The 144,179-nt window shown below is 43.7% G+C and overlaps 2 protein-coding genes and 1 non-coding gene across 7 annotated transcripts in view; 1 reads left to right on the forward strand and 2 right to left on the reverse strand.

Moving 5' to 3' along the window:
• Positions 1-7,576: 7,576 nt before the first annotated feature.
• On the reverse strand, positions 7,577-7,670 carry TRNAI-UAU. Its single transcript has 2 exons — positions 7,633-7,670; positions 7,577-7,612 (listed from the first exon to the last, which is right to left on the reverse strand). It is a non-coding gene; the product is annotated as a tRNA-Ile (tRNA).
• An 18,215-nt stretch (positions 7,671-25,885) lies between these two features.
• On the forward strand, positions 25,886-81,707 carry HAAO (3-hydroxyanthranilate 3,4-dioxygenase). The gene is made up of 10 exons (XM_033938951.1): positions 25,886-25,993; positions 32,744-32,822; positions 42,890-42,973; positions 52,275-52,381; positions 53,999-54,088; positions 56,915-56,958; positions 60,458-60,603; positions 66,511-66,579; positions 71,486-71,568; positions 80,815-81,707. Exons 1-10 carry the CDS (start codon positions 25,914-25,916, stop codon positions 80,891-80,893), a joined length of 861 nt encoding a protein of 286 aa, XP_033794842.1. The 5' UTR covers positions 25,886-25,913; the 3' UTR covers positions 80,894-81,707.
• A 22,999-nt stretch (positions 81,708-104,706) lies between these two features.
• The window catches only part of MTA3 (metastasis associated 1 family member 3), a 459,795-nt gene continuing 420,322 nt past the window's right edge, over positions 104,707-144,179 (reverse strand). For 4 of the 5 annotated variants that reach the window (XM_033939005.1, XM_033939006.1, XM_033939004.1 and 1 more), the window contains 2 exons: positions 137,313-137,340; positions 119,448-120,556 (listed from right to left, as the gene is read on the reverse strand). In XM_033939005.1, the coding sequence (XP_033794896.1) occupies positions 120,545-120,556; positions 137,313-137,340 (40 nt within the window). In that variant the 3' untranslated portion in view covers positions 119,448-120,544. Of the gene's footprint in view, positions 104,966-119,447; positions 120,557-137,312; positions 137,341-144,179 lie in introns of those variants that run through there. The other variant, XR_004538871.1, reaches the window with a different exon arrangement.

Here is a 144,179-nt window from a genome sequence, read left to right on the forward strand (position 1 = left end):
CAGTTGGCAACACACTTATGCCTAGTTAAAGTTTTAACATCAGCTCTCCTCTCCTGAGTTTTACGAGCTCTGCCGTTATTCAATTTTATTTTTCTATGGTGCTGATATGTGGTAAGTCAGTCAATGAATGATTGATAGAAGTGGAGAAGGTCCAATGGGGAAGGTTCCTGCTTTACACTCCTTTCATGCTATTGCTTTACAGCTAGTAATAAACATACCCAGGACTGCTCAGGGCCGCTTTTTTTTTTTTGTCTCTCTTGCTATCTGTTCTTATATGCTGTTTACACTAGGGTTACCAGATGTCCAGATTTACCCCGGACATGTCATCTTTTCAGAGGACCATCCAGGCGTCCAGACGGCTTTTCAAAACCCGGCACTTTGGCCGGGTTTTGAAAAGCTGGCAGGATCGGGGATGAGTCTGGCCTGCATCTGCGCATGTGCACTTGCACCTGCACCTGCGCATTTCCAGACCCAGCCTGAAGAGACGAGGTTTGCATGGGACTGGGGTTGGCAGGCGGAATGGAGCGGGGCTGGGGGTGGAACTGGGCGGACCTAGGAGCAGAATGGGGCGGACCCAGTAGCGGAAAGGGGCAGGGCCAATTGCCCTCCTTTACCAGATGCAAAATTGGGTAACCCTAGTTTACAGCAATGACATTCCCTAGTGAGAGCCCTGCAATATTTTGGAAAATGTTTCCTTTTTTTCTATTGACAAAGAAAGGTACTGCAGACAAATGCACAAGATGCAGGCAAAGTTTATTTTCAGGAAACAGATTGTTGCATACAGACAAACCACTTAATGTGAAATATGGTCTAAGCCCGCTGCTTTCTCCTACTTCAGTTCTTCAGCAGTACATCATCACCGTCTAAGTATACAACACACAGATCAGGCATTTGTTTCTTTATTTATTTATTTAAAAAAATTTCTATACCGTTTAGAACTAAACGGTTTACAGAATTTACATACATAATTTTAAAACAAAATCATAATAAAATAGACATACACTTCTCACTCCGTATTCGCGGTTTCAGCATTCGCAGTTTTGATTATTCATGGTTTTTAGCTTGCTGGCTCCTCCCCCCCCCCAAAAAAAAAAAATTACATCAGCTTGCATAGAGAAATCGCTGATTCCAAGCGTTTACAGAGAAAAATTGCCGATTCCCGGCACTTTCTTCACCGTGTTTTGCCTCTCCTTCAGGAACAGATCAGGTCTCCCACCATGTTATTCGCAGTTTCACCATATTCATGATGGTTTTTAATGGAAAACAGCGAATTAACATATGAAAAACTTATTCGCGGGTTTGTTAATTTAATCCCCTATCACAGCAAATACGGAGGGAGAAGTGTACAAACCATCCTCAGAAATCATATCTACAAGGTAATGCCATGTCTTGTATAATAAAGATCGTGAATAGTTCATCAACTTTGCCAGACAGGGCAATTATTGACTAGACAAAGGCATCTACAAATAATTGCGTCTTGAGTAATTTCCTAAACATGCCCTTTTCACGGCAATTTCATATTCCATAGCTTAACATTCACATTCGTCTTCAGTAAAGCTAGATTCTCAGAATGTAATGATCTGTTTGGTGTACACTTCTCCTTCCGTATCCGCGGTTTCCGTATCTGCGGATTCGCTTATTCGCGATTTTTCAGCTGCTGACTCCACTCCCTAATTTTCGTCACCAAACCCAGCGTTTCACATTGGCAATCGCTGCTCCCGGTGGTTCCTGAAGGAAATCGCTGCTCCCGGCGTTGTACGAAGCAAATCGCAGGTCGGGTTATCACGGTTTATTCTCTTTTTCAGGTCTATTTTACTGAAAAACCGCGAAGAACATGCAAAAAGATATTCGTGGTTTTTCGGTTTTCATGGCTATGTTCTGCCCGCATCCCCCGCGAATACGGAGGGAGAAGTGTATAACTGAACATATTATTTTTAAACAATTCTCAAACGTTTCCATACAAGAATTGATGGCAGATCATTACTGCTTTATATTGTGTTCTGAAGGCGACTGGTCGCCAATGCAGTTGTTGGAGATATGTCGTGTCCCTCGTTGCCACCATTTTTTGGGACCCCTGACGAAGACGTGTTGTTCGAAACACGGACCGTGTTGGGTCCCATATTTCACATAAAGTGGTTTGTCTGCACGCAACAATCTGTTTGTTTTGTTCATAATAAACTTTGCCCGCATCCTGTGCAAACTGCTTTCTCCCACTACTTATGAGGAATTCAGAAAACGTCTAAAAACTCAACGGTTCCTAAAGTATATAGACAACTGACCCACTCATCTTCTTTCTCCTCCATAGTGATTCCTCTGTCCTATTAATCTCTTTCTCCTCAACAACGCATTTCTGGTCCTATTAACAATAGTGATTTACAATAGTGATACAATAGTGATTTACAATAGTGATTTACAATAGTGACACCATGAAGACCTTCTTTCACATCAAGCAGCATTGTGGGGTAAAGACCTAGATCAACTGCTGTCGCCCACTACTTATGAGGAATTCAGAAAACGTCTAAAAACTCAACTGTTTCTAAAGTATATAGACAACTGACCCACTCTTCTTCTTTCTCCTCCATAGTGATTCCTCTGTCCTGTTAATCTCTTTCTCCTCAACAACGCATTTCTGGTCCTATTAACAATAGTGATTTACAATAGTGATTTACAATAGTGATACAATAGTGATTTACAATAGTGACACCATGAACACCTTCTTTCACATCAAGCAGCATTGTGGGGTAAAGACCTAGATCAACTGCTTTCGCCCACTACTTATGAGGAATTCAGAAAACGTCTAAAAACTCAACTGTTCCTAAAGTATCTAGACAACTGACCCACTCATCTTCTTTCTCCTCCATAGTGTTTCCTCTGTCCTGTTAATCTCTTTCTCCTCAACAACGCATTTCCGGTCCTATTAACTCTCCTCTTCCCCCCTCTTAAACTCAATCAATTTGTACCTCGCTTAATCTATTGTAAACCGCATAGAACTTAATGGTATTGCGGTATATAAACTGTTATTATTATTATTGGTCCGCAGGGTCTTTCTTTGTCTTCGGTTCGTAATTTTACTGCAGATTTCTTGGATTTTCTTTCTGTACTTTGTGAGCTGCTGAGAACTAAATGGACAGCCGCGTCTCAAGGGCACCCAGAAGTGCGCGGAGGCCCTCCAGACAGGGACCTGAACCATCGGGGGGGGAGGGCTATAAAAGAAGATGCGCAGACAGGAAAAGAGATGCCAGGGAGGAGAAGCGTTGGCGGGGGATGACTGCCTACAGGCGCTGGCGCCTCTCCTCTTCCCTGGCATCTCGCGGCACACTTGAAATCTCAGGCGACACACGTGTGCCGCGGCACACAGTTTGCGATACACCGACGTAGAGTAACATTAATAAAATGAGGGTTTCCAGACGTCCAGATTTACTCGGACATGTCCTCTTTTTAGAGGGCATGTCCGGGCGGCTTTTCAAAACCCGGCACTTTGTCTGGGTTTTGAAAAGCAAATCGCGGTGGGACATCCGCACATGTAACACGGTGATGTCGCATGCGCGCGCGCATGTCACTGCATTGCATGCGCGGATGTCCTCCCGATCGAGACAAGCTGAGGGGGTGGGGCTTGGGCCGAGGCTGGAGCATGGAGTGGGCGTAATGGGGGTGGGGTGGTTGGAACTGGGCGGGCCTGGGGGGGCGGGTCTAGGGGGGTCCAGATTTTACATTTGTAAAATCTGGTAACCCTAAGTAAAACAGCAGGTCCCGCCTGTCTGATAAAGGCGATGAAGGGACCATCAGATTAGGCTTGAAGGCTTTAGTCTGAGGAACTGACACAGAGCTAGTATTTGTAAGGTAGCATCAAGCCTCTGGGCAGGAATTACAGGAACTAGTTTATCTGCTTTTATTTATTTTGCCATTCGAATATCAATCCATTTTCCTCAAAGGCAGACACTGAGGCCCACCTTCTATAAGCAGCGTCTTAAGTTAGGCAGCCCTACTGGTGTCTAGCTTAAGTGCAAAACGCCGTAAAGAATAATAATAATAGCGTTTAAAAAGAAATGTAGGTGTGGTTAACACTGGAAGTGGCATTAGGCGTCCATAGCCGCGATTCACGTGAAAGGTAGGTGCCCGAAACGTAGGTCTGCCTTTCCAGGGCCTACCTTTCACGAAGCTGCGATTCTATAAACGGTGATGCACGATTGACGTGCAGAGGCCATTTTTTTTTAGGCGGACGGCCACAACAGCGCCACTTATAGAATTTGGGCCTGAATGTTTTTGTGAAGAAGTTTTTATTTTTAGAGCACGGCGGGATTATGTTCTTTCCGTTGTTTTTCTTTCTTTAACTGAAGGATTACAGCGCCATCTCTTGGGCAAAGGTATGTAAAACAACTCATGGCTCCTGACAGGTTTGCCAGAAATGAGAACCTCTCTTTTACCTTTCTGAACTGACATCTCAGATATTTTTTTAAAAAAAACAACCTGAAAATGTATTCTCAAGGGAGCTAGATGACTATTTCTGTGTGTATTAATTGGTATCAACTCAACCCTGCTGTTAAGAGATGGGAGAGATAAAAGTAAGATCTGAACAAAAAAAAAATTAGGGTTAATACAGAAAATTCCTACCGCTAAACACTACAATACAGCAGTGAACTGTCCTTTAGAGAAAAAGCTTCTTGAAGTAGCTTTGGAAAAAAGTATCTTCACTCTGAGGTATGTCTACTAAAGGGCACTGAGCCCTGACGCGCACTTCAGCGTGTGTGAAAACGCCTAATGCAAAGCACATTAAAGCATTTTGCGGTAACATGTTTGTGTACACTAATCGCAAGACGTTTATTGTTTTTCCATTTGTTCCCTGGAAATGGCAAGTGCAGAATGGATGTGAACTAGAGGTCTGCACGGGAACGGGTCCCGCGGGAATCCCCCCCTAACCCACGGGACTCCCACGGGGACCCCCCTGTAGCCAACGGGACTCCCACGGGGATGGAAGGCTTTGGAAGCAGGGTTCGTCCAGATAATATAATGGACACGTCAGCCTTAGTAAAAGAGGGGGTTTATAAGTTAATTACCTGAACAGAAAACAAAAAAAGGGTTCCACCAAAGAGATTCCACAAGGAAAACAGCAAAAGAAACTGTGGAATTGATGATCCGGTCAGAAGTAATTGCTGCTTTTTGTAGGGACGGGTGGGGATGGAGAGGATCCTGGCGGGGATGGGTGGGGACGGAGAGGATCCTGGCGGGGATGGGTGGGGACGGAGAGGATCCTGGAGGGGACGGGTGGGGACGGAGAGGATCCTGGAGGGGATGGGTGGGGACGGAGAGGATCCTGGAGGGGATGGGTGGGGATGGAGAGGATCCTGACGGGGACGGGTGGGGACGGAGAGGATCCTGGAGGGGACGGGTGGGATTTCTGTCCCCACGCAACTCTCTAATGTGAACACATTCTCCAGTCATTGTGTTCCGATTACTGCATGTTAACTGGTTTGTGAGTCCATAATGCGGGGCGCTCTTAAGAGGGGAAATTCTAGTAAGGGCCGCCTAAAGTCAGGTGCCTAGATCACACCTGCCAGCACCCAACTTACCCCGCCGTTTACAAAACCACTCTAGCGTTTTTAGCACTGGTCGTGGCGGCAACAGCTCCGACGCTCATAGGATACACCGGATAGGGGAATGGGCATCTCTCCCGCCACTGGGTGGAGGGTTCGTTTAGCAGCGGGAGAGAGTGACATAGTAACAAAGTAACATAGTAACATAGTAGATGACGGCAGATAACGACCCGAATGGTCCATCCAGTCTGCCCAACCTGGACATCTCTCCCGCTGCTGGGGAGGTTGGTTGGCAGCGGAAGAGATTAAACATCTCTCCCGCTGTTGTGTTTTTCTTTTTTTGCATTTTTTTTCTGTGAATATGCCTATCACTATCACCAGCGATGGGCACATGCAAATTTAGCACAACTCTCTGCCAACCTCATTTACATGAGCCTTTTTGGGAGAATGACTCACTTTTTTTAATTCGCCGCCAGAACGGCTACACTAGCAGCCCATCATTTTTTTACACAGTTTTTGAGAATCTAGGCCTGAATCCGTCCTCTTTTTTTTTTTTAGCCATATGGTAACCCTAATAAAAGAAGCCCCTTTATTTTTTAGGCCTGACCAAAAATAAGGCTGCACCTCAGGAGTTGCATAGTCAGGAAAAAAAAATTTTTTACTGATGGGCTGAGAGTAATAAATGTATCCACTACAGCCGATATGGGGAAGGAGAGAAAGAAGGCAGACCTGGGTTTATTCTGCCACATTCTGGCCCTGCAGAAGACTAAGAAAATTGTCTGCAGTCGAAATGGATCTGTTCCATCCAAACTAGAGAGTTGCACAGGGACAGAAATCCCACCCATCCCCGCCAGGATCCTCTCCGTCCCCACCTGTCCCCGCCAGGATCCTCTCCGTCCCCACCCATCCCCGCCAGGATCCTCTCCGTCCCCACTCGTCCCCGCCAGGATCCTCTCCGTCCCCACCCGTCCCCGCCAGGATCCTCTCCGTCCCCACCCGTCCATCCCCATAAAAAGCAGCAATTACTTCTGACAGGATCATCAATTCCACAGTTTCTTTTGCTGTTTTCCTTGTGGAATCTCTTTGGTGGAACCCTTTTTTTGTTTTCTGTTCAGGTAATTAACTTATAAACCCCCTCTTTTACTAAGGCTGACGTGTCCCTTATATTATATGGACGATCCCTGCTTCCAAAGCCTTCCATCCCCGTGGGAGTCCCGTGGGCCAGAGGGGGGTCCCCGTGGGATTCCCGTGGTCCAGAGAGGGGGTCCCCTTGGGAGTCCCGTGGGTTAGGGTGGGATTCCCGCAATCCCCGTTCCCCTGCAGACCTCTAATCCAAACATCAAAAAAGAGTGAACACATCCAAAGGTTTTGGTTAGGCAGCATTCAGCAGTTTGTCTGCTAGCCAGAGAGGTTCTGCATTCCACTTAATTAATGAGCTACAGTTAAGCCCTGTCCAGCAAATGTTAGCGGGCAGGTTCTGTGTTCCGATCAATTAACCCTTTCAGGACCAAGGGACATATTTGTCCCATAACTTTAAAATCCTATAAATTTTGATTGGTATAGTCTACAGTTCTAAATTTGATATGTACGGATTCCATATGATACTGCCTTTATGTAAACAAACTGGTTCCGACATTCATTCATTAGCGTCGTTGCCAAATTGACGAGAAGATTCACTTGCCACACTGTCCATAAGCCAGAAGCTTGATTTTTTTAAATAAAAATAATGATATTTCACAAAAAAAATCAATTTTTTGGCATCTGCAAGCCCTTTTTACCATAAAAATGTTGTCAAAACAACAAAAATTGGCCTACTATCCTTATGGTCCTGAAAGGGTTAAGGAGTTCTACAAATGAAAGCCAGCATGTGATTTTTTTTTTAATGCCAAATGAAGGAGCTGGACAATTCAACCAAGGCACTTGCAACCAAAGCAGCGAAAACAAACAGCAGCTGCAGGCGGGGCACATTTTTGAAGTTTAAAAGTGTTACTCCGTGAGAACGGGCGGGTCTGTCTTTAGCTCTAGGAAAAGTTTTAAAATATCCGTGCTCCAGGTGAGGCTCGAACTCACAACCTCGGCATCGCTCTGCTGTGTACTGCTGTATAAGTACCGCGCGCTAACCGATTGCGCCACTGGAGCCCTGACTCCGTTTCTGTCCGGAACGCTCTATCAACTGTTACGACCGGAAAAGGCGGAGCAAAGGACACAAAAGACCAGCAAATGACGTCTCTTAGATCGTTTCAGAAAAACAAAACCTTTAGTCTGAATGTCGCTAGTGCGCGGATGCAGCAGCCTGCACAGGCGGGTCGCGTTCCACACACTCCCCCGCCCCCCCCCCTCCGAAGATGCAGAGGAGGAGCCCCCAGCACCGCATGGCTTTGCACATCACACCAGGGAGGGGCGGGTTTCGTGCTCTGGTTTGGCTTTTGGTTTCAGCTCCAATGTGTTTTTGCCGATCGAATGCATTTGCCCACGGAATCGGCAGGGGGAGCCCCGGAGCCCGCGCCCATCATTTCCTGGAATTCTGATACTGTCTCCACCACCACTTCTGGGAGGCTGTTCTCAGCACCCCATACTTTTTCAGAATCTGCTTCTTTAGCTCTCATTACCCTAGATCAGGGGTAGGCAATTCCGGTCCTCGAGAGCCGGAGCCAGGTCAGGTTTTCAGGATATCCACAAGGAATATGTATGAGATGGGTTTGCATGCACTGCCTCCTTGAGATGCAAATCTATCTCATGCATATTTATTGTGGATATCCTGAAAACCTGACCTGGCTCCGGCTCTGAGGACCGGAATTGCCTACCCCTGCGTGCCGCAGCACACTGGGGAGGAGGAGAGGCACTGGCTGACTGCCTAAAGGAGGTGCCCCTGGTGGTGAGAGGCACATCCTGAAGACCAGGGGTAGGGAACTCCGGTCCTCAAGAGCCGTATTCCAGTCGGGTTTCCAGGATTTCCCCAATGAATATGCATGAGATCTATTTGCATGCATGAGATCAATGCATATTTATTGGGGAAATCCCGAAAACCCGACTGGAATATGGCTCTCGAGGACCGGAGTTCCCTACCCCTGCTGTAGACCAACAGCCAGCGCCTCTCCGGCCCTCTTTCCTGCTAGCAACCCCTTCTGGTATCTCGGGGCCCATCTAGAGGACCTACACATGCGGCAGACATTGACATGATGATGTCATACATGCACGTGATGTCATGGCGACATCCACGCACTTCCGGATGCCTCGAGCTGTAGCCACTACGTTTAGTGTGCCGCAGCTCGAGAAAGTTTGCGGGACACTGCCCTAGATATAGAACCTCCTTTCCACAGAAAACAGTATTTAAATGTGTCGTATCATATCTCCCCTTTCTCATCTCTTCTCCAAGATACACATGTTTAGATCTTCACATCTGTCCATATGCTTAATAACAAAGACTTGTTGGCCTTTTAAGTATCTTTCCTCTGGACCAGCTTTATCCATTTTTTAATCTTTTTGAATTTTTGGTTTCCAGAATTGCACCCAATACTCTGATGTCTAGCCAGAGACGTACTCAGAGGCATTACACTTCCCCCTCCCCATTCGCGGTTTCTGCACTCGCGATTTCACATAATCGTGATTTTTTTTCTGGGGAGGGGGAAAATTTTAAAAAACATATTTTTTACATCCCTGCTGCCTTCCCGGCCTTACCTGGTGGTCTAGCGGGCTTTCGGGGCAGGAGCAATTTTCCTACACTCCTGCCCCATGCAGATCGCCATGAGGAAATGGCTGTAGGGAATTCCCGTCGTAGTCTCAAGAGACTACGAGAACTCACAGCAGCCATCAAGAATATTATTCAACCTCATGTCATTAAAAAATGTTGTATTCAAAAATCTTGTATATATTAGTGCTAAGTGAAGGCTCAATTGCCATCATCGCTGACAACAGGCCTTGGTAATAAATGCTTGAAACATCATTACACCCTTCCTACCTTCCACCAACCTGGTGTTATGTTGGAAAAGAACAATAAAACTTGTACTTATCTTAAATGTCTCTAACTCCACTTATATTACATTACTGATTCCTATTCCGCCTCAACCTTGTAGTTATGGGCGGATTACAAAAGAGACATCTGGACATTTCCAGGATGATTACAAAGAGTTACAAGAAGAAGAACATTTCCAGAGGAGTTACAAGAAGAATGGTGTAGTATAGTTTAGGGAATGGGATACGGCAAGGAGGATTGGGTATACAATTTGGGATACAGATAGGATATAGTGCAGTTTCAGTATATATGCAGTTAGGGAAGCAGTTGACAAGCTTGGGCTTTGAGGGGAAGGGTAACTGATGAAGAAGGGAGGATGGTGGAGTCACACTGAGAGGAATCCAGGTTGGAGTTATGACATCTGTATAAATTTTTTGAATAGATGGGTTTTGATTTCTTTGCGAAAAGATTTGAAATCGCTTGTTGTCATCAGCAGGTTGGAGATGGCGTGGTCCAATTTCGCTGCTTGCGTCGCTAGTAGACTGTCAAACATCTTCTTACGCTGGGTGCCTTTGAGTGGGGGGTAGGTAAATGGAGTCTTAGATCTTCTTTGTCTAGCGGCGAGATTTTGGTTCAGGCGGTTGTTTAGGTAATTAGGGGCTGAGCCATTTATTGCTTTGAATAATAGACAGTATAATTTGAATTGGATTGGCGCTTGTATTGGTAACCAGTGTGAGTCTAAGTAGGCAGTGGTGACGTGGTCAGATTTTCTTAGCGAGTAGATCAGTCTGAGTGCAGTGTTTTGGATTGTCTTAGTGCTCCTTTTACTAAGCTGCGATAGCGGTTTTAGCGCGCGCTAAGACGCTAATGCCAGCATTGAACTGGCATTAGTTCTAGCCATGTAGCGCGGGTTTAGCGCGCGCTAAAATTCTGCGCACGCTAAAAACGCTATCGCAGCTTAATAAAAGGAGCCCTTAGTCCGTTGTCCTCAATATTCCAAATGCATACAGGGTGCGTGAACATATGCGCAAAACCGCTATCACGTTCCTTTAATGGTCTCGATTTTGTCTTTTTTTTTTTTTTTTCTTTCTTTTCTTTCTTCTATGCCATTCAATCACATTATCCCTTAAATCAAAACATACTGTCGACTCAGGGTTAGCAGACGTCCAGATTTTCCCCGGATATGTCTTCCCTTTGAGGACATGTCTGGGGTTCTGGATGGCTTTTTAAAACCTGGCACTTTGGGTTTTGAAAAGCTTGCGCGGATGCCCTCCTGCCCGACGAGAGCAGGCAACGGGGGCGGAATTGGGGGCAGGACTGGAGCGTAATGGGGCGGGGATGGGTGGAACTGGGTGGGCCTGGGGGACGGGTCTAGGGGGGTCTGGATTTTCCATTTGGAAAATCTGGTAACCCTATGTCAACTGTAGTTGACATAATTGAACATTGAAGAATACGTCCAGGGCACAGGTTGGACGTCTGAGGCTAGACCTTTTTTTAACAGCAAATAGGTGCCAAAAAGGTACCCAAACTGACCAGCTAATCACTGGAGGAATGTAAGCATGATCCCACCAACCACCCCACCCCCAAAGGTGTGAATGAAATAGAACATGCTAGCCTGTATGACAGCTTCAGATGTTATGGCCAGTCCTAGCAAGCATGTTCCTGCAGTAGCCTTCTGGATGGTGTAGTCAACCATAGAGATGGGGACTCAGGCCCATTCTCCGAACTAACCACTACACTTGCGGTGGAATTCGTGTGTCTTCCAAATACAATCCCAATCCCATTGTACCCACATATACACTGTGGGTGACACCTGACAGGCAAAAGGGTTAATGGTGCGGTATACAGTGGGCTTTGGGTAGGTTTTGGAGGACTCATCATACAATATAAGGGGGCTAGGGTGAGATGTCTACCTGGGATATTTTACGTGAGGTTCACTGCAGTGTTCCCTAAGGTGGTCCTTTCACAACCCCTTTTTGGTCTCGTAAGAGAGGCTGGGTTGTAACAGTTATCAAGAGGACTTTGGTGTTTACGTCTGTACTCTGCAGTTTCCTGGGTTCAGAGGGAAAAATCATTTTATTGTCTCCTAAGCGATCATCTCACGTAGCAGGGACACCTGGCTATAAGGCAGCTGATGTGGCTCTGTGGTTAAGGCTGCCTCTTCCACCTTCCCCTGGTGGTGGGTTCAAATCCACAAGAAACTCAGAGTTAGTCAGGAACCCCTTAATTTTTCAATGGCAATCTGCCATCCAGATACATAGTGATGATGCCATGATGATGTCAAGCTTGTGCATCAAAAATGTCCACTTCCACTGTGCAACGACCACCGTGAATATTGTTTCTTTAGTTCTTTTCCTAACATTTGGGAATGAGGTGTAGTACCAAACATATTATTTTCATGTGCTTTGCTTGAGTAATGCATTGTTAAACAGATTCATATTCCTGTACTCTCTTCTGCCCCACCTGTCTCTTAGTTCCCATGCACCTCCTGTCAATAAGGCCCGCATGCTATTATCCCTGTATCTGGGTAACCCCACGTGCGGGTGGGGGACTGTGCAGTCTGTAGGAATGCAACCGAAACCAGTACTTCAGGTTAATCCTGCTGCCGCTGCATGTCACAAGAGAGGGAGAAGCTGATTTGCAGTGTAGTAGATATATACTGTACTAGTCATTAAGCCCGTTACATTAACGGGTGCTAGAATACTGTTCACCTTCTGTCTTGCCCCTCTCTTCTCTTTCCATCCAGTGTCCACCCTCTCTCTCTCTGGTCCATATGGCCTCTCTCCATCTCCTCCTTCCTTTTGCCTTGGTCTGGCATACCTTCCTCCTTCCCTCTGCTCCCTTTCCTCATTTAACTACTTCATTGGTCAGCAGCAGCATTCACAATTCATTGCTGTTGCTGGCTTCAGGTCTTTCTCTCTGGCCGGTCCTGTCTTCATGAAAACAGGAAGTAGGCAGGACCGGCCAGAGAGGAAGGCCTGAAGCCAGCAATAGCAGCGAATTGTAAACGCTGCTGCTGCCTGAAGCACCCGAGGCAGACGCTTCTCTCCCCTCCCAGCCCAACCCCTCCCAGCAAGATGACTTTAATATCAAACCTCCCTCCAGCGTTGGCAGCCGCAGCACGCTAAACAAGCTGCTTCGGCTTTCTTCTGCCGTTGAGTCTCTCTGTCGCGTCATTGATGACGTCATCGGTGACGCGGCAGAGGGGCTCAACGGCAGGAGAAAGCCCGAAGCAGCCTGTTTAACGTGCAGCGACTGCCAACGCTGGAGGGAGGTTTGTACCGGTGCAGAAGCGATATGTCTCTCCCCCTCCAGTACCTGTGCAGCACTTTGCTGCGGCACATCCTCCCATCGTGAGTCGGCCAACCGTCGAACGTGTGTGCTATTACCCGGATGGGGAGGTGTTATAAGAATGTTGCTTGCGATGTGATTGGCTCGACTCGGCTTGGTAATGCTGCTGCTCTGAAGAAGAATCCTGTATTTGGAGCAGGTTATGTGAGTAGGAATTTCCCTTCAAGGCAGTGGCAGAGTCATGGGGGAGGGGGGGCTCAAGGGATAAAGTTCCCCTCCAAAATTGGGTGACGGGTCAAAAGCGCGTGAGACAAAGGCGCGCCCGCGCTGGTTTTCCGGTGCACTTTTGTCTCATGCGCTTTTGATCCCGTCACCCAATTTTGGAGCCCCCCCTCCCCCAAATGGCTTGCAGAGTGTTTCTTCTAAAGTTCCAAGCGGCAGTGGAGGCTTATCTCTCGCTCCCCGGCTGCATGGGTTGTAGCATAGCCATAGACTCGAGAGAGGAGCCACCGCCGCCACTGTAAGGGAGCTGGGTGAACGTAGAAATAACCCGTGAAGGGAAAGGGAGCCAGAGCCGGCAAGAGCACACATCACGTTAGCCACGGACCTACGGATCATGGATCAGGGATTACAGATCACGCAAGTCTGATTGCGCATGCGTGGCTAGCGTTTTATTATATAGGATGTATAGGTATATACTCGTATTTATAGGTATAGTACATGGTTCATGGAGCCTGCAAATTGCCTGGCTATTTCCTTTTTTTTTTTTTTTTATATTCTTTATTCATTTTGAAAACTTACAGCAAGCGTACAGGAATATATCATTAGTAACAATGATAACACTTGTATTTCTCATATAATTCTACAAACATAAAAATTATATACTGTCCCACCCACCTTCTTTCAAATATTATAATCAATTATATCATAAATATAATATAAACACATAATATAGTGAAATTTCCAGAAAAACTCCCTCCCATCCCCCAATGTGTACCGTATTTTCACGCATATAACGCGCGCGTTATATGCGTTTTTACCTACCGCGTGAGCGCGGTATACAAAAATTTTTTTACATAGTTCCCACCCCGCCCGACGCCCGATTCACCCCCCCAGCAGGACCGCTCGCACCCCCACCCCGAATGACCGCTCGCACGCGCTCCCACCCGCACCCGCATCCACGATCGGAGCAAGAGGTAGCCCAAGCCCTCTTGCCCGGCCGACTCCCCAACTCCCCGACAATATCGGGCCAGGAGGGAGCCCAAACCCGCCTGGCCACGGCGACCCCCTACCCCCACCCCGCACTACATTACGGGCAGGAGGGTTCCCAGGCCCTCCTGCCCTCGACGCAAACCCCCCTCCCTCCAACGACCGCCCCCCCCAAGAACCTCCGACCGCCCCCCCAGCCGACCCGCGACCCCCCTGGCCGACCCCCACGACACCCCCACCCCCCTTCCCCGTACCTTTGGTAGTTGGCCGGACAGACGGGAGCCAAACCCGCCTGTCCGGCAGGCAGCCAACGACGGAATGAGGCCGGATTGGCCCATCCGTCCCAAAGCTCCGCCTACTGGTGGGGCCTAAGGCGCGTGGGCCAATCAGAATAGGCCCTGGAGCCTTAGGTCCCACCTGGGGACGCGGCCTGAGGCACATGGTCGGGTTGGGCGGGAGTCGGGACAGCGCACGGAGAGTCGGGGCAGTGCACGGAAAGTCAGGGCGGGTGAACGGAGAGTCGGGACAGCGCACGGAGAGTCGGGGCAGTGCACGGAAAGTCAGGGAGGGTGAACGGAGAGTCGGGACAGCACACAGAGAGTCGGGGAGGGCGAAAGGAGAGTCGGGGTGGCCAGAGGAGAGTCGGGGCGGGCGAAAGGACAGTCGGGCTGCATGCGCGGTATACCCGTGAGCGCGGTATACAAAAGTTTTTGTACATAAAATCGTGGTTTCTGCGCGCTATACCCGTGTGTGCGTTTTACACGGGTGTGCGTTATCTGCGTGAAAATACGGTACATATATTCATCCAAGGAAAATGATGTTTACTCATTACAATATCGTTCCAAAGGCCCCCAGATCTTTATAAAATTATTATAGTTCCCTTTCTGTATTGCAATTACTCTTTCCATCTTAAAAATATGGCATACCAAATTCCACCAAAATGTATAATTAAGATTAGTATAATTTTTCCAGTTATTGGTGTTATGTTGAATAGCAACCCCAGTCAAGATTAATAATAGTTTGTTATTATGTGCTGATATTTGACTTTTTTTTCCTCATAGCCATGCCAAACTATTTCCTAAGAGCCCCAGTAAAAGGGGGGACCCTCTAGGGCAGCGGTCTCCAACTCAAACCCTTTGCAGGGCCACATTTTGGATTTGGAGGTACTTGGAGGACCTCAGAAAAAAATAATTTCTCTTATTAAAGAAATGACAATTTTGCATGAGGTAAAACTCTTTATAGTTCATAAATCTTTCCTTTTGGCTAAGTCTTAATAATAATATTGTAATTTATAGCTAAAGAGACATTTGATCAAGAAACTGTTTTATTTTACTTTTGTGATTATGATACACATGCCAAGGGCCTCAAAATAGTACCTGGCGGGCCGCATGTGGCTCCCGGGCCGCGAGTTTGAAACCACTGCCCTAGAGTTACTATATGGCACCAGAAAAAGAAGTAGGGATTGAGACATCAGATTAGTTGCAATGCTCTGAATGGAAGTGAAACTGGACATCTCAACTGTATGGTCATCCACTAGTTCCCCTGTGAGTTGGAAGCATTATTGTAATTGCCTAATTGGTTGGTAGAAAATATGTCCGAGTTGAAATATGTATCCTGCTAGATCTATTAGATGTATTAGACCTGGCTGGCCCAGAAATTTTGAGGAACTCCCCAGTGATTTACTATCAGGCTGCATCTGGCTCAGTTTATGGCAGGCTCGTTTACTTTTGTCGAATGGCTCCATAAAAAAAAGGGGACGGAACGAGATATCCAGGTCTTGCTGCCATTGAAAGCACTGGGATGGACAGAGACATCTGGGTTTTACCTCTCTTGAAAGCAATGGAAGTAAAACCCAGATGTCTCGGTCTGTTTTCTGGAGCCATATGGTAACCCTAAGCTTGCTGAACCCTCTGGGCAGGGTTCCAAGGGTAATAGCTCTAGTTGGACCCCTGTCTATAATTTGCACAGTATAATGTATGGTAAGTTGAATTGGCTCTACTTTGCACCAACTAGTGCTGCCCAATTCAGGGAAAAATTTTTGATTCGATTTGGCCTATTGAATCGATTTCTCGATTGGCTTTTCCTGCCCAATTGGGCGTTTTCTCTCTCTCTCTGTTAGGTCCTAGTTCATGCTCACTGTCTAACACCAGCTCTGGCAGGATACCTATTTCAAATCTGACATATTATAATCACAAAATAGAAAATAAAATTTATTTTTTCTACCCTCCACTGCCATAGCCAACATTTGTTTCATCTCACTGTCCATATCTCTCTCTGCCATGTGCCATGGGTCAAGCTTCTCTATTCCCCTCCATGCCGCATCTATCCCTTCCTCCTCTCCATTATCATGTGCAATATTTCTTTCTCCCCATGCACCATCTCTCCCTGCCCACCTATGTCCAACATCTCTCCTACTCTCTTCTCCATGCATTCCCCCTCCATAAGAACATAAGAAGTTGCCTCTGCTGGGTCAGACCAGAGGTCCATCGCACCCGCGGCGGCCCATCAGGCCCATGACCTGTACAGTGATCTTTGTCTGAACCCTTAAATCCCCCTTGGTCTCTATCTATACTCTCTCTATATCCCATCTCTACCTCTATCTGTATCCCTCAATCCCCCTATCTTTCAGGAATTTATCCAATCCTTCTTTAAAACCCCGTAGTGTACTCTGTCCTATCACAACCTCCGGCAGCGCATTCCAGGTGTCCACCACCCTCTGAGTGAAAAAGAATTTCCTAGTATTGGTTCTAAACCTGTCCCCTTTCAGCTTCTCCGAGTGCCCCCTTGTACTTGTGGTCCCCAATAGTCTGAAGAATCTGTCCCTGTCTACCTTCTCAATGCCTTTCATGATCTTGAAAGTCACTATCATGTCTCCTCTGAGTCTCCGTTTTTCCAGGGAGAAGAGCCCCAGCCTTTCTAACCTGTCTTCGTATGGAAGGTTTTCCATATCTTTTATCATTTTCGTCGCTCTTCTCTGGACCCTCTCAAGCATCGCCATGTCTTCTTGAGGTACAGCGACCAATACTGGACACAGTACTCCAGGTGCGGGCGCACCATCGCCCGATACAGTGGCATGATGACTTCCTTCGTCCTGGTTGTGATACCCTTCTTAATAATACCCAGCATTCTATTTGCTTTCTTTGAGGCTGCTGCACATTGTGCCGTTGATCTCATTGTTGTATCCATTAGCACACCCAAGTCCTTTTCAAGGTTGCTTTCCCCTAGCACCGATGCCCCCATTTTGTAGCTGAACATCGGGTTCTTTTTCCCTATATGCATGACCTTGCATTTCTCTATATTAAATCGCATTTGCCATTTATTTGCCCACTCTTCCAGTTTGTTTAGGTCCCTTTGTAAGTCTTCGCATTCCTCCACGGTTCTAACCCTGCTGCAGAGTTTGGTGTCATCTGCAAATTTTATAACTTCACACTTCATCCCCGTTTCCAGGTCGTTTATAAATATTTTGAACAGCAGTGGTCCGAGCACCGACCCCTGCGGAACACCGCTCGTGACCCTCCGCCAGTCCGAGTATTGGCCCTTCACCCCAACCCTTTGTTTTCTGCCTGCCAACCAGTGTTTAATCCATCTGTATATGTCCCCTTCCACCCCGTGGTTACGCAGCTTCCTAAGTAGTCGCTCATGGGGTACCTTGTCAAAGGCTTTTTGGAAGTCAAGGTAAATGATGTCTATGGGTTCCCCTTTGTCTATCTGGCTGTTTATTCCTTCAAAGAAGTGCAGTAAGTTTGTTTGGCACGACCTTCCGTTGCAGAAGCCATGTTGGCTCGCTTTCAATTGTCCGTTTGTTTCCACCATTTGCAATATTTCATATCTACCTTCCTCTCCTCCACCCCAACAATTCTTCCTCTCTCCCCCCCATGTGCAGCATCTTCCCTCCCTTCCAATCCCCCTGTGCAGCAGTTTTCTACCCCTCCCTCCCATCCGCCTGTGCAGCAGCACCCCACTGACCCTCCCACTGTGAGACCTGACATACCTCTGAGCCTCCCAAAGCAGAAGCAGCGTGGCGGCAGCTGGCCTTGAAGAGGCAGCGCTGTGACCGGCAGCTGGTGGCCTGCCCTGGCAGGGCTTCCCTCTGCCATGTCATCAGTGACACGGCAGAGAGAAGGCCTCCAGCAGAGCAAGCCGCGAGCAGCCCATTCAGAGAACTGCCTTTGCTGACCGGCCACCGCTGCTGCTTCAGGAGGCCGAGAGGTTTGTCAGGTCTCACCGGGAGGAGATTTCGCTGAATTGGTGAGTCTGATTTTTTCAAAACACGAAGTGAATTGGTGAATCGGCGAATTGGGCAGCAGTAGCGCCAACCCTTGCAGGAGGGTTGGCGGTTCTGTGGATGCAGAATATTTGGAGCTCTAGTGTGTGGTCTCGTGTACTAATCCTAGCCTGCAACCTGGTCTGCAGCTACTGTAATTTGCACTGCAACTGTCGTTGAAGGTGCCATGGTTCAAAGCCACGCAGGGCGTTAACCAAACTCAGTAGATATGCAGCCACACTTGCACACACAATAATCAGGAGTGTTAAGTGACTTACCCAGAGTCACAAGGAGCACTCTGGGATTGAATTTACAACCTCAGGGTGCTGAGGCAGCAGCTTTAACCACTAGGCCACCCCTTTACTCTACAGCAGTGTTCTCCAACTCCAACCCTTTGCAGGGCCACATTTTGGACTTGGAGGGCCTCAGAAAAAAATAGTCAATGTCTTATTAAAGAGTTTGAGACCACTGAGTTAAGGGGAACAGTTAATCTGCTGGCTGGGTTGGAGGGCAGAGGGGAGAACAGGACAATCAAGCCATTGTGACATCACTGATGAGGTTGGCTCTTATTGGTGGAATGAGGCATTATGACATCACAAGCTCAGCTCTGCTTCCCAAAGACAAACAGGATGTCATGGTTACAGTTAAGCCAGTGGTCTCCAACTCAAACCCTTTGCAGGGCCACATTTTGGATTTGTAGGGACTTGGAGGGCCTCAGAAAAAATAGTTAATGTCTTATTAAAGAAATGACAATTTTGCATGAGGTAAAACTCTTTATAGTTTATAAATCTTTCCTTTTGGCTAAGTCTTAATAATAATATTGTCATTTATAGCTAAAGAGACATATGATCAAGAAACTGTTTTATTTTACTTTTGTGATTATGATAAACATGCTGAGGGCCTCAAAATAGCACCTGGCGGGCCGCGAGTTTGAGACCACTGAGTTAAGGGGAACGGTTAATCTGCTGGCTGGGTTGGAGGGCAGAGGGGAGAACAGGACAATCAAGCCATTGTGACATCACTGATGAGGTTGGCTCTGAGGCACTGTGGAATGAGGCATTATGACATCACAATTTCAGCTCTGGAATGTTGCTCTCATTGGGGTTCCAGAATCTTGCTATTCTTTGGGTTTTGGCCAGGTACTAGGGACCTGGATTGGCCACCGTGAGAATGGGCTACTGGGCTTGATGGACCATGGGTCTGACCCAGTAAGGCTATTCTTATGTTCTAGATCTTGCAAATATTGTGTATTAACTACAGGAAAAAATAATCACAGAACAGGAAGAAAACAAAAACCAGGGTGTAAGACAAGAAACCAAAAAAAAAAAAAAAAAGAAAAGAAAAACACATAAAGGGTTAAAAACAGTGGGTCACCAGTGTCATAACAAAGGTCTGGACTATGGAATCAGCAAAACCAAGTACCAAATATTAAGAGGTCCTTTTACCAAGCTGCGGTAAACACTTACATGTGCGTACCACAGCATAAAATGGCATCCTGCAGGGCGCGCTTTGGTATCCAGTGGTAAAATTGCAAATGTGCGTGCATTGTGCCAGTGGCATAGTGAGGATGAGAGGCGCACAAGGCGGTAGCGCCCCTCCCTCCTGCTCCGCCCCCACCCCATCTGCTCCTTCCTGCCCCCTCCTGCCGCGCATAGCGCCCCTTCCCCCATATCTCTTTCACATACCCAGCACGAGCAGCAACCCCAGCCTGCCGCTCGTGTGAGCGTCGGCTCTTCCTCTGATGCCACATTCTAGGCGCAGGTCCTGGAAGTGAGGTCAGAGGAAGAGCTGATACACAAGCGGGGGGGCTGGGGTTGCTGCTCGCGCCGGGAATGTGAAAGAGATATGGGGGAAAGGAAGGGGCACACGCCTGTGGTAGTGGGAGGATGACGGAGGATGGGTGCCAGCATCCCCCCCAAGACAGACCACCCCCCTCCCTTACGACACCACTGAATCGCGCTACCCACATGCTAAAATATATTTTTTTATCTGGCAGGGCATGTCTGGAAGTGGGGGTTTCTGCCCTAACCAGTTGGCAGGTCAGTTTTGCCTCGCGCTGATTAGCGCAGAATTAGCTTGCAAGTTCTTACCGCCTACAAATACAGGTAAGTGGTGGTAAGGGCTCAGTACTTATTTTTTGTTAATGGTCACATGCTAGGGGCAACATTTGCACACGGCCATTAAATCAGAAAACGGAAAACTGGCCATTTCCTAGCTGCGGTAGAAATGACCATAGTGCATGGAAAAGATCTGTGTAAGGGCAAACTCAGTGGCGTACTTAGGGTATGTGACCCCTGGGGTCCATCATTTTTTAACACACCTCCCCTATAGAAAAATGGATTGGAGGAGCATCCCATAGGAGCTGCACCTGAGGTAGACCGTGCGCCCCCTTCCCCTCCCCCCCCCCCCCGGCTTGGTACACTACTGGGAGGTCAAACATTTTTAACACCCCCAATATAAAAATGGATTGGAGGAGCACTCCATAGGAGCTGTACCTGGGGTGCCTCCCACCCTTGGTACACCTCTGCCTGAGGAAGGAGATTTTGTCTCCAAAAGTTAATTAAAAATGTATTAAAGTTAGGCCAATAAAAAGATTACCTTATATTTATAAACATTTATCAATACAGCTACAATACTACTTTATTCTAAAGCAACAAAAAAATATTTTTTCTACCTTTTGTCATCTTAAAAGATTCCTCGAACAAACCTTCTCTTTTCAAGCGGCCAAACTAAATTCATGGCTCTCCCAAATTATACTTGACACCTCTTCATACCTCCACTTTAGAAAAAAGCTCAAAACTCTACTTTTCAACGGACCAAATCCTTAACGCTCCCCTCTTCCGCCTTAACATTTCCCCTTCTCCACATTAGAAAACAGATCAAAACCCTTCTTTGCAACAGACCAAACCCTTAACGCTCCCCTTCCCCCCTCCTCAACGCTCCTCACCTCTTCCTTTACTTTTCCGCCCGCCCCCCTTCTAAGATTGTTGCTCCCCCCCTTTCCATCTAATATGCTTTGTTCCCCCCTTCTCTTAAACTCAATTGTATTCTATTACAGCACACACTCCTTATTTAGCCCTTCTCTCACCTAAATTGTTAATGTAAACGAGTTTGACCCTACGATTGCCTTGTTATGTTCTTCTTTTTTTTTTTCAATCGCACTGTATGTAATTCATCTATCTGTTGTGAACCGCCTTCAACTCCCTGGGTATGGCGGTATACAAAAAAAATTATTATTATTATTATTTCTGCTTTAATCATCTTCACTGTCTTCTTTCCATCGTGCTTCTATTCTATCTCTTCCTTCCATGCAGCATCTGCCCTCTCTCACTGCCCTTTCCCTCTATGTCCCTTCCATAAACTATCTACCTTGTACCCCCTTCTCTCATTTTTACATGATACATTTCAGCTTCACCCCCTATTTTTTTCCTCGCTCTCTGTCTCCACCTCCTCCCCTACGCTCTGGCATCTCGCTGTTCTCCTTTCTTCCTTCCCACCCCATCTCTCTCTTCTCCTTCCCTTCCATCTCTCCCTCCCCCTCCATTCTCTGGCATCTTCTCTCTTTCCTTTCTCTCCCTCCCTCCTTTCTCCCTGGTATTGCATCTGTCTCCTTCCCTTCCCTCCCCCCCCCAATGGTCTGGCATTTCCTTTCCTTCCTTCCTTCCCCATAGTTTAGCATCTCTCTTTCTTGTCATTTCCCTTCCATGGTCTTTCTTCTCCCCAATTGGGTGCAGCATTTCTCTCTCCTTCCCCTTCCTCCCCCACTGTCTCTCTTTGGCATACCTCCCCCCCCCCCCCCCCAGTTAGTAGAGCAGTGTTCAGAACTCACTGCTCTTGCTGGTGTTGTACCTTCCTCTCTGCCAGGTCCCACCTACATCCTGTTTCTATGAGGCAAGACCCGGCAGAGAGGAAGGCCCAATGCCAGCAGAGCAGCAAATTCTGAATGCTGCTGCTGCTGGAAGAAATTCCTGGAATCGGACCATGATGTCAGCCCTCGCTCGGAGCACCCTCTTATGGGCTGCACAAGTGGCGGACCACCTCCTCCCCCTTTGGTATGCCAGTGGGCTTGCCAAGGCCTCTTTGTGCCACAGCTTTGTAAAAGGGCCCCGAAAACAATAAAAGATATTCATAAGGTAATTTAAATTAAAAATCCTTTCTACCAGTCCCACAAGGACAGAGTGCAAATCAGTTTTTCTGCACCAGTCACTCTTCCACCAGTAGCCAATAAAACATAGCTCATACCGGTCAAATATTGCCTGCTTAAAATATGAAGGCAGTTCACTGAAACGTGCCTATATAAATACATTTTAAACACATTAACATGGATAAAGAGATGTTTGCCTACATAAAGAAAGCTTTTGAAAATTTCTTCCAAGCCTCACTACAGGTAAAGCATATGTACTTTGGGGGATTTGGTCCAGGGCTTGAAAGCATTCGCAGGAATTACACCTTGATATTTGTTTAAAAGCAGATTATTTTATAAGGATTAATTATAAGATGTCAGGTGTTTTTGAAAGTTAACTTATGATATGTATTTATTGTACCTGATTTAAGATTTGAAATGAATAAAGATTTCAAAACAAATAAAAGCAGATGCAGTTCAGATCGACAAGTTGATGAAGCCATCCGTACAATGTGCGGCGGCAGCGAAAAGGGCAAACAGAATGCTAGGAATGATAAAGAAGGGGACCACGAACAGATCGGAGAAAGTTATCATGCCGCTGTACTGGGCCATGGTGCGTCCTCACCTGGACTACTGCATCCAGCACTGGTCGCCGTACATGAAGAAGGACACGGTGCTACTCGAAAGGATCCAGAGAAGATCGACCAAGATGGTTAAGGGGTTGGATGAGTTGCCGTACAGCGAAAGATTAGAGAAACTGGGCCTCTTCTCCCTCGAACAGAGGAGATTGAGAGGGGACATGATCAAAACATTCAAGGTACTGAAGAGAATAGACTTAGTAGATAAGGACAGGTTGTTCACCCTCTCCAAGGTAGGGAGAATGAGAGGGCACTCTCTAAAGTTGAAAGATGATAGATTCCATAAGAACGTAAGGAAGTTCTTCTTCACCCAGAGAGTGGTAGAAAACGCTCTTCCGGAGGCTGTCATAGGGGAAAACACCCTCCAGGGATTCAAGACAAAGTTAGACAAGTTCCTGCTGAACCAGAACGTACGCAGGTAGGGCTAGTCTCAGTTAGGCGCTGGTCGTTGACCAGAGGGCTTCCGTGTGAGCGGACTGCTGGGCATGATGGACCACTGGTCTGACCCAGCAGCGGCAATTCATATGTTCTTACCGAGATGCCAAGTTCCAGACTGGAGATTATGGGCCAGGCCTGGTTTTGAACTTACATCCCACAGCAGTGTGGGATTTCAGGTCCCATAATGCGTCAGGGTGAGGTGATCAAAAATCCAGAACGGCTCTAGAATCCCCCCAGCCCGGGACTGGGTAACATGACATCTCTGAAGTTAAAACAAGGCGAGCAACTGTGGAACTGATGATCTTGATAAGAGTCTTTATTAACCAGTTGTAGCGTACATGATACAATACATGGGCAACACAGTAAAAGAATTGTGGTATGGGCCCAATATGGCGCGTGTTTCGGTCACAAAAGACCTACTTCCGGGGTCTTATGCAAATGAACGAAAGGAGAATGAAAACAAAATCATTTGTAAGAACGGGGATGGACATCGTACGTGTGATACACGCAACGTGGTGCAAGCAGTGGAGTGACATACGATGACAAAATTGAGTTTTTAAAAATGTGTGTCACCTCCAGAGTGAACAGAAGGTGATAAAGAGATAAGGAACTGAAACGAAGTATAAGATCGTGTAATCACATCATATGTCTTATTGTATTAATAATTGGGAGGAGGGTGGGAGAAAATGATTGTTTTATGTATTACTGTGTCATTAACAGTGCGTTTTATGCAGTATTTTATGTTCAATTAATTGTATTGCATTGTCAAAGTTTGAAAATCAATAAAGATTTAAAAAAAAAAAAAAAAAAAGATCGTGGACTGGTGAGCAGAGTGTTGCATCATGTGTACAACAACTGGTTAATAAAGGGCTAGATTCACGAAACTTTTTTATGGGTGATCCGCGGGCGATCCGTGTCCGGGTCTTGACGGGCGATCGATTCGCTAAAGAGTCCCCGTGATCGGACACAGGCGATCCCACAGAATCACCGCGGAGCGATCCAGACGCATGCGCAGACCATCCTCTCTGCCCGGAGGTGCGATCCGCGCATGCACTTGAGGTCAAAACAAAATGGGGGATGGGGGTGGCTGCACTCGCTGGCCCCCCCACGAGAATCATTTCAAGGGAACAGAACACGCTTTGCAGCCAGACTGGAGCAACTAAGCAGAACACGCCGTCGTGCAGCCGCGCTGTAAACCCGCGGGTTGAAAACACGGGCTCGCAGAGAGGCAGGGCGCTTTTTGTACTAGGGAGATGTTTTTATATTTTGATGGTTTCAGGGCGGCAGAGAGCAGGACAGTCGCTTCTTTTTGGATCGGCCAGCCCAATCAGCATCCCTTCGTTGGTTTAGTGAATCGCTGCCTTCCTACTTATGCATGCATTTCCCCTCATTTGCATGTGTGAATCGGATTGGGTGCAGATCGGATTGGGCAGAAGGTTAGTGAATTGGGTCGAGGTCGGAAAAGGCTCGCAAACTGACACGATCGGGACACGATCGGTGAGCCTTGTTTTTCCTCTCCTGTTTTCCTTGGGGAACTCTTTGGTGGATTATTGTTTGATCTCTGAAGCTATACAGGTCCAAAGTATCTGCTTTTCCCTACTGGTCTGAGTTGTCAAAGGGGAGCTCCATGAGACAATTTGAACATTTGGCTCGCTGGCCCTTTTGAGCGTTTGAAAGTTGTCCTTAATTTTTGTGGGGTTTGGTTTTTTTTTTTTTTGTTTTACATTGCTCCTAATTCTAAAATTATCTATTGCAGTTCATGTGAGATTCGCTAAAACCACGTGAGGGTGAATCAGATGCTAAACGGTGCCTTTAGCTGTTATGAAAAATCACTTCCCTGCCTCACATGTTTCTGCTGATAAAAAAGCTTTGTCTCAAATCTTCCTAGATATTTATCTGAACTCTAGGTGGCGCATTTGAGACAGGTGTTGTATCATATAACTTTATTTTGCAAACCCCTGGCATGTCCTGAAATCACACTGACACTATAGTCAACCCACAAACTGGGAGCTCCTTTTACGAAGCCGCGTCAGCGGCTTTATCGCACGCACATTTTTAGCACGCGCTAACCCCCGCACTAGCCGAAAAACTACCGCCTGCTCAAGAAGAGGCGGTAGCGGCAGTTTTACACTTTTCAACAGAACTGTGAAATAATTTTTGATTCTTTGTACATTTGGCTATGAGAAAAGATGCCTTGCTCTTGAAGAGCACGCTTATCTTCCAGAAACATTTTTTTTTTGCCAACATGTAAAGTTTTAGTCATTATTATTATGATTATTATTTGGCCTGGTTATTTTACTTTTCTGTTACTGTGTAACCAGAGACCAGCTACAGAACGAGATAGAGAATGATCTCTGGCCCTTCCTGACTTGACAATATTACCCACTGAAACAGGAACTTTTTTTGCATACTTCTGTTTTCATCCTCCCGTCACTCTCGTCCGATTAACGAGGCAAATCACAGAACCATGGAGTTGCTTGTTAATGTAAGACAATGGATAGAAGACAGCAAACCCTGCTTTCTTCCACCAGTCTGCAATAAGCTTATGTAAGTATTGCTCAGACCCAGCTCATTTTGCTGCAAAGTTTTCCTTTTTTTTTGCTTTTAAAAAAACCAATGCTGAAAATTAAACTCTGTAGACTACAAAAACAAATCAGGAAGTGATTCTGATACATGAAAGTCATTACTTTGACTGCTGATCTGTCATAAAAGATTGCCATTGTTTTGGGCAGATGGGTGTTAATACACTTCTCCCTCCGTATTCGCTGTGATAGGCGATTAACAGAACCGCAAATAACTTTTTCATATGTTATTCGCTGTTTTCTATTATAAACCATCGTGAATATGGTGAAACCGTGAATAACACGGTGGGAGACCTGGCCTGTTCCTGAAGGAGAGGCAAAACACGGTGATGGGACAAAAGCACGCCGGACAAAGCGGCGCTGATATTTCGGCCCAAACAATTGCACGCAAGACTCCAGCGCGCCACTGTAAAAGTTAATTTTAAAGAGCTCTGACGGTGGGGGGGGGGGGGGGTGTGGAACACCCCCACACAAACTTTACTTAATACTGTTCACGCTGCCATGGGAGGGGGGGAGTGCAACCCCCCACATTATATAGAAAACTTAATTTTCCTAAAAAAATCGGGAAAAAGTTAAGTTTTCTCTAGAATGGGGGGTTCCAATCCCCCAAATCCCCCCCAACCGCAGCGTGAACACTATTAAGTAAACTGGGGGGTTCCCCCTCACACCCCCTGTCGGAGCTCTTTAGAATGAACTTTTCCGGCAGCGCACTGAAGTCTTGCGCCCAATTGTCTGGGCTCAAATGTCAGCGCGCCTTTATCCCGCGCGCAAATGACTGTGAACTGCAAAACATGGTGAAGAAAGCGCTGGGAATCGGAGATTTTTCTCTGTAAACGCTTGGAATCAGCAATTTCTCTATGCAAGCTGATGTAATTTGGGGGGAGGAGCCAGCAAGCTAAAAACCGTGAATAATCGAAACCGCGAATACGGAGGGAGAAGTACGTGGGCCTTGTAATTCGTGGCAAAAACGAAACGTGGAGAGCTGAGTGTGGTACCTGGCTGCCGACCAGTCGTCTGCCTGTATTTGAAGATATTGTGCCGTTTTAAGATCCCTGGGTGCTGCGTGCTATTTTCACAAAGCACCAAGTGGTATTTGCAGTTCATGATTAGAGAGCAGAAAAGTGAAAACCGATCAGTAGGCATCTGTCATTTTTAGGAGCTCACATCTTTTATAGAGCACTTTCTTTTTGGAACACCTTAAAGCTTTCACACCCATAATAAATCAAGGGGGAAGTACAGCCGAGTGGATGAGCAGAATATATAAAAGATTTCTGTTTTGCTTATCTTTCCTGGCTTACAATCGTCAGGCTTTTAATTTTTAGAGCAAGAGACTTTTATTTTTTTGTTGGTCTTTTTTCTCTTTCTCATGTTTGCAGTGCTGAGCAAATCTTTACTTTTTCTGTTTACTTTGTACTTCTCACATTCCCCTTCTCCTCCCCTCTCTCTTCCCCATTCAATTCTTTCTCTTTTCTCTGCCACATAATGTAGGTTACAGTAACCATGGTTATATTATTGTCAACTAGCCAGAGCTTGAAAACTCTTAGGTGAATTTTAAAAGGATGAACTTTAACTAAAGTGCAAGAATGGTCAGTAAGAATCTTACTATTCTTTGAGATGCTGGAATGTTGCTACTCTTTGGGTTTTGGCCAGGTACTAGTGACCTGGATTAGCCATCGTGAGAACGGGCTACTAGGCTTGATGGACCATTGGTCTGACCCAGTATGGCTGTTCTTATGCTCTTATGTGAGCCAAGTATAGGACAATCAAGCCATTGTATCATCACTGATGAGGTTGGCTCTGAGGCAGTGTGGAATGAGGCATTATGACATCACAATGTCAGCTCTGGAATGTTGCTCTCATTGGGGTTCCGGAATCTTGCTATTCTTTGAGATGTTGGAATGTTGCTACTCTTTGGGGTTTGGCCACATACTAGGAACTGGATTGGCCACCATGAGACCGGGCTACTGGGCTTGATGGACCATTAGTCTGACACATTCTTACGTTTATGTTTATTTAAGATTTGATCTACCGCTCCTGCATTTTACTGACCTAAGCGGTTTACAAAGTATCAAACTAAAATGAAATTAGGTACTTGAGAAAAACGACCCTATCTGTCCCGAAGGCTCACAATCTGGCTAAAATTCCTGATTAAAATTAAAATATGTCATATATTTCCAAGATCAAAGAAATAGAAAGAATGAAAGAAGATAAAAAGAAATTAAAAGTAAAATAAAACAAATTTAAGAGATAGAAAAGTCAGTGGCATAGTAAGGGAGTGCGTGGGGGGGGAGTCTGCCCTAGGCGCGGTCTTGGTAGGGGCACCGGCAACTGTCCTACTCTCCACCCCCACCGCTCCTTTCTGACCACCCCCCCCTCCCGTCACATGCGAGCACCCCTTCCCTCGCCCCTCTTTAATTTTCCCTGCGCGAGCAGCAGTACGAACTTGCTGCCCACTTCGGCGCCGCCTCTCTCTGATGTCATTTCTGGGGCCCCGCGCCTAGGAGTGACATCAGAGGGATAGCCGTCACGACGGGGGCAGAAAATTCACAAGGTTGCTCGCGCCTGGAAAATTAAAAAGGTACAGGGGAAGGGGGCGTGCGCGGAAGGTGGGGAGGGACAGGAATGAGCAGGGACGGAGGAGAGGGCTGGTGAGGGGTGCCACTTACCCTCACTACGCCACTGCTATTATGGTTTAGGCAACACCCTCTCCCCCCCAAGTCCATCTGCCTTTGATCTGACAATGGTCAGAAATCCTCAAAAGTTCTGGGAGTCGCGGTTCGCTTAGGCCCTGATTCTCATAGCGATGCCAAATGTTAGGCGCTGGGTCAGTGGCCTACCGCCACCTAACGTACTTGGTTTAATTAGCGATAAACAATGTGGTAATTGGCCATGTTGTCTAAAACCAATTAAAAACTCATTAAAAAATAAAATGTAGGCGCTTGCAGGCACCTATAGAACAGGCCACTGATGTCCTGCCCACAGAGGTACCTACCGGCGCCTACGGTCAAAGTGGGCATGGCTTGACCGTAGGTGCCGGAAGGAGAAGCACTCAGGACCCAAATTCCTACATCAGTCATACATGCACTGCTCTCCCATGAAGTCGTGCGATCCATCTGCCCTTCTATATCCTCGGGGGTTAAATCATATTCCTCCAGGTCTACCGACATTTCTTCATCACATCCTGGTTCTCAACCCCCAACCCCCCTTATCTCTCTCCCCCCCCTCCACACACACACACACACACACTTGTGGGTGCTTGTTGTGGGTATGGGTGTTATGCTGCAGTTTCTCCTCTGAAAGAAATCCCTCCCCCCATCTAGGCTCAACCCTCGAGGCTTTCTGCTGGAGCTGCTTTACTGGGCAGAATAAAAGAGGCTTTTCCTTGTGAGATACCCTTACGCAGGCTTGGGGCCTTCTGGCAGATTTGGGGTGTTAAACTGGATTCGCCCTCCCTCTCTGTGTTCACCTGCAGGGCATTTATTCAACCTGCCAGTGAGACACCCCCCCTCCGTCTCCTCAGGGTCTCACCCTTCTCATTAATTCTTTGTTTCTCTGGTGGCTCTATTGGAACAGAACAGGCAGGGGATAATAGAGTAAATTCTCTGGTGCTGGAGCCCGCCCTGCCTTGTGTTCCGCTGTCTGTTTAAATGCAGGGTTTTTGTCACAATAAGACCTAAGAAGATTGTCCAAAATAACTATTTTATTTCTTACAGATTGTGTGCATTGATCAAAATCACAATTCCTTATTGGATAATATTATTACGATCCATGGAATGGCAATTCCGAGATTCTCCCTCAGTTTAGCATCCTATGCGGAGAGGTTAACCTTGTGGGGATCTAGTTGCCCCTTTTTACAAAGCCACGGAAGCGAAGCTGCCGCAGTAAATGCACCATTACCCATTCAATTCCTATGGGCTTCCGTGCATTTATTGCGGTAGCAGCAAATCACTTTATTGACTGCCTGTCCGTTTCCACTTAATGGTTCAAACTCTTCCTATTACCTTACAAGTGGATTCACTCTGCAGCTCCTCTATATATCTCTCCCAAAGCAACCAAAAAGGCTAGGAATTATTAAAAAAGAGATGGTTAACAAGACTAAGAATGTTATAATGCCCCTGTATCGCTCCATGGTGCGACCTCATCTGGAATATTGCGTTCAATTCTGGTCACTTTATCTCAAGAAAGCTATAGCGGTACTAGAAAAGGTTCAAAGAAGAGCGACCAAAATGATAAAGGGGATAAACTCCTCTCAAATGAGGAAAGACTACAGAAGTTAGGTCTCTTCATCTTGGAAAAGAGACGGCTGAGGCGAGATATGATTGAAGTCTACAGAATCCTGAGTGGAGCAGAACGGGGTGGGGGGTATGTTTAAAGGGGGGGTTTCGGCAGGAGGGACTGGGCATCCCTCTTGCCGATGTTCTTTGGGGGGGGGGGTTTCCAGCAGGAGGGATTGGGCATCTGTCCTGCCGATTATCTTCGGGGGAGTGGCGGCAGGAGGAATTGGGCACTTCTCTTGCCATGGACCTTTGAGGGGGTGCTTAGGGGATTCCAGCAGGAGGGAATGGGCATCCCTCCTGCTGACTGACTTTGCGGCTATGGGGTTTCCTACTGCGGCCCCTGAGCTGATTATGGTGGGGAGATTCCCTTGCCACAATCAGCTCAGCAGCAACGCGATTCTTCTAACTGGCGCCTGTGACATGGACGCCAGTTAGAGAATTAGGATGTTTAGGCGGGGTATCGGTAGTGTGGAATATTGCTACACCTTGGGTTTTGGCCAGGTACTGGTGACCTGGATTGGCCACCGTGGGAAAGGGCTACTAGGCTTGATGGACCATTAGTCTGACCCAGTGAGGCTATTCTTATGTTTAGCATTTGTCCGTCAGGACCGATGTGATTCTATAGAGGATGCTCATGTGCAATTCCCAAAAGCCTCTTAGGCCGCTGCTGGGTTCATAGACAAAAGCTTCTTTGATTGGGTGACAGGGAAGCTGGACTCGGGAGAGTCTCTGGACATAGTATACTTGGATTTCAGTAAAGCTTTTGACAGTGTCCCACACCGTAGACTATTAAACAAGATGAAATCGATGGGGTTAGGTGAGAAACTAACGGCGTGGGTCAACGATTGGCTGAGTGGAAGACTTCAGAGGGTGGTGGTCAATGGCACCCTCTCTGAGACATCGGAGGTGACTAGCGGAGAGCCGCAGGGCTCAGTTCTGGGACCATCCCTTTTTAACATATTCATAAGGGACTTGACCCGAGGGCTTCAGGGTAAAGTAGCGCTGTTCGCCGACGACGCCAAACTGTGTAATATAGTGGGTGGAAGCAATCCCACGGATGGTATGACGCAGGATCTGATCAAGTAGGAAAACTGGTCCACGACATGGCAGCTGGGCTTCAACGCTAAGAAGTGTAAGGTGATGCATCTCGGCAGCAGAAATCCATGCAGAACATACACCTTGAATGGAGAAACACTAGCTAGGACTTCAGAAGAACGGGACTTGGGAGTGATCATCAGTGCAGACATGAAGGCTGCCAAACAAGTGGAGAAGGCCTCATCCAAGGCGAGGCAAATGATGGGATGTATCAATAGAAGCTTCGTCAGCCGCAAACCTGAAGTCATAATGCCACTGTATAGAACCATGGTGAGACCTCATCTGGAGTACTGTGTGCAATTCTGGAGGCCACATTACCGTAAAGATGTGCTTCGAGCTGAGTCAGTCCAGCGAATGGCCACTAGGAAGGTCTCTGGACTCAAGGGTCTCTCATACGAGGAAAGACTGGGCAAATTGAAGCTCTACTCTCTAGAGGAGCGCAGGGAAAGGGGTGACATGATTGAGACTTTTAAGTACGTCACAGGTCGTGTCGAGGTGGAAAACGATATATTCCTTCCCAAGGGACCCTCAGTCACAAGGGGGCACCCGCTCAAACTCAGAGGAGGGAAATTTAGTGGTGACATCAGGAAGTATTTCTTCACAGAAAGAGTGGTAGATCAATGGAACAAACTTCCGGTGCAGGTAATCAAGGCCACAAGCGTGCTCGACTTTAAGAATAAATGGGACATCCACGTGGGATCCCTACGTGGGTCGAGCAGCACTCAGACTTAATGGGGTGGGTCAGTAGAGTGGGCAGACTTGATGGGCTGTAGCCTTTTTCTGCCGTCACCTTTCTATGTTTCTATGTTTCTATGCCGACAACTGAGCGCAAGATGGAGGCGCGCGCCGAAGAAAATGACAGTTTTTAGGGGCTCCGACGGGGGGTTTTGTTGGGGAGCCCCCCCACTTTGCTTAATACAGATCGCGGCGGCGTTGTGAGTGGTTTGGGGGGTTGTAACCCCCCTCATTATACTGTAAACTTAACTTTTTCCCTGTTTTTAGGGAAAAAGTGAAGTTTTCAGTAAAATGTGGGGGGTTACAACCCCCCAAACCCCCTACAACGCCCCCACAACGCAGCACGATCTGTATAAAGTAAAGTGGGGGGGGGTTCCACCCCACACACCCCCGTCGGAGCCCCTAAAAGCAGTTATTTTCTTCGGCGCGCGCCTACGCACTGCGCTCAGTTGTCGGCGCGCGCCTTTGTCTTCCGCGGTTTTGACCTGACACCTGTGCGCAAGTTATAGAATTAGGTCAGTTGTGCAAATAATTTAATAATGAACTGATAATTACACATGTAAATGATTTGTTTCCTTTTATTATTAATATCTGAAATGTTATTGCAGGCATTCCTCTCAGCTCAAGGTCATGTTTGTTGGTGGACCAAACCAAAGGAAGGATTACCACATTGAAGAGGGGGAAGAGGTAATACAACCATCTTTATCGAAATCTTTTAGATTTTTTTTTTTTTTTTTAATATAACTCAAGCTTTATTGAAAATTTTTGAACATACAGAGCAAGCATGCAAATCAGGGTACTTATGAGTTCTATAAACACCAGCTGGCAACAGTAATATATTTTTCAGTACTTTTCAATATTGTTTCAGTCTGTTGTGAGTATGGTAGATGGGGAGAGGGGGGTGGGAGAGAAGCCACATAGCATAGATGAAAGTAAACGGGATAGCCATCTTGCTTACAAAAAACACACCTTTCGCTCACCATGGTCGGTTCAGGCGCAGAAAAAGTCAATACAGCATAATTAATTCTAGTGACCAGAGGAGTCAGAGATGAAACAGTTCACAGCAGAGAAGCAAATCACGGAAAAACACAATTTAAGTTCAAGTCTAGCCAGGGCAGAAAAAAAAGAGGACTTGAAGTAGTCCACTGTCACACACAGGCCAGTTAATATTTAATAATAATAATAATAATCATTTTATTCTTATATACCGCCATACTGAAAAAGTTCTAGGCGGTTCACAACAAGGTGAGCTAATACATGGGATCCAGATAAAATACAAATTAGAGTAATGGACTTAAAAACAGATAAAGACAGAAAACATTTACAATATAATGCAGAAAATACCAGCATGACAGGGAAAGAAGTAATACATAGAACAGATCAAATACATCAAGTTGAATATAAGGAACTTGATTGAAAAACTGAAGCAGAATGCATTAAGATACCAGCCTATCAAGATTCTAGAATCCCAGAGAGTAACAAGATTCCAGAATCCCAGAGAGTAACAAGATTCTAGAATCCCAGAGAGTAGCAACATTCCATACAGAATCTCAAAGAATAATAATAATTTTATCCTTATATACCGCCATACTGAAAAAGCTCTAGGCGGTTCACAACAAAGTGAGGGATCCAGATAAAATACAAATTAGAATAATGGACTTAAAAACAGATAAAGACAGAAAGCATTTACAATATAATGCAGAAAATACCGGCACGGCAGGGAAAGAAGTAATACATAGAACAGATCAAATACATCAAGTTGAATATAAGGAACTTGATTGAAAAAAATGAAGCAGAACGCATTAAGATACCAGCCTATCAAAGAGTTGAGTCTTCAACAATTTTCTAAAATCAAGATAGGAAGAGACCTCTAACATCATTTTTCCAAGCCATACATTCAATTTAGCGGCTTGAAATGAGAGGGTTAGCCCATAGAAGTCAGTGTACCTTGATTTACTATGGTATCTCAGTATGACAGGTTTTCGAATCTCATGGTGAAAAAATAGCATTGCTTGCAAACCACCTTACAAGTAATGTTTTTATTCTATGTACCCAGGGATGTCAGGCCTAAGGTTACCAGGAGCTAGACACGTCCTCTTTTTCGAGAACTGTCCATGTGCCCAGATGGGTTTTCTCAAATGGGAGAGTGTGTCTGGGTTTATCCAGCTCTCCCAATATCCTCATCTACTTCCTCCCCAGGCCCGGCCGCTGTAACTAATCTAATCTAATCTAATCTAATCCTTAGGTTTGTATACCGCATCATCTCCACGTTCGTAGAGCTCGACGCGGTTTACAGTAGGAGAAATAGGAAGGAACTACAACAGAGGGTTAGAGGTAGAAGTGTGAAGAAAATTTAGAGGACTTGGGATGAATCTTCAGCCATCTAGCAGTAGCAACAAAATGAGCCTGCTGCCTCCGGCCTGCCCTAGAAGTTGTCTCTCTGCAAGTCCTACCTATGTGGGAACAGGAAGTCACTGCAGTTTTATTACTTGGAATCGAGCTAGGTTGGCCACTGTTGGAAACAGGACACTGGGCTTGATGGATCTTCAGTCTGTCCCAGTATGGCAATGCTTATGTTCTTATGTGAGCCAAGTATAGGACAATCAAGCCATTGTGACATCACTAATGAGTTTGGCTCTTAGGCACTGGTGGAATGAAGCATTATGACATCACAATCACAGCTCTGGAAAGTTGCTACTCTTTGGGGGTTCTGCCAGGTACTTGGGGCCTGGGTTGGCCGCTGTTGGAAACAGGATACTGGGATTGGTGGACCTTCAGTCTGTCCCAGAATGGCAGTTTTTATGTTCTTAAGTAAATCAGCTTAAAGCCCAGTGACTCCGATTTTTGGGAAGGCTAAAGGGAGCGGGGCTAGAGCTGGACTGATGTGGGATGGGATGGGCTATAGTTATAATCCTTGTGGTGGCGACATCTGTGTCAGCAGTAAAGGGACAATGGGGGCACTTTTGAATAGAGTTGCCTCTCCCACCTAGTACCTCTGTTACTGATATACATGACTCGGATAAAAGGGGTATGAGGGACATGCCACCCCTCTGACCCTTGCTGTGGTGGCGGGGTCGAGGGCACTGAAACTATGTATTTTTGGTAACTCGGGAGGAGCTCTTTTCATATGATGCTAATGGAAGTTAAGATATGTTTTATGTGTTATGGATTAATAAACTGAGCTGCAGCTAATTTTTTTACCATCATAAAGACTGTAGTATGTTTGTGGTAAACTGGGTGGAGAAAGGTTATGATGGTAAAGGGGTGGGTGTGAGTATATAGGCGAACACCAGGGCTTGTCCAGATCCCGCTGTTATTGTTAGTATCCAAATCGTAAGATCGTCGATACAGTGCAAGAAAAATGAAACCAGAGAAACAAACCTTCCCGTCTTTAATGTGCGGTATATTACTGACCACTAGTTGTCACTCTTACCACACACATCCTTCTATGAAAGCAAATTCATGAAATTAAGAAATTTCTTAGTGTCAGAAGTATACATTGATTCCAGCAAATAATTGAACAGGCCCACGAAGAAGAAAAAAAATCGCATTATCTTTAAGTCTGAGTGTATTTTTTCTTCGATAACAGTGATGACCAGGGATTTACAATTCCCGCTGCACATTCAGTTCCCAGTGCTGTCAGTCAAGACATAAAGAGAAATTTGTGCGATTTGATTGCCGGCATTTGAATACAGTGGATCTTTTTTGGAAGGAATGGGCTTGCAGTGATTTAGCTCTTCTGAATCACGGCTCCCGAGAGATGCAAAGTCCCATTTCATTACATGGAACAGAGACGTCAGAATTGAGATATCCAGGTTGGGAATATCTGAATGTAACCCGCCTTGAGCTTCTACGGTGCAAAATCCGAATAAATGAATAGGGGTTGATATTCAGCCGGCGGCAGTGAGTGTATTTTTTTTAGCCACTGCCAGGCGCCAGCTTAAAAATCTGGATGTACCTTTGGGCTGGTACAAGACCTGACAGGGAAATATTTTCAAAACAAAAGAAAGGCAAAGCCGACGTCACAATACAACACAAGGGATTTTATTGAAAGTTCCTATGGGAAGTCCCAACTAGGATCCTGGTTTCGGCAGAACACTGCCTTCCTCAGGGGACGTACCAAACTGAGGGGGTCTTTTACTAAGGGTATAGATAGAAGGCTACTATACAAGTCCTGGACCTGATGGGCCGCCACGTGAATGGACTGCTGGGCATGATGGACCTCAGGTCTGACCCAGCAGAGGCATGGCTTATGTTCTTATGTTCTTACAGTAGTATCTCTATTTCAGGTAGTCTTGAAAAAGACCTAAATATAGATAAGAGTGTCCTGAAACCGTATAATCAGATAAACTTAAAATCTAAAAACAAGAGCGGGGGGGGGGGGGGCAGAGTTTTTGTGAGAGCTCATGATCTAATCTAATCTATTTTACCTTGGTAGGCTCAAGACCACTTAAAGAGGGGGTGAGAAAGGAGAAGGGGTAGGAGGGGAGGGAGAGGCGTGGAAGGGGGAGGAGAGGATACAGGTGATTAAGTGTCATGATAAGCTGTGAAAAAGCAGACAGTGGCGGCAAGCAAATTTATGTATAACAATTTTTATTGAAAGAATCAAATAATCAGTACAATAGGATAATACAAAAATACATTCAATACAATAAGAATTACAATAATATTTCATACAAATTTAAATAATTCTTTCAAATTTAATTTCCATATGAGTTAATTCAATCTTATCTACACCCCCCTTAATTCCATCCCCTACCCACTATCTTCCCCTAAATGAAATCCCTCACCCTGGATGAAAGTTGACAAAAATAAAGAATTAAAATAAATAACTGGAATGTAATTATTAAACCTAATTTTCATAATAAATCATTGATAACCAAACTTCGTATTTTTGGTGAAAGATTCTGAATATAAGGATCCCAAACCTCCATAAAAAGACGAGTTTTTTTAGGCGAACCTCGAACCTCCCAACTGTCAAATAAAAATAAGCGATATAATTGATTCCTCCAATGCCAAAAACTTGGAGATTCTTTCTGCAACCAAAATTGTATAACACATTTAAGCCCAATCATACAGGCTTTCTGAAATAAAAGACATTTTAGTTGGCCAAAAACCCCACAAGCTGATGCTTTACCAAAAATTATTCCCCTAGGACAACCCACTATCGAATTACCCCATAAAGAACCCCAAAATAATAGGATGGCAGACCAAAATGAGTTGATCAAAGGACACAACCAAAAAACATGAGATAATTTAAAAGGAAAACAGTGACAGCGATCAGACTTAAAACCTGAGAGCAAGAGCAGGGCTGGACTGTTTATTTTGCTTCTCGCGATGCTGGGCAAAGGAAGACGCCTCTTTCTCTGTGTAGGCTGATGCCCCTCCTAAGTTACAACCCTAGAAATCTTCATAATGTGGATTCCCACCTGTAAATAGCAGTGGTGCCTCTGGAGAGAAATATTTGGGGTGACAACAGTGAGGCTAGGCAAAGTGACATTTTTACACATCATAATCATTCCTCCCACACATTTAAATAAGCAGATTCCATGGGGGTCTCCTTACCACCTGAGGGGTTGGGGAGCCATAAGAACATAATAGCCTTACTGGGTCAGACAGACCAATGGGCCACAAAGCCCAGTAGCCCGTTCTCACAGTGGCCAATCCAGGTCACCAGTACCTGGCCTAAACCCAAAGAGTAGCAACATTCCAGCATCTCAAAGAATAGCAAGATTCCGGAACCCCAATGAGAGCAACATTCCAGAACTGAGATTGTGATGTCATAATGCCTCATTCCACACTGCCTCACAGCCAACCTCATCAGTGATGTTACAATGGCTTAATCGTCCTATACTTGGCTCATGTAAGAACATAAGAATAGCCATAGTGGGTCAGACCAATGGTCCATCTAGCCCAGTAGCCCGTTCTCACGGCCCCAGAACATGGCAGGCCAATATCTGGCCTCATGACTTAGCCCAGGAAACCCCATTTACAGATGCAGATGGCCTACAGCCATAAGCTTAGAGAAGGGGATGGAGAGGGAGGTTGCAGTCTTCACCCCTTCCTCAACCATTGTGGAACTTGGTAGCAGTGGCCAAACTAAATTGAACTGCTATTACTTGCTGTGGCAGGCCATGGCATAATGGTTTGGGGAGTGCGTTAGGATCCTGGGGGTGGCAGGTTTAAGTGCCACTGGGGCTTCTTCTGATGCACAGCACATCAGGTCCTTCTCAACTGGGCAGCCCTCCGGTTGAGTACTTGACATTAAGGAAGGAATGCGCTCATTGTAGACTCTAAGGGCCTGATTCTGGTAACTGCACCTGCCGTGGTAGGTATCTGCCAAATGGGCACCTACCGTGCGTAAATCATCGGTAGGCGCCACAACTTGAATCGCATCTATTTTTTTGTACAGACGCCTTAAAATATAGGCCACCGTTTTATAGGCCTACATTTAAGGCTTCTGACTCGTGCCAATGGAAGCGCCTAGGCATGCCTACATATGCCTAAGGCCACTTCTGGCATAAGCCATGCCCCAGGCATCTGTAGGCTTGCCTTAGGCGCTTCCGTAGGCACAAGTCAGATGCCTACATTGTAGGCCAAGAAGCCCCATCACCTGAACACTGTCTCCACCAGCTTATATTTGGTATGGATCTCCCCCCACCTACCTCCGCACTGCAGTTCAATCTTCTTCAGGCTGCTGGCAGCTCAGCAAGGTGAGCCTGCTGCCGTCGGCCTGCCCTGGAAGCCTTCTCTCTACTTCGACTTTCTGATCCCGTGTAGGCAGGACACTGCAGAGAGAAGACTTCTGGGGCAGGCTGATATTTGGCTCCCTCTGCAGAGACATTGTTGTCCACACTAAGGAATGTTCTTCCATGTGAAGCAGTATGTTTTTTGCACATGGAGGGAACGTCCTGGCATCCCACTGGACGTTTTCTTGATGTGGGGACCGGCGCCACCATTGCACGGTTTGTGTAGTGCATTTCCAATTGTTTATCTAAATATGTCTATGACATTTACAATGCATGCTTTTCTTGAATGTTTTTTGAGGTATTTTTGAATGTTAGAAAACGTTTATTTACCTCTTTCATTATGAACTTAACCCCCTCTTTCATTAAGCTCCACAAGCTAAACGCTGAGCCACCCGTTCCATTCTAATGGGCTGCTCAGAAGTGTGGCTTGTTAAAAGGAAGGGAGTTAGTTTTTTTGCGCATTTTCCGATAAACGTTCTTTTTACATTTGGACGTCATATTGAAAATGCCCCTCCCCATTTCATTAGATAATAAATTAGTTTTACTGTGTGATTGTATTAGAACATACACGGGCAACTCCGGTCCTCGAGGGCCGGAATCCAGTCGGGTTTTCAGGATTTCCGCAATGAATATGCGTTGAAAGCAGTGCATGCAAATAGATCTCATGCGTATTCGTTGGGGAAATCCTGAAAACCCGATTGGATTCCGGCCCTCGAGGACCGGAGTTGCCCATGTCTGTATTAGAATCTTGTTTTATGAAATGGGGCATTTTTATTATGTAACTGTATGGGAATCGTGGATTATTGCAGTCTTCTTTAGGTGTTATGTGTCATAAGCAGAATATTAGGTTTTAATAAGAAATAGACAAGAAATAAATCTAAAAAATTAATTTTCTTTCAGAACAAAGGGCTTCAGTGCCCTAAGTTAAAGCTGTAAGAATAAATCTCCTATCCTATATTTATTGATATAGATTTTCCTGCCAAATCTTCTTTAAACCTCATGGACCCTAAATAACTCACACGTTCAATTTAATAAAGATAACAAAATAGATTTGAAACAGTAATGCACTCAGATCTGCTGTCTGTCTCTCCCGACATCAGTTGAAGATGCAGGGCTTTCACCTTCCCCATATGCCAAATCTATTATGGTTATGAAGAATGAGACAGACCAAAGAGTCCTTCAAGGCTGCATATCCACAATTCATTTCGTCTACACTTAGGGCTGGATTCACCAAACAGCTGAGAAAAGTTAGGCGGTGGGAGCCATCCTACTGCTGCCTAACAGAAATGATTTCATTGCCTCTAATCAATGTGATAATTGATGGCGTCGTATAAAAGCAATTAAAAAGGTAATCAAAAAAAGACAGCGCCTCCATTAACGATGCCGGAACCACAACTACGTACGGAGGCGCCTACCAACGCCTAAGGGCAAAATAGGTGTGGGTAACAGTGGAAGGATATTTTTGCACAACAAAAAGGAAAACACAACCCCACGTAGAATCAAACAGAAAACAAACGCACGTGTGGAAGGGAATGTACGCCTCAGCCTTTAGAACAGCTGTGCTTTATTAAACATACTCAACATAAGAACATAAGAATTACCGCTGCTGGGTCAGACCAGTGGTCTATCATGCCCAGCAGTCTGCTCATGGGCGGCCTTTAGGTCAAAGACCAGTGCCCTAACTGAGACTAGGCCTACCAGCGCACGCCCTTGTTCAGCAGGAACTTGTCTAACTTTGTCTTGAATCCCTGGAGGGTGTTTTCCCCTATGACAGACTCTGGAAGAGCGTTCCAGTTTTCTACCACTCTCTGGGTGCAGAAGAACTTCCTTACATTGAGTCCCTGGAGGGTGTTTTCCCCTCTTTGAATCCCTGGAGGGTGTTTTCCCCTATAACAGCCTCCGGAAGAGCGTTCCAGTTTTCTACCACTCTCTGGGTGAAGAAGAACTTCCTTACGTTTGTACAGAATCTATCCCCTTTTAACTTTAGAGAGTGACCTCTCGTTCTCCCTACCTTGGAGAGGGTGAACAACCTGCCCTTATCTACTAAGTCTATTCCCTTCATTATCTTGAATGTTTCGATCATGTCTCCTTTTCAATCTCCTCTGTTCGAGGGAGAAGAACATAAGAATTGCTGCTGTTGGGTCAGACCAGTGGTCCATCGTGCCCAGCAGTCAGCTCACGCAGCGGCCCTTTGGTTAAAGACCAGCGCCCTAACTGAGACTAGGCCTACCAGCGTACGTCCTTGTTCAGCAGGAACTTGTCTAACTTTGTCTTGAATCCCTAGAGAGTGTTTTCCTCTATGACAGACTCCGAAAGAGCGTTCCAGTTTTCTACCACTCTCTTGTTGAAGAAGAACTTCCTCACTCAAACTCTTAAAACAAGTACGTATATAAAAATAGGCCAATTTGGAGAGTCCTTTGTCCTTTTTCATTGGACCCAACTCTGTCCGTGTTTTGGCTTGGGGAAGAAAGCTTTCCTCAGGGCTGTATTAGTAATCTCTAAAGTGAATTCCCATTGTTCATTCCCAAGGGAGCATTCCGGCGCCACTTCCGGATCGAGCATTGGCTTGTCTAGACTAAGGATCCACTAGTATCACAATATTTTTTTTGCAGCCGAAATGCGTGCTCTCAACACGGGCTGTCTGCTAGCCGCTGTAAAGCGGCATCTTTACGACAGCAGTAAATGAAAGATGCTCAGCATGTGGACTGTGGTTGGCGGCTGTTCGGGAGTTTACTTTAGAGATTACTAATACAGCCCTGAAGAAGGTTTTCTTTTCCAAGCCGAAACACGGACTGGGTTGAGTCCAATGATAAAGGCCAAAGGACTCTCCAAATTGACCTATTTATATATATATATTTTTTTTTTTTTAAAGAGTTTGAGTATGTTTAATAAAGCACAGCTGTTCTAAAGGCTGACGCGTACATTCCCTTCCACACTTGCTTTTGTTTTCTGTAACACTGGAAGTACCCTTAGGCATAGACACTAGAGAATGACACGGTGACAAAATTCATCACCGTTCCCGTCCCCGCGGATAACCGCGGGAAATAATCCCATCATTTTCTAGTGTCTATTTCAACCTCAGTCCTTCTACACCAGCATTCTTCAAAGCAAAGCTTGCGGGTCAGTGGTTGTGGCCTTTCATACTCTGATTCTTATGGGAGCCAAGGATAATGAAGCCATTGTGACATCACTGATGTGATTGGCTCTTAGGCATTATGACATCACAATATCTGCTCTGGATACCAGAGACTGTCATTCTGTAGTGTCTATTTCAACCTCAGTCCTTCTACACCAGCATTCCTCAAAGCAAAGCTTGCGGGTCAGTGGTTGTGGCCATTCATACTCTGATTCTTATGGGAGCCAAGGATAATGAAGCCATTGTGACATCACTGATGTGATTGGCTCTTAGGCACTGGTGGAATGAGGCATTATGACATCACAATATCTGCTCTGGATACCAGAGACTGTCACTCTGTAGTGTCTGTTTCAACCTCGGTCCTTCTACACCAGCATTCTTCAAAGCAAAGCTTGCGGGTCAGTGGTTGTGGCCATTCATACTCTGATTCTTCCCTCTCTCCTTAAAGAATGACATGAAGATGGTTTCCCGCAGTTATCCACAGGGACGGGAACGGTGATGTATTTTGTCACCGTGTCATTCTCTAATAGACACCTCCGTAATGGCAATTCTCATCACAGATAGGCACCGGAAATGTGGACCTTGAAAACCCTGGCCTACATTTCCAGCGCCTATCCATGGCGTGGCCGCGATGCTATAAACGGTGCTATTGCGTGATTGACCCAATTGGCGCTGCTTTTGTGGGCAGCTGCCGATCACGGCTTGATGGACCATTGATCTGGGTCAGCATGGCACTTCTTATATTCTTGAATATATTAAGAAAATATAGTAAGATGTTGGATTTGTTTGCTAGCTTATCTTCATTCATATGTATGGCCCATCTATCCAGCTCTCCATTGTCTAATTATGTCTCTGTTTCTGTATTTCAGTTGTTTTTCCAAGTGAAAGGCGATATGTGTCTGAAGATCATTCAATATGGCAAACACAGAGATATCTATATCCGAGAAGGGGAGGTAATGACGATACACTTGGCATATTTCTAGTTTATTTTTTCGTATCCCACCTTTCCCAAAGCAGGTCACAACAAATGCATACGCCATCAACGGCAAACAAATACAAACAGTAGAACTAATTTTATCGACCGGCGCTCTTTCATATAATATTTAAAAAAACATAATTCGGAAACCAGTCTTCATTTTGCGAAAAACAATGTGTTTCTTCAATAGTTTAAAAAAACAAAAATTTTGTAAATTGCTCTGCTGACGAATATACAAGGGAAGCCTGTTCCATTCCCTGGGTGCCAGGCATGAAAAAAGATTCAGCTTTGCTTCAGGATTATTGGTACTTAAGCCCTCTTTCACTAAGATGTATGTTAGTCTATGGACACGTTAGCTTTTACCGTGCGCTAATCAGTTAGCGTGACTTAGTAAAAGAGGGAGTTAGATTTTTTTTTTTTTTAAGTAGCTTAAGGTTGGAAAGATTATAGGGGTCAGCCACTCTGCATGCCTCTTGTACATTCTACACACCTGCTCCCATGCTCTGATTCTACAAATGATGGCTAAAGCTAGGCACCTAGACAGATAAGCCTAGATGATCTGAGTAGAGAATGACACGGTGACAAAATTCATCACCGTTCCCATCAACGTGGATAACCGCGGGAAATAATCCCATGTCATTTTCTAGTGTCTATTTCAATCTCGGTCCTTCTACACCAGCATTCTTCAAAGCAAAGCTTTTGGGTCAGTGGTTGTGGCCATTCATACTCTGATTCTTATGTGAGCCAAGGATAATGAAGCCATTGTGACATCACTGATGTGATTGGCTCTTAGGCACTGGTGGAATGAGGCATTATGACATCACAATATCTGCTCTGGATACCAGAGACTGTCATTCTGTAGTGTCTGTTTCAACCTCAGTCCTTCTACACCAGCATTCTTCAAAGCAAAACTTGCGGGTCAGTGGTTGTGGCCATTCATACTCTGATTCTTCCCTCTCTCCTTTAAAGAATGACATGAAGATGGTTTCCCGCGGTTATCCACGGGGACGGGAATGGTGATGAATTTTGTCACCGTGTCATTCTCTAGATCTGAGCACCTAACTTACCCCCCTCCCCCCCCCCATTTTACTAAACCATGGTAGAGGTTTCTACCATGGCCCAGAGCACTAAATGCTCTGATGCTGCTCCGACACTCATAAAATTTCTATCAGCGTTGGAGCATTTTAGTGCTCCAAGTCACGGTAGAAATCTCTACCACGGCATAGTAAAAGAGGGCCTTAAATAATTAATTGGCACTGATATTTAACAATTAACACCTCGTAATTAAAGTAAATTGCTCTTAATTGGCTGGAAGGCGCCTAACTTGATAGGCGTCTACCAGCTAGGGGCCTACCAGAAAGTAGGCATGGTTAGGGGCAGATCATGGGCGTGTTATTCATGTTGGCACTTGTTTTGGACATACAGGCACTGGTTTAGGCCAAGAAAACCCTGGCCTAAATAGGGTGTGCCTAAGGTTAGGGTGCCTATCAATGCCTAAGCCCACTTTAGGTGCCTCTAGGTGCAATTCTATAAAGAGCGCCTAGCTTTTAATAGAATCACACTTAGCAACGCGTATCTTGGTGCCTAAGGTTTAGGCGCCATTTATAGACTCGGGGCTAAAATGCATAGGCCCAAAAGTGCACTCTGATTGGCTGACAGAAGTTTATAACACAGAGACGCCATGCTTGTTTTCAGTGATGGGAGAAGAGTCAAGAGCGCATAACAGATCCTGAGCTGTTTTTTTCTGGACATTTAGAATTTAAGACTTTTGCATATTTAGTTTGGATATTGTCTTTTAGATCAATAATCACTAAAGTCCAGCAGTCCTGAGAAACGTTGACTGCGTAAAGAAAGACTGGTGTTATTTTCTTCGTTTCTTGATGTTATAACTCTTTTTCTCCTTTTGAATTAAACATACCCGACTGACGAATGTTTTTTATGTCAGTGATATCAGTGGTGGGGTAGACCTGAGGCTTTTTCTTTCGTCTGTAAAGGGCGCATGGCGTTCGTACAATTGATTTGATCAAGTGGAGACTAATTCGATTTTTTTTTGTTAGTAGGTGCAAAAGTATACACATTCCCCTGGGTTTTATATCTGTCCACACTATGGTATGTGGGATCAAAAAGGAACCATCCAAAGGAAAAATGCAATCTCTAGAATGAAGCAGAGTGTGTTGAGGATCTCAGAACCCGGCTTGGACATAAGCAAAGTTACACGAGAAAATGGAGTAGATTCTGCGCCGTTCACGGAGGAGAGTGTTTATGAGCAACTTGAAAAACTGAAGGTGGACAAAGCGATGGGACCAGACGGGATCCATCCCAGGATACTAAGGGAGCTCAGAGAGGTTCTGGTGAGTCCTATTAAAGACTTGTTCAACAAATCTCTGGAGACGGGAGTGATTCCTGGGGATTGGAGGAGAGCGGATGTGGTCCCTATTCATAAAAGTGGTCACAGGGATGAAGCAGGAAACTACAGGCCAGTGAGCCTCACTTCAGTTGTTGGAAAAATAATGGAAGTGTTGCTGAAAGAAAGGATAGTGTATTTCCTTGAATCTAATGGGTTACAGGATCCGAGGCAACATGGCTTTACAAAAGGTAAATCGTGCCAAACGAACCTGATTGAATTTTTTGATTGGGTGACCAGAGAGCTGGATAGAGGACATATGCTAGATGTAATTTACTTGGATTTCAGCAAAGCCTTTGATACAGTTCCTCATAGGAGGCTGTTGAACAAACTTGAAGGGCTGAAGTTAGGACCCAAAGTGGTGAACTGGGTCAGAAACTGGCTGTCGGACAGACGCCAGAGGGTGGTGGTTAATGGAAGTCGTTCGAAGGAAGGAAAGGTGACTAGTGGAGTCCCTCAGGGTTCGGTGCTGGGGCCAATCCTGTTCAATATGTATGTAAGTGACATTGCTGAAGGGTTAGAAGGAAAAGTGTGCCTTTTTGCAGATGATACCAAGATTTGTAACAGAGTAGACACCGAAGAGGGAGTGGAAAATATGAAAAAGGATCTGCAAAAGTTAGAGGAATGGTCTAATGCCTGGCAACTAAAATTCAATGCAAAGAAATGCAGAGTAATGCATTTGGGGATTAATAATAGGAAGGAACCATATATGCTGGGAGGAGAGAAGCTGATATGCACGGACGGGGAGAGGGACCTTGGGGTGATAGTGTCCGAAGATCTAAAGGTGAAAAAACAGTGTGACAAGGCAGTGGCTGCTGCCAGAAGGATGCTGGGCTGTATAAAGAGAGGCGTAGTCAGTAGAAGGAAGAAGGTGTTGATGCCCCTGTACAAGTCATTGGTAAGGCCCCACTTGGAGTATTGTGTTCAATTTTGGAGACCTTAACTGGCGAAGGACGTAAGAAGACTTGAGGCGGTCCAGAGGAGGGTGACGAAAATGATAGGAGGCTTGTGCCAGAAGACGTATGAGGAGACTGGAAGCCCTGAATATGTATACCCTAGAGGAAAGGAGAGACAGGGGAGATATGATTCAGACGTTCAAATACTTGAAGGGTATTAACGTAGAACAAAATCTTTTTCAGAGAAATGAAAATGGTAAAACCAGAGGACATAATTTGAGGTTGAGGGGTGGTAGATTCAAAGGCAATGTTAGGAAATTCTACTTTACGGAGAGGGTAGTGGATGCCTGGAAAGTGCTCCCGAGAGAGGTGGTGGAGAGTAAAACTGTGACTGAGTTCAAAGAAGCGTGGGATGAACACAAAGGATCTAGAATCAGAAAATAAGATTAAATATTGAACTAAGGCCAGTACTGGGCAGACTTGCACGGTCTGTGTCTGTGTATGGCCGTTTGGTGGAGGATGGGCTGGGGAGGGCTTCAATGGCTGGGAGAGTGTAGATGGGCTAGAGTAAGTCTTAACAGAGATTTCGGCAGTTGGAACCCAAGCACAGTACAGGGTAAAGCTTTGGATTCTTGCCCAGAAATAGCTAAGAAGAAAAAATTAAAAAATTTAAATTGAATCAGGTTGGGCAGACTGGATGGACCCATTCGAGTCTTTATCTGCCGTCATCTACTATGTTACTATGTTACTAAGTAAATAGATCTCAAGACCGAGGCTTACAAGTTCCAAGTTTCAATCATTGATCCTCAAAACCTCCCCCTCCTTCTATAATTATAAAATCAATTCTTTATTATTTCTTTCTTGAAAATGCTTCCAACAGTAGATCCATACATCATCATCCACCCAGCAGAGAAACAAAATAGCTTATCTGAAATAGATGCAAATGATCCAAAGCCCGACGGGACCCTTTTCACCCTTTATAAAGGCTTTCTCAAGGGTTCAATACATGACGCTGCATCTCGTTTTAGCTGCGTCACTCCCGATAAAGGAGTGACGCAGCTAAAAATAGATGTCAGGGCCTAGGAAATGATGTCAGAGGGACAGCCAACCCGATGTAGGCAGCGAGTTCGTGCTGATGCTCTTGCATGGAAAAAAAATGTTTGGGGGAAGGGAAGGGGCGCGCGCAGGGTAGGGGGGTTGGCAAGGAGCGGGGAAGCGGAGGAGAGGGTGGGGGGAGGGGCGCCACTTACCCGCTCTAGGCCGCTGGCTACGCGCATCTCTCTAGTAACTTTGGTGTAAGTATTTGTACTAGTTTTAAGGCCTGTATAAGTGCCCGCGACTAACCCCCTCTTTTACTAAGGTGCGCTATGCGTTTTAGCGTGCGTTAACCGCTAACGCATCCATAGACTAGCATGCACGCGTTAGCATTTAGCACGTGTCTTAGTGCACACTAAAATGCATAGCGTACCTTAGTAAAAGGAGCCCTAAGCGCATATGCTAATACGATTTACCCATTTACACTCTTATTCTGTAAAGAAAAGCAGGTACACTTCTCCCTCCGTATTCGCGGTTTCGATTATTCACGTTTTTTTTAGCTTGCTGGCTCCTCCCCCCCAAATTACATCAGCTTGCATAGAGAAATCGCTGATTCCAAGCGTTTACAGAGAAAAATCGCCGATTGCCGGCACTTTCTTCGCCGTGTTTTGCCTCTTGGTCAGGAACAGGCCCGGTCTCCCACCGTGTTATTCGCGGTTTCGCCCTATTCACGAAGGTTTTTAATAGAAAACAGCGAACATATGAAAAAGTTACTCGCGGTTTTTCTGTATTTGCGGTTCTGTTAATCCCCTATCACAGCGAATACGGAGGGAGAAGTGTACCTAATTTTCTATACAGAAGAGGCCCACATAAGCGCCCTTTTGAACCTAAATATAGGTACACGGTTAGATTACCCATATAATACACATGCCTGGAATTTAGATTTTAGGTTCTAGCCCCAGCTCTCCTATTGACCTAATTCAACCTGTGTGTGACTTTACGCAGGTTGAATTATTTCCTCGTTCCCTTTTAAAGAATCCGCTCTGTGGCATGCTTCAGTATTACCAAACATAATACAGTGCTCCCCTGCGAATTCGCGATCCGCAGTTCGCGGTCCCGGTCATTCGCGGTGTTTTACCAACCGCGAATGACCGGGCAGGAGAGGGCAGCCGGAGTGCCGGCGAGTGGAAGGAAATCACTCACAGTATTCTCCGACCGCCTCTTCTTGCACTAGCCTCACCAGTCAGGAGCTGCGTGTCCAAAGCAGCTCCCGATTGGTGAGGCCTGGCTTTAGTACAGGAAGAGGCGGCCGGAGCATATCGCGAGTGATTTCCTTCACTCGCCAGCGCTCCGGCTGCCCTCTCCTGTCTCCCCTGCTAAAAAAACGTTTTTCAACATTCGTGGGGGGGTTCCTGGAACGGAACCCCTGCGAATATCGGGGGATTACTGTACTGGGATAGCTATGCAGTAGAGATAATAAACTAAATATAGAAAACCCGCCACTTGCTTCTAGAAAAATCTTTCTTTTACAGAAGTATAAAAGTGCTCAGAACCAAGGTGTTAATAAGAGACCACAAATGTGGCCAAGCCCCTGACCGTGTAACTCTTGTGTTTAATCACAGCACTCTGAAAAGCTGATTCAATCCAACGATAAATTCACTATAACTGTATATAGGATTACCATATGGCTCCAAGAAAAGGAGGACAGATTGAGACATCCGGGTTTTACTTCCATTGCTTTCAACAGAAGTAAAACCCGGATGTCTCAATCCGTCCTCCTTTTCCTGGAGCCATATGGTAACCCTAAGTATAAATTGATAATAGTTCGCTTATCTCGAAGGGTGCTTCTTACATAAGATTACGGGTCCTGATGCGTTTCGCCAAACCAGCTGCTTCAGAGAACCCAATTCAACCAAGGTATATAGTTTCCAAGTTTTATTTACTTTTGATATACCGCATTGATAACATCTAAGTGGTTTACATATTAAGATAAAATTAGAAATACAATCTATAATAAAAGAAAAAAAAATGGAAATTTAAACATTTTTGTTGTTTGTGCTTAGTCCTAGACTGTTCCCCACAAGTCCAGTATGATTAAATATATATGTGTGGCGCAGTGATTAGCGCTATAGCCTCAGCACCCTGAGGTTGTGGGTTCAAATCCCTCACTGCTCCTTGTGACCTTGGGCAAGTCACTTTATCTCACCATTGCCCCAGGTACACTAGATAGAGTATGAGCCCACTGGGACAGATAGGAAAATATGATAAAGTACCTGGATGTAAAACCACATAGGATAAAAGTGGTATAGAAATTAAATAAATAGAAATATATATGTATTTTAATCCTATCAACCTTAGGCGTCCATGAAAGGGAATGTTTTTAGGAGATTTTTAAATCTTTCAAGCTATAATGTCAAAATGGTCTGTCAAAACAAAAAATAATTGCTTTAGAAGTCGCAAGTGACGGGTTTTCTATATTTAGTTTATTATGCTTCAGTATTAAACATCTGGAGGGGAATATATGTAAATACAGAGTAAAACTGTATGATTAATTTATCAGTCTTATTGAGACAAGATCTCACCTTGCATTTCCTCAGTCGAGGGAATGCAATTTAATTTGAGAGTCGGACGTTTTGTTTTCCGGCACTAGGATAAAATGTCAGACAAGAAGAACACCCTTGGCCCTACAGAACCTTTTTGTGACATGGGAATGATTGTACGAAGGGATCGTATGTGGACTATCAAGTCATACTTTGAACCTATGGCATTTAGACTAGAGGTCTGCATGGGAACGGGGATCGCGGGAATCCCGCGGTTTCCGCAGGGGTCCTGCGGGAATCCCCCACTAACCCACGGGACTCCCACGGGGACCCCCCTCTGGCCCACGGAACTCCCACGGGGACCCCCCTCTGGCCCACGGGACTTCCACGGGGATGGAAGGCTTTGGAAGAAGGGTTTGTCCATAAATATAATGGACACATCATCCTTAGTAAAAGAGGGGGGTTTATAAGTTAATTACCTGAACAGAAAACAAAAAAAGGGTTCTACCAAAGAGATTCCACAAGGAAAACAGCAAAAGAAACTGTGGAATTGATGATCCTGTCAGAAGTAATTGCTGCTTTTTATGGGGACGGGCGGGGATGGAGGTAATTCCTTGCGGGGACAGGTGGGGACGGAGAGGATCCTGACGGGGACGGGTGGGGATGGAGAGGATCCTGGCGAGGACAGGCAGGGATGGGTTTCTGTCCCCGCGCAACTCTCTAATTTAGACCGCTTGTTCAGTCCTTGATACTTAGGGCTCCTTTTACGAAGACGCGTTAAGGCCTTAACGCACGGAATAGCGCGGGCTAAAATGCCACATGTGCTAGCTGCTACCGCCCCCTCTTGAGCAGGCGGTCATTTGTCGGCAAACGCGTGCTAATCTGGTGTGTGCGCTAAAAACACTAGCGCACCTTTGTAAAAGGAGCCCTTAGTACCCTGCATTGTTGTAACGCTGTTCACATTTACGGACACCGTACAAATATACTTAGACTTCAAAGAGTACAGAATGTCACAGTGCGCCTGACTTTCAATCTGGGAAAAAAAAAAAAAAACCCCGATCATTGGCTCCCATTTGAAGCCCTTGTGAGGTTTACACTGGGAGCATAGTCAAGCGCCAGAGTACTTATTAGAATTATTTACTTTATTCATACCGAATCGTCCACTACGTAATACTGCTGAGTCAGACCAGAGGTCCATCCTGCCCAGCGGTCCGCTCTCGTGGTGGCCTAAATGCCTGACCAATGTCCCTGACTAATTTTGTAACTGCCTCTTGCTCTTACACACATTTCAAATATATATGGGGAAAACCAAAAAAACTGGTACTCTACTAAGAAGAGTGATTAAAGGGAAACATACAGAAGTCAAAAAATCACTCAATAGGTGTAATAGTGAAATGAATACTTCTAGAGCACACACTTAGAATTCAAAAATATGCTCCGAGACACGAAGGCAACAACAGCCCCAGGAGAAAATTGCTTCACCACCCAATCATTGCACATTGTAAATTCCCAGTGGAAAAGAAAATTCTTTGCTGCCAACTAGCATAGAAAAAGTTCTTACGCTTTGAACAGTCACAAGCAGTCGCTTAGCTTGATCAAAGGTTCCGACGGGGCCCGTTTCGATCCTGCGTCAGGGAACCAAATGGAGCACTCAGCAAAACTCTCAAAAAGTGGTGGTGTCTAAGGAAATCTAAGAAAAGGAGAGATATATGACCCAGGGTGGGTGGGTGGGGGGGAGGGAAATGTATTTTGAGGATTAAAATTACTTAATTATAATATTGTAATCACATCATATGTCATATTGTATTAATAATTGGGAGGAGGGTGGGAGAAAATGAGTGTTTTATGTATTACTTGTGTAGTTAATAGTGCGTTTTATGCAGTATTTTATGTTCAATTAATTGTATTGCACTGTCAAAATTTGAAAATCAATAAAGATTTTAAAAAAAACAAAAAACCAGTGGTGGTCTCAAAGAGTTCAAGTTTCATTCATATATACGAGCCTCCTCCACTGATTTCTCCACTCACTTCAGCAAGTTATTAAAATCATTCTTATTCACAACATTTTTAGAGAACTAGAATGATTAACGATTATTCTGTAGTACATTGGAAATGTCCAGTTTTTTTGTCTTTTGTGAACCGCATTGATTTGTGAAGTTTTGCGGTCTATAAATGTGATGTAATGTAACTCTCTGGGAAATATGCCAACAGTGCTAACTTCACTGTGTTTTTTCCTGTTACATCTGAGAATTCAGTTGAGGGGGGAAACACGATACGACACTTATTGGAGGAAGAATAGGAGAAAGGAAATCTAGAACTCGTGAAGAAAATTGTAGATAATTGATATCACTAAATCAATTATTTCCACTTTGAATAATATAGCTTGTTATTTTGTCTGGACAGATGTTTCTTTTGCCTGCTCGAATACCACATTCGCCACAAAGATTTGCTGACACGGTTGGACTAGTTTTCGAGAGAGAGAGGCTGAAAACGGAAACTGATGGACTCAGGTGAACTGGGCTTTTCTGCCTTAGACAGTTACAAAGAGAGATTTGCATATAATGGCAGTGACAGGCATGCTAATCTGTCTCATGCATATTCAATAAGGATATCCTGAAAACCTGACTGGCCACTGGTCTAGTGGTTAACGGAATGGACTGTAAGCCAAAGGACCCAGGTTCAAGTCCCACTTTAACTCTCTTATTTTGTAATCGTCAGCCTTTCAGGAACAAAAAAATACCTTCTTTACCCAAGTGTAAACCACTTCAATAGCCTTCAAGCTCAAAGTAGCTTATATATTTAGGTATAGAACATATTTTTCTGTTTCTAGAGGGCAGATAACAGAGTGTTAAAGGGGGATTTGAACTCAAATCTGTTGGTTCATAGCCCACTGCATTAACTACTAAACCAATTACGTGCGCTGCATGTTGGGGGTACGCGGTCTGGCCGTCGCCAGGGTCCCCTCCTTGCCCACCCAGCTATTTCTGAAGCTGCTGCCGGGGATCCCTCCCTGCCTGCCTAATGGCCCGCTGCACCCCACCCCCACCCCCGAAGCCAACCCTGTTATTTCATTGGTGCCGGACTGGTTCCCTCCTCCCATAGCTGCACTCCGTGCAGGGACGCAGACAGCGACTCGCACCTTCTCTCCAACGTAACCATTCTCTCTTCCTCTCTCTAAGAGATCCCACATGCCTATCCCAGGCTTTCTTGAATTCAGACCAAGTCTCTGTCTCCACCACCTCTTCCAGGAGACTGTTCCATGCATCTACCACCCTTTCTGTAAAATAGTATTTCCTTAGATTACTCCGGAGCCTATCACCTCTTAACTTCATCCTAGGCCCTCTCATTGCCGAGTTTCCTTTCAAACTAAAGAGACTCGACTTGTGCACATTTACATTACATAGGTATTGAAACGTGTCTATCATATCTCCCCTCTCCCGCCTTTCCTCCAAAGTACACCTTATCAAGAAGGCTACACACCATTTTAGTAGCCTTCCTCTGGACCGACGCCAACCTTTTTATATCTTTTTGATGGTGCGGTATTTTGTGTTTAAGGCGGCTGTCTTGTGCCTACAGAGATGCATAGGGACGCATACGGATGCCCAAGGCCACTTCCAGTGAAAAACACACCCATGCCAACCTTAGGCATTGGTAGACGTGCCTAGAAGCCTCCGTAGGTGTGAGTCATACACCTATATTATAGGCATCCTTCACGGCATGGATTTTTAAATAAAAACGTGCATCCCGATAGGCTGGTGAGACAGTGGTAAGACTTTCACTGCAGCCTGCAATTGGGACGCCGTTTGTAGAATCACCCCCTCAGCACACCAAAAACAGAGCAGCGCTGATTAGCTGAAAATGCTTATCTCCAGGACATGCCTCTCTCAACCTACCCCCAGTGCTAAAAAAATAGAGTTTATTTTTGAGCGCATGGGGAGCGCGCACACATGCACAAATTATCATGGAACTCCCAAGTAAGCCCCACGGTATGAAATTTTTGCAGTGGTATGCACGCATTAGCGCTTTGTAAAAGGGTCCCTCATTTTGCTACAGTACATAATTTACAGTGATTCTTTTAGATAACAGACGTGCAGAGAAAGAAATGATACTTGAATGTCTTTCGATAGGTATTACGTCGGAGAGTCAACCGATGTTTTGTTCGAGAAATGGTTTTATTGTGAGAATCTTGGCACCCAGCTAGCACCAATAATACAGGAGTAAGTCTCTGATTTCTTTCATATTATATATTAATAGATTCTTGTTTTCGTAGGCTAAATCCAAGCACATATGATTTTTAGGTGTTCTCAGGGGTGTAGTTTGAGTAGATGTGCAGTGTACATGTGTGTTTTACATATTACACATACACACACATGGGTAACATAAGAACATAAGAATAGCCTTATTGGGTCAGACCAATGGTCCATCAGGCCAAGTAGCCCGTCCTCCTGGTAGCCAATCCAAGTCCCTAGTACCTGGCCAAAACCCAAAGAGTAGCAACATTCCAGCATCTCAAAGAATAGCAAGATTTCGGAACCCCAATGAGAGCAACATTCCAGAGCTGACATTGTGATGTCATAATGCCTCATTCCACAGTGCCTCAGAGCCAACCTCATCAGTGATGGTACAATGGCTTAATTGTCCTATACTTGGCTCATGTAAGAACATACGAATAGCCTTACTGGGTCAGACCAATGGTCCATCAAGCCCAGTAGCCCGTTCTCATGGTGGCCAATTCAGGTCACTAGTACCTGGCCAAAACCCAAAGAGTAGCAACATTCCAGCATCTCAAAGAATAGCAAGATTTCGGAACTCCAATGAGAGCAACATTCCAGAGCTGAGATTGTGATGTCATAATGTCTCATTCCACAGAGCCAACCTTATCAGTGATGTTACAATGGCTTGATTGTCCTATACTTGGCACACATAAGAGCATAAGAACAGCCATACTGGGTCAGACCAATGGTCCATCAAGCCCAGTAGCCCGTTCTCATGGTGGCCAATCCAGGTCACTAGTACCTGGCCAAAATCCAAGGAGTAGCAACATTCCAGCATCTCAAAAAATAGCAAGATTCCGGAACCCCAATGAGAGCAACATTCCAGAGCTGAGATTGTGATGTCATAATGCCTCATTCCACAGTGCCTCAGAGCCAACCTCATCAGTGATGTTACAATGGCTTAATTGTCCTATACTTAGGGTTACCATATTTTACTTACGTAAAATCCAGATCCTTAGACCCGGCCCTAGGCTTGCCCAGTTCCACCCATCCACACCCAATTACGCCCATACCACACCCCAGCCTCGCCCCTAGCCCCGCCCCTTCAGCCTATTTTCATCAGTCAGGAGGGCATCCACACATGCGTGGATGCGACATGATGCTGTCACCACATTGCATCCACGCATGTCCCTCCCGATGCGATCTGCTTTTCAAAACCCAGATAAAGTGTCGGGTTTTGAAAAGCCATCCAGACGCCCGAATATGCCCTCTAAAAAGAGGACATGTCCCGGTAAATCCAGACATCTGGTAGCACTACCTATACTTGTCACATATAAGAGCATAAGAACAGCCATACTGGGTCAGACCAAGAGCTTGTTCTCAAGGTGGTCAATCCAGGTCCCTAGTACCTGGCCAAAACCCAAGGAGTGGCAACATTCCATGCTACTGATCCAGGGCAAGCAGTGGCTTCCACCACTAACAGACTATGGATTTTTCCTCCAGGAACTTGTCCAAACCTTCCTTAAAACCAGCTACGCTATCCGCTCTTACCACAACCTCTGGCAATGCGTTCCAGAGCTTAACTATTCATCTAGATTCAATACAGGTTGTCCAAAATTAGGTCCTGGGATGATCCATGCTAAGATAATATTCTGTAAAGAATACTAGCTTGATTTGGGAACTGGAAAAAAAAATACTCCAGAACTCTCTTCTGCACCCAGTAAATGATGCGAATAGCAGACAATTTATTGAAGAACAGATGCGAAATCTATGCCTGATGTGTCTGCGTTTCACTTAAAAAAGACTGTGTCTTCCTCTCCACGAAGCGCCTTGGGAATGGAGAAAAATCAGCGTCCAAGGAATAATTAGCTCCTTTTCAGTATCAGATAATGTGATTTCGTTTGGTTGTTATTTTGTACCTTTAAATCACTCCTTTTCTTAAGTCTTGGATCTTAATTTTGAGGACTAGTGTGTGATTAAGTTGAGAATTATTTTTTTTTGGATAGAAAGTAATTTTAATGTTATGTTCAATATTATGTTTTCTTAATCGCACTTTCTGTACAAGATGATATGCTTGTTAAATAATGTAAAAATTTCTAAAATAAAATAATAATAATAAAAAAAAGACTGTGTCAGGGGCTTATAGCCGTCAAATGAACATAAATATATTTTATAAAGATTAAAGAACAAATTGTGCATAATTTAATCATTAAGGCACAATTTATATATTTGTCACCTAAAAAAAAAAATCAGCGCCTGCTAGTGTGGTGCCCATTATAGAATCGTGCTTAATGCCATCTAAGCATGCTTAGGTGGTTCTAGGCATGGTTCTAGGCATGGTTCTAAGCATTGTTCTAGGCATTGTAATATTTAGGTTCAACCAGAGTTTTCTTGGCCTAAATGTCTTTACCTAACCCCTCCCCCCTTTTACAAAATTGCAAAAACGGTTTTAGGAACCGGCTGGCACACCGACCCCCCCCCCCCCCTTTTACAAAACCGCGAAAGTGGTTTTTAGCACCGGCCAGAACGCTGAATGCTCTGCGATGCTCCCGACACTCAGAGAGTTCCTATGAGTGTTGGGAGCAGCAAAGAGCATTCAGCGCACTGGTCTGCGCTAAATGCCGCTTCCGCGGTTTTGTAAAACTGGGGGTGAATGCCATGCACTGCTCAGACGCTCATAAAGTTCCTATGAGTTTAGCGATGACTGGGACACGATCGGTAAGTTTTGTGCATGCCCCAGAACGTGACACGGAATAATTGTATCACTTTGCATCATGTGACACGGAATAATTGTATCACTTTGCATCATGGATGTTTTTGTCATTGCAGGTTTTTCAGCTCAAAACAATATCAGACAGGAAAACCAAATCCAGGTAATATTTTAAAGGAAGTTTAATTCTCATGCAATTATAATGATTTCAATAGCCATGTCATTTATATATTATATTTTAAAAAATCAGTACCGTAGACAATTGGGCCAAAGCTAATTTCCTGAAATTGAATCAACCCCCCTCCCTCCCCAAAGATTGTATAGTTCAGTAACGATGAAAACGCCCCAGTCGCTAACCTCTATCCTGAGTACCGGTGAATTGCTTCAGATAGAAAATACATCAAAAGTACTCGGCTTTATTCTGGACCAAATTGCATCACTAGTCAAGCAATCATTCTTTAAAACAGTGGTCTCCAACTCAAACCCTTTGCAGGGCCACATTTTGGATTGTAGGGACTTGGAGGGCTTCAGAAAAAAATAGTCAATGTCTTATTAAAGAGTTTGAGACCACTGAGTTAAGGGGAACAGTTAATCTGCTGGCTGGGTTGGAGGGCAGAGGGGAGAACAGGACAATCAAGCCATTGTGACATCACTGATGAGGATGGCTCTTATTGGTGGAATGAGGCATTATGACATCACAAGCTCAGCTCTGCTTCCCAAAGACAAACAGGATGTCAAGGATACAGTTAAGGCAGTGGTCTCCAACTCAAACCCTTTGCAGGGCCACATTTTGGATTTGTAGGTATTTGGAGGGCCTCAGAAAAAAATAGTTATTGTCTTATTAAAGAAATGACAATTTTGCATGAGATAAAACTCTTTAGAGTTTAAAATCTTTCCTTTTGGCTAAGTCTTAATAATAATATTGTCATTTATAGCTAAAGAGACATATGATCAAGAAACTGTTTTATTTTACTTTTGTGATTATGATAAACATACCGAGGGCCTCAAAATAGTACCTGGCGGGCCCGCAAGTTTGAGACCACTTCTGTATAATTAGACAACTGAGATCCGTCTGATCCTCTTTAGATCCCATCAGCTTCCGGATTATAGTGCAATCTATCCTACTACCACTCATGGATTACTGAAACTCCCTGTAATATAGTAACATTGTAAATGATGGCAGATAAAGACCCGAATGGTCCATCCAGTCTGCCCAAACATACACCCTCTAAAATTTATATTCAAATCTATTTTATTAAGCAACAGTAAATACAACAGCAATGACAACCATGGTATACATTTTCATCAAACACCCGCGGAGGACTGGACTCTTATGTCCTCCCCGGACCCATCATACCCCCACCCCCCGACAAAGAAGCCCCTACCCCCCACCCACCCCTCCCCATCCCCCCACATCTACAGAAAAACTCGTAAGCAGGGAACAGCAGAGACACCTAGAAGCACAGTTTCAGAGGTGGAGTCTATTCAAGACCCGGCTACGACTCTCAGGAGTCAAAATGTTCAAATATGGAGTCCAAGTGTGAACAAAGTCTCTGCTCCGGCGTCGAGAAGAACGAGCTAAACGGGCCTCCCATCCCATAAGTTCATGAAGGTGGTTCAGGATGCTTTAATTTAAATTGTTCTTTTTCTTAGCTATTTCTGGGCCAGAAACCCAGAGCTCTGCCCGGTGCTGTGCTTCTACTGGAGTCTCTATCAAAGCTCACTCTAGCTCATCTAAACTATTCCAGCCCATTCTCAACTAAATGGCCAAACTCCAGAAAAAAACTACAGCTCCTGCAAAATTGATCATTGGCGCTAAGAAATTTGACAGGTTAACTGAAAGAACTTCATTGGCTACTCATCCAAAGCAGAATAAAATTCAAGATCTCCTGCTTTGTCTTCAAATCTCTTTATAGGCAACTCCCTGAAGCAATTAGCAAAAGATGCCTATTCCTACAAGCCAAATAACAGAAAGGCATTTTTGGGGAAATCTGGATATCTAGTAACCCTGTGTCTGGGGATCTAGACCAGTGGTTCCCAATCGGGTTTTCAGGATCGCCCTAATGAATATGCATGGAGCAGATTTGCATATCTGTCACTTCCATTATATGCAAATCTCTCTCATTCATATTCATTAGGGCTAGTCTGAAAACCTGATTGGTCTGGTGCTCCTCCAGGACAAGGTTGGGAACCACTGATCTAGACGGTTTTTCAAAACTCGGCACTTTATCCAGGTTTTGAAAAGCTTCCAACAAATCGCCGTCTCTGAAGCTGCTGAATAGTGAATTAGCCTTATTACCATTATTTTAGATATGCTTTGCATAGGGTTGTATGTTTATGGTTAAGCCTGGGTGTTCTTTGGACACATAGAATTCACTACTTTCCTTTGTAAAATATGAGAATAACTGGTGTCAGGTCAAAAGTGCGCCAGGACAAAGGCGCGAGCAGACAATTGAGCGCGCGCCGAAGAAAATTACTGTTTTTAGGGGCTCCGACGGGGGGCCGTGGGGGGGAACCCCCCACTTTACTTAATACAGATCACGCCGCATTGTGGGGGGTTTGGAAGGTTGTAACCCCCCACATTTTACTGAAAACTTCACTTTTTCCCTGTTTTTCGGGAAAAAGTTAAGTTTCCAGTAAAATGTGGGGGGTTACAACCCCCCAAACCCCCCACAACGCCGCCGTAATCTATATTAAGTAAAGTGGGGGGGCTCCCCAACAAAACCCCCCATCGGAGCCCCTAAAAACAGTAATTTTCTTCGGCGCGCGCCTTTGTCTTCTGCGATTATGTCTATGAACCGAATAACTAAGCACTTAGGTGTGAGCAGTTATGCACCTAAATTTCCCTTGGACTTCTCCCCCAGAGCCCCTGATTTCTCTCGAAATGGAACACCACCCCAACACCCTCCCAGGGCTGGAAGCTCCTCCCCTGCACCCTTAACCCCCCCCCCCCCTTATATCTTATCTAAAAGGTCCAACCGGAGGGATGCACATACCCTCCAAAATAATGGGCCTCCCCTTCTTGGTGCATTCTGGGATGTACCAGGGAGGGGCTTAAGGCTCCGATTGGCTCAAATGGCTAAGGCTCCTCCCAAAGGGTGCTGAAGCTGCAACTCTAACCTCTGCACCACAAAGAAGGGAAAAAAAGGAAGCCATAAAGTGATCAGACCATGGAAGTAAATGAGTGGAAAGATAAGTTATATTTGATGAGAAGGCAGACCAAGTTATAAGGACATCAAATAGTGTGTCTAGCTGGCATAGATGGGGGCACCTATATGAGGGAAGAACACACACAAGCTGTAATTTAAGCAAATAAGTGGGATCTCATGCTGTGCCTTTCTGTACAACCCCCTTCCAAATGCATACTCTGGGCCCCTTTTACAAAGCTACAATAACGATTCTCCTATGGTAAATGCATTGAAGCCCATAGGAATTGAATGGGCTTTACAGCATTTGCCTTAGTAGAATTGCTACCATAGCTTTGTAAAAGGGAATGGTACTAAGGTAGCCTAGCATGTAATGCAGGTCAGTACAAACATACCCATGGGTACCCAGATTATAAAATTTCCCTTATTGTCTACTAACAAATGTTTGGTTCAGTTCCTAAAATCATTAAGATATTGCATTTATGGCGCCATTAACCATCGTGTGTTTTGTTGTAGATGAACTGTTAAAAGAGACACCTTTTCCTTTGAATAACACGGAGGTGATGGATCCGTTTGTCGTTGCAAACTGGCTAGATGGACATCGCAAAGAAATAAATGAGAAGAGATTCTTAAATATTTTTGGAGACAAGTTTGAAACCGAGGTAGATACACATTTTAACCCTGCCAATGTGTGAGACTTCATGCCGTTTTATCAGCGGTGAAAAGTATTATTTGCAACAGACTAGTTCAAGTTCATGTTTATGTGATATGCCACGCTGGAGAAGAGCCATCTAGGTGGCTCACCTTACAAAGGATGATCAAGTCAAAAAGGTCAGGAGGCATAAATGGAGCTACAATTGGTACAACAGAAAAGAGGTCCTCAACTGTTACATCCACAGACTCAACACGCCAACAGGTGCATCATTCCTCTTGTCTACCTATAAATTAGAAAGGGAAGAAAAAAAAAAAATCTTAATATGACATCTCAAAGGGCTTGCAACATAAATCAATCTTAGGGGCTTTTGTAAATTGCTGGAAGGTGGGCAATATGAGATTATTCCATACAGTGATGCATATACTGTGTGTACAATTAGGGGCGGATTGATATGGAGAGAACCCTGGAGACGACAGACTAAATAAATAAAAATTAGATAGTCTTTTGGAACTTTTTAGTTCATTTTATTTTGATTTTTGTATTTTTTTCTCTTTTTTTTTTTTTTAGACTATTGGCCTCTTTTACAAAGCCGCACAGCAACAGCCCCGAAGCCCTTTAAATCTCTATGGGCTTCGGGGCTGTTAGCGCAACGCAGCCGCTAGCGTGGCTTTGTAAAAGAGGCCGCGTGTAAATTACTTAGTTGGGTTTTAGACCGTAAGCAGCCCGGAAGGCTAGGACAATTGGTGCGAGATAGAAAATTTTAAATAAAATTTAGTAAGTTACATCAAACATTGAATCCCGGAAAGTGTCCAGAAAATTTTAACAGAAGGTGCATGAGTCAGAATATAAGGGCCAGATATTCCAAAGGATTTGGCTTTCAAGTAGCTGCCTCTATTTGGATAAATCCTCTATCTGTCAATTTCAGCCAAGCTCATAGGTGCCAGCTCTGTGGGTGCTATGGGCGACCCAATATTGATGAAACTCCTTCATTGTGATGAGGAAAGCATGCGCTTGGGTTGTGAGCATGATTACTGCTTCTCGGCTCAACATAGGGTACCTTTTCACACCAATAACTCACACAAAGATATGCATTTTCATAAAAATGATATTTATTCAATTTACATCAAAATTAAACTTGAGGTGTTCAAATTAGAATTAAAATGTCAATTAATTATATGCATTACATGCATTTCCATAAACCATAGCCCTATAATTATTCTGTGTGTGAGGGGGGATTCTTTCCCAGGGACAAAGTGGTCCCTATGAAGAGAGTGTCTCCTCAGAACCACAGCGCCATCTCAGTTGTTTCTAGCACCTGCAGCCATTTTGGAAAGTTGGCTCCTATGGCCAAGTACTGAGAATGTTCCAGCACTTTCCAGTTAGCTCCCATACACAGAAAGTCTAAACTTTGGAGAAAAGGTGGTCTGAGGGGGACATGACACATTTATTAAATCATCACTGGTATAATAGGGAATAGTTGTTTAACTTTTCAAACAATGTAAAAAGGATGTTCCATGAAATTAACCATCAAACAATTGAAAACAAATTGTAGACATTCTTTTTCATGCAGTTAACTGAGCTGAATGTGCTGCTGAAGAATAAGTTTCAAGTTTCAAGTTTTATTACCATTTGATGAATCGCTTATACAAACTTTCTAAGCGATGAACAACTTAAAAAGCCACTAGTTAGTGGTTCCACAGATAATTGGGTATAAAAGACAACGTACAAAATAAATAAACCGACTAACAATTTTTGAAGTCAGATTAAAGACAGACATGATCAAAGAGGGAAAGGGGGGAAAATTTACAATTCATTTTATATTGAAAATTACATAAAAAGGAAAAAACGAGAGGGAGGGAAAAGGGTTAATATCTGTAACAAAGTATGAAGGGTCCAAAATAAAACACATTAAGTATTGAAAGCATCTTGAAACAAAAAAGTTTTCAAAAGTTTTTTAAAAGAGGTAAGATCTTTTTCATTTCTGATATAATTTGGCAATGAATTCCACAGTTTAGGAGCCATAACAGAAAACATGTCGCTTCTTCTTGTGCCCACGATTTTCAAAGAGGGGACCGTTAATAAGTTTAAAGAAGATGACCGAAGAGAGTGAGGAGCATGGTAAGGAACATAAGAATTGCTGCTGCTGGGTCAGACCAGTGGTCCATCGTACCCAGCAGTCCACTCATGTGGCGGCCCTCTGGTCAAAGACCAGCACCCTAACTGAGTCTAGCCTTATCTGCGTACGTTCTGGTTCAGCAGGAACTTGTCTAACTTTGTCTTGAATCCCTGGAGGGTGTTTTCCCCTATGACAGACTCCGGAAGAGCGTTCCAGTTCTCTACCACTCTCTGGGTGAAGAAGGAACTTCCTTACATTTGTACGGAATCTATCTTCTTTCAACTTTAGAGAGTGCCCTCTCGTTTTCCCTAACTTGGAGAGGGTGAACAACCTGTCCTTATCTACTAAGTCTATTCCCTTCAGTACCTTATCTACTAAGTCTATTCCCTTCATTCCCGATCATGTCCCTTCTCAATCTCCTCTGTTCAAGGGAGAAGAGGTCCAGTTTCTGTAATCTTTCACTGTATGGCAACTCCTCCAGCCCCTTCACCATCTGTTCCGCCACTTATTTCTGCCAAGTGGGATGATCAGTGACACTCAGAAAAGCACACAGACAATATAAAGCATAAACAATAACACTTTATTATACAAATATAAGAATTAAATATAAAATAGCATCACCTTGACCCCATATAATGACCATCTTCACCATTGGGAATCCCTGCAATAGATAGATGGGTGGACCAAAGGACTGTCCCTTGAGACGTGGATTCTCCCTCCAAACGTCATGGATTCTCAGGTTAGAGGCAAGTAAATAACTTCACCGTAATTCCAGGCATCGACCTCCTTCACAATTGGGAACCCTTGCAGCAATTGATAGGTGGGAAGAAATACGGGAGACTGTCCCTTTTAGACGTCATGGCTTCTCTCTTCAAACGTCATGTCTTCTAAGGTTAGAGGCAAGTCCCGTCTTTCATATTGGGTGAAAAGCTGGGAAAACTGCTTGCCTCTTAGTAAGACAGCTGGTACTGGTCCTTTGTTATTTGTTTTGGCAACTCCTAGGTCAAAAAGGTCAAGATAGCAGATACTTGTCACCGTCCCTTTCTTTTTGATGTAGTTTCCCATCTGTCTTTACTGTTGTTATTTGAGCTGCAAGGAGGTCAGATCTCAGATAAGCAAGGTTATTGTAGAGACCATCTGGTCTTACTGTCCTGTGGAGATCAAAGAGGTCAGGATCTCAAATAAGCAAGGAGGTGTTGCAGTTTATTGTCTCTTTGATGCTATCCAGTTGTCACTCAAATAAAGGAAGTCAGGATAGGTGCTGCACTGTCTCTTTGATGCTATCAAGAAGGTGTTACAGAGGCCATCTGTCTTTACTATCCTTTTGGTGTAGTCAAGGTAACACTCAGGACAAAGAGGTCAGATAAGCAGACTTGAGGAGACATATCACGTATTATACTGAGTCCATTTACCCCCTGGGCATAACACCATCTTAGTCGCTCTTCTCTGGACCCTTTCGAGTAGTACTGTGTCCTTCTTCATGTACGGTGACCAGTGCTGGACACAGTACTCCAGGTCAGGGCACACCATGGCCCGGTACAGCGGCATGATAACCTTCTGTCCGTGATCCCCTTCTTTATCATTCCTAGCATTCTGTTCGCCCTTTTCGCCGCTGCTGTGCATTGCGCGGATGGCTTCATCGACTTGTCAATCAGAACCCCCACAATTATTTAGCAGGGTTGAAAAGAGTTCTGGACAGGTTCACGGGGAAAAAGATCAAAATCAAATGATTGGCCAAGTGGATTTAGGAGATTCATCGTTCACCTGTGGAAATCAGCTATAAGAAATAGATCTAGTTCCCAATATTCAGCCCACCGGCTCTTGAATTTCTGCCATGGACTTAGGCCAGCCAAGCTGATATCGGCAGCTGACCATCTAAGGCCTAACGGCCAAAGATAGACCTGGTTTTAGGCAGGTTGGTCTGGCCACCTGCCTTAGCCAAGCCAGCTGCTGAATATGAGCGGTGACCGGCTATGTCACACAATTTATATTTATTTATTTAGAACGGGCTTTCCCAACCTTTTTTATATCAGGGGCCACATTTTCTATTTTGTGATATTCAGAGTGCCAAACCACAAGTGCACATATGCTCTCTTTTTAAGACTCACATACTCACGAACTCTCTGAGAAAACCCAGTCTCTCTCTCTCGCTCTCTTGTATTTTCTCTTCCCCAGCATGTAGTTTTGCTCAGCTTCTGTTCTACTACTTTAGTCTCTTACAGTGGCCCTTAGGTCAAAGACAATTTTGGCATTGTTCACTGACTCAGGTCCTAGGTCCCCTAGTGCTCCTACTCACCCTCCTTCCCCAGAAACCCCTCACCTATTCGTTTCTGGTTTTATGACCAGTGCCTTAATATCAGCAGTACCCAGGTAACTCCTAGCAGTCACCTTGTGCCCAGATTCAATGCCAGTCTCCAGACAGGGCCTAGAACTGAATATCAGGATACCTACCAGTTGGTGGGAATCAGTGTTTAACAAAACACTGACAACCTCTGGGTTGGCCACTATTGGAAACAGGATGCTGGGCTTGATGGACCTTCAGTCTGTCCCAGTATGGAAATTCGTGTGTTCTTAATTTTATCCCCATATCTTATAGACACTATTTAGGGACATTTTCAAAAAATAAAGTCATCCAAAAGATTGCCTAAACCAGCACTTGGACACCCTAATTACCCTGATTTTTGAAACTGTCTTTCTGGACATCTAGCAAAGCATTCAACCTGCTGTGTGTCCAAGATTAAATGGGTGTCTTGTTGAAGGTGTATTCTGGGTAGGCTTAGACTTGGACATCTGCTCTGTTGGCATGTCTATGTGGCCAGTCCATTAAAAGGCTGGCCCCTCCCACGTCCAAATGGTCTGGATTTGGATGATTTGCATTTGGACATTTCTGTAGTTGAAAATAGTGAATAAAGTTAGGCATCCTATGGGTGAACGTCCCGTTGACCAAGGTGTCTAAGTAGATGATTTTCAAAAAAACATTTGGACAACTAGTGGTTTCACCGGTTTCGAAAATTAGCGTTTGTTCGTGCCCAACGTTGGACATCTTGTGGGAAACGTCCAAAGTCAGACTTAGACGTCCGATCAAAAATGTCCCTTTCTTGTGGGATTATTTTAGACGCATCTCCACATGTAGATAGTACCATTTACAAGTAAAGATTACATTCACATGTGAATACTAGTTTCAGAAATTTTTCACATCTCGCGCTAGGCGTCTCTAGCTCATGGTAAGCACATGTTAGTGTGGACTCCATTGTGCATGAGTACTTTCCATGTAGTAATTTTAACGTAGGATAAAAAGGCACAGTCATTCATCCTGTGGGGTCCACCTCTGATATGACACTAATGGATTGTGACAGCCATGAAATGTGTTTCTATGTGGAATTTCAATCACGTGCAATAAAAGATGTTGTAGAAATGTCCCACTATCTCTGTAAAATGTAAACTTAAGCACTATTATAATAAAGTCTTTTAGAATGAAGAATCTAGACAATCTAGACAATGTAGACAATGTACAATTCAGCTGAGAGAAATTGTCTCACAGCGTTACCACCCTTCATTCACACTTATGGTTTATTTTTCATTTAATTTTTCACTGTTCCTGTAGTCACCTCATCGCCTATCAGAGAATTGCAAGCAAATACTTTATTACTCTACTTGAACTAGACACAGTATAGTTGAAATGATACTGACTGAAATCAGTTTGAAGATGTTATATCCCTAAAGAAATTATATGAAAAGCATGGCAAGCTATGCATAAGGAAAAAAAAAATAAATTTTCACTCTCATGTTTTGTTGTAGGCTGTGATTTATGGGCCAGGAGAATGTGAAAGAAAGACAAGGAATGTCGATATCTGGATATGGCAACTGGTAAGTAAGAATTCATCAACTGTGGTTATAACTGTACTCAGTGGTGCTCTTTTCTGCAAACAAGTGAGTGGAAAACGTGAAGGCATGTCTGTTTATTAATTTTAGAAAGGACACCCAAGTCGGAATCTGGAAGTCAAAGCCAGGACATCACAAAGGGGCATCCATCTTTTATGTATTTTAGAAAAGGGTATAGCCTGTTCTAAATTAACATCCATGTACTGGAAACGTAGGGTTACCGGATTCTCCGGAACAAGCGCTTCATTTTGTGCGTCATCTGGGCCGTTGAGCGGAATGCTCGTTTTATTATCGATGAGCTCATTGTAATCTATTTACATACAATTATCGGAGGCTGCTACAAAGCACGGAAAAGACCGCGATTTGCCGTTTTGGGCCTCGATAGCTAAACTACTTTGACACTAAATAGGCTAAAACTGGTTTAGCGTCGATTGTTGAAGGCCTGGCGAGTTTAGAGCATATCCTGTCAGTGGAGGGGCATAATTGTTGGGTTGTGCTTAAGGTATCAGGTGACTTAATCTGGCTCAGATGTACTTTTAACAACATATTTTGTGACCTGCTTCAAAGAAGTACACCGTACAAGGAGCTACACTCTCCAGATGGCCCACATTTCCAAGAGGAAACACGGGGAATTTTCCTTTGATAACTCACTCCCTGGTCCAACAGCCTTCAAGCGCCATCGACTAGTCTTACAATTGCTTTCACCATGAAATATTAGACGAAGAGCTCATTCAATAGGTAAAATCAAATCAAAGATGAAATTCAGTCATAGGAAAATGTAAGAATGATGCATACTCGTATATCATGAGAAGGCTGGGCCTTTGACTACAAAAATCACTTTACATGTTCCCTAACAGCAAAAATCTCACTTATTAGGATGGCGTCACAGCCGCTATGTGTCACCTCCAAAGCAGACTTTATGGACAATGTACGAACGTGCACAGACCATGAAAGAAGAGGAGCAGCTGGAATCTCTTCTACTGAATTCCCTCATCAGCGAAACTGTGGCACATGAGAATGAAGTGTCCTGCCGCAGTGTTGCTTCTTCCTCTGGCTGTGTCTCAGTCCCTTCAGCTATTTACGCCTGGCACCTACATCTTCTCTCCTCTCCGTGTGTCGTCTTGGAAACCAGCTTGATGTTATAATCCACTCTGAGATATATAGCGTCCTTTCTCTCCTGCCTTTACCCTTTTGGGTACTCAGCTGGGCTGAATGTGCAAGAAAAGGAGTTAAGAATTTGCAAAAAGATGAAGAAGAATTCATAATTTTCCTTGTGTTTAGCCTCCCATCTGCTTTTCATAGCACACTCCGTACCACCCATCTAATAGCTGCAGTTGACCCCTCAGCTATAGGATAAACAGTATTATAGTAAAGCATTAGTGCTATATCTATGTTAATTGTATGTTCTGATTTGTGCTTATTAGATGTGTCAAAAGTATTATGTCTCCCATATAGTATGTATTACATCTCTTTCATTTGAATTTCTGTGCTGTTAATAAGTTTATTTTTGAAACTATTTCATGATAGTCCTATTTAGAGAATGACACGGTGACTGTTACCCGCGGCTAGCCGCAGGTAGCTGCAGGTAACCCGCCGAAATGGGGATGTAAAAAAATAGTTGCCGTGGGTACAGAGACAAGGCCATTCACCGCCCCTTGGAGCGGTGAATGGCCTTGTCCCCGCAGTTAACAGAGGAAACGTGAACAAAATAGCTTCCGTCCGGGCATCTCCCTCCGTCTTTCCCTTCCCCTTACCTTCGCTGGCTTTATTTTAATTTTCTCTTATCAAGCAGCCGCCGGAGCCAGGAAGTTGCGTCAGAGGAGGACTTTCCAGCAGCTGCACACGACTTCAAGGCTCCAGCGGCTGCTTGGTAAGAGAAAATTAAAATAAAGCCGGGGAAGGGAAGGAGGGAGATGCTCGGACCATGATTAGGAGGGAGAGGGATGCTGGACCGTGTGAAGGGTGCTAAAGGGGAGTGTAGAGGAACAGATGCTGAAGAGAGAGTGGGGAGAAGATGAAAATGGGTGGATGGGATCAGATGGTTTGTGGGGACGGGACAGGGACCATGTTCGCAGGGACGGGAATGGGGCGGAGAAGGGGACAAATTTTTCCCCCGTGTCATTCTCCAGTTCTATTAGGCCAGGCTTTTCTTGACCTAAATGAGTGCGCTTCAGTCGCACCACGCCCAAACTCCACCCCAAATCTGCTCCTAACCATGCTCACTTACTGTTAGGTGCCTCAGTGTGGACAACTACATCAAAGTGTGGGAGAGTGTGGCATAGTGGCTAAAGCTACAGCCTCGGCACCCTGAGGTTGTGGGTTCAAACCCACGCTGCTCCTTGTGACCCTGGGCAAATCACTTAATCACCCCGTTGCCTCAGATACATTAGAAAGATTGTGAGCCCACCGGGACAGAGATGGAAAAATGCTCGAGTACTTGAAAAAATTCATGTAAACCGTTCTGAGCTCCCCTGGGAGAATGGTATAGAAAATTGAATAAATAAATAAATAAATAAAGTGGTAGGCGTCCACTCAGGGCAGGATTAATTCGTTGAAGGCCCTTAGGCACCCAAGTACCCTGGGCCCCCTGCCCCTCCCCACCCCACCATGCGCCCAGGCGAAAACAGGAAGCTGCGTCAGAGGGAAGCTTTGGGCAAGAAGCACCGCTGGCACAATTACAGTTCCCGTTGCCTTTCTTACCCGCGTTGCTTGTCTTACTTTCTGTCGATGGGGGGGGGGGGAGGCCGTGTTGCCGACTGGGGTGGGGCCCACATTGCCAATCGATGCTGGAGGGGCCCATCGCCGTTTGGAAAAAACCAATGTTGATGCCCTCCTGACCATTTCGGGCACTAGGCATGTGCCTACTTGGCCTATTGGTTAATCCAGCCCTGCGTCCACTGTTAGGCACCTAGTGGGTAATTCAATTTTTAAAATAATTTTGGGGTTTTTTTTTAATGGCGTTTTCAATGAACACTGCCGATTGAGCAAATTAAGAAAATTAAGTTAGGTGCCTAGATTGGCTAAGCGCAGCAATCCAGGCGCCTAACTTCAGACGCCATTTCTAGACTCTGGACCTTGCTGCCTACTAAATGGGTGACGGTGAAAGCTCACATGGTGTTGGAGCCTCTTTGCCAACACTGCTTTTTTGCCACATATTGGGATTTTGATACAGTGTTTTGCATGGTTTATTTTTATCTAAGACAGGTTTTATTCTTATATGGTGTTGGCCCCTTTCGTTTTTCCTGCATCCATCCAGGCACTAAATATTGTTTATCCACTGTGCTTCATGTGCTTTTGATTTTGTGGATTGTTTTTTTTCCCCCTTTCTTTTGTTTGTTAATTTTTTTTTTTTTTTTAATTGGCCTCACATTAATAGCAGCCCTAGCGCATGGCCATTAATACATAAAAATAGAAAATTAATACATAAAATATTAATACATAAAAATAGAAAATTAATACATAAATATTAATACATAAAAATAGAAAATTAATACATAAAAATAGAAAATTAATACATAAATATTAATACATAAAAATAGAAAATTAATACATAAAAATAGAAAATTAATACATAAATATTAATACATAAAAATAGAAAATTAATACATAAATATTAATACATAAAAATAGAAAATTGGCTATTTTACAGCTGCAGTAAAAATGGTCTTAGCGTGTGGGAAATAGCTGCGCAAAGTCGCACTATAGCCATGTTTTGCCACAGCTTAGCAAAAGGCCCCATAGTTATTTCAAGCAAAGACATATAAATGCCCCACCTTCTACCAGAAGAAGGAGTGGCCTAATGGTTAGAACTCTTGCCTCTGCACCCCGAGGTTGTGGGTTCAATTCCTGTACTGCTCCTTGTGACCCTGGATAAGTCACTTAATCTTCCATGGCCCCAGGTACCATGGTAAGCCTGCTGGGATAGATAGGGGAAATTACGTAGGGGTCCTGTAGGGGCGCGGTAGCTGTTTAACGCGCGGAATACCGTGCATTAAACCGCCTGCTGTGCTAGTACCTAACGCCTCCATAGACAAGGCGTTAGGATCTTAGGCTGCCACGGGGGTTAGCGCCTGATGAAATGTCCGACGCGCTAACCCCTGTAGCGCGCCTTGATAAAAGGAGCCCTTAGAGTACCTGAATATAAAGTGCTTCAAATAGAAGCAGTGCATAAGAAAAACAAATCTATTTTACATAGCATTGGATTTTTTTCTCAAGTTCAAGTTTCAAGTTTATTCGGTATTTGATTGATCGCCTATCACAATTACTAAGCGATTTACATATACAAAGAATACATGATAAAATAATAACATTAATATACTAAAAATATAAAAAAACATTTAATAACTAGACAAATTACAACAGGAAACACTGGGATAGAGGGGAAAGAAATACAATTTATACTAGAAAAGGAGGGACCGTTAAGGATAAAATACAAAAGGAAAAGGGAGACAAAATATTCTTGGAAATAGTACACATAGCTGACTAAATTGAAAAGGAGTTGTAAAGAGCAATTGGCATTTCAATTAAACATTGAAAGCGTCTTTAAAAAGAAAACTCTTAAGTTGGCTTTTGAATTTATCAAGATTTTTCTCCTCCCTTAAATAAAGTGGGAGAGAATTCCATGTTTGTGGTGCTGTAACAGTGAAGATATATTGTCTTCGGGTATTTATAAATTTAAGAGTGGGAATGACCAATAAAAGTTGTTCATTGGAACGTAGAGTTTTTTGAGGGGAGTATGGAATTAATACTTTATAAATAAAAGATGGAGTTTTGTAAAGCAAATTTAATCATCCTATTTAATCATCTGTTGTTTGCATTTATTGTTCCAATAACAATTATTTGTCAGTATTATTAAGATGATACAATATCTTCCCATATTTTTATTTTCTAGGAAGGTTCATCTGTTGTTACTCTGGATGGAAAGATGCAATGGCTGAATACCGATGACAGTCTTCTCCTCCCTGCCCAAACTATGTAAGCAAACTCTCAGCAGCAACAGTGTGGGCATTGTTCTTGATGTTTAGATCAGTGGTTCCCAAACCTGTCCTGGGAGACCCCCCCACCCAGCCAGGTTTTCAAGATATCCCTAATGAATATGCATGAGAGAGATTTGCATATAATGGAAGTGACAGGTATGCAAATCTCTCTCATGCACATTCCTTAGGGATATCTTAAAAACCTGACTGGCTGGGGGTCCCCCAGGACAGGGTTGGGAACCACTGGTTTAGATTGTCCAGCTTGCAGACCTATGGTTTAGATCAGTGATTCCCAACCCTGTCCTGGAGGAACACCAGGCCAATCGGGTTTTCAGGCTAGCCCTAATGAATATGCATGAGAGAGATTTGCATATGATGGAAGTGATAGGCATGCAAATTTGCTCCATGCATATTCATTAGGGCTAGCCTGAAAACCCAATTGGCCTGGTGTTCCTCCAGGACAGGGTTGGGAACCACTGGTTTAGATTGTCCAGCTTGCAGCATAGGTCTGATGTGTGCAAGTTGCCAATGACCTAACCTGGTAAAATCTGTTTTACTACTTGGGATCTACCGTAGGTAGATACTTGGCACCTGGGTTGGCCACTGTTGGAAACAGGATGCTGGGCTTGATGGACCTTTGTTCTATCCCAGTATGGAATTCTTATGTTCTTAAGTGAGTCAAGTATAGGAGAGTCAAGCCATTGTGACATCACTGTTGAGTTTGGCTCTTAGGCATTGGTGGAATGAGGCATTATGACATCATAATCTCAGCTCTTGAATGTGGCTACTTTTTGGGTTTCTGACAGGTACTTGGGACCTGGGTTGGCCACTGTTGGAAACAGGATACTGGGCTTGATGGAACTTTGATCTGTCCCAGTAAGGCAACTCTTATGTTCTTTAGTCCATTCCTTGGATTATTAGGAATTAATCCTAAATGAAGTGGAGGCGTGGTCTAGTGGTTAGAACAGCTACCTCATTACCCTGAGGTTGTGAGTTCAAATCCTACTGCAGCTCCTTGTAACTCTGGGCAAGTCACTTAACTCTGCATTGCACCAGGTATAAACTAAATATAACATAACATAACATTGTACTTCTTAACCATGGAAGTTCAACGCAGTTTACAAAAGATTATAAACAATTAATAGTGGCAAGAAGAATTATTTGACCAGGTATTTTGAAAAAAGATAAGTTTTCAATTGAGTTCTAAAATGTTTATAAGAACAAGCTCCAAGTAATAACGATCGAAATTCTCTATCGTGGGAAGCCGCTTGAAATGCTAGAGTATGGTCAAGAAATTTCTTGCTTTTACAGCTCTGAACTGGTGGAAAAGTAAACAGGGCATGAGATCTTCTACTGTATTTGTGCGATGCTAAGGAAAATCTATTAGCCATGTAGAACGGAATGGTACCATACCTAACTTTATAACAAAAACAACCCAATTTAAACAGAACACGAGCCTCCATCGGAAGCCAATGCAACTCGCAATAAAATGGAGTTACATGGTCATATTTGTATATAATGTGCAAATGTTTTGATTGTAACTACTGAAAGGGGGGTATATCAAATTTCATCCCCTTTCCCTAATATGAAGAAAGGAATTGGTGGACAGAGCCCAAAAAAGAATTCTTCAAGGTGTTCTCCTAATAGATCATGAAAAAGAAAGGAACTCCAGTATATTTAAAGAAAAGGAACACCACACATCATTCATAGCTAGGGTCAACAGTCCTCTTTTCAGAGGACTGTCTGGGTGCCCAGAGGGATTTCCAAAACCTGGAAGTCTCCGAGCTCGGCGCCGCATCTAGAAGGCCTCTGTGCATGCGGACATCGATGCGATAATGTTACACGTGCGCATGTTCGAGCTCAGGAAGGTTCGTGCGGGGGTAGGCTGGGGGCAGAGCTGGAGGCGAAACAGGCGGGGCGGGACCAGGTGTCTTTTGTTTTTTTTTAAGAGGAAATCTGGTAACCTTATTCACAGCAGGCACCAGAGTGGGTGAAAATGCTACTGTTTCTTAAAGACAAACCTCCCCGCATTGGGTTTCCCTCAATTTTCGTGCAACTGGGAGGAGGAATGAATGCTGAGTTCCACTAAGGCACAATAATCAACGTCTTCATGACTCGCTCTGGGTTGCTGCACATTTCCTGTTGGTTCCTTGAGCCCCTCAGGCCAAAACTTAAAAGAAGAAAACCTCCAACCCATCTTGCTGCTGTGTTGGCCAGTGGTGTAGTGAGGGTAGGTGGTACCCCCTTACACTCTCCTCTCCAACCCCCCCCCCCCCGCTCCTTCTGTGCCACACTTGCGCCCTCCCTTCCCACCCCCGTACCTCTTGAAATCTTTGCCAGTATGAGAGACTTCTCCGGCCTGCCGCTCATGCTGGCTTTCCCTCTGAGGTCACTTCCTGGCCCCGTGACCCAGAACTGATTGCAGAGGGACCCAGGCTGGCATGAGCAGTAGGCTGGAGTAGTTACTTGCACTGGCGAAGATTTTAAAGAGGTATGGGGGGGGGGGACAGGGAAGGGAGGATGTGAGTATGGCATGGAAGAGGAAGAGGTGCCCCACACACCAAGACAGTGCCCGTGGCGATCTATCCCCCATCCCCTCTCCTTACTATGCCACTGGTGTTGGCACATTTCAGGACCTTGAAACACTTCAGGGTTTTAGGGCCTTGCAACCATGTTGTCCCTCTTCCACTGTTCTTCCTGTACCTTCCAGCACCTTCCTTTCAGCTTTAACTGACTCGCCCTTCCTTGGGATCATCCAAAAAGTGTTATTACTGCTTTATTCCTTTACCTATGCCCTGGAATTTCTCTGCCAATGTTGGTTCAGTTTTACCCTTTCAAGGTGCCTTGCTGTTCTGCAATTTTGGTGTAGCTTTGACTTCTTCACACTGCTTTGGCAGTCTTCATTTCACTCTCTATGCCACTTTGCCCTTATGGCAGTGGGTTTTTTATTTTTTTTTTTGCAATCTTCATGTCACCATCTGTGCCTTTGCTTTTCTTCTACTCCTGTGAGGTGTTTGGGATACTCGTGAAGACCTAGGTAACAGAGGTCTGCCAGCAACTTTGAAGTACGTTTGATGGACACTGTATGTCACATTCAGTACAAAGAAATGCAGAGTGATGCATCTGGGAAGCAGAAATCCGAGGGAGCCATATGAACCGGGAGGTTGATATTCACAGATGGGGAGAGGGACCCTGGGGGGGATGGTGTCTGAAGATCTAAAGGCAAAGAAATAGTGCGACAAGTCGGTGACTGTAGCCAGAAGGATGCAAGGCTGTATAGACCAGTGGTCTCAAACTCGCGGCCCGGGGGCCACATGCGGCCCGCAAGGTACTATTTTGAGGCCCTCGGTATGTTTATCATAATCACAAAAGTAAAATAAACAGTTTCTTGATCATATGTCTCTTTAGCTATAAATGACAATATTATTATTAAGACTTAGCCAAAAGGAAAGATTTATAAACTATAAAGAGTTTTTTTACCTCATGCAAAATTGTCATTTCTTTAATAAGACGTTAAGACCCTGATTCTACATAGTGTGTCCCGATTTTAGGCAGCTGTAGGCGTCCTACAGCTGTCTAATCAGCCAATCGGGATGCACGTTTTTTTAAAAAAATGCTCCCCCGGCAGGCTTTCTATATTGAAGGCGAGGCCCGCAAGACACCTAAGCTCGCCTAAGGGCCTTAGGGGGGCCTTAGGCGAACCTAGGCAGCCCTACGCGTCTCCCTAGTAGAAGAGACGCTTACAATGTAGGCCAACAAAATGCTGGTCTACATCATAAGTAGACGCGGCCGCTATACTTATTGCGGAAAGGGATCTCTCTGCTGCTATAAGTATACCGACCCCCCCCCCTACCGATCGCTGGCAGGAGGGTGCCCAATCCCTCCTGCCAGAAGATGCCCCCCCCCCCCGACACTACTGACCGCCCCCCCCCGACACTACCGATCACTGGCAGGAGGGTGCCAAATCCCTCCTGCCGGAAGACGCACCCCCTCCGCACACCCCCACCCCCCGTGCTAACAGTCTAAGGTGCCTATCAGGCCTTAGACTTAGTGGGGATGGGCAGACCCGCTATGCCTAAGGCCTGATTGGTCCAGGCTTCTAGAGCCTGGGCCAATCAGGCCTTAGGCTTCGGAAGGATGGGCCGGGAAGGGGCGGGCCCGCCTCATTTCGACGAGATGGGCCTGCTGGCTGCACGGGCAAGTCCCGTCTGGCCAACAAGGAAAGGTTAGTTTGGTTGCGGGGAGGTTTGAGGGCTGTTAGCGCAGGGGGAGGTGCGGAGGGGGTGCGTCTTCCGGCAGGAGGGATTGGGCACCCTCCTGCCAGCGATCGGTAGTGTCGGGGGGGGGGGGGGGCGGTCAGTAGTGTCGGGGGGGCATCTTCTGGCAGGAGGGATTGGGCACCCTCCTGCCAGCGATCAGTAGTGTGGGGGAGGGGGGCGGTCGGTATACTTATAGCAGGAGGGATTGGGCACCCTAGGTTCGCCTAAGGCCCTTAGGCGAGCTTAGGTGTCTTGCGGGTCTCGCCTTCAATATAGAAAGCCTGCCTGGGGAGCAGTTTTTTTTAAAAAAAACGTGCATCCCGATTGGCTGATTAGACAGCTGTAGGACACCTACAGCTGCCTAAAATCGGGACGCACTATGTAGAATCAGGGCCTAACTGTTTTTTTCTGAGGCCCTCCAAGAACCTACAAATCCAAAATGTTGCTCTGGAAAGGGTTTGAGTTTGAGACCACTGGTATAGAGAGTGGCGTAATCAACAGAAGAAAGGAGGTGTTGATGCCCCTGCACAGGTCATTGATGAGGTCCCACTTGGAGTATAGTGTTCAATTCTGTAGACCGTATGTGGCAAAGGATATAAGAAGGCTTGAAGTGGTCCAGAGAAAGGCAATGAAAATGGTAAGGGGTTTGAGCCAAAAGACATATAAGGAGAGACTGGAAGACCTGAATAAGTATATTCTAGAGGAGAGGAGGGACAGGGGAGATATGATACAGACATTTCAATACTTAAAAAGTACAAATACAGAACCAAATCTTTTCCAGAGAGAGGAATATAGTAAAACTATAGGGCATAAATTAAGGTTATGGGGCAGTAGACTTAAGAGTAATGTTAGGAAATTATTTTTTTCAGAGGATAGTACCTCTTAACTTCATCCTCTGCCCTCTTATTCCAGAGCTTCCTTTCAAATGAAAGCGACTCGACTCACGCGCATTTACGCCACGTAGTGATTTAAACATCTCTATCATATCTCCCCCTCCCACCTTTCCTCCAAAGTATACAGATTGAGATCTTTAAGTCTGTCCCCGTACGCCTTATGACGAAGACCACGCACCATTTTAGGAGCCTTCCTCTGGACCGACTCCTGCAGTACTGTATATGACTATATGATTGTGATGGGCCGGGGAGGGCTTTGACGGGAACTACAATACTTTGGGATGGTTGAGAAAGGCTGGAGTGAGCTTGGACAGCAACTCCAGCAGTTGGAACCTAACGACAGTGCCTGGCAGACTTCTACGGCAGAAATTCCAGAGGAAAAAAGAAAAAAATACACTGTTGGGCAGACTGGATGGACCACACGGGTCTTTATGTGCCGTCATTTACAATGTTAATATCCCCCTCTTTTACTAAGGCGCACGCTAAATAATAACGTGTCCCTAGAATATAATGGAAGCGTTAGCATTTACTGCGCCCTAAATCGGCTAGCCCGCCTTAGTAAAAGGACCCCTTATGTTTCTACTGTTGCGCTATAAAACATCTGTCCCTATAGACTTGAATGAGGATGAATAGGGCACAGAATTCAGTATCCAGGATAAAGATTAACCAATACAATTTTTTTTTTTGGGGGGGGGGCATACACATTCCTATTAATAGTTATCTAGCACTGCAGTACACCCAACAGCATGTGTTGTTAATTTTGATAAATCAATAATAATAAAACCCTAAGCGCGCATGTGCACTCCTACCTCCGTGATCCGTAGCTCCGTGGCAGAGACATGGTAGTAGCGGCGCGTGCGCGGGTGGCGGTTTTCAGCACTTTCCTAACTTCCTACAGCTGAGCCAGCAGCGGTTTCTGTGCGTCGGTTACCCTTTGCACTCTAAGCAAAAAAATGGTACGTGGGAGAAGGGCCATGATAAAAAGACAGGCAGGGGGCACGGAGATAGACAGACAGACAGAAATAAAGACACACACACAGAAAGATAGGTAGGTGGGAGAAGAGGCACGAGAAACATACAGGCAGCGGCCAAGGAGAGAGACACCAGACAGATAGCAGCCAAGGAGAGAGACAAAAATAAAGACAGACAGAAAAAAAAGACAAGACAGCGGCCAAGGAGAGAGAGAGAGAGAGAGAAAAAAAGACAGACAGACAGATAGCGGCCAAGGAGAGAGACAAAAATAAAGACAGACAGAAAAAAAAGACAAGACAGCGGCCAAGGAGAGAGAGAGAGACAGAAAGAAAGACAGACAGACATCTATTCTAGCACCCGTTAATGTAATGGACTTAAATACTAGTATACCATAAAACACAAGACCATGAAATACGTAGAACACAATAGCATCAAAGACGATACAGTGGGACTCAACATGCAACTTTATTTTCTCTTCTTTATTAATTTCCAGGTACTTTAGTTAGATTGTGAGCCTTCGGGACAGTAAGGGAATTTTTTTAAGTACCTTCTTACTTCTCATTTATAATCTTAATGTATATTTTCTTCAAACCGCTTAAAACCTAACGGATGTAGCGGTATATAAGAAATAAATTACATTACATTACATTTATCCATACTAATTATATTGTTCGCAGTGACCTGTAATTTACATCTCATTTGCATTGGCTGGCTTTCATAAATTATGCATCTTTGATGGGCTTCAAAATTTATTCTATTGCTCAACTTACGTTTGTTGAATTAAATAGTGGTCTCTGGTACGTGAGGCACTAAATAAACTGTCCTTGTTTATTAGGTGATGCAATGATAAGACTATGAACGTTCTTAGAAAGAGATTGTCAGTCTAGACCAGTGTCTCTCAAACTTTCTCGAGCTGGGGCACACTAAAGGTAGTGGCCATGGCTTCAGGCACCCAGAAGTGCGCGGATGTTGCCTTGATGACATCAGGCATATGCGTGACCTCACGGCGACGTCCACGCATGTGCAGAGGCCCTCCAGATGGGCCCTGAGACGCCAGTAGGGGGTGCCAGCAGGGAAGAGGGCCGGAGAGAAGGAGAGTCACTGGCGCCAGCTGATTGCCTACAGCAATGTTTCTCAACTACTTCAAGCTAAGTACCCCCTAAGTCTAACAAATATCAACCGAGTACCACAACCCCAGACCTCCCTAGGCCCACCCAAACTCTGCCCCAGATCCCATCCCCTTTACTAATTGTATTTTTCATATACACACAATATACACAGCAGATATAAATTCTATTTCCCTCCCTCACCCTTACGGCGCTTTACAAAATACACTGATGCCGACAAAGCCTGTTTGTGCTGCCCTCCAGTCATGTTTGTGTGGGTGAAGCTTCTCCTCTGACGCAACTTCCAGTTGCATCAAAGGAGAAGCTTCTGCCCACATACACATGACTGGAGGACAGCACAATCAGGCTTCGCCAGCATCAGTTTATTTTGTAAAGCGCCATGAAGGTAAGGGTGAGGGGTGAGGGAGGGAAATAGATTTTGCCAGAGGGAGGGAGGGAAGGAAGGGACTACACGCCTTTCCTTTCTTAAGTTTCTTTACGCTGCAAGGTAAGGGGGAGGGAGGGAGATTCTCGAGCCGCTGAAGGGCAGTGAGGTGACGAGAGGGAAGGGTGGATGCTGCGGAGATGGAGTGGTGAAGGCGGGGATGGGGCAGTGAAAGGGACGGCAGTGATGGGGCGGTGATCCGGTGACGGGGCACTGACGGGGACAGATTTTTTTTCCCCATGTCATTCTCTACTCAGCATCTCTTTCCCCTCACTCTCTCCCTCCTTCCATTCTATGGCTCTCTCCTTCCCTTCATTCTAAGTCCCAAGTTCATGCCTCCTCCCTCCGTCCCTCCCTTCTATCATTTGTCCGAAGTTTGTGCTAACTCTTTCTTGAGTCAAAACACACCCCTGTCCTGCCCTTCATTCTGTGCCTTAACTAGGTGCCTCACATTTTCATTGCCGCTCCCAGGTGTTTTATCTTCTGGCCATCTCCCTTCTCCTCACTGCCACAGTGTGCACAAAGACACGGGTGGCGGCTCCTACACACGTCCTGCACCTGAACCGGAAGCCTTCTCTCTGACGTTGCAACATCAGAGGGAATGCTTCCGGATGAGGCGCGGGACGTGCGAGGAGCCGCTGCCTGCGGCTTTGTGCACACTGCGGAAATGAGGAGGAGGGAGCCAGCCAGAAGATAAAACACCCAGGGGCAGCAATGAAAACACCACATCGCACTGCGGGCTGCATAAAACGGTCAGGTGGGCCGGATTTGGCCTGCGGGCCTTGTGTTTGACACCTGTGCTTTAGAGGAGAGGGGAGATATGATAGAGACGTTTAAATACCTACGTGATGTAAATGTGCATGAGTCGAGTCTCTTTGATTTGAAAGGAAACTGCAATGAGAGGGCACAGGATGAAGTTAAGAGGCTCCGGAGTTATCTAAAGAAATACTTTTTTGCAGAAAGGGTGGTAGATGTGTGGAACAGTCTCCTGAAAGAGGTGGTGGAGACAGAAACTGTCTGAATTCAAGCAAGTCTGGGAGAGCGGGTGGGATCTCTTAGAGAGAGGAAGAGATGGTTACTGCAGGTGGGCAGACTGGATGGGCCATTTTGCCTTTATCTGCCGTTATGTTTCTGTTTCATGTATTGAGGCATCATTATAGAAGCTCATAAATTATTCCTATTCCACCTTACAAAAGAAACATACACAAAATGGAACAAGCAAGACTTATACAAACATCTTAAATTACAGATCTTGAAAAGCCATAGTTTTCGTAGATCGTCACAGTACAGTTCATCTTAAAACCAACATTAGGCAACACATCTTTTATTGAAATGCTTCTAGAACTAGTGTAGTTTTAAGCATTTTCATGTATCTTAACCACTCTGAATTGGCTCCTCAGTCGTCAGTAGCAGTATAGAAGCTTTGAATAAACTAAGCAGATGTCCGGTGTATCAATGCTCAAGATTTTTATTGATTACTCTTTTCCCTGATTAGTCCTTTCCCATATAGCTGATTTATTGACTGCTTGATGCTCGTACTTAGCCTAATTCTCTTTCTTTTTTATGCAGGTATGACTGGGAAAGAAGAGACGGATGTATTTCATTGTATGTCACACAAGATCCCAAACGGAAGAATCCTTACGCTTAACCGCTATCAAGCTCCTTAACCTCGTGACAAAGGGTTTTTCAGTGTACAGCTTTCTATCAAACATTATACAGTATACACAGAGGAATTCCTACATTTAAAATAGGATAAGCTAGGATTATGATTGTTTACCTGGGTTTATTCCCAGTAGAGTATCTTCTTTTTGTAATCCGCCATGAACTCTTTGGGGTAGAGGCGAACTAAAAATCTTAATGTAATGTACTAACGTAACAATCTGTTCCTGTCACACAGACTCAGTTCAAACCCGGGCAATGATAACATTACCATCTAGTTCCTTTTCTATCTTTTCAGGCTCCTTCAGTACAGATCTACTTATTTACACATATAGCCACCCATTTTCGCGTAAAGGGCTGCGGTGTAAAAGATTTCAAGCTTAGACATTCTACTAATTTTGTAAACCATCTTGACCTGCTTGTTCAGACTGGGTATTAAATGTTATAAATTAATACGAATATTGATTCTACACTTCAAGGATCTATTGTTAAAAACTCACTTAATTTTGGGCTGTCAACAGTAGCAAATTCCATAAAGGAGAGACTTAAGAGCAGAGGGGTAGTGAGGGTGAGCGACACCCAGGGCACTGATAATTGAAAGAACCATTAAAATACGATTAAAAATACATAGCCAGTAGGCGTCTAACTTCGATGTAGACTTCTGCACCAAAGCGCCTATCAGCAAGTAAACATAGTTAAGGACGTATGTGGGGGGCAGAGTCTGGGCATGGATTGAGCGAGGCCAAGAAAATCCTGGCTTAATATACCAGCACCTAAGGCAGACATGGTCGTCGAGGACCGGAATCCAGTCGGGTTTTCAGGATTTCCCCAATGAATATGCATGAGATCTATTTGCATGCACTGCTTTCAATGCATATTCATTGGGGAAATCCTGAAAACCCGTCTGGATTCCGGCCCTCGAAGACCGGAGTTGTCTATGTCTGACCTAAGGTATACATGCCTAGGGGGCCTAAGTCAAATTAGGCGTTACTGGGTGTGATTCTTCAAATGGTGCTTAACTTTGACCTGCAGTAGGTGCTGTTTTTCGAGGTGCCAAGAGGCATAGTATGAGGGGGGCAGTCCGCCCCGGGCGCCATGTTGTGGGGCCGCTGGCACGGCCGCCCTTCTGCCTCTTTCTACTCCTCCCCTCGCCACGTGGGCACCCTCTTCCCTTCCCCCATACCTCTAGTTGTTCAACGTGTTCCTCGTGACCGCGTCAGCTGTCCCGCTGACATCGCTTCTGGGTGCCTGACAGAGGGAGAGCCACCGTTGTTACTCGCGGCAGTGAACTAGAGGTATGGGGGAAGGGAAGGGGGTGCTAGCTTGGCAGGGGGGGTTCGGGGAAAGAGCGGGAGGTGGGGAGGGGCGCTTCTCACCCTCGCTATGACACGTTAGGTGCCATTTATCGAATCGGGCCCTTACCACCTCCTATTTAGGAGGCTTCAAGGTATCCCATGTTAAGTCAACGTTATTCAGTTAGCTTGTATCAGTGCACCAGCTTCCACCTCCAATCTCCAACCCCTGACATGTCTTCTCCTCAAAAAATGTTAAAAAATAAATACCATGGGGGTCAGCACGTGGATGTGGTTTGTAACCCGTTTGGGGCTCCTTTGGGACGGAGGGCTAAATAATTGAGCAAACAAATAAATAAAAAAATGGCAAAAAAAAACCTAATGCAAAACACTTTCCTGCGTGCTACGCTGGGCCATTTTTCCCGCATGAAACATGTGTTGCCCCTTGACTCTTAAATGTAAGGCTTTAAAAAGGAGGCAGGAAGTAGAGAATGACATGGGGAAAACTTTTTCACCATTCTTGCCCCCGCGAGCTCAGTCCCCGTCCCCATCCTGCAAACTGCAAGCCTCGAATAGTTATGATTTTATACTGAACTTATTTTTATTAAAGTATAAAAAGAGACTATTCTGTACAATTGTCATTTTATAAACACAAATAAAACAGAGCAAGGATCAACAAAGCCCCTGTCTCCCGTCCCTTTCACAAATATCCCCTCCACTGTTGTGAAAACCGAACAAACCAAATTAATACAGAATGCTACATAGAAACATCAAGCTAACAGAATACTTCAGTCACACATGGCAGGAATAGTGTTAGGGGAGAGCAACTGCCCCCTGGTTACAGAGAGAGACCTAAGCCAGCTGGAAGCTAAAGAAGCACAGCCTGGGCTTTGTGGTCCCCAGTTATGTCTAATACCAGCTCTAGCAGGATACATATTTCAAATCTGAAATATTCTAAATCACAAAATATAAAATAAATTAATTTTTTTCTACCTTTTGTTGTCTGGTAATTTTATTCTTCAAATCACATTGATCTCAGGCTTTGGTTATGGGTTCCTTCTGTCTTCATCGTGGCATGGCTGGCTCCTGAAGGTAAAATAGGCGCAAGAGGAGCTGGGGAGGAGATGCCGAGTCTGACACGGGCGCAATTTTTTTCACCACCGGCGCAAGACTTTTCACTGCTCCCACAGGGCGGTGAAAGGTCTTGTCCCCATTCCTGCGGTAAATCAGTTTCAAATGTCCCCATTCCGGTGGATTTACTGCGGTGACCAGGGTTTACCGCGGTAAACGGTCCCCGTATTATTCTTTAGTGGGAAGCCAAGTATTTTCTCTTAAGAGGGCGAAATTGCTAAAACATGCCAGCGCCTAAAGTTAAAAAGCTGTTCAGTACCGATACATTTATTTTATTGTCACATCAATAATATCTTACATTTGGTCACTCCACAAAATTGCATTTGTTATGTGATAACGCCACCGATAAAGCGATGCAGCTATAACGCTGTTCTGCGTTTTTCTGTTGCTCTTCTGAATTTAAGGGGTCTTTTATTATGGCATGCTAGCTGATTTAGCACGCGCTAATCAATTTAATGCATGCTAAATGCTAACGTGCCCATTATATTCTATATGCTAATCTTTAGCACACGCTAAATCAGTTAGCGGGCACTAAATCAGCTAGCATGCCTTAGTAAAAGACCCCTTTATTTATGTATTAACGGTGTAGCTGTATTCTTCCTGAGCAGCAAATTGTAACTGCAGAGCGTTCTTGATTATCACCTGTTCCGCTATCATGCACACACAGAACCAGGGGATTGCGTACTCCAGGGTGATGAGGCCCTTGAAATTGCCAACGAAACCGGAATAGTTCCATGGGCAGGCATTGAAGCCCCGGAGGATGAGGCCAGTAGAAAACTCCCAGACGTAAGTCCACAGCGTGTACACTAAACACCTCGTCAGAATGTTGCACCTTGTCCTAAGACACAGAAACATTTTCTCCATGAAAAGGATTGATGTTCCATATATGAAGAAAGACCAGATACTGGAGACGCCTTGCAATTTCCAGTTGACGCTTTCAAAAAATTCCCAACTTGCTGTAAATGTGATTTCACAGACATAACCGTGAACGCAATAGAGATACCATCTGAAAAACATGCCAAGGGGTTTTGTGTCCTTCATTTCTTCAGTTTCCAATGAATGCTGTGAGAGAAATGAAATAAAGTTTAATACAGAAGAATCGTCCTGAAACAGGGCTGTCGATATTGAATTCACTGGAACAGAAAATGGCTTGATTGTGGATTTAAGGCAAACAAAAGGAGAGAAATCCCTAAGGAAGTATGCACAAAAAAAAAAAAAAAGTCACAAGAAGTGGGGTATTAAAAGCTAAACGGCCACCAGTAAGTGCTGAAAGTGAAAACAGTCTTTATTTGCAAATAAGGACTGTTTTCACTTTTAACTCTTACCGATGGCCTTTTGGTTTTTGATTTCTGACTTCTTTTGATTGTGGATTTAATTGTACAATGAAGCATGTAAAAAGTGCATTTCTAAGATTGTTTGTTTTTTCCTTCTTAGTGGCTCCTATAAGGTTAAGGGGGATGGAGGGGATGGAAGATAGGGCATAGGAAGAATGGAGGGAAAGATAGCTATAGTAAAAAAGAGTAGGGAGATGAAGAAGAGTTAAAGTCACCACGATCTCCTTTGAAGGTCTGTCAGGAGGGGTAAGTTTAGTGTTGATTGTTATTTTGAAAAAGTACAATAAAGATGGGGTTTAAAAAAAAAAAAAAAAAGGTGGATGTACCAAACTAGACCATGAAGAGAGAAATACCTGTGTACGTACAGTAAGTAGTATATCAAATTCATGACTTCCTCCCCTTTACTACTTTACCCACAGATACCTGTTCAAATCACAGTGGGTCACATGAAAAAGAAAGCTGAGAATAACCCAGGAAATTCATCAAAATATAAAAAAACAACCCAAAAAAACATTAAATAAATTCATTATTAGATATCACTCAAATATTCTTTACTTTATAACATTTTATTGAAGGAAATAATTAATATAATATAGTACAAACAGATTCCATTTCAAAAAGATTTACAAATGTAATATTTTTCCATATTCCTCCAAAAATTTTTTCCATATGATCTATATCATCCTCCCTACTGCCCCCCACCTTCCTTCCCCCCTTTCCCTCCTATTCACATTACATTAAAGTAATTAATAAAACAAGAAAATAATATGAAAGTTATGATTCCATCAATATACATTTCAATATAACCTATTTCATCCTAACCCTACAACTTCCAATTCCCCCCCCCCCCCCGCCTTTTTGAATGGAAGATGACACATATTACCAGGTATTACAAAGTTATAAATGTTTCCAAAGCTTCAATGTAAAATATTAATAATCATACTTCGTGCTCTAGAGGAAAGATTTTGAATATATGGGTCCCAAATTTTCCAAAAATAAACGTGTACGTCTTGGAAACTTACAAACATCCCTCACCTCAAATAAAATTAAACTATGAAGCTGGTTCCTCCTACGCCAAAAACTAGGAGGATCTTTCTGTAACCAATATAGCAAAATACATTTGTGATCAATCATGCATGCCTTTTGAAATAAAATACATCTACCGTGTCCAGATACCCCACAAGCAGCAGCTTTACCAAATAACACCCCCCTTGGAGACTCCACTAATGGACTATCCCATAATGAATATAATAGGATGGCAGACCAGAAAGACTTAATAAGAGGACATTGCCACAATGCATGAGATAATGTATTTGGAGTTTTCTCACATTTAATACAAATGGGAGAATTAACTAATCCTGCATGAAATAGTCTTTAAACAGAAAGGTTTCAACTGCTCTTCTAAATGACAAATAATCTGTCAAGCATCTCATTTCTACAGAAAGAGAATTCCGAATCGAGATAATTTGCTACATGAACAAAGAATTAGCATGTTTGAGGGACTTAATCCCTTTAACAGTATGGAAATCATCCCTGTGCCTATCTTTAGATGCCATTTATTGAATCTATCCTTTGGTACCTGTATTTGAACGGTGCCGGCCCTAACAATTGAGCTGGTGGTGGCCAGTGTTTAAAAAATGCTGACCACCAGCAGCTGAATATTACCCCCCAAAGGCCCATAGTCTAAAAACGGCGCTTGTAAGTTAAGTCCAAAATGCAGTTGAAAAGAGCTTTGAAATCAAATTTCAAGGCACCTAATGGCGTCTAAAAAATGGCTCCGGAATCTTGTAGGTGTAGCTAACGCAGGAAGTGGCATTAGACAAAGTAAAATGCCTCCGCAGGCACCTTCAGGTCACAGATAGGCACCGGAAATGTAGGCCTTGAAAACCCTGGTACAGGGAAAAGTGTGGCGCAGTGGTTAAAGCTACAGCCTCAGCACCCTGAAGTTGTGGGATCAAACCCAAGCTGCTCCTTGTGATCCTGGGAAAGTCACTTAATTCCCCCCATTGCCCCAGATACATTAGATAGATTGTGAGCCCACTGGGACAGACAGGGAAAAATGCTTGAGAACCTGGATAAATTCAAGTAAACCGTTCTGAGCTCCCCTAGGAAAACAGTATAGAAAACTGAATAAATGATAGTGTGAAAAGTTTCAGCCTCTGAGAACCAGAGCTGGTATTGTGATGTCATAATGCCTCATTCCACCAATGCCTAAGAGCCAACCTCGTCAGTGATGTCATAATGGCTTCACTGTCCTATACTTGGCTCACTTCTACTACATTTTGATTTCTAGACTGGTACAGTGGTTAAAACTAAATTATGGATTCAAACCCACACTGTTCCTCGTGACTGTTGGCAAGTCATTTAATCCCCCATTGCCCCAGGTACATTAGACAGACAGGGAAAAATGCTTAAGTACCTGAATAAATTCATGTAAACAATTCTAAGCTCCCCTGGGAGAACAGTATAGAAAATTGAATAAATAAATAGTGTGAAAAGTTTCAGCCTCTGAGAACCAGAGCTGGTATTGTGATGTCATAATGCCTCATTCCACCAGTGCCTAAGAGCCAACCTCATCAGTGATGTCACAATGGCTTGATTGTCCTATACTTGGCTCACTTTTACTCCATTTTGATTTCTAGACTGGTGCAGTGGTTAAAGCTACAACCTCGGCAACCTGAGGTTGTGGGGTCAAACCCACAATGCTCCTTGTGACCCTGGGCAAGTCGCTTAATCTTCCCATTGTCCCAGGTACATTAGATAGATTGTAAGCCCACCAGGACAGATGGGGAAAAAAATGCTTGAGTAGCTGAATAAATTCATGTAAACCATGCTGAGCTCCCCTGGGAGAGCGATATAGAAAATTGAATGAATAAATAAATAAATTTCCAACGCCTACCTTTCCTGAAGGTAAAATTCTCTAAATGGCACCATCATGGAATTATGTTAGTGAGATCATCGGAATGTGCTAAGAATGTTAGATTATATTTGTGGATATAGGTGCGGTTGACTCTTTGAAGTCTTGTCTCCTGAACACGCAATTAGCAAAACACTGCCGATAGCATGTCAAAGCTGATTGGTGTAGCCTGACTTTAGTTCCCAGAAGAGACGGTCAGAAAATACCAAGAACGATCCCGCACCTGATTTTCAGCACCCGCTGCCGCCCCCGCAGCCCTCTCCTGCCTCCGATCCACTGCTAAACCGCATTTGCGGTTTTTTTCAAAATTCACGGGTGGTCCCGGAACAGAATTCCCCGTGAATTTCGGGGGAGTACTGTATATTTATAAAAAAATAAAAATCTAATATATAAATGTAAACTGAGTTTCATTAATGTTGAACCATCATGGAATCGATATGCAATTGGCAGCCACTTTTAAGGCAGCTGCCAACAATGCTACCATTTATAGGAAGGGCTGTGGCTCACTGGTAGAACTGCTGTCTCTGCACCCAGAGGTTGTGAGATCAAATCCCAGTGCTGCTCCTTGTGACCCTGGGCAAGTCACTTAGGGCTAGATTCACAAACCTGCCCGATTGGGCCCGATCCGGGCAGGTCCGATGAATTCTCGAAACCCCAATATGCAGATGGGGTGATCAGAGGAATGCCCCCATCTGCCTGCCTGGATCACTCGATAGCGATCCCAGCGCATGTGTAGACCATCTGAAAGCTCTCATCATATTCAGGAGCTGGAATGTGCACGCCCTTAGGGATATGGGTAATGTTACATTTAAGAGACATGGAAGTAGAGTTAACACATCGGGTAAAAAAGCAAATATTTGAACATAGTTATTGCAATGCAGGGAGGTTTTGCATGTACAGGATATAACCCACAGAACTCACTAATTTCCTGTAAGCGGTACTTTTGACCCCCCAATGCAATGAGCTCCACCGTAGCGTTTTAAGCGAGCCAAGCCCATGTGTAGATTTTATTTTCTTTTTTTAAGGAGCCCGTGATTTTAACCCACTTAAAGCCTGCGGGTTAAAACCATGGGCTTGCACTGCAGGGAAGGGTGGGAGAGTCGGGGAAGGCAGTTGCTCGGGGCAGGCAGGCGATCTGGGGCAGGGGGAAAGTCGGGGCTGCAAGAGGCTTTCAGGGCTGTGACTTTTTTGTTTTTATTTTTTGCTTTTTTCATCAGGGCAGAGTAGGCAGGAGAAGACCTCTCATTGGGGCGGCAGGCAGGAGAGATTCAGGGCTTTGGAAAGTTGGAAAGATGTTTTTGACTAGTCCCCAGCAGTCGCTTCTTGGGATGATCGGCCAGCCCAGTCGGTTCAGAAATTTTGGTTGGTGAATCACGTCCCTGTCTACTTTACATGCGTTTATCCTCATTTGCATGCACGGATTCGAATCGGATCGTAGGAGAGGTTAGTGAATGAGGCTGCAGGGAAATCTGGTTACAAAGGGGTCGCAAACCGATTGGTACACGATCGGTTTCCTTTGTGAATCTAGCCCCAAATCCTCCAGTGCCCACTGCTTTGAATGCCAAAGCCACAAAAAGGCAGTATACATTCCCCAATTCCCTTTCATCAAGCCTAGTATCCTGTTTCAAACAGTGGCCAACCCAGGTCCCAGGTACCTGGCAGAAACCCAAAGAGTAGCAACATTCCAGAGCTGAGATTGTGATGTCATAATGTCTCATTCCACCAGTGTCTAAGAGCCAACCCCATCGGTGATGTCACAATGGCTTCATTGCTCTATACTTGGTTCACATAAAACAAAAGAATTGTGTTACTGGGACAGACCGAAGGTGTGGCTCACTCGTTGAGCTGCTGCCACTGCACCCAGAGGTTGTGAGATCAAATCCCAGTTCTGCTCCTTGCGACCCTGGGCAAGTCACTTAATCCTCCAGTGCCCATTGCTTTGAATGCCAAAGCCACAAAACGGCAGTTACAAGTTCCCAGTCCTTTTCCCTTTATAGAATCCAGGCCAAGGTGTTCAAAAACAGTAACATTTGCATTTACTGCTCCTTAATTGAAAAATCTCTTCACTATGTAAATTATATTTAGACAAGAACACTTTAAGAATTTTGGAACGGGGGCAGGAGGGGACCCATTACCAATGTGGGCTTTGTCGCGCTGCCGGTACCGGATCCTGAGTTGGATACCGGGCAGAGCGCAGATCACTGACTCCGGCGTGCCTTCAAAAGTTGAAAGCCCTGCTGGAATAATAATGTTCTGAGAGAATAATAGTCAGAATGGGCACAGATCTCTCAATACAATAAGGCTCACGTTCAGCCACTGTTACAATAAGGAAGGCTTTATTTAGTAGTGTGGCCAATGTTCAAAATATATCCAAAATAAGAAGAAAACAAACTCAGATAGTACATTTGTTCTGGCTATTAGCCCTGCAGTCCTTCTGGCTGCCAAATCAGCACATGGCTGGTCACACCCTTGCCTCAGGGTAAGTATTAAAAGTACCTCACCAGCTTCTTTCAAGCAAACAAAAACATCAAAAATGGGTAAGTATTGCACAGTCCTGCAAACACCAACTTGTCCTTGTAAAGTACACTGTGCCTGCCTAAGCTTAGTCAGGCTTCCCCCTACCAACCTAAGTAAGTTGGTGGGGGTGGGGAATTGCTGAATCCACTTTCAAAAATATCCTATTAGACCCCTCAATCCCTACCCTGTGGATCTAATGTGGATTCTGCCCCACAATCCCCACTGTAGCTCCCAGTGACTTTACCTTCTCAAAAACAGGGGGAAACCCCCCTCCCCCCCCCCCCCACCCCACAATACAAAGTCCTTTTCTGGTAGGGCAGCCTTTCCCTACCATGGGCTTTAAAAGTCTCAAACAGCCAGCAAACATATAGCTCTTTTCTTCCACAACTCAGTGCAGTGGAAAGTCTTTTCAAGCAAAATAAATCAAAAAGAAGACTTAACTTTCGTCCATCCTGTCATCAACTGGATCCAGAACAATGTCCATGGCTTCCTCTGGCCTCGGGCAGTCTGGCAGATTTTCCAGAAAAGATTCCTCTGAATCTTGCATTTCCACTTCATTACCTTGCCTAACCTCTGGAGCACCCAGCCATTAGTCTGCTTCCTGTGCTGGCTGAGCTCTCTCTCTCCCTGTCTTGCCCTGTTCCACCTGCTTTGCTCTGTGAGAGCCACACCCCAGCCTGTGTGGGGGATGGGCAGGCTTCAGCTTTCCCTGAGCTCTCTCCTGCTCTTCAATCAGTTTCAGCAGGTGTGTGCCTAAAGGACTTGGAGCCTGTTTCTTAAGCTGTGTCCTACCAGTGCCTAGTCTAGGTTTAAAGGAGTATCCTGCTCCCTCTCCTCCCAGGGCTCCTGCTCTTGGGAAATCTCTCCATAAACAGGGTCTTGCTCCGTGTTAGTTGGAGAGCTGCTGCACTGATCAGCTCTGTTCAGCTTCAGAGTTAAGTTTCTCTGCTTTCTGGCTGGAACAAGGCTGGCTGTAGTGCTGGGCTTGTGACAGCTTCCATTAACACGTGGTATTATACCGTTAACTCCAGTTAGAAACTAGGTCTCATTGCATAAAATGGAACGCCTGCTACAAAAGCACCTTATCAATAGTCCACGTTCATAACTACACTTTTCTCTATAATTGTAAACAGCTGAAATCTGCCTTTATATATGATTTGATTACTGACCCTCTAACTGTAAAAAAAAAAAAAAAAAAATAGCATAATATAATTGAAGCCTTTTTTTTTTTTGGAGTTGACAAATTATTTTCAAAAGATGATTTCATATTTGACTTTTGAGCCTCTGTTAGATTCTAACGTACCTAAATCTGAATATGGATGGTTAAAACAGTGTTTGAAAAAGCTTGCATTGGACTAATTAGTATTAACATTAATAACAATAATACACATTAATCTTAACCTCATGTAGCAGCCGTTAGAAAACTATAGCAAAAGAAAAACTTACCTAATTTTCCAAGGTGAATTGGAATCAGCCCCCTACCTCAGGCTCCGCTTTCACGTCTATGTCATCCAAGAAACGCACAAGTCCATGGCAGTTACTTTTATTTTTATAGGTAACCGGTTCATATTTATTTTGGAAGGGTTTCAGTGATCTCTAACGCAATGCGATCAATACTGCTACGGTGTTTGGGACAGTAAGGTAAACGAAATGATGAATGTAAATCATTAGTGAAACACTGAGACTTTATACAGCTTTTAGAGATTTACAGCAAAACACAAAAATGATCTGGGATACAGGAGAGACGTTTACACCCATTCTATTTTAAAAAATCTCTAAAAAATTGTGCACACAATTTAATAGGATACCATATACAATTATGAACCGACACTTAACATGTGTGAATAGTGAAATTTATAATGCGCAGAATGCTTAAATGCAGCCCCAGCAGTGGGGAAGTGAAGCTGATGCCAGATGGATGTCTACATCTTTGTCCCTTATATGGCTAGACCATAAGAACATAAGTATTGCCCCTGCCGGGTCAGACCAGGGGTCCATCATGCCCGGCAGTCCGCTCCTGCGGCAGCCCCCCAGGTCCATGACCTGTTAGTGATCCTAACCTAAAATGCTCATACCCTATTCGCTTAATGTCCTGTAAAGTAACCCTCTATCTGTACCCTGCAATCCCTTTCGCTTCCAGGAAGTCATCCAGTCCCTTTTTGAACCCCAATATTGTACTTTGTCCTATCACCTCACTTGGAAGCGCGTTCCAAGTGTCCACCACCCTCTGAGTGAAGAAGAACTTCCTTGCATTCGTTTTGAATCTGTCTTCACTCAGTTTTTCTGAATGACCTCTTGTTTTTGTTGTTCCCGCTAGTCTAAAGAATCTGTCCCTCTCCACCTTCTCTATGCCTTTCATGATTTTGTAAGTCTCTATCATGTCCCCTCTCAGTCTCCGCTTTTCCAAGGTAAAGAGAGCCAGCTTGTCCAAGCTTTCGGCATATGAAAGGTTCTCCATTCCCTTTATCATCCTTGTTGCTCTCCTCTGGACCCTCTCAAGAATCGCCATGACCTTCTTAAGGTACGGTGACCAGTATTGGACGCAGTATTCCAGATGAGGGCGCACCATCACTCGATATAGTGGCAGGATAACTTCCTTCGTTCTGGTAGTGATACCTTTTTTGATAAGGCTCAACATTCTGTTTGCTTTCTTTGAGGCCGCTGTGCATTGCGCAGCCGGCTTCATTGTTTTATCCACCAATACCCCCAGGTCTTTTTCTAGGTTGCCAGGGGTGGGCAACTCCAGTCCTTGAGGGCCAGAATCCAGTCTTGTTTTCAGGATTTCCCCGATAAAAATGCATGAGATCTACTTGCATGCACTACTATTCACTGGGGAAATCCTGAAAACCCGACTGGAGTTGCCCACCCCTGGGCTAGACAGATCGGGAAAAGCTGGAGTTTGCTGTGATGGCGACTCTGGCACTAGGGCAATGTAGCCGATGCCAGATGGACTTCTCTGTCCTGTATATGGCAAAACAGATCAGGAGCAAGCATGTGTATTTTATACTCGTACCACATTCATATCATCTGAGTGCAGATCTTCCTTACTGTGGAGGGAGAAGGGGAAGACATCTTATATAGGAGCTTGGCAAGTAAAATAAATACATCATTAGATGATGAGTGTGAAACTGCTGGGCAGACTGGATGGACCATACAGATGTCATCATTTACTATGTAAGTGGAGAGCATCTTCCACCAATTATTTTCCCCTCGTTATTTGCAAAATGGACCCCCCCCCCCCACTGTATAGACTGGCAAACGCACACATTCCTGCAGGTGTTTCAGAACAAACTCTATCTCAGCAGATCTCTTTCTAAAACACCACCAGAAATGAGCAGTGACCCGTCAAATGAGCGCAGGACAATTGCGCTCCGACAAATGCGCCCTGACAATTGGGGGCGGTGAGCTATTTTGTCATTATGAGGGTTACAAAGTAACCCTCTTTTTTGAGGAAGGGTTCTATGTAAAAAAAGGGTTCCACTTGTCTTTAAAAAAATAGGCTCAAAATAGGCACTTACTTTCAGTGGCATAGCATGGATAGGAGGCGTCTGGGGCAGCGCTGCTCCTTCCCCCACTACGCACGTACCTTCCCTTCCCCTGTAACCTGTTTAAGTCTTTGCCGGTGTGAGCTGCATCTCCAACCTGCTGCCCGTGCCGGCCTCGGCTTTCCCTCTGATGCCACTTCCTGGCAGGAAATGACTTCAGAGGGAGAGCCAAGGCCAGCTCAAGCAGCAGGTTCGATATGCTGCTCGCGGGGGAGCAGAGAGGAGGTGAGGTGCTGGCGCCCGGGGCAGTCTGTTCCCCCTTACTACGCCATTGTTTACTTTGCCTTCGCAAAAAAATGCCCTGCCTTATGATTACCCTCTTACCCCCTAACTCTATTACCTTAGCACTTAAATGTAAGCATCATTTGTACACTGAGATGATACGATATTAGCACTTATGCAGGCGCATGTAGCATTTTTGTGTAAGCGTTAAGATGGCGCTCAGCAGTTTCCTGCACTGTGAGCGCGCAAGTCACACACTATACGTGCACTATTTCCATGCCAAAATTTTGGTGCACAAAAAGTGTTATAACAAAAGCAAGGTGCCGTAACGACCCAAAAGTGACAGATCCATACAGAAGTCTACTTACATGCCCTATTTCTAGAATAGCATTTAAGTGTTTCCACAGGGATATGAAAAGGGGACGAGACATGGGTGGGTCAGGGGGTGTTCCCTTAAAACGCAAGCAGTTATAGAATTCGGGAGATCCATGTCAAACTTGCGCTCAAAGATGTTTGTTTATGTTTACGTTTATTGGAAGCTTCTAGACCGCGACTAACGACTGGGAAGTCAATTCAGAGCAGTTTGATGAGCTTCAGTACAGGTGTTATAATACATGAGTTAAATAAATGTATATCTTACTTATTTATACCATCTATGTACATATACTATTATTATAGTTTCTGTATATCATATATTCATCTTTCTTTGTATTCTTCGTGTGCTCACCCTTTCATGTTCCAAGTGGGTCTCAGCTGGTGTGAAAGCTCACACTTAGATTCCGGCATGTGACCTTTTTGTAGGAAATACATTTAAAATCAACGTTTAGATACTACGCCTGAAGTCTGTGTTTCTAATTTGTGTGTATGTAAGGAGATTTTTTTTTTTATGGCCTATGATAGAGAGTTTGGAGGGGAGCCAGTACAGTCATACAGCTCTTCTGTTCATAGCTGCGGTGTAGCATTCGCTCTCCGTAGCTCCTGAGGCCTTTTTCCTCTTAGAAACACATCATAGGTGACAAAGAAGTTAAAGGCGATACACTCGGTATACAACACTGGAGGTTAGTCGATATTGGATAGTACTTTTAGCCTCATGCATTTCCCCCTGCTATTGACAGGGCATAAGCAGGACATCTTAAATGTAAGCATATAAATGCCAACTTATGTTAATATTTTATAACGGAAACTGGGTGCCCAGATGCTGACTAGAATTCATGTTCAGTGTGCTGCATTTTGCCACATTTTATAGAATTTCTCCCTTAGAGGTTAATTTATAACAAGCTTCCTAAGTATTGAGGTGGAAAAGGCACCTTCTTTTAAAGATACCTAGGGTAGATATTTTCAAGACACTTACATGTCTCAAAATGCCCTCAGAAACATCTATCTGGCAAATACATCCAAATAGATATGATGTATTTGCCAGATATTTTGGATGTAGACGGTGGTGGATGTTGAGGTCCAGTAGGTATTTTTCTGTTCCTAGAGGGCTCACAATTCAAAATGAAAGAGTTAAAGTGGGACTTGAAAATAGGGCCCTTGAACTAATCACTAGGCTACCCCTCTGCCTGGATGTCCATTTTTCTCAAAATAATGCCAGATGTCCTTTATCCAGGTGTGGATTTTTTTAATTTTTTTTTGGGGGGGGTGGTTGCTGTTCATAAGTTGGATGTTTCATTTTGGCACAAAAAAAGTCAACCTCACAGCCATTTTTGAACAGAAAACCTGGATGCTATTGTTTGAAAATGGCTGTGAGATAGACATTTTTTGGACATCTTTATTCCAACTTGGCCTTTTTTTTTTAAAATGCCCATTCACATGTCTTTATTAAATACTAGCAAAACTTCTGCAGGCGTGAACCAAATCAAAACAAATAAATAGATGCATACAGTACAAGTACATTTAGAAACTCTGAACAAGCAAATTAGAATTTAAAACTGTTGAAGTTAGGCACCTAATTCTTTCCAAAATCAAACTAATGACTACTTACAAAGGGTTGCTGAAAAGTTCCCAGCCCAAACAAGAGAGTGATGTGGAGCCATGAAACTTACAAGTTATCCCACCATTTTCATGACGTTATTTGTTTTATATCACTGAAACTAAAAGTGTCAAGAAAAGTGTGGAATAAGTTGTACATTTCATGGCTCCAAATTAGTGCTGCCCGATTCAGGGAAAAAATTCTCAAATTGATTCGATTTGGCCTGTTGAATCAATTTTTCGATTCGATTTTCTTGCCCAATCAGGTGTTTGATTGTTCGTTTTTTCAAACATCCTGGCGGGTTTATTTTGTAGCCTTTCCACCCTTCCTCTCCCCCCCCCCCCCCTTTTCCTTCTCCAACCCCATGTCGACTAAACAAAATAAATAAAAAAGTATTTTCCTCTCTCTGTTAGGTCCTAGCTCACACTCAATAGCACCAGCTCTGGCAGGATATACATTTCAAATCTGGCATATTGTTATCACAAAATAGAAAATAAAATTATTTCTTTCTACTTCACACTGCCATATGCAACATTTGTTTCTTTCACTCTGTCTACCATTTCTCTCTCCCTGCCTTGTACCCTGGGTCAAACTTCTCCATTCCACTCCATGTGGCATCTCTCCCTTCCTCCCCTCCGTTATCATGTGCAAAATTTCTTTCTCTCCCTGCTCTTCACCTATGTCCAACATTTCACCCTCACCTCTACCTTTTCTAAGCCTTCCTCTCTTCCTCCCCCAACAATTCTTTTTCCCCCCCATGTGCAGCATCTTCCCCCCCCATCCCCCTGAGCAACAGCTTTCCTCCCCTCCCACCCATTCCCCTATGCAGCAGCTTTCTATCCCTCCCACCCACCATCCCCCCTGTGCAGTAATTTTCCATTCCTCCCTCCCATCCCATGTGCAGGAGCACCCCACCAACTCTCCCACCATGAGACCTAAAATACCTCCGAGGCTGCCTAGAGCAGCAGTGGATGGTCAGCAGCAGCATTGCTCTGAACGGACTACTCGCGGCCTGCCCCACCAGGGCTTCCCTCTGCCGCATCATCAGTGATGCAGCAGAGGGAAGGACCCGGAGGGGCAGGCCGCAGAGCAGCCTGTTCAGAGTGATGCCACTGCTGACGGTCTACCACCGCCAGTGCTGCTGCCTTAGGAGGCCTCGGAAGTATGTCAGATCTCACCGTGTGGGGTGGGGGGGGGGGGGTCACTGAAGCAGTGAGTCCGATTTTCTTATGCAACAAATCGATTCACCGAAGTGAATCGTTGAATCAATTCGAATCGGCAAATCGGGCACTACTCCACATCATTCTCTTCTTGGTTGGGTTGAGAACTTTTTAGAAGCCCTCGCATAAGAACCATTCTCATTGAACAGGTTAATAATAGTGAAAATTTGCCTATCGCATCTCTTTGTGCATAGTTCTGTATATGGTAGCAATAGAAAAGCAAAAATTATATTCAAGAAGTCTAGAAGTATTGGACTTTAGATGTCATTGCAGAACAAAGATTTTTTTCTGTACTAAGCAGTTTTTTGCACAACAGATAAGATTAACATATGCCGATTTTTACAAAGCCATGGTTGTGGTTTCTACCATGTCCGACGAAGTAAATGTTCTTGACACTCATAGAATTCCTGAGTGTTGGAGCATTTACCTCACCGGCCCACGGTAGAAACCTTTAGATACTGATTGTCACAACCTCGTGTTGATAGCAGAAATTTCATATTTTTCCTAGTCATTTTTTCATCAGTACAGAAAACTGAACTCCTGTGTCTCTGTTAATTGTAAGAACAGAGCCAAATTGTTAGATAAGTAACTGTGTGTGCCAGGCATTTCTAATCTGTCTTAATGTGTGCTGTAGATAACAGAGATGTGGCGTCATTTCATATAAATCTCCCAACGTAAAGTCAATACCCCCCACCATGGTCTCTCCTGGCTTGAATTTAACTTTGTGTGTATTGGTTTCTCAACTCCATATTTGCCCAAACTGATAGTGGAACTATGGGATGGAAGACTAGAATGAATCAGTCTATTTTTTAAAAGCTAAACCTCTTGCACAAGAAATACAGAGAAGGCTTCCTCCAAAATAGGTAACAATCAACCAATGTAAGAAAGGAAACATTTAAGGAAACCAAACATCTTTCTTAGACCACAAAAGAAAAAGAAGGGAAGGTCATCAAGTAATTTAGTTGAAACAAAGGCCTAACCAGCTCTTATCTCAGCCCTCTAAATATCATTTAGCTAACCTATGATGTATTAACTCTGGCCAACTTCTTTAGATCCAAAAAGGATCTAAGATGTTTGTGTATAAATATACATATTTTAAACCCACATACAAGTATCTCACAACATACTTGCATGGATATGCCAATAAAAAAAGTAGCACCCGACCTCTTTGTCTTATCTCTCATAACCAGAATTTCTTTTCTCCCCTCCTGTGTAGATTGTGTTACACGTTCCTGCTCAGCCGCCAACACCAATGGCATAGTTCAATTACTTCTAGGCTACAGTGGCCACAAACTCAGCTCTGATTGCCTCTGGACAAGGTGATGTATTGGGGGGAGGGGAACAAGCTGATCTCATGCCCCAATGGGTCAGGTGCTGGAGCATTGGTTGAAGTTGAAGGGTCATTTTTAGATTACTTAGAAATTACTGCTTTGAATTATGAATCAACTAACTTTATAGGTATTGAAATATTCCTCAAGAATATGTTAAACCCATTAAGAGAGAATCAGAAGGACCAGGTCCACATGAGGTCATATTTCTTCGTGGAAATATCCTCCTTCCTAGAGGGATCACTGGAGGCAACAAGAGTAATGCGATTCGATAAAGTTTGAGGATTCCTAGCAATGAAGAAGTGAAAGGAAAGTCACAGATTAGCAGTGGTCAACCAAGTATGGCTTACCATCAAATCAGTTCTACAAATGACTTCAACTAAAACACTGTCTAACCAAAATATATCCATCTATAATTAACACCAATGCAATGCCTGACATACTTGCTATCATTAATCTACTAAAGGAGTTGCTTCTATGTGGTATAAATTGATTCAAAAATTATTTTTTTATGGTGTGCATACATCTGAAAGTGTCTGGAACAAAGATCTTTATTTAAACCTAGGTGACACAGATTGGTCAAAAATTGGCTCTGCTGGCCCCTGCCCCCTCTGACATCAACTTCCTGCTCCGGGGCAGACTCCACAGCAGACTCCATGTACCTCCCAATGCCTAGAGGGGTGTGCTCTACCCTGGGTGGCAACCAACGCAAGTATATCACTGGTCGATGGCATGTAAATGGACTGAATGAACGAGTCTTACTGTCTGAAATGTAAGATATGGGGGATAAAGCAAGGAATAGGAAAAGAAAAATTGAAAATCTGAAGATCAGAAATAACAGAGGAAGAAGTAAAGGGCATATTCACATTATCCCAAATAGGAAACTGATTGTGAATAGCAAATACTCAAAATAAAATAAGAATAACTCTTTTCTTCTCTTCTCCAAACACATAAATAAAGCATATTTTATATTATTTTTTATATTTTGTATCATGCTTATTTTCTATATTTATATTTTAGTTTGGTTTATATATGGTTTGAGAGGGGCTGTGTGGATAGGCATAGGGTGAATGTGATATAAGATTAGTTCAGGAGGATGCATCAACAGCCCATGTAATTAGCTCCGTTTAGTTATACCACTACAGAAGCCTGTGCTTTGCGACACCATTGAAAAGCTAATGTAAAATGCTCAGATTTGACTGTTCCAGTCATTTGCAGTGGTATAGAAGCTTGAATAAACAATATTGAATAATGTAGCCTATAACACGTGCGTGGTACTTATAGGACACATTGAGGGGCATTTTCGATAGAACGTCTAAGCCCGACTTTAGACGTTTCCCACAAGACATCCCAAAGCCTGGGTGGGGAAATGCCCATTTTTGAAACTGCTAGGCTTCCAATTTTTTTTTTTTTTTAATTTAAATGACCTCTTGGACGTGTTGGCCATCAGGACAGCCAACCTTAGGACACCTGTGCGCTTTCCATACTAAGACTGGTATTTACTGTTTCATTCAGATCTTTGTAGGGTGAAATGGGGTCAGTGACCACTGGGGAGAGTGTGTGTGTGTGTGGGTGGGGGGTGGGATTATTACTTAATCCCTCCAGTGGTCATCTGGTCAGTTTGGGTTTATTTCAGCACTTAAGATGCTATTAAAACAGGTCTAGCTCCAGACGTCTAAGTTCCAGCCTGGATGTCTTGAGAAATGTTTATCACCCACAAGATGTCCAAAGCCTAAGCACTCCCAACACCCACCCAACTCCAATATACCCCCTTGAACTTTGGATGCACAGTGGCCAAGAAGCCTACCAAGATATCCGGAAAGTCAGCTTCGAAAATTAGCACTTGGATGTTTTGGCAAGAAAAACATCCAAGTGCCGATTTCTGCCATTTTGTGGGACGTCTTAGTGTTTTGAAAATACCCCTAATAATTTCTAGAAGGTTGGTTTCCTGCACATTTATTGCATGGTCCACATTAGTAATGCATTTGATATACCCCATGGCCAAGCTCCCTTTTTGGATCTGCAAGGAACATCCTATACTGAGAAGAAAGTAGTAATTGTATGTTTGTATGTATGTAGGTAAATTTTATCTTGAAAATAGCCCTATGGATTTTCATGAAATGGGATGAATCTAAGATTTTTTAGTACAAGAAAGCAATTTAGCTAGGTCTGGATTTAAAACTAAAGCTGTTTTTCATATGCTGTGCTTCAGTTAATGAATCTTTTCCTCTAATTAGCAAATAGCATTGCTGTTTGTCCACAAAAATAGAAAGTTTTGCATGCAATAAATCTGTTTTGATGTGCCCCGTTTATGTGGTGCCTTATTAAATGTATTTTGAGCTTAATAATGCAAAAATAAATCCCAGAGAGCTATTTAGCAGATTGCATTAGGAACGTCCAAAGAGTGCCTAAGTTCTGTCCATAGAACTCAGATCTATTTGAAGTCCAAACTAAGCTCAAAAATAGACCTAGTTTTCATTCGCCTACAATATAGGCATGATATGTACGCCCTAGGTCGCTCAGTGTTATGTAAATGAATCGAAGGATGCCCAAATTGAATCATTGCCCAAACCACGCCCATTCCACATCCAAGCCTATTGAGTTAGGCACGAGTTTTAAACATAGGCGTCCATGAAATTGTGGTTGCATCTACAAAGTGGTTTTCTACGTCTTTTGGACACCTAAGTACCAAATATCGCTTGTTAAGACCCTTAATTGGCTCATTAACCACTTAGATTGGATGACTAAAGCGCGCCTAACTTTAGGCATGACTTAGGCACCCTTTGTAGAATTGGGGCCCAAGTATAAAAGTAAAAATAAAAAAGGAACGCCAGTTAAAAATAGGAAAGCACACAGAGAAAAACAACAAAAAATACACATTTCAATCATCAAAATTTAAAATACAAAATACATGATACGTAGAGGGGCATAATCAAAAGAAACGTCTAAGTCCGTTTTGGGCCTAAGTCACCCAAAGTTGGCAGTGTCTAAAGTCCATTACCGAAAAATATATCCAAAATATTTTTCTTTTTCGAAAATCATCTAAGTATACGTCCAGCCATTTGGTCAGCCAGATCGCTAAGTCATATATCTTTATACCCCATTCTCGTCATAAAATTAATCCAAGTCAAAAACGCTGTTAATAAGACCTTTTGGATGTGGGAGGGGTCAGCAAAGTGATGGACTGGACACCCAGACATGGCAATACAGTAGTGGGGCACCTTAAAAGGCACTGCTGCAAACTTCACAAAAAGGGTGCCATATACATATCTCATCACAATTCCCTTATAGGTCATGGTGAGCTCCCCAAAACACTCCCTATAACCTATTAGACCCACCTGTCTACAACCCCAATATCCCCAGACTACTTAAGACACCTCTGTGCTGCTCTACTAGGCTTTCCTATGCCAGGTGCTGATGTTCTGGAGGCAGATATGTAAAGTTTTTATTATGATTTTTATGGTGGTGGTGGGGGGGGGGGGCAATGATCACTGGGGGACTGTACTTTGTGTTTGCAGTGGTTAGCTGGTCACTTTGGATACCTTCTGGGCACTTAGACCTGGTTTTCAATCGCCTAAGTTGCCCGTGTGAGCAGCCTCGTTAAACTTTCAGTTATAATTGAGGTACGACTAAGTCTAGGTCGGCCCACGTCCTGCCCAAATCCTGTCTTCACCACTCCTCCTAAAATGCCCCTTTTAGCTCTGGGCATACAGCAGAACTGAAAAGGCCTAAGTTGTTTTTAGATACATCTAAAACCCAGTTTGACTATTGACACTTGGATGACTTGTCTTACTGATTGTCCAAGTGCTGATTTAGGCCAGTTTTTGGACGTATTTCCGTTTCAATTACGAGCCCCATTGTGTTTTTTTCAAGATGCTCTGCTGAAAGCCTTCAATAGATATGATCTGATACTAAAGCATCTGCCCCAAAAGCCTGCTGAAAGAAGTGTTTTAAAGGCCTTGATGTTCATTTCTGCTCTGTTTTTAGGAAGACCATTCCAGAGACTAGGTGCTAAACAGAAAAAGGCTTTTGCCCGCGTTGACTCCCATTTTGTTTTACTTACTCCTGGGAGAACAAGTCTGTTGTCTTATACTGACCGTAGAACGTGTATTGGAGAATAAGGAATCACCAGACAGTTAAGATAATCAGGAATCAGTGTATGAAATGATTTGTGAGTAGGCAAAAGAATTTTGAATTGAATTTGATATGCAATTGGGAGCCAATGATATTGTTTATATAAAGAAGTGACATGGTCATATTTACCTTTGTGTCCTAGTGATTTTATCGCAGTATTCTGTAACTAGTCTTTAAGCCCGTTACATTAACGGGTGCTAGAGATTCCTCGGCTTCCTCTCCCTCCCTTTCCCCTTCCCGTCAACCCCCTTGTTTCCCTTTGCACAGTCTCCCTGCTTCATCCGCTCCTTCTCCTGCGCGGGCCACTGGAGCAGAGAGGACTGGGCAGAGGGGGCTGCCAGCCGGGGCCGGTGGAGAGGAGCTAGGCGGCTGGAGTAGCAGCAGCCGCTGCCGATTGCAGCCTCCGTCCCGCCTTCACCTCCCTGGATTTGCTAGAGCGGCCTGCAAGGTTCGCTACAGTGGCTGGCGAACCTCAGCAGGCCGCTTTGAAGAGGACCGGCACACACGCTAGCGCAGGCGCCGTGAGCACTGGCACAGAAGCACAGCTCACGCCACCAGGACTCACGGATTTTCGACAGCGCATGCGCACTTAGCCTTTTATTATTATGGATGTTTGTAAACATCTAAGATTGAATTTTGTAGGACCTGCATAGGCTACATTGCAGCAGTCTCTTTTGGCCTGCCTTAATACTGATTGACAGCTAACTTGCCAGTGCTTGCCAGTTTCTCTCCCTTCCTTTATTCTTCCTTCCATCTCAGCCTCTGTAACCTGCTCTTCTTCTTCAGCAGGCAGGGCATGAGCTTCCTTCTATCTCTAGGGCTCATTTGCATTGCCTTCTAATCTCCTTTGGTTGGTGAGGCACAGAGCACAAGGCAAAACAAAGAAAAATCCAACAAATCTACAGTGAAAGAAGAGCACCATAAACAAAGAGAGACCACCTAGCGAAGTGTACAAGGAGGGTTACCATATGGTTCCAGAACAAGGAGGACAGATTGAGACATCTGAGTTTCACTTCCGCTGAAAGCAATGGAAGTAAGGAGGACAGATGGAGACAACTGGCTTAACTTCTATTGAAAGCACTGGAACTAAAACCCGGATGTCTCAATCCGTCCTCCTTTTTCTGGAGCCAAATGGTAACCCTATACAAGGTATGGCGGCTTTTATTAAAAGTCAATAAAATGCTATTTTTCAAAGGATGGCTCTCACGTACCTGAAGATCAGACCCAACACGGTCCGTGTTTCAGAGAAACACTCCATCAGGGGTCCTGAAAATTTTTCAGGCGAGCACTTCTCCCACCATTGATAATTTCCATCAATCGCTCACTGCTCATGGGTGGTGCACACTCCTCAACCATCACATTTCACATCTTTTCTACCTTATTTTCCAATAGGCCCCCCTTGAAGGAGTGTTTGTCCGAAACACGAACCGTGTTGGGTCCAATCTTCATGTATTGTATATGAGAGCCATCCTTTGGAAAATAACATTTTATTGACTTGTAATAGAAATCCCTGTACCTTGTACACTTCTCCCTCCGTTTTCGCGGTTTCAGCATTCGTGGTTTCGATTATTCACGGTTTTTAGCTTGCTGGCTCCTCCCCCCAAATTACATCAGCTTGCATAGAGAAATCGCTGATTCCAAGCATTTACAGAGAAAATCGCCGATTCCCGGCACTTTCTTCACCGTGTTTTGCCTCTCCTTCAGGAACAGACCAGGTCTCCCACCATGTTATTTGCGGTTTCACCATATTCACGATGGTTTTTAATAGAAAACAGCAAATAACATATAAAAAAGGTATTTGCGGTTCTGTTAATCCCCTATCACAGCGAATATGGAGGGAGAAGTGTACAATCCGCTCTGCGGTCCCTTTTTTTTTTGAGGCACAGAGCACAGTCATGACGAATAGTACAGCTGAACAGCTGCCAATGTACAGGCTATTTTATATGAGTTTAACCTTTGTTTATAAAAATGATATTATACCAGTTAAATAACAGGTGGAAAATCATTACATTTAGAAGAGAATAAATGGAACAACAGAGAAATATAAAAAGATATAGCGTGAATAAATTTGTAATAAACACATGCACATTTTATGATAATACAATCCCTTCTGACTTTTTCTTTTTGGTATACATATTTCAAAATATCTAAACCAAGCAGAGATTAACTGGGTTTGACAGCATCTATTAAAATGTGTTCCTAAGCCTCTTTTTCCCAATGGCAAAGAAATGTAGATTATTTTTTTTCTGATGCCATAAGCAACCAATATCAGCTCTGGCAGCCTGTCTGAATATTTCATAAGTTAGAGAGAGGTTGCAGAAAGTGTACGAAATCCAGGCTTAGTGTTGACATAATTTCACGCGCTCTCCAGCCTTTTTCAATATACCACTGCACGATATCCCATCACGGCTTTACATCGCAGAGCGGGCCACAGTCTGATAAAATAAATCTGAAAGAAAGTCATAGCAGGCTGAACAAATCTGTAAATTTGTTTACGGAGACTTTATATCTATAGAAAAAGCTAATCTCCATATTTTATCTTCTGTTCAAGCACAAACTTGTAGTTAAAGCAGAAAAAGGGGTCTTGGATTTGATATACAGTAAAATCTTGGTTTGCGAACATAATTCGTTCCAGAAGCATGCTTGTAATCCAAAGCACTCGTTTATCAAAGCAAATTTCCCCATAGGAAATAATGGAAACTCAGACAATTTGTTCCAAACAAATTTTATCACCTTTTACCCTAACCTATTGTATTTTCCTTTTTTATTTTGCTTTTTCTTTCATGATTGTAGTTCTCCCCTTTCTTTCCTAATGTTTGAAGTAAGTCCATATGTCTTATAAAGTTTTTATTAAGCCACTTTGGTTTTGTCTAGTATCCCTGACTTTTAAACTGTTTTTATGTAAATTTGATATTGTACACCACTTAGAAACCTGATTAAGCAGTTTAAAATTTTTTAAAATAAACTTGAAAACTTGAAACTTCCACAACCCAAAAACTTTAATACAAAACACTATATGTACTTGTATTGCAAGACCTCGCTCATTTAGAACAGTCACTACACTCTTGCAGCGTCAGAGAGAGAAGAACCATCGGCTTAGTTGTGATGTACTTGTATTGCAAGACATTGCTTGTATATCAAGTTAAAATTGAATCAAATGTTTGCTTGTCTTGCAAAACACTTGCACACCAAGTTACTTGCAATCCAAGGTTTTACTGTACTGCCTTTCTGTGGTACAACCAAAGCAGTTGATAGATAGATAAAGGCACTTTCTCCATCCCTAATAGGTTTACAATCTACCCCCCCCCCTTTTATGAAGCCACATTAGCATTTTTTTCCTGCCAGTCATGGCAGTAAAAGGTCCAACGCTCATAGAATTCCTATGAGCGTTAGAACTTTTACCGCCGCAGCCAGAGATAAAAAAATATGCTAACATGGTTTCATAAAAAAAAGGAGGGGGGGGGGGGAAGTCCATCCATACTTATGAAAGTTTTTTTCAAGATTTGTCTTGTACAGGGGTGTCCAACCTTTTGGCTTCCCTGGGCCGCATTGGGCGAAAAATTTTTTTCTGCTGCTACGTAAACGCTGCAGCAAGACAGAAAAGGGAGCCGGCAAGACAGTAAACATCCGGGGGCAGCAGAGGAAAACACTGCATCGCCCTTGACCGGGGCCCCACAAAATACTTTACGGACCCACACGCGGCCCTCGGGCTGCATGTTGGACACCCCTGGTCTTCTACGACTCAAACACATGGCCATGATTCTAAAAATCGCACCTACCAAGTTATGCGCTTAACTTTAATTGGTAATTCTTCCATTCGGGGGGGGGGGAGAATTGGGGGGTGCAGGGGTAGGATAATAGTAGCTCATACAGAAATGTATATTGAAAGAATGATAAATTTCATATTTTATTTAATTTGATTAATTACTTTAATATAATGTGAGTAGGAGGGGGAAGTGGTGGAAGTGAGAAAGGGAGGTTGATATGGGTTATATGGAAATATATTTTAGAGGAATGTTAGAAATATGCATGAAAATATCATAATTGTGAATCTATTTGAAATGAAAATCTATTTGTATTATATTTACTTATTTCCTTCAATAAAATGTTATAAAGTAATTGGTTAATTGGTACTGATAATTTGAAAGTTCCATTAAGAACCAATTAAAAAAATTAATTAGTCGGTAGTCGCCTAACTCGGTATCTTCTCCGAGGTGCCTACACTAAAAGCAGGTGTGGTTAGGGGCAGAGTTTGGATGTGGATTGAGTTAGGTACCAGTATATCAAAACATTTCTATTCAGAAAATACGTCATTACCAACTAATATCCTCCCTTTATGCACAAGCTCTCCCTCGATAGAATAACACATTAATTCAATTCTTAGAACCTTTCCTATCATACATACTCTGATTCCTATATAAACATTTTCCACACTATCCAATAAATTTCTTACTTCATTATTAGGTAACTTCCAATCTGTAAACCGTATATATTGATAATCTCCACTATATTCTGTTATCACTTGATTCCCTTGATATGTAATTCTCAAAATTGAATCCTCTACCACACCATTTAATGTACACGAATCACTGTTATGTAATTTATCTAGATAATCTTTATTACGCAATTCTTTTGGTAATTCCTATAATTTGTATTCCGCCTTGAACAATATATAATGTATAATGTATTCGAAATTAATTTTCCTATGAACTGTTTTCCTACCTTCTTCTACTCTATGTTTATAACCTAACTAATTTATTTTTCTCAAGTACTTTAGCAAGAATGTGAGCCTTTGGGACAGTCAGGGAACTCTAAATACTTTCTCTTCATCTTAATTAATCTTACTTATTGCATTTCTTCTGTTTCTACTGTAAACCGCTTAGAGCCTCACGGTACAGCGGTATATAAGAAATAAAATTATTATTATTATTATTATATTAGGCCAAGAAAACCCTGGCTTAATATACTAACTCCTAAGTTGATTTAGGCACCGCGAGGCATGATTCTACAAATGGTGCCTAACTTTGATTGACATGCGGTAGGTGCCTACCGAGCCATTTATAGAATCTGGTAAAATTAGAGAGTATAATTTGAGGTTGCAGGGAGGAAGACTTAGGAGCAATGTTAGGAAATTCTTTTTCACGGAGAGGGTGGTAGATGTCTGGAATGCCCTCCTGAGGGAGGTGGTGGGGAGGAAAACGGTGATGGAATTCAAAAAAGTTTGGGATAAAAATAGAGGATCTCTCATTAGAAAATGAAAGATGCAAATTAAAGAATGAAGGCCGATATTGGACAGATGTGCATGGTCTATGTCCCGTATATAGTGATTCAGTGTAGGATTGGCTGGGGTGGGCATCAATGGGGACTTCACTAATTTGGAACATGAGGATGTTCTAGCCAGACTTTACAATAGATATCCTGCAAACAGGATGGAATGAGTTTGGACGGCAACTTCAGCATTTGGAACCTAGGACAATACCAGACTTTACAGTCTGTGGCCCAGAAATATCAAAGAAGAGACAATTTAATTTAATCATGTATTTTTTAATGGGTATAACTTATGGGCAGACTGGATGGACCATTCAGGTCTTTATCTGCTGTCATTTACTATGTTACTATATCCACATTAGTCTGCAGGTGTTCACATCAACTTAAAAAAACATATAGGGACTGATCAGCGTTTTGCTTAAATGATGACGACTATTCCTAAGCATCTAATTCAAATCTACCTTCACTTAAAACAATAATAAAAGTATATTTCAACTAAGCTTGCATTAATCTTTTCAATCGACTATTCCCAAAAGAAGAGTCAAAGCCTGTGCCAGGAACAGATTTCTCTCAATGCAAAATAAATTCTTCTTCGGAAAGGATTTAAATCCCAGTTGTCTATCATCCTCAACCATAATTTCAATATTTAAATTTTCAGCCCGATAGGAGGGAGGCTCAAAGATGACATTGGAGTTAGATGTGCACAATCCAGCCACTCTTACCTGCTCTCTCTTTCCTTTCTTAACTATAAGGAAATCTAAGACTGTTACTTGAGAAAGTCCTTTACAACTCTGACAACACCAGCACTGAAATAGGCAGCAATTTTGGAGTTCATCATATCACAACCTCTTGTACAACGAGGTGATTTCCTTGGAAGGTCCCATACCACTGATACCATCTTGGTCAACACCGCAAGATTTGGAAATTGCTTGCCTTCCTGCTGTAGGTGTCGAGTCGAGCTGTAGAGGTTTCCCAGTATGATTCTCTTTTGAGACACGAGGCTCTGACTTCTCAACAAGTGCAGGAAGGAGCTATACTCAATGCAACACCTGAGAGTGGGACAGAGTTAGCTGGAACTATTTCTAGGAGCAGAGTGAAAAGCCAAATGATAGCTGAGGAGAGGGAGGGAGGGTAGCTCAACCCCAATTCCCCCCACCCCAATTCCAGGGGATAAATGCTATTATTAGAAGCTTACTGAATAAATCAACTTTGATAAGACCACCTACAGTAACTCTACATAATCTGTGAACTTGCATGACCTCTTGGAACTTTTAATTACTTCTGTGGCCACTTTGACAATAGATAGTCATACTAAGATCCAGTCTTGGGATTCTCGGCTTGTCTATCAAGATGCAATAATTGAAAAAACTAGAACAGCTCCCAACCCAAATCCAGTCCATCCATCTAGGGCTGGTGTAAGATAAAACAGGGGTACATTGTTGCCTAGAGGATATAAAAATTCCATTAAATCCTTAAATTTGAGAGTTGTGGGCTTATCCTAATTTGATCTATTTTCTCTTCATGACCTGTCTCAAACGTATTGAGGGAAGTGTTGGGGAAGTAATCCCTCCAATTGCTCAAATATAGCATTTTCTTTTACCTCTCTAGCAGGTGGTGGAGGTAATTGAAAGGATGGGGGAACTAGAAGGGCTAAAGGAGAACTGTCTTTGGAAAATTTGATGTATTGGGTCTATAGGAGTAAACTAGAGAAGAAGATATTGAAAGGACTACCCTACTGGTTTCATTTGTTTTCCCTCAAGATAGAGACTCTAATCTCAGGATGTACTTTAGGAAAAGACAGACTTTATTTAACAGTTCTTTAAGATTCATATTTTCCCAGACCTGTGTTGTGAAACTTAGATGGATTTAGCACGCTCTAAATGCTAAGAAGCCCATAAGAATAAAATGGGTCTCAGCATTTAGAATACACTAATCATTACTGCATGCTAAATATGTTAGCACACTTTAGTAAAAGGATCCCTAAGTTTCTTGATCCAAAATACTGCAGCTAGGCTGATCTGAGCATGTATTGCCGCTTCTCGTTAAACTACACTGGCTTCCAATATTCGCCAGAATACATTTTAAATGTGCTTGTTTAACCTTTAAGATCTTATTCGGCATTTGTCCTCTACTAATTCCTCTGTCTTGGAACTCCCAAAAACAAGCATTTTTTACTATGCAAAAAATTAAATTATCTTTTCCTTCTTTGAAAGGCTTAGCTTCTACTAGTAAACTGGGGAAGTCTCCTTCAAACTAACTGAACTATAGTCAAATACCCAGACCATCACATTTTATAATATATTTGCAAGGAAAATTAATTTTTAAAAAAGTAGTACCCATCAAAATAAACTAAACTGAAACTAGACTCTCTTCAAATCTTCCATAAACATCTAAAAACTTGGTTATTCACCAGATTGTAAATTTTCCTCATTATTTTTTCCTTTAACATGATATAATGCAGTGGTCTCTAACTCAAACCCTTTGAAGGGCCACATTTTGGATTTGTAGGGACTTGGAGGGCCTCAGAAAAAATAGTTAATGTCTTATTAAAGAAATGACAATTTTGCATGAGGGAAAACTCTTTATAGTTTCTTAATCTTTCCTTTTGGCTAAGTCTTAATAATGATATTGTCATTTATAGCTAAAGAGACATATGATCAAGAAACTGCTTTATTTTACTTTTGTGATTATGCTAAATGTACCGAGGGCCTCAAAATAGTACCTGGCGGGCCGCATGTGGCCCCCGGGCCGCCAGTTTGAGACCACTGATATAATGTAAACCGAGTCGAGCTTTATTCTCATAAAGATGACACAGTCTATAAATTTAAGTTTCAGTTTAGTTTATTTTGATGGGTACTACTTTTTTAAAAATTACTTTTCCTTGCAAATATATTATAAAATGTGATGGTCTGGGTATTTGACTCCAATTAATTTAGGAGGAAAAGACTTCAAGAGCTCAAAGAACAGAAAACAGCTGATTCAGTTACGTTACCGTGATGGTTGAACTAAACTGAACATTGCACTGTAATCATGCAGGGATGAAGAAAAAATTGGATGAAGAAATTCAACTAGACAGAGTGAAGGCAGTTATTAGAACAGTTTTTATAGGAAATTGCTCAGGTAACTTAATAGTTTAGTTGGGTAAATTCCTTGGGCTGAAAACTTTACTTAGTATTTATGCAGGCATACGAGTGATGATGTCATCACATATTTCTAGGACAGAACAGCTCTTCCAGAGCTCACAGGTAAGTGTAAAATTCTGAGCGTGCACATTCCTTCCCATAGTTTTTGATATACCGTCTATCAATAATTTGCAGATGATACAAAGTTATTCAGAGTAGTGAAGACACAGGCGAATTGCGAAGATCTGCAACGTGACATAATCAATCTTGAGAAATGGGCATCGACATGGCAAATGAGGTTCAACGTGGATAAGTGTAAAGTGATGCATGTCGGTACACAAAAATCTCATGCACGAATACAGGATGTCCGGGGCGATACTTGGAGAGACCTCCCAGGAAAGAGACTTGGGAGTTCTGATTGACAAGTCGATGAAGCCGTCCGCACAATGTGCGGCAGTGGCGAAAAGGGCGAACAGAATATTAGGAATGATAAAAAAGGGGATCATGAACAGATCGGAGAAGGTTATCATGCTGCTGAAGCGGGCCATGGTGCACCCTCACCTGGAGTACTGCATCCAGCACTGGTCGCCATACATGAAGAAGGACACGGTACTACTCTAAAGGGTCTAGAGAAGAGCGACTAAAATGGTTAAGGGGCTGGAGGAGCTGCCGTACTGTGACAGATTGGAGAAACTGGGCCTTTTCTCCCTTGATAAGAGGAGACTGAGAGGGGACATGATCGAAACATTCAAAAATCTAACACTCCCTCCTCCTCTGACATCCTAGTCCTCTAAACATTCTTCTTTCCTCCGATCTTCATCCTTTCCTTGGAGTTCCTTTCTCACCACAATTCCTGTAAACCGTGCCGAGCTCCACGACTATGGAGATGGTGCGGTATACAAACCTAAGATTTAGTTTAGTTAATAGACTTAGCAGATAAAGACAGATTGTTCACCCTCTCCAAGGTAGGGATAAAGAGAAGGCACTCTCTAATGTTGAAAAGGGATAGATTCCGTACAAACGTAAGGAAGTTCTTCACCCAGACAGTGGTATAAAACTGGAACGCTCTTCCGGAGTCTGTTATAGGGGAAAACACCCTCCAGGGATTCAAGACAAAGTTGGACAAGTTCTTGCTAAACTGGAACGTACGTAGGTGAGGCTGGACTCATTTAAAGCACTGGTCTTTGACCTGGGGGCTGCCGCATGAGCAGACTGCTGGGCACAATGGACCAGTTGTCTGACCCAGCAGCGGCAATTCTTATGTTCTTAGACGGTTTACAATGATTAAAATGACATATAAAAAAAGAAAAAAATTTCCACATACAACTAACAAAATTTGCAGTGGTGAGGGGGTCACAAGACCAAAAAAAACTAACAGGAGGGGAGAAACAGCAGATGCTAAAAAATACATTGAGATAAAAAGAAAGAAAAAAAAAATTAAAATGAAGGAGGGGAGGTAGGTAATACACTTGGGTGAATCTCGCTTCAAAAGAAGCGTTTGTTGGGGAAGAGTGAGCGTGATCTTTCTGGGAGACAGTCTCAAGTATCAAATGTATCCTTGCATAGAAAAGTTTTGATTTTTGATCAGAATAATTTTAGAGAGGACTCTTGTTTGATGTGAAGAGGAAGAACATTCCAAAGCGAGGGTGCTATCACAGAGAAAATAGCTTTTCTGGTGGAATTGTAGAAAATTTCTCTTGTGGGATTACTAACTGGTCTTGATAATTTGAACGTAATGCATGGGTAGCAGTATAGGGGATCAGATGTTTGTCCATCCACAGTAAACACCCTCCAAGGATTCAAGACAAAGTTAGACAAGTTCCTGCTAGACCAGAATGTACGCAGGTAAGGCTAGACTCAGTTAGGGCTCAGGTCCTTGACCTAGGGGCCGCTGCGGGAGTGGACTGCTGGGCATGAATGGACCACTGATCTGACCCAGCAGTGGCAATTCTTATGTTCTTATTTCTTCCTCTCCCTAAGAGATCCCACAAGCCTGTCCCATGCTTTCTTGAATTCAGACACAGTCTTTGCCTCCACCACCCAACATGGGATGTTGCCGAAACATGGCTGTGTTGGGTCCTTCTATGTGTGCCACTAGACATTAGTGAAATAAAGTGATTTGGGTTTTAGCTTCCATCATATGTCCTATCATCTCACTTTATGTCCTTGGTTTAAATCAATGCACCAATATAAACTCATGACCACAAAATATAGCACTTGTTCCTGTTTTGCCTCTAGGCATAAAAGCTTACTCATAAGGTACAAGACAAGATGGAAGTCTTTCCTATTGCAAAAACAAATACATGAAAAACTTTTTGTATTTGCACAAACATTAAAAGACTGATTACTATGTCCATATATATGAAATTAAATAACATGATCTTAAAAATGATGAACACAGTGCACTTTATTTTTAAGAAATGTTAAATTGGCAAGGCTAATCTCTCTACAAAGATATAGAAGCATTCAAGAGGGGTGGGCATCACACTTAATTCTGCAAGAAGTTCCATAGGCAATAAGATTATTTTACAGGGGGAAATTATCAGCATGGGATACCATTAAAGGGCGAAGTTATCAACGTGGGCCACTGTTAACTTAGGTTATTTTAGCACAAGGTCCCATCAGTGTCATAGCAAGGGTAGGAAGCACCCCAACGCCTTCCTCTCCACCCGCCCACCCCACTCCTTCTCCAACCCCCAAGTCAACACTCATGCCTTCCCATCCCCTGTACCTCTTTAAATCTCCACCAGCGCAAGCAGCTTCTCTGACCTGCTGCTCATACCGGCATTGGCTTTTCTTCTGACATCACTTCCTGGCCCCACGACCAGGAAGTGATTTCAGAGGGAAGCCAGGCTGGTATAAGCAGCAGGCTGGAGAAGTTGCTCGCACTGGTGAAAATTTAAAGAGGTATGGGGAGCATGAGCATGGCTTGAAGGGCAGAGAGGTGCCCGTGTCCCCCACCAAGACGGTGCCCAGGGTGGACTGCCCCCCACCCCCTCTTACTATGTAACTGGGTCCCAATGAGACCCTGTGCTAAAATAAGCTGACATGATAAAATAACCTGTCTTTAAGAGCAGCCCACGTTGATGATGTCCCCCTTCAGATGGATTATGTTAGCACAGGTTCCCATTATAACGGTAATCCACATTGATAACGTCCCCCTTAATGAGAATATCTGTACAGTTACAAAATAATAACTATTTATACACACACATAAAACATCTTTTAAGACATGATATATTTGAAATGTAAAAACCAGGTTTCATAAAGACAGATATGGCTGTAAAATAATTGGAAACTCTGATTCAACAGGTACTCCTGGCAGAATTCAACTGCGCAGTGCAGAATTTCCCATCCATGCAGAATTCTGCACAGACCTTCCGTTCTTCCTCTGTTCCTCTCTCATCCTTCTCCCCTATGTGGGTCTGGCCTTTCTTCCTTCGACTAACCGTACCCCCCTTGAGATCAAACATACCTGCGGGTCTCCCAAGGAAGCAGCAGTGGCAGCAGCCAACTGGTAGAGGCAGCACTGTGAACAGGCTGCTTGAGGCCAGCCCCACCAGGGCCTTCCATCTGCTGCAACACTTCCTATAGATAGATGACACAACAGAGGAAAGGCCCTAGCATGGCCAGCTGCATACAGGCATACAGCAGCATACAGGGGCATACATGGCCAGCTGCATACAGGCATACAGCCTGTTCACGGCACTACCTCTGCCATCTGCCGCCACTGCTGCTGCTCTGGGAGGACCTCAGGTATTTCCGATCTCATGGGTGGGAGAGTTGATCGGACGGAGAGAGGCCCAACCCACACAGAGGAGTAGGAGGTGAAAGAGCCAGAGACATGGATCCTGGACTCCAAGTGGGGGGAGAGGGAAGAGGAGGGGGACATAGATGCTAGACCTTCAGGGAGAGGACATGGATGCTAAACTGTAAGTGGGGAGGGAGAGGAGGAGACATGGATGCTAGACCTGCAGGGGGAGAAGAGGGGAGGGGACATTGATGCTGCACTACAAGTGTGTGTGTGTGGGTGGGGGTGGGGGGGTGAAGGAGTGTGTGGACAAGGAAGAGACACAGATGATAAACCTACAGGGGGGAAGAGGAAAGGGGAGGCGGTCATGGATGTTGGACCCATAAGTTAAAGGGAAAGGGGGTGAGAAGCAAACCCAGGCCAGAAAGAGGAGTGATATGGATGCTTGACGGTAGAGAGAGATGCCAGACCATGAGGAGTAGGGAAGGGATTCAGGGTGCAAGCAAGAGAGGTGGTAAGTGGGGTGAAGTGACATGGATGCTGGACCCGCAAATGGGGTGGGGAAGATTGTGGATATTGGAAGAGAGAGTGACTAAGACCAGAAAGGGGATGGGAAAGGAGGAACAGATTTTTAGCCAGAGGAGAGAAATAGGGAGCGATGCCAGACCATGGGTCCAAGGAGGGGATTCAGAGTAAGAGAGGGGTGGGATTTAGAGGGAGACAGAACTGCAGGGAACTGGGGAGGCTGGAACCTGAGAGAGGCATAGGCAGGAAGGAATTTCAGGCCTCAGGATAGGAGAATTCTATGCAAAAAACTACAAATAAACTTTGCAGAATTTTGAAATATTGTATGCAGAATTTTCAAAATATTTGCACAGAATTCCTCCAGGAGTAAACAGACCAGATTAAAGCCAGGCTGGAGATGAAAGGGAGTTGGGAATCAAACTCTAAACACAATCCACAGTAGTATAGTAACTGTTACTTTATTTAATAGAAGCAGCCCAATGTGGCCACATTTCTCCTAATGCCTCCATCAATGCATCAATATCCAAATGATTACAAAAGAGAAGTTCGGTGAGAAGAAATACACTCACTGATAAGCAAACAAATTTCAGTGCACTAGAGTTCCATTTTCTCTGAGGATTGCAATTGACTGGTTAATCAGTAAGCTTCTCTACTGTGATAATTTACAATAACAATTTATTATTTCTATAGCACTACCAGGCTTACACAGAACTGTACATTGGTCATGCAAATGACGGTCCCTGGCTCTAATTATGCCACAGTGCTATCATGCAGCCAAATGTATTGATACTATATTCAAATCAATCATTCAAACCACAATAGTATCATATAAATAATAATTCATTTAAGCAAGGTCCTCAGAAGTGCCAGTATTAGCCAAGTGTTTTCAATGGATATAGCACTTTCGGCATTGGCCTCCTCATTAGACTCGCAGTTAATTCCTTTAATATATATATTTTTTACTTTTCTATAAAATGCTTCTTTTGTTAAAGTGCTATATTCAATCATTTTATCACTTATTAGAAGCTCAATTTATCTTTTTGTTTCGTTGTTCATATCGTGAAGGGGCATGTTTTGTCGAAAGGCTGTATCAAGAAAAGTCCCCCTTATCACATTGCTCTGTACCATCCCAATCTATTAGTGCAATGTGATAAGGGGGACTTTTCTTGATACAGCCTTTCGACAAAACATGCCCCTTCACGATATGAACAACGAAACAAAAAGATAAGTTGAGCTTCTAATAAGTGATAAAATGATTGAATATAGCACTTTAACAAAAGAAGCACTTTATAGAAAAGTAAAAAATATATATATTAAAGGAATTAACTGCGAGTCTAATGAGGAGGCCAATGCCGAAAGTGCTATATCCATTGAAAACACTTGGCTAATACTGGCACTTCTGAGGACCTTGCTTAAATGAATTATTATTTATATGATACTATTGTGGTTTGAATGATCCATTTTAATTATGACACACAGGGCAAAAGGGGGAGTTAGAACATAGTGCTTGAGTAAGGAATTCGAGGGGGTTGAAGGAGTTGTAGGGGACTATAAAAGGGATGATAGACAGATACTTTCGTAGCGTTAGGATTTAAATTCCCCTGATGCAAGCAAGAAAAAATTACTATGGGGTTAGGATAGCTAGTTCAGATAATCAAAGTAATACCCTTTTAAAGCTCTGGCGTTCATTAACCTTAGTGAGCACAAATTCAAAACAAAAACTGTATTCCAACTGCAGAGGAGTTAGCAAAATTTTCTAATAGTAAAATTACACTCATTAGAGATACATTTCCGGTTGCAAACCCTGATGACTTCCTTTTAAGCCCCAATAGGCCGACGGTAATTCCAGTGGATTGTTTTTGGAACACCTTTGATCCGGTCTCAGAAACTTATGTTTCAAAATTATGTGAATAGTTGAAAAAAAAAAATGCAGTTGATAATTGGAAAGCAACAAAACAAAGAAAAAAGTTCCAACCTAAACTGCAGTAAAAAAACAACCGAGAGCAAACAAAACAAAACTGCAGGTCTGTACAAGATGTAGGCAAAATTTATTGTGACAAAATAATTATATGCAAACCCTTTTACCAATCAGGGGACCCGACATGGTCCGTGTTTCGGACAAACCTTCGTTAGGGGTCCATGGTAAAAAAGGGGGGATAACAAAAAAGTCACAAAAAAACTGTAGAGTAGCAGCAAAGTATGAGCGAAGTCAAAATTCGCCACTTCTTATCTTTTTGGGGATATTCCTTTACAAGCTATTATATGGCTGACTTTACTATTAAATCATTTTCTTGAAAATGGTTACTTTTCGTTGAGTATGGGGAACATAACTTTGATACCGTTATTAAAAAGCGCCGATCTGGACCCTACAGTTCCCTCTCATTATCGTCCGATTGCAAATATCCCCCTTTTGACAAAAATGATGGAGTCAATTATTTCTAGCCAACTTTCCAACTACTTGGAGAAATTTTCTATTTTGTTACCATTTCAACATGGGTTTAGACCAAACTTTAGTAGCAAACTCTCCTATTATCATTAATTTCAAAGATTCAAAATTTAGAGACACAAAATAAATGTGTAGTATTGTTGCAATTTGATCTGTCGGCTGCGTTTGATGTCATTCATCACAACATCCCGATTCGTATGTTATCAGATATTGGTTTAAACCAAGTTGTACTGAATTGGTTTAGTAAATTCCTCTCATTGCGATCTTATGAGGTATATTTAGAGGGTGACACTTTCTCCTCTTGGAAATCCAGCTGTGGGGTGCTTCAGGGCTCTCCGCTGTCGCCAATCTTGTTTAATGTATATATGACTTCTCTGAAAAATATTCACCTATGCAGACAATATTTTCATTTTATTAGAAGTTGATCCTGATCTTACCAACCTGGTCCCTAGTATAGACTGCCGCATTTATAAACTTTAACTGTGGGCTTTGTCTATTCAAATGAAATTGAACGCTACCAAAACCAAATTGCTTTGGATTGGGCCGAGATTAGAAAACCTCCCTTCCTCTGTCACATTGAAAACAGGTATCTCACTACATATAGATTTTTCATCTAGAGTCCTGGGTGTCATCTTGGACTCATCACTTACATTTCATGAACAGATAAATTCCTTGACAAAAAAGTATTTTTTTTTAGTCTGCACATGTTGAGGAAGGTCAGATCACTATTCCATCAGGAACATTTCTCAGTGTTGGTACAATCCACTGTGCTTTCTCAGCTAGATTATTGTAACTCAGTTTATCTGGGCATTAAGCAGAGCAGTCTAAAATACAGAATACTGCAGCTAAGCTCATTTTTGGGAAACAAAAGTATGATCATGTTTCCCCTTTGTTGATAAAGCTTCACTGGCTCCCAGTTCACTTTAGGATCCAGTTTAAATGCGCATGCATAATCTTCAAGCTTCTCTATGGAATATTTGATCCTTTTGTCCCCTTATGTTGGAATACCCTTAGACTTTGCCATTTGCGAAACACACAAAGATACAAGTTAGCCTTCCCTTCCTTTAAGGGAATTAAATCTGCTGGAAAGCTCAGTTAAACTTTTGTTTTCAAGTTTGTAGAGATCTGGAATGAACTTCCTGACTCCATTAGGCTTTTAGGCCAGATGCAATTATTTCGTAAATTCCTGAAAACTTTGTTGTTCTCGCAATTTTTAAATGGTTTAACTACAGCCATAATGAAATTATAATATTATAGTTATTTTTCTTATGTACTTTAGTTTTTAATTAATTCTTCCTTCTCCTATGTTTTCTGCTATGTACTCTAGTCTTAATTACATGTGAACCGAATCGAGCTCCACTGGGAGATGACCCGGTATATAAACCAAAGATTAGATTAGATTATATACCCGTGCCAGGCTGTTTTTTTTAAATAAAGAAACCTATAGTGATCCTCCTGCAGACTGTGTTTCATTCCAGCCCCTTCCCTTGTTTAAAAGCAGACTGAAAACCCACTTTTTTGATATAGCCTTCAATCCATAACCCTACTCCCCTCTGCCCTCCAACCCAGCCAGCAGATTAACCATTCCCCTTAACTGTATCCATGACATCCTGTTTGTCTGTTTAGATTGTAAGCTCTTTTGAGCAGGGACTATCTTTTTTATGACTCTGTACAGTGCTGCATATGTCTGGTAATGCTATAGAAATAATTCATAGTAGTAGTAGTAGGATCTGCATCTGATTCTGACTTTTCAGATTTAAAGCAAGATCATACTACATGTTTGCATATTTCTCACATTTTCACAAACTTAGCAATTCTGTTTTTTTTTTCTTTTCTTTCTGCTGCAGTCTAATTTTTAGTCATAAAAATGTAATTCAATAGGCTTCCACGGGTAGAAAAAAGCCCCTAACGAATCCGAAAGTTAGAGATACTCCATCATAGTTTTCTTTTACCTTTTTGCGTTTGCTTGTTTTAGGTCTCCAGATAGCAAAAATTTCTTTTCTGTATTTTCAGAAACCTAACGAGTGCAATCTTAACAACAAAACAGTTTCCACTGTATTTCTTACCTTCTATGAAAACAGAAACAACAACAACAAAAAAATTAAATACCCTTTAAGAAATTATAAAACAACAACAAAACAAATTTTGGCAACATTTTACATATATCGATACTGTCTTGAGCTCTTTCATCCTGTAATTAAAATCCACACTTTTATATGTCAGTTTTCTAAAGGAAAAGCAACCAAACAAAATTTGTATTCAATAAACCTTTGCAATACAACTATATATAGAAATGCATTTTGTAAAATACTGAGTATATTCAATAACAAGAATACGTTACGTATGTAAAACGTGGGTATGCTGAAAGATGAGGCAGCCATTGTAACATATCATATATTCAGATATTGACTAGTCTATTATACATTTTTTTTTATTTCATAAAATGCTGTTTCTAACTGAACTTTATGCCCGGGTATAATGGTGCAAATTTGATTAGGCTTTCAAGAAGATATCTTGGAGTCTTGCATTTTGTATCGTGTATATTTACATACGCTGACTTTTACAAAGCCGAAGCAGAGGTTTCTACTGTGAGACGGCGAGGTAAATGCTCATCGAATTCCTATGAGTGTCGGAGTATTTACCTCTCTGGCCTGTGGTAGAAACGTCTGATGCAGTTTAGTAAAAGGAGTCCATAGTAAGTAGATTTTTCTATTAGCTCCCACAGAATTTTCATGCACGTTTGAGCTTAAACTTTTGAAAATTAAAATCAGATTTTTTCTATGACCATATATTTATTCCATGATGACTAAAGGATCCATTTCTTCCTGTCCATTGTTTGCTTCCACCGGCCTCTTCACAAAAATCGGAGTGCAAGGTCTTCTAGAAGCTCTTTTTAACTGTGTTCTGGTAAATTCTTTACGGATTTTTCTGTAGACAAGAGAAAGATCAGATGTTCAGAAATATTTTTTATTTAAAAAGTACAAATATAAATACTCAGTGGAAAAAAAAGTGTTTAACAGTAAAAATTGTTAAATAAAAATGAAAATAATTATAGAAAAAGACTGAGCATAAGGAGGATGCCATTGGTGGTGGCGGCTCAGGGGCATTGTCTCTGTCTGCCAAGTTTGGTAGGAATTCTAGCTGCCAGAGGAGGAGGTCTACAGCTGGTAAGGTTTGGGGATCCCACCAGTTAAGATATTCATATTTTGGGGGGGATGGGGAAGAATACAATTTTGATGGACGGTAAATCAAAGAAATAATAAACTTGAAGAATGGAGTGGAGAGAAAATTTTTGTGCCCAATCATTTTGGGCTCAAACCCCATCCAAAATTGGTGGTATTGATGCCAAATGAGGCTACATAATTAAACTTGACAATTTATAAAAACAAGACACACCTGAACAACTGCTTTAATTGCAGTGAGTTCCAATTAGCTTTGAAATGATCGACTATGGCAGTGTTCTTTAATGCAAGACCCGCAAGCCTACGTGGCCTTTGTCATCATCCTGTTTTGCCACATAGATTTCTTTAGAAGAAGGATAATCAAGAGCCGAGTTATAAAAACAGTTGCGCTCCATCAAGAAGTGCTCCCATGAGAACTGAACGTATTTGCGGTGCTCAAAGTGATGCCTCTGAGTGTCGTTAATTTTCACGGCACCACCCAGCTAGCTTGGGGTGCTCTCCAAATTTCTTCAGTAGGAAGGACTATTGGTTCCTGCTAGCTACATAAATACTGTACTTGGCTGCTGGGCGGGCCCAGGTTAGTCCAGACCCACCTGTAGCTACATCCCTTATGAAGATCTGCTTATTTAGGGGCCCTTTCACTAAGCTGCAGTAAGCCCTAACTCATGCTTACTGCAGATTAAAATGGGGAATGCTCAAGCATCCCATGGCAGATTTTGCATGTGCATGAACTAAAAAATAAAATGTATTTCAGTAATGATAATCGTGTGGGCATTGCTATGCATTAATTAGTGCAGGATGAACATATGAGCCCTTACTGCAGGCCTCGACAACATTTCATTAAATCAAGGAGCTAGACCAAAAACTTAGGAGCCAGCAGCTGAGACTTCTTGCCTTTCCTACACCTCCAACATTTTCTGCAGTGCATTATTTTTGGGGGGAACTTAGGGTTACCAGATTTTACGTTAGTAAAATCCGGAATCCTAGACCTGCCCCCCAGTTCCGCCCTGTTCCACCCCAGCTCTGCCCCCCACCTGCCTGTTCATCCAGCAGGAAGGCATCCGTGCATGTGTGGATGTGACACGATGACGTTGCATCCGCGCATGCCTCCTCCCGACGCAATTTCTTTTCAAAACCTGGACAAAGTGCTGGTTTTTGAAAGACCATCTGGACCCCCGGACATGTCCTCAAAAAGAAGACATGTCCGGGGAAATCCGGACGTCTGGTAACCCAAGGGAAGGGGGAACAGAAAATGGGCTAGAATCCCTTACCAGTTCAGCGGTAGCTCTTTCAGAAACTAATTTACTAAGGCTCTTTTTCTATTCTGTGTCCTTGGGCAAAGAAACTTGAGGTGCCTTTGCAAGACACTGGCAGAAGCCAACATTCTTCCTTTCCAAAACATGCTACATAGAAACATGATGGCAGATAAAGGTCAAATGGCCCATCCAGTCTGTCCATCCACAGCATCCCTAAGAGATCCCATGCGTTTGTCCCACACCTTCTTGAACTCAGATATAGGCCCAGATGAACAGAAATCATTGTTAATATCTTGTGGGTCACTGTGGGGCCGATAAATTGTCTGATTTGAAAATGGTGATCTATCTTGCTTTTCTCTTCAACTGCCAACTCCAGACTCCATCCCTTCTACCTTGCTACGCCATATGCATGGAACAAGCTGCCCAAATCCCTACAGCTGGCTCTGTCTCTGGCAGTGTTCAAGGCCCAGTTAAAAGCCCACCTCTTCGAGAGTGCTTTTAACTCCTAACTCTTCTCACCTTGGGTTCTGTCTGTCCAAGTTAGATGGTAAGATCTTCTGAGCAGGGACCTTCTATAAATGTCAAAATGTACAGAGCTATGTAGGCCTTTCAGAGCTATATATGTGTAGTAGTATGTTCAAACGACTGCATGCAAATGAGTTTCGTGGAGGTCTGCTGTAATCCCATCTGATCAGTTTTTGGGTGCAGAGCTGGCAGAGGAAGCCCTGAAGCAGCCTCCTGCTGCTCAGCTGTTCGGGGCAGGAAGACTTTTTTTTTTTTTTAAATGGGCACAGATGTTATGCTTGTGTTACACACATACAATATCTGTCCCCATTTAAAACCCCCCCAGTAATGCTGCTCCCCCCCGGACGATGGACCCTTCCTGATAATAAGTACTGGACAATCAGTGAAAAAAATACAATACAAATCATCAGAAATACATACAAGATAAAAAGATTAAAAAATTCAAACAGTGAATCAGGTTACAAATTGATTAAACAACTGTATTTTGACTAATTTTCTAAAAATAAAATAAGATGGAGCACACATAATATTACCCAACCAGTCATTCATTTATTTTACCTGCCTGAAATGCAAGAGTTTTATCCAGAAATCTTTTAAAGCGACAAGCATTTACTGTAGGGTAAACAAACATATGGATTTTGCGTATAGGCCAGTTAAAATGGTCTAGAAAAAAGAGAGAGACCAGGTACGCAGGAGCCATACCAAATATTAATTTAAAACAGACACAGGAAAATTTAAACAGAACTCTTGCCTCCATCGGTAACCAATGTAGTTTTGATAATAGGGAGTAATATGTTCCCCTGAACAAAAAAAAAAAAAAAAAAAAAAAAGATAGGCAGGAGGGGTGCCCACTCCTTCCTGCCTTAAAAACCCAGACCCTCCCCCATACTCCTGATACTCCACCCCCCTCCCAAAGATCATTGGAAGGAGGGATGCCTACTCTTTCCTGCCTCGGCCACTTGGACCCCTCCCAAACCCCCAACCCACCCCCATACCTTATATAGAAGACAGCAGGAGGGATTCCCGGTCCCTCCTACTGGCAGGCTTGTCTCTTCAAAATGGTGGGCCTTTGCTTTCCCAGTGCATCCTGGAATGCAGCAGGAAGAGCCTAAGCCCTGATTGGCTCAGGCACCTGTGGCCCCTCCCAGAGATTGGGAGTATGGGGGGGGGGGGTAGCCACATTCTTTGTGTGTGTGTGTATACATGGGGGGAATCAGGAGAATGGGGAGTCCAGGTGGCCAAGGCAAGAGGGAGTGGGAATACCTCCTGATGACAATCTTCACGGGGGGTGGGTGGGAGGTGTCAGGAGTGTGGAGGATACAGATTTCCGAGGTAGGAGGGAGTAGCCATCCTGCTTGCCGATCTTCAGGGGGCATGTCTGGGTTTTCCCGGATGTCTGGTAACTCTACTTTTTTACTAAACTGTATTATGTGCTAATGAGTACCTAACATGGCTTAAAATGACGTATTGTGGAATACACTCAGACATCTTCTGATAACTTATCTATTTGCAGAAAATGATGCAGCATAAGGTGGCTATTGAGTTGAACTGGCAGCTATGAATGAATTTGGAGTGCTTTGATGAAGCAGCGTATCTAAATTTTAATGAGCACCAGATATTATATGCTCTCTTCTGTTTCCACAGCTGGTGTCATGATTGTTGCAATTGTTGGGGTCTCACTGCGTCTGGGAAGGTAGAGCCGATGTTTCACCCATCATGCTGTGGCTTTCATCAGGTAAGGTCTGCAGGATATCAGTTTGGCTGGGGTTTGAGGCAGGAAATTCCACTGGTCACAAATTTGAATTTTGGCGGGAAAGTTTGTTGGTCACAAATTTGAATTTTTGGCAGTTACCCACTGATACCCAGACCAATATCAGTGCTAACTTGCTCAGCTAGGTCTCTGGGTACTAACTCTGAATACTGGCAATATCTCAGTAACTTACAGCAGCTCCCAAGAACCTGTATTTTCAACACATAGAAATATAGAAAAATGAAGGCAGATAAAGACCATATGACTTATCTAGTCTGCTTATCCATTCCAAAAATACTAGGACTAGGGGGCAGGCAATGAAACTACTAAGTAGCAGATTTAAAATAAACTGGAGAAAAAATGTCTTAACTCAACATGTAATTCTCAGAGTAGTCTTAGATCATAAACTATCCTACCGTGATCAGATAAGCCAGATGGTCAAAAATTGCTTCCATAAATTAATCTAATCTTTCATTTGTGAGTCGCAGAAACCTATTCAAGTTCTAGGCGACTGATCGGAGATCAAGACAGGAAGGGGGAAGTAATAAAAATCATTACAAATTCCAGAAAATATGATCACGTAATGCCACTTTTGAGAAACGCCCATTGACTTCCAATTCCTCAGCGTATCTCATACAAAATACCCTTTTATCATATAAAATCCATCAGTCAAATCTTCCTCTATTTTTGGACAGACTGTTAATACCATATACCCCTCTTAGATCCTTATGTTCAAATGACCAAAATCTCTTATCTGTCCCCTCACTAAAGATCATAGGCACCAGATGCAATGAGATATTTTCAATCACCACACCACAGTTATGGAACTTCCTCCCTTCTTATCTCGGAGAAGAAGACGCTTTAGTTAGATTCAAAAGTTCCTTAAAGGCCTTTTTATATACATTTCAAAAACTAAACCTGGAACCAGAGTCCTGATAATGTATATTTTGCCCACTCATGCACTCTTATCTATTTTAATATGATCTGCAGCACTTGTTTTCCCCAACCTATTGTAACCCTCATTATTCCTTTTTCAACTTCAAAATTGTAGTTCTACCTTCTTCCCTTATGTCAGATTCGTCTATATCTGCGTTTGTCTTAGTTAGTATTTTAAACAATTTTGTCTCCCCTATTTTTAAATATGTACACCACTTAGAAATTTTTATTAAGTGCTTGTATCAAATTTTAAATAAACTGTAACTGTAAACTATAATTAAACTCTGGAATTCATTGGCAGAAAATGTAGTGAAAGCAGTTAGCTTAGCAGGGTTTAAAAGAGGTCTAATTTCCTAAAATTCCATAAGCCATTATTAATATGGACTTGAGAAAATCCATTGCTTCTTCCTAGGATAAGCAGCATAACATCTGTTTTACTCACTGGGATCTTGCCAGGTCCTTGAGACCTGGGTTGGTCACTGTTGGAAATAGGATACTATGCTTGATAGACTTTCAGTCTGTCCCACTATCACAATTCTAATGCTTTTATCTACTATCCCTTTCTTTTCCTATATACTTGTTTCAAGCGTTCTTGAATTCAGATGCAGTTTTCATCTCCATCTCCTCCACCAGGAGGCCTTCCACTCTTTCTGTGAAGTAGTATTTCTTCAGGTTACTACTACTACCACTATTTATTATTTCCATAGCACTACCAGATGCACACTGCACTGTACATTAAACATGCAAGAAATGGTCCCTGCTCGAAAGAGTTTACAATCTGACACACAGAACACAGGGTGAATCAATATATGCTACTCTTGAAGGGAAATATAAAGGGATGAAGAGGTAGAGATGGCAGGGACTACAGAGGGAATGGAAGGGGTAGGACTTAAATGCAGCTTCGAAAAAGTGGGCTTTGAGCCTGGCATAGTGATTCAGGCAGGTTGTTCCAGGCATATGGTGCAGCAAGGCAGAAGGGGTGGAGTTGGGAGCTGGCAGTAGAGGAGAAGGGTACAGACAAGAGAGACTTACCCGAAGAACGGAGTTCCTGGTGTGGGGTGTAGGGAGAGATAAAAGAGGAGAGATATTGAGGAGCCACAGTGCGAGTACACTTGTAGGTCAGTAAGAGGAGTTTGAACTGTATGCAGAAGTGGACAGGGAGCCAATGAAGTGACTTGAGGAAAGGGGTAACATGAGCATAACGACACTGGCAGAATACAAGGTGCGCAGAATTCTGAACAGATTGAAGGGGGAGAGATGGGTTAGCAGAAACCTGCAAGAAGCACGTTGCAGTAATCCAGGCAAGAGGTGATGAGGGCACAGATAATGGTCTTGCAGCATGCTCAGAAAGGAAACTCAGAATTTTAGCAATGTTGTACAGAAAGAAGCGACAAGTTATGGCACTTTGTTGGATATGCAAACAGAAGGACAAAAATGAGTCAAAGATGACCCTGAGGTTACAAGCCAACGAGACAGGGAAGATGAGAGCATGCAGGACGTACTTCTTGAACGGAGAAACTTTAACTAGGACTTCAGCAGAACGAGATTTAGGAGTAATCATCAGTGCAGACATGAAAACTGACAATCAAGTGGAGAAGGCTTCATCTAAGGCAAGGCAGATATTGGGTTGTATCAATAGAAGTTTTGTCAGCCGAAAGCCTGAAGTCATAATGCCGTTGTACAGGGCCATGGTGAGACCTCATCTGGAGTACTGTGTGCAATTCTGGAGGCCACATTACAGTAAAGATGTGCGCAGAATTGAATCGGTTCAGCGGACGGCCACAAGGATGATCTTGGGGCTCAAGGGTCTCTCGTACGAAGAGAGACTGAACAAATTGCAGCTCTACACTCTCGAGGAACGTAGGGAGAGGGGAGACATGATCGAAACATTTAAGTACTTCACGGGACGTGTCGAAGTGGAAGATGATATTTTCTTTCTCAAGGGACCCTCGACCACAAGAGGGCACCCACTCAAACTCAGGGGCGGAAAATTTCATGGCGACACCAGAAAGTATTTCTTCACAGAGAGAGTGGTTGATCATTGGAACAAGCTTCCAGTGCAGGTGATCGAGGCAGACAGCGTGCCAGACTTTAAGAATAAATGGGATACCCATGTGGGATCCCTACGAGGGTCAAGATAAGGAAATTGGGTCATTAGGGCATAGACAGGGGGTGGGTAAGCAGAGTGGGCAGACTTGATAGGCTGTAGCCCTTTTCTGCCGTCATCTTCTATGTTTCTATCCACCAAAATAGGAATGTAGGGAGAGGAGAGGCAGGTTTAGGAGGAAAGATAAGGCGTTCAGTCTTGGCTCCCTCTTTTCCGAAGCTTTCACGTTAGGCTTTTTTTCATTGGGTTGGCTGCAGTGGTAAAAAAGCCTAATGCGGCTTCATAAAAGGGGGGGGGGATTTATGCCCTATTTTCAGCTGAAAATTCATCTTAATTTAGGTGCTTAAAAGTTAGGCTCAAAAATTTAGTCTTGCTTTTCGTATGTCTAGTACTGAAAATTAGCAGGGGGTGGAAGAAAGGGGCTACCTTGAGAAAAGAGCAACCTGCTGTAAGCAATTTGAGGGTTCCTAAGCTCCCAGTATTATAAGCTCTCCCTTAAAAACCCTCTTAAATAGTGTCCATAAAGCCTCTCTCCATTCTGTCCCATGCAGAGTCCACTACAGCCTCTTGTGATGCTAGGGAACAGAGCAAATAGTGGTATACCTAGAACATCAGAGGCCTTTGGGCAAAAATACTGAGGGGCCCCCATATAATAATCTTCATAAAATAGTTATCCTCTCCCCATCCCTTGCATTTCTTCTCATTCTCTCCTACCTCTTCAAGAGGTTACAGATACAGATTTCTACACGCAGCCAGTGGCTGACCCAGAAGCATCCTTCCCTCTGATACAAAACACGTCAGAGGGAAGGCTTCCAAGTCATCTGTGGGATGCGTGTAGGAACTGCTACCCAAGGTCTTTTGAAGAGAGCAAATATGGTTGCACTGAATTATTGAAGGGCACTAGAGGGTGCCAACCCATTCTTGTGCAGCTCTCTAGCTTAGGGTAGGCTTGGGGCATATGGGATTTCTCACCCACCACATGTGGTTGATATGCCACTAAGAGCAAAATGAAGGGAGTTGAAGGAGCACAATCTTTCCACACTGAGATGAGCAAGGAAGCTTGTGGGAAGGACTGTATCTCAGAGGAATGAGAAGCTGACAGCAAAACTGCAAAGTGAAGTAGTCCTATAGCACTGGGCTAGTTTATTACACTTTCTGAGCAGAAAAACTCATTGATACTGAGCAACGAAGAGTGTAATAAAAACACAGGACTATAAACAGTTAACAGTGCATTAACAGGTGTCAGGTTTGTTTTATCCAGCTATTAGTAATAATGCAAATACAGTACTGAAAAAGGGTACTGAACTAGAACATGAAAAATAGTCCCAGCCCTGCTAAGTGTCTGGCATTCAGCAGGAGACTTCTGCTTTCTTGGGTCATTTGCTGCACTCCTGCTCCGTTGCCTCCCCTCTCTATTGGCAGCAGGAGAAAAACCTAGAGCAAAGTTAGGGCACTGGTCATTGACCTAAAGGCTGCCGCGTGAGCAGACTGCTGGGCACGATAAACCACTGGTCTGACCCAGCAGCGGCAATTCTTATATTCTTATGTTCTAAGGGGAAAGAAGAGATGTTTGAACCTGGGTAAAGGCAGCAGAAGGAAATGAGGTAGAGAGGTAGAGAGTGACCTTGAACAAAGGGAAGGGAGAAAGGGAGAGGATGCTGGACTGGGGGGTTGTTAGAAGGCAGAGAGAGAGAACCTGAACTAGGGGTGGGGGAGCAGGAGGACGGGAAGAATGAGGGGAGAAGCTGGACATGGAAAGGGACAGGGATACTCCTAACTCCCACTTGCTTGTAAAGTACCCAGGCCTGAGAAACTCTCTAACCCCCTACTTGTCCTGTTTGATTAGATTCTAAACTCTACTGAGCAGGGACTGTTTCTTGTATGTTTTTAATATACAACGTTGCATATGTCTAGCAGTGCTATAGAAATGATAAGTAGTTGTAGTAAATGCAGACCATGAAGAAGCATAGGAAGGATATAGACACAGAGAGGGCAATCAAGGAACATAGAGGGAGTATTGGAATGGGGGGGGGCACAAAGGGAAAATGACAGGATGGATAGGGACCCTGGAAAAAATGGACAGTGGCTATGGAGAAGAAATGTCAAAACAGGAAAGGGACTTGGAAAGAGAGTTATGAGAAAAAAGAGAAAGGTAGAAAAGATTCACTAGAACAAATGCAATGACCAGATAACAAAGAAAAAATATATTTTTTAAAAAATTTATAATTGTCAATGTCAATGTGAGCCTTGGGAAATGTGCATCTCTGATATTTTGTGTTTCAGTTTCTACTTCTATTATTGTGACAGTCTTTCTGTATATATGAGGGTGGTTTGAAAAGATTAGTAAACAAACAAATTAAACAAATATTTTTTAAAAATTTGGCAAAACCTATTTTTCTGACAGGATGGAAAATCCAGACACTTGCTGGACTAAGTGTACAGCCCTTGATGGAGACTATGGGCTCCTTTTACTAAGCTGCAATAGTGTTTTTAGCACGTGCAGAATTTTAATGCGCGCTAAACCCTCGCTACGTGGCTAGAACTAACGCCAGTTCAATGCTGGCGTTAGCGTCTAGCGCGCGCTAAGCCTGCTATCGTAGCTTAGTAAAAGGAGCCCTATGTTGAGAAATATAACTTAAAGAATAAATACATTTGTAGGCTCCAAAGGGTGGTAGGTGAACGGCACCCCCTCCGAAATGACGGAGGTGATTAGTGGAGTACCACAGGGCTCAGTCTTGGGCCCAATCCTATTCAACATCTTTATAAGAGACTTGGCAGAAGGGCTTCGAGGTAAAATAACATTATTCGCCGATGACGCCAAACTGAGTAATGTAGTGGGCAAATGCACAACAGACGAAGATTCAGTGCCCGACAACATGATGCACGACCTACTCCTACTGGAGCGATGGTCTAGGACATGGCAACTCAACTTCAATGCCAAAAAATGCAAAGTTATGCACCTGGGCAGCCAGAATCCATGCAAGTCTTATACCCTTAATGGCGAGATCCTAGCAAAAATGGTAGCAGAACGAGACTTGGGGGTAATCGTCAGTGAGGACATGAAGTCTGCCAATCAAGTGGAGCAGGCTTCCTCCAAGGCAAGACAAATCATGGGCTGCATACGAAGGGGTTTCGTCAGTCGTAAGGCGGAAGTCATTATGCCATTGTATAGATCCATGGTGAGGCCCCACCTGGAATACTGTGTGCAATTCTGGAGGCCGCATTATCGCAAGGATGTGCTGAGACTGGAGTCGGTGCAAAGAATGGCCACCCGGATGGTCTCGGGACTCAAGGATCTACCATACGAAAAACGGCTTGACAAATTACAGCTATACTCGCTCGAGGAGCGCAGAGAGAGGGGGGACATGATCGAGACGTTCAAGTATCTTACGGGCTGCATCGAGGCGGAGGAAGATATCTTCTTTTTCAAGGGTCCCATGACAACAAGAGGACATCCGTTGAAAATCAGGGGCAGGAAACTACGAGGTGACACCAGGAAATTCTTTTTCACTGAAAGAGTGGTTGATCGCTGGAATAGTCTTCCACTACAGGTGATTGAGGCCAGCAGCGTGCCTGATTTTAAGGCCAAATGGGATCGGCACATGGGATCTATTCACAGGGCAAAGGTAGGGGAGGGACATTAAGGTGGGCAGACTAGATGGGCCGTGGGCCCTTATCTGCCGTCTATTTCTATGTTTCTATGTAACTTGTTTTTTTACTGAACTTTTCAAACTACCCTTGTAAGTCTGCAATGTGTTTGCTTTTTGCATGATTTGTTTGATGGAGCTCTTAAAAGATTTGTCCTCCTTTCGTTCCCCCAGTCCCTACTACCCTGGGAGTGATGGTGTTATTGGGGGGCTAACTTAATTTTTTTGCCCAGGACTCATTCTGTCTTAGCTACCCCACTGCCTTCCTGTATACCTGTATATACAGTACATGCTTTAATGTGCAAGTTAGCATTTGCATGTTATTGGGGACAGGTCTGAGATATATAGGGTCCTATATTGCTTTTATAAAATATGTTTAACACAGGGCCTTTTTCAACTTATCACACAGGCCTCCTGTTATGAAATCAGGCCCACGCTGTGGATATTCTGAAAACAAAATCAAATTTAATGGCCACAAACCCTCTAATTCTATAAAAAGCGCTGAAAATTGTTCATGCAAATTTGTGTCCTTACCTAATTTGTGCATGCAAATTAACTGAATAACAAGCTAACTAGCAACAATAATTGCCACTTCAACAAGCAATTCTGGTGCAAATTAGAATTAATTACAAGTTATCTGCCTAAATCTTACTCGCAAGTCAAAGAAAGCATGCAAGGAAATGGGTGGGTTATGGGCAAATCAGGGGCATTTCCTTAAATTACATGCGTAGCTATAGAATAAGGGCGTCCTTGCCTAAATTTAGGGGTGGGCATTTGCAATGCATTTTCTTTGGTTCAAAGGGCCGCATCTAAAATTCAATGCAAAGAAATGCATTTGGGAAGTAAAAATCCAGGAGGTACTGGGAGGTGAGAGGCTGATATGCACGGTTGGGGAGAGGGACCCAGGGGTGATAGTATCTGAGGATCTTAAGCGAAGAAGCAGTATGACAAGGTGGTGGCTATTGCCAGAGGGATGCCAGGCTGTGTAAGAGAGGCATAACCAGCAAAAGAAAGGAGGTGTTGATGCCCCTCTACAGGTTGTTGGTGAGGCCCCACTTGGAGTATTGTGCTCAGTTTTGGAGGCCATATCTGGCGAAGGATATAAGACAACTTGAAGCGGTCCAGAGAAAGGTGACAAAAATGGCAAGGAGAGACAGGAAGATCTGAATATGTATACTCTAGAGGAGAGGAGGGATAGGGGAGATATGATACTGATATTTCAATACTTAAAAGGTACAGTCAACTCCGGATCGCCACATGCATTTAAACGGAGTGTGCACTTAATCGGAGTACCACTTTTTAGTCATGAAAAATCACAGTACACTGTAGTCAAATGCAATAAAGCTTTTATTCAACAAAAACACAATGCAATGTAATACGGTTCAGTTATAGAAACAGCACTGTTCTGTCTAATGCAATACACTGTAAACCTTTTTTTAAACCAATATTCTACTGAAATAATCAGTCATTGTTTTCTGCACGCAGATTGCACGATTCAGGCTGTGTATCCGACTACTGATGCTGTAAAACTGGCCATAGTCATGACATCCATTTATCTCCACATAACAACACAGCGTGTATAGGGACTTCGGTGCGTTCAAGGACACAGTCTCTGCAGGTGGTTCATTAGTCGTGATGACAGCAGCAGTATCCCCGTCCTCGTCAGACTTTTGGTTGTCTGCAGTGTCTTTTATGACTGTACAGATATCGGAATTAGTGCTGTCAGATGGTGTGGGCCCATCATTGTCAACGGCGACATCAGATGCGTGAATGAAGCAAGCCCGTCGATAGCAATTTGAAATCGTTGATAATGAGACTCGAATCTATGCCTCCCGTACCATATGAAGAGAGTCGAGCACCGTCATTTTTCTCGCGAGCTCAGCAGCTCAGGAGCTAGATTCGACGCTTGCATCAATCACTGCCATCACATATCGTAGGACAAGTGACCTGTAATGGTGTTTGAAGTTTGCTATTATTCCTTGGTCCATGGGCTGGATCAAAGAGGTCATGTTTGGTGGCAGAAACACGAGTTTGATGTTGGTTAGTCTTACATCATTGCTGTGTGCTGCAGAGTTATCACACAGCATTACAATGTGTCTCCTACGCCTTCTCATCAGATTGTCAAGCTTCTGTAACCATTCAATCCACAATGTCGCTGTCGTCCACACATTTCTGTTGCTTTCATATTCAACAGGCAGGCATTTAATGTTTTTGAAGCACCGAGGATTTAGATTCTTCCCAATCACCAGTGGCTCGAGCTTTTCACTACCATCCATATTGCAACTGAGCAGCAATGTCAATTGTTCCTTTGGCACCTTGAAGCCAACAGCTTCGCTGCATTTGAAAACCAATGTTTCATCAGGGATGGCACACCAGTACAGGCCCGTCTCATCGGCATTGAAAATGTCACATGGTTCATATCCACTAGTGACTGATGGTAACACTTCTTGACCCATCTTTCTGCACCAAACTCATCCGCATCTTGTTTTTTGCCATACTACTTCTTAAATTTGATGCTGTTACGAATTTTCCACCTATCTAACCATCCGTTTGTTGCTTTGAAGTCTTCTACACCCAGTTCTTTAGATAAGTGTGCCGCTTTCTCCATCAGCAGAGGTCCACTGATTGGCAGTTGTCGATTTCTAGCTTCAGCAAACCTGTTCAACATCTCCAGCCTTCCCAATTCTTTTCCGTTTTCTGGTAGGATTGCTGTTTTGCCAGTCTTTCAATATGGCTTTCTTTTTTTGTAAATCTGAGAAATCTGGCTAGGATGTATGGTGTAATGTTTTGCAATAGAGACCCGACTCTCCCTTTGATCAAGTCTCTTTAAGACATCGACACGTTCAACCAAAGACAATGATTTTTGTCCAGCATGGTGGACACGTTCAGCCAAAGACAATGATTTTAGTCCACGCGACATCATAGTGCATTTCCAAAAGTTCGAACACCTGGCCAGGCCTAGACTGCTGTTCCGAAACACATGGCTCATCCACGTCAGAATGTGATTGCTTTTAACCAGAGTGAATGTAACGTGAAAGAATAGAGGTGGGACCTATGACATCAGTGTGCATAAGTAGATTATCAGAATTGCAAATATCCGGAGTTTACGTCCATTGATTTTAATGTAAAAAAAAAAACCGGGACCGTGGTGGTCAGGTACGGATAATCAAAGCGTGCGCTTAACCGACGTGCATTTAGGTGTAGTCAACTGTATTAATACAGAACCAAACCTTTTCCAGAGAAGGGACTATGGTAAAACTAGAGGACATAAATTGAGGTTACGGGGTTGTAGACTTAAAAGCAATGTTAGGAAATTCTTTTTCATGGAGAGGATAGTGGATGCCTGGAATACCCTCCAAAGGGAGGCGGTGGAGAGCAAAATGTTGACAGAATTAAAAAAAAAAAGCATGGGATGAAAATCTCTAATCAGAAAGTTAAGGGTAGAAATTGAAGAACTAGGGCCGGAACTGAGCAGTCTTGCGTGATCAGTGTACATATCATATATGACTGTATGATTGGGATGGGCTGGGGAGGGCTTCGACAGTAATACTTTGGGATGGTTTAGAAAGGCTGGAGTGAGCTTGAACAGCAACTCCAGTAGTTGAAACCTAATGACAGTGCAAAAATATGGCAGTAATATCAAAGAAAAAAAAATAGACTTGGGCAGACTGGATGGACCACACGGGTCTTTTATCTGTCATCATTTCATTTACTATGTAGACACAGTTCCCAGGCATAAGCGCTGTTCTATAACTGATGAAAGGTAAAGGTGAGTAAGCTCTCAAGGGGAATAAACAACATAGAATATCATTTATTTACAAAAAACAATAGCCAGGTATGTGTGAAACATGTCTAAATGATATTTGAATCCTACGGAAAATAACAAATATTTTTGAAACTACTAAGAAAGCTTAATTCAGATATAGACATATAACCTCATTGGACAACTCTGAGCAAATTGTTAAATATGAAATATTGTTTTATATTATGAAAAAGTATTGCTGCTTGCATAGTTATGACATCCTATAACCTATATTTGGTTTAATTAGAATGGAGCAGAGTAATACTCAAAGTTATTTTAATAAAATGAATTGTATGTCTAGCTGAAAGTACATTTTACAACAAACATTAATTTAGTATATTGAAAAAATATTTTCAGTTCTGTACTGGCATATTAACAGTATAATATTCCTCCATAAAACTTTGAATAATACATACTTTTAAAACAGCTGAAGGCAGGGCCAGATTTAAGCATATTATGGCCCTTAAATTGTAACTTTTAAGAGGCCCCCTCAATTAAGTCGGAAGTAAATTGCAGCTTTAATAGTTTCTCAAAAATAAGGGGACACACTTCAAACCATCGATTATACATAAATAAACAAACACGGTGTGTATTTGGATTCCTTTCCTGCAATGGAAGAGACACTACCCCCTCCCCTACCTTTTACAAAACTATAGCGCAGTTTTTAGCACTGGCCACGGCGGTAACAGCTCCAACACTCATAGGAATTCTATTTGTGTTGGAGCTGTTACCACTGCGACCGGCACTAGCGTGGTTTTGTAAAAAAAAAAAAGAAAAAAGGGGGGGTTATATTAAGAGCATATACTATCAAATCAGCCTCAAAGGCTCAAAAAGCATAGAAATGACTGCCCATTTAAGCTGTTACCCACATCTAAGCTAAGTTGTTTTTTTTTCCTGTTTATTGCTTTTTTGATATTCAAAGTAAGTTTTCATAATTTTTTAATTTAGGTGGATATTCCTTTCCTGGCAGTGTGCTTGACCCATTTTTGATAGAGGAGTAGCCAGAGGAAAATTGGCGCGCTCTCCTGGAGGCAAGAAAATTGCTTCTGTTCCTTCCAGCAGGTCACTGGCTTCTACCATCTGGGAGAGATTTGGGGGGCGATCCACCACATGGGCCATGAGATCATCTTGCCCTTTGCTAAACAGCATCTGATCCTTGAAGAGTACCGTATTTTCACGCATATAACGCGTGTGTTATACACGATTTTACAAACCGTGCATAACCATGCGCGTTGGTACAAATTTTTTTTTCATAGTTTCCCCACCGATGTCCGATTCATCACCGCAAAGGACCACTCGCACCCCCACCCCGAAGGCCCGCTCGCACCCCCACAGCCTCCCCCCTCCCCCTCCCGCATGGAGAAGCTGCCTATCGTTGTTTCCGGATGCCAGCGAGCCCAGCTGCTTCCTCTGCTGGCGGTCCTGCCCCTTCTCTGAGCCCTGCGCTGCGCTGCTTCCTCTTCCGGCGGTCCCGCCCTTTCTCTGACATCAGAGAAAGGGCGGGACCACCGGAAGAGGAAGCAGCGGTCCTTTGGAAAGGAGAGTCGGGGCGGGCGAAAGGAGAGTCGGGGCGGCGAGAGGAGAGTCGGGGCGGCGAGAGGAGAGTTGGGGCGGCGAGAGGAGAGTCGGGACGGCATGCGCGGTATACGCGTGTGTGCGCGCTATAGTAAAATTTTTTTAACATAAATTTCTGTTCCCCGTGTGCGCGTTTTACACGGGTGCGCGGTATATGGGTGAAAATACGGTAATCTGCTGAGAGTGGCCTTGGAGGCCGAGTCGCCTGCCCACTGTCTGATCCAGAGCATCTGGCGGACCAAAATGGAGAAGCTAAAACCTTATCCAAGAAGAGCATCAGCCAGATAATCCAAGCAGTCTGGTATGGCAGGTCTTCTAGTGATGCCAGTCTTTTTGGAGCACATCATTTTTTTTCCTACAGGTATTTTGTTTTTTTTACAGGCTAGTAGGTTTTTAGCTGTGTTCTTTTTTCTGGCAACACCAGCCAATGAAATGTTGTTCCTGTATTCCATGAAAGCATAGTTTATATAGACAGTTTTTTTTTTTCTGTTTTCTATGCTTGTTGAGCCTTTGAGGCTATTTTGATAGTATATGTTCTTAATATAGAGCTCCTTTTACAAAGGTGCGTTAAGACCTTAACGCGCAGAATAGCATGCGCTAGCTGCTACCGCCGCCTCTTGAGCAGGCGGTAGTTTTTCGGGTAGCACGCGCTAATCCGGTGTCTCAGCTAAACACGCTAGTACACCTTTGTAAAAGGAGCCCATAGTGTCTCTCCCATTGCACACAGGTTTGTTGTTTTCTTTTTGTATAATCGAAGCTTTAATAGTTTTCCATGCTAGTTAAGCATGAGACCCCTTCTAATGCGAGGCACTAAGCTCTTATCTAGGTTATACGTAAATCCGGCCCTGGCTGAAGGTCATATTTTATTCTAGAGTCAAATTATTCCCAGAGGCATTAAACTTACCATCAGATGATTTCTAACTGCTTCAGCACTGAAATGAAACAAGCATTGAGTCATTCACCAGCAGTTCTATGCACAGATATTTTGTTGGCCCATCAAAGGAAAGTATGTAGAATCTGTTGTTTGATCTCAGAGTTTTGCCAACTTTATGTATGTACAGTATACTCTGTAGGTTAAATTCTATATATGGCGCCCATAAAATCAGCACCAATAAAATTACTGTTCTATAAGCCACGCTTACATTTAGGTGCGGCTTACAGAATAGTGCTAAGGCCCGAAAACCACAATTAAATTTAGACAGGGCCCTTCACACCATGGGAAACGTGGTGCAAATGCCTGTGTCTAAATTTAGGCATGGATGCTTGTATTCTATAATTAAGCACATAACTGAAAGTAACGCCCCCAATCCAACATGACCCACCCATTTTCATGCCCCCTTTTTGACGTGCGCCTAAATTGATACAAGTAATTTGTAATTGATTTTATTTAGTACCAATAATTGCTTGTTAAGAAGCCAATTACTAGTGCTAATTAGCTTGTTATTCAATTACATTTTTAGCGCTTTTTATAGAATTTGGGGGTTACATAGATTATGTACTGCATACTCATACACACATATATACCTCTTAACTGGATAAACCTGAGTGCACAAATTTACAACTGTCCAAATGCAAAACTGTATGTGCATTTATAGTTTAGAACCTAATTAAGTGGGCACCAATTGGTTTAACTGTCAATAATTACCTTAAAGTGGTATTACCGTGTTTCCCCGAAAATAAGCCCTAGCATGATTTTGGGGGTAGGTCTTAATATAAGTCCTACCCCCGAAAATAAGCCCTAGTCGCCAGAAACAGCGCTTCTCCCCCGCCCCGCCTCATAAGAACATAAGAAGTGCCTCTGCTGGGTCAGACCAGAAGTCCATCCTGCCCAGCAGCCCGCTCACGTGGCAGCCCACCAGGTCCAAGACCTGTATAGTAACCCTCTATCTATACCCTTCTATCCCCTTTTCCTTCAGAAAATTGTCCAATCCCTTCTTGAACTCCAATACCGTACCTTGTCCTAAATCACGCCCTCTGGAAGCGCATTCCAGGTGTCCACCACCCGTTGGGTGAAGAACTTCCTAGCGTTGGTTCTAAATCTGTCCCCTTTTAATTTTGCCGAATGCCCTCTCGTTCTTTCAGATTTTGAAAGTTTGAAGAATCTGTCCCTCTCCACTTTCTCTATGCCCTTCATGATCTTGTAAGTCTCTATCATATCCCCTCTAAGTCTCCGCTTCTCCAGGGAAAAGAGCCCCAGTTTTCCAGTCTTTCAGCGTATGAAAGGTTTTCCATACCTTTTATCAAACGTGTCGCTCTCTTCTGGACCCTCCATGGGTCATGGGTGGATTGGGGGCATTCCTCACGTTTACACGTGAGGAATGCCCCCCAGTCCACCCATGGCCCTCCAATGTCTCCATTCCTTTTTTAGCACCGTGTGTAAAATTTAGGCATGGATCTCACGCCTAAATTTGCGTGCATAAATTTCAATTCAAACTAATTAATGCTGATTTTAAGAAGACAATTATTAGCATTAATTGGCTCATTATTCAATTAAGTTGCGTGTGCAAATTTGGGCATGTGCCCAAATTCACACATGCAATTCAAAGCACCATACAATATATAGAATTTGGGAGTACGTGTAAAGAAAACAGTCAGTTATATGCTCAACCGACAGTGTTTAGGTGTGAATGTTTACACCAGCCTTTGACTTGGCACAAATACTTATACTTTAATTTAGGCACTCAAATTCTATAATGGCTTCAGTGTCCAACTTTGCCTTTATAGGAATACTTAGCACTCAATTTTTTGCAGCTAACTTTCGGTACCCCTTCTTAAATCTACCCTTTACTCTATACAAAAATACAAATTTATTCAACAGACACATTTTCCTTGATCATGCAACAGCTACATTACTTTGTACATCAAAGCTCGTTAATTTTCACAGATTTATAATGCAGTAGCTGAATATAGGTGCATGCATATTTCACTCTGCATGATACGCAGTGACCTGTAGTGTACAGTATAAAGTGCACATATAGCACAGTTACTTACCGTAACAGGTGTTATCCAGGGACAGCAGGCAGATATTCTCTACATGTGGGTGATGTCATCTACAGAGCCCCCTAGCGGACGTTCTCGCAAGTAGACTTGCTTGAAGATCTTCAAGCTTGCGAGTGTACCGCGCATGCGCGAGTGTCCCTCCCGCCCGACTCAGGGCATGCGTCTCCTCAGCGTTGCCTCAGTTCAGATAGCTAGCAAAGAAGCCAACCCGGGGAGGTGGGTGGGTTGCGAGAATATCTGTCTGCTGTCCCTGGATAACACCTGTTACGTTAAGTAACTGTGTTTTATCCCAGGACAAGCAGGCAGCATATTCTCTACATGTGGGAGACCTCCAAGCTAACCAGAATGAGATGGTGGGAGACTTGGCAATTTAGGAGAACATATTTCGCAAAACCGACTGTCCAAAATGGTCGTCACGCCTGGAGAAAGCATCCAGACAGTAGTGAGAGGTGAAAGTATGAACTGAGGACCATGTGGCAGTCTTACAGATTTCCTCAATTAGAGTCGATCGGAGGAAAGCAACAGACGCCGCCATCGCTCTGACCTGTGGCCTGTGACTCGACCCGGCAGGGAGAGACCAGCTTGAGCGTAACAGAAAGAGATACAAGCGGATAACCAGTTAGAAATGGTCTACTTAGAAACAGAGCACCCCAAGCGATTAGGATCGAAAGAGATGAACAGCTGGGGAGCAGACCGCTGAGGAGCAGTGCGCTTCAAGTAGAAGGCCAGCGCATGCTTACAGTCAAGAGAATGCAGAGCCACTTCCCCTGGGTGAGAATGGGGCTTTGGAAAAAACACAGGAAGAACAATTGATTGGTTGATGTTAAAATCCGAAACAACCTTAGGCAAGAATTTAGGATGGGTACAGAGAACCACCTTATCATGATGGAAAACAGTGAAAGGAGGGTCCACCACCAAGGCCTGAAGCTCACTGACCCTACGAGCAGAAGTGAACGCAATAAGAAACACAAATTTCCATGTGAGAAACTTCAAGTGAGCCCGCGCCAGCGGCTCAAAAGGCGGTTTCATCAATTGAGCAAGGACCACGTTAAGATCCCAAACCATGGGAGGAGGTTTAAGGGGCGGATGAATGTGAAAAAGGCCCTTCATTAAGCGGGAAACCACAGGATGAACAGAGAGAGGCTTCCCGTCAATCGGCAGATGAAAAGCAGCAATGGCATTAAGGTGGACTCTAATCGAGGTGGATTTGAGGCCAGCCCCAGACAAGTGCAACAGATAATCCAGGACAGAAGACAAGGAGGCGGATTGCGGTTCCTGTCGCTGCTTAGCACACCAGGAAGAAAAGTGGGTCTACTTCTGATGGTAACATTGGCGAGTGGACTCCTTCCGAGACACCTCCAGGACATCCAGCACAGACTGAGAAAACTGGAACGAGAGCATTAAATCTCAAGGAACCAAGCTGTTAAGTGCAGAGACTGCAGGTTGGGATTAAGCAGAGACCCCAGATTCTGCGTAAGCAGAGAAGGAAAAACAGGCAGTAGAAGAGGCTCCTTGGAACTGAGTTGTAACAGCAGGGAGAACCACGGTTTTCAGGGCCACCAAGGAGCTATCAGAATCATGGTGGCGTGAGTGGACTTGAGCATGACGAGAGTCTTCAGAATCAGAGGGAAAAGAGGAAACGCATACAGAAACAGGTTCGTCCAATCCAGAAGAAAGGCATCCGCCTCGATCCTGTAAGGGGTGTAAACCCTGGAGCAGAAATGGGGCAACTTGCGATTGAGGGGGGATGCGAACAGATCGATTTCCGGTGTCCCCCACCGAGCAAACACCTGACCACAGGGTCGAAGAATGGAGTGACAATTTGTGAGGCTGCAGAAGACGGCTCAACTTGTCCGCCAGGCAGTTCTGCTGACCCTGAATGTAGACAGCACGAAGGAAAATGTTGCGGCGGATCGCCCAATCCCAGAGCCACCCAATGCCCCCCTGTTTGTTGATATAATACATGCGACCTGGTTGTCCGTGCGAACCAGCACCACCCGGTCGCGAAGCAGGTGACAGAAAGTTTTCAGAGTGTTGAAAACAGCGCGAAGCTCCAGCAGATTGATATGACAAAGGCGGTCCGCACCAGACCAAAGACCCTGCGTGCGAAGACCATCCAGATGAGCCCCCCAAGCATAGGCTGATGAGTCCGTCATGAGCACCTTCTGTGGGGGAGGAGCATGAAACAGAAAACCTCTGGAAAGATTGGAAGAGACCATCCACCAGCGGAGAGACTGTTTCAACAAAGGAGTCATGACAATGAGTCGAGAGACAGGATCCCGATCCTGGTTCCATTGATACGCCAGGGTCCACTGAGGTATGCGGAGGTGAAGTTTGGCAAAAGGAGTCACGTGAACCGTGGAGACCATGTGGCCGAGCAAGACTATCATGAACCGAGCTGGGGCCGAGGACAGGAGGGCCACCTTCTGACACAATCGAACAAGGGTCTCCTGATGAGGCCGAGGCAAGGAGGAGCGAAGGCAAATAGTCTGATTCATCGCGTGCAGAACTTCCTGGCGAGAAGATGCTTTGATCAACCAGTCGTCGAGGTAGGGAAACACCTGCAGACCTCGGAGATGCAGGGCTGCGGCCACCACAACCAGGCATTTCATGAAGACCCTTGGTGAGGCCGCCAGGCCGAAGGGAAGAACACAATATTGGAAGTGGAGATCCCCCACCCGGAATCTCAGATACTGGCGAGAGGCCGGATGAATCAGTATGTGCGTGTAAGCCTCCTTGAGGTCCAACGAGCACAGCCAGTCCCCTTCGTCCATCAGGAGATATAATGTAGGAAGGGTGATCATTCTGAACTTTTCCTTGACCAGAAATTTGTTCAGAGCCCTGAGGTCCAGGATCGGACGCAGATCTCCCGTTTCTTGGAAACCAGAAAATACCAGGAATAAAACCCCATATTCCACTGATCCGGAGGAACCTCCTCAACCGCCCGGAGGCGAAGGAGGGCCTGAGCTTCCCGCAGAAGAAGAGGTAGCCGAGACCTGACAGAAGGAAATAATAAAGCAAGCCATGGTGCAAGAGGCACAATGATTTCACATGAAGCAAGGGAGCAGGGCTTCTGGCTCTGCGGAAAACTGAGAACTGAGGCCACGCTGAGGAGACGCATGTCCTGAGTCGGGCGGGAGGGGCACTCGCGCATGCGCGGTACACTCGCAAGCTTGAAGATCTTCAAGCAAGTCTACTTGCTAGAACGTCCGCTAGGGGGCTCCGTAGATGACATCACCCACATGTAGAGAATATGCTGCCTGCTTGTCCTGGGATAAAGGTCTACAGTTTTTGCATATACGTAAATGCAATAAAATATTCTGTATGTTTCAAAATGTTCATGTTGTAAATACACTTTTCCCTCCATATTTGCTGTGATAGGGGATTAAAAACAATCGTGAATATGGTGAAACCGCGAATAACATGGTGGGAGACCTGGCCTGTTCCTGAAGGAGAGGCAAAACATGGTGAAGAAAGTGCTGGAAATCAGCGATTTTTCTCTGCAAACGCTTGGAATCAGCGATTTCTCTATGCAAACTGATGTAATTGAGAGGAGGGGAGCCAGCAAACTAAAAACCGCAAATAATCAAAACCGTGAATGATGAAACCGCAAATACAGAGGGAGCAGTGTAGATCATAGTAGAGCTGATTTTCTCAGCTACTGGAACAGCTAGAACAGTTTTAGTAGATGAATTACATCAGAGGTCTGTAATGCGTGGTCCCAAAATCACATGCGGCCCTCGAAGTCCTACACTGCAGCCCTCAGTTGATGTAAAGGCATTAATTTCAGGCTTGCCCACTTGTTATAGAAACTGCAAACAATCTCTTAAGTGTGATACTCAGGTGTCTCATTTATAGAATTTGCTACTGTTGATAATACAAAACAGAGTGAGTTTTTAAAAAATAAACCCTTGAAGTGTTGTAGACAGTGGCATAGTGAGGGTGAGAGGCGCCCGGGCTGGTGGCGCCCCTCCCCCACCATGCGTGTGCACCCCTTCCTTACCCTGTACCTCTTTTAACTTCCAAGGCACAAGCAGCATGGCCAACTTGCTGCCCGCATCGTCTTTGGCTCTTCCTCTGACATCACTTCCTAGCAACGGGATCTGAAAGTGACGTCAGAGGGAGAGCAGACGTTGGTGCGAACGCTGGCAAAGTGATAGCGGTAAGGGGGGAGGAAGTGAAGGGGCATGCACAGAAGGGGGTGGTGTGGGAAGGAGTGGGGGGGGCAGAGGAGAAGGGATGCTGGAACTCTCACCAAGATGTTATTCGGGGTGGACGCCCCCCGAACTATGCAACTGGTTGTAGATTCAATATTAGTATTAATTGTTAATGTTTAATACTCTGTCTGACCAAACATGTCAATGCGGTTTACAAAATTAGTAGTATGTGGAAGCTTGAAATTTGGGGGGAGGCCTTTAGATTTCTCTTGTATCCACATGGCAGCCCTTTACATGAAAAAGGTTGGAGACCACTCAACTACATAGTAATATAGTAAATGACAAGAGATAAAGGCCTGTATGGTCCAGAGGGATCCAGAGTTCCACCTAAGGTTCCAAACAGGTTCCACTCAATGCCCTGTTTAAAGTGTAAAGGTCATTCAGTTTTGCTTTGTTTCTCTCCTTTTTCTATGTGTGGATCCTATGTATCAGGGAGGTCAAACGTCAGTCCTCAAGGGCTGCAATTCAGTCGGGTTTTTAGGCTTTACCCAATGAATTTGCATAATATCTATTTGCATGCATTGTTTCCATTGTTTCCATGGGAAATCCAGAAA

This window comes from Geotrypetes seraphini, chromosome 3 (assembly GCF_902459505.1).
Source record: "Geotrypetes seraphini chromosome 3, aGeoSer1.1, whole genome shotgun sequence".
Lineage (NCBI taxonomy): Eukaryota > Metazoa > Chordata > Amphibia > Gymnophiona > Dermophiidae > Geotrypetes > Geotrypetes seraphini.

Bases quoted from the DNA above. Each gene is read 5' to 3' on its own strand.
- HAAO (XM_033938951.1), top strand. From the start codon at position 25,914: ATGGAGTTGCTTGTTAATGTAAGACAATGGATAGAAGACAGCAAACCC. The intron at 25,994-32,743 runs GTAAGTATTGCT...ATGTTATTGCAG, and splicing joins CCAGTCTGCAATAAGCTTAT to GCATTCCTCTCAGCTCAAGG. The intron at 52,382-53,998 runs GTGAACTGGGCT...GTCTTTCGATAG, and splicing joins ACGGAAACTGATGGACTCAG to GTATTACGTCGGAGAGTCAA.